The sequence below is a fragment of the Danio rerio genome, chromosome 6 (assembly GCF_052040795.2).
Source record: "Danio rerio strain M-AB ecotype USA chromosome 6, GRCz13ab, whole genome shotgun sequence".
Classification (NCBI taxonomy): domain Eukaryota; kingdom Metazoa; phylum Chordata; class Actinopteri; order Cypriniformes; family Danionidae; genus Danio; species Danio rerio.
Genome location: NC_141026.1, coordinates 3,927,722 through 4,071,900, shown reverse-complemented (window position 1 = coordinate 4,071,900; position 144,179 = coordinate 3,927,722). Strand labels below are relative to the sequence as shown.

General features: G+C 36.0%; 3 protein-coding genes and 2 long non-coding RNA genes across 35 annotated transcripts in view; all 5 read right to left on the bottom strand.

Moving 5' to 3' along the window:
- Positions 1-9,599, bottom strand: part of artn (artemin) — a 37,762-nt gene extending 28,163 nt beyond the window's left edge. For all 5 annotated transcript variants that reach the window (XR_015493000.1, XR_015492998.1, XR_015492999.1 and 2 more), the window contains exon 1: positions 9,353-9,599. Coding sequence is in view for 1 of the 5 variants with exons in the window: in XM_087256433.1 (XP_087112559.1) it covers positions 9,353-9,383 (31 nt within the window). In the remaining 4 variants the exon portion in view is untranslated. The remainder of the gene's footprint in view (positions 1-9,352) is intronic.
- A 2,093-nt stretch (positions 9,600-11,692) lies between these two features.
- On the bottom strand, positions 11,693-20,997 carry LOC108190362 (uncharacterized). 2 transcript variants are annotated; one of them, XR_015493005.1, is made up of 4 exons: positions 19,037-20,997; positions 17,326-17,605; positions 14,231-14,353; positions 11,693-12,107 (listed from the first exon to the last, which is right to left on the bottom strand). It is a non-coding gene; the product is annotated as an uncharacterized LOC108190362 (long non-coding RNA). The 2 variants fall into 2 exon arrangements; XR_015493006.1 differs by lacking the exons at positions 17,326-17,605; positions 19,037-20,997 and adding an exon at positions 15,563-17,034.
- Positions 20,998-21,857: 860 nt separating this feature from the next.
- On the bottom strand, positions 21,858-25,119 carry LOC141386158 (uncharacterized). Its single transcript, XR_015493007.1, has 6 exons — positions 24,874-25,119; positions 24,647-24,781; positions 22,774-22,919; positions 22,634-22,701; positions 22,483-22,538; positions 21,858-22,059 (listed from the first exon to the last, which is right to left on the bottom strand). It is a non-coding gene; the product is annotated as an uncharacterized LOC141386158 (long non-coding RNA).
- A 3,357-nt stretch (positions 25,120-28,476) lies between these two features.
- On the bottom strand, positions 28,477-99,640 carry st3gal3a (ST3 beta-galactoside alpha-2,3-sialyltransferase 3a). Of its 23 annotated transcripts, none has more exons than XM_087255224.2 (13): positions 98,976-99,601; positions 90,076-90,224; positions 83,035-83,082; positions 77,507-77,549; positions 73,159-73,251; positions 66,838-66,932; positions 60,329-60,392; positions 60,073-60,168; positions 58,735-58,921; positions 55,113-55,190; positions 38,304-38,450; positions 34,978-35,124; positions 28,479-29,156 (listed from the first exon to the last, which is right to left on the bottom strand). In XM_087255224.2, exons 2-13 carry the CDS (start codon positions 90,191-90,193, stop codon positions 29,067-29,069), a joined length of 1,206 nt encoding a protein of 401 aa, XP_087111350.1. In that variant the 5' UTR covers positions 90,194-90,224; positions 98,976-99,601; the 3' UTR covers positions 28,479-29,066. The 23 variants fall into 23 exon arrangements, 15 of the variants coding, with proteins under 15 accessions (NP_956649.2, XP_087111350.1, XP_087111349.1 ...); XM_087255223.2 differs by having other exon boundaries at positions 99,456-99,601; NM_200355.2 differs by lacking the exon at positions 55,113-55,190 and having other exon boundaries at positions 28,477-29,156; positions 99,456-99,640.
- Positions 99,641-111,963: 12,323 nt separating this feature from the next.
- The window catches only part of kdm4aa (lysine (K)-specific demethylase 4A, genome duplicate a), a 41,384-nt gene continuing 9,168 nt past the window's right edge, over positions 111,964-144,179 (bottom strand). Inside the window, exons 9-23 of one of the 4 annotated variants that reach the window (XR_015492422.1) lie at positions 143,671-144,062; positions 141,146-141,318; positions 139,224-141,062; positions 137,935-139,147; positions 137,439-137,529; positions 135,054-135,235; positions 131,261-131,456; positions 129,783-129,859; positions 128,288-128,343; positions 127,330-127,438; positions 124,593-124,781; positions 121,256-121,426; positions 120,083-120,202; positions 119,915-120,007; positions 112,259-115,499 (exon numbers count right to left, since the gene is read on the bottom strand). Coding sequence is in view for 3 of the 4 variants with exons in the window: in NM_001442467.1 (NP_001429396.1) it covers positions 115,362-115,499; positions 119,915-120,007; positions 120,083-120,202; positions 121,256-121,426; positions 124,593-124,781; positions 127,330-127,438; positions 128,288-128,343; positions 129,783-129,859; positions 131,261-131,456; positions 135,054-135,235; positions 137,439-137,529; positions 137,935-141,062; positions 141,146-141,318; positions 143,671-144,062 (5,115 nt within the window). In the remaining variant the exon portion in view is untranslated. Of the gene's footprint in view, positions 115,500-119,914; positions 120,008-120,082; positions 120,203-121,255; positions 121,427-124,592; positions 124,782-127,329; positions 127,439-128,287; positions 128,344-129,782; positions 129,860-131,260; positions 131,457-135,053; positions 135,236-137,438; positions 137,530-137,934; positions 141,063-141,145; positions 141,319-143,670; positions 144,063-144,179 lie in introns of those variants that run through there. The other 3 variants (NM_001442467.1, XM_087254729.1, XM_087254730.1) reach the window with 3 other exon arrangements.

Genomic DNA, 144,179 nt, shown 5'->3' with positions numbered 1-144,179 from the left:
ACTGACATGATGTGTTTTCACAGCACACACATATAAACACAAGAAGCACACTAATATATTATAAACAAATTGACAATTTACTGGCCACTTTATTAGGTACACCTGTCCATCTGCTCGTTAACGCAAATTTCTAATCAGCCAATCACATGTCAGCAACTCAATGCATTTAGTCATATAGACATGGTCAAGACGATCTGCTGCAGTTCAAACCGAGCATCAGAATGGAAAAGGTAGGGGATTTAAGTGACTTTGAAGGTGGCATGATTGTTGGTGCCAGACGGGCTGGTCTGAGTATTTCAGAAACTGCTGATCTACTGGGATTTTCACGCACAACCATCTCTAGGGTCTGCAGAGAATGGTCTGAAAAAGAGAAAATATCCAGTGAGCGGCAGTTGTGTGGGCGCAAATGCCTTGTTGATCAGCTCAGAGGAGAATGGCCAGACTGGTTCCAGCTGATAGAAAGGCAACAGTAACTCAAATAAGCACTTGTTACAACCGAGGTCTGCAGAAGAGCATCTCTAATCCTGTCTTATATCAATGGTTCAGGCTGGTGGTGGATGTGTGATGGTGTTGGGGATATTTTCTTGGCACACTTTGGGCTCATTAGTACCATTTGAGCATCTTGTCATCGCCACAGCCTTCCTGAGTATTGTTGCTGACCATGTCCCCATCTTCTGATGGCTACATCCAGCAGGATAAAGCGTGATTCATGGCATACTGTTTTCTTAAACATGACAATGGGTTCACTGTACTCAAATGGCCTCCACAGTCATCAGATCTCAATCCAATAGAGCATCTTTGGGATGTGGTGGGAGATTTGCATCATGGATGTGCAGCCGACAAATCTGCAGCAACTGTGTGATGCTTTCATATCAATATGAAGCAAAATCTCTGAGAAATATTTCCAGTACCTTGTTTGATTTGTACCACGAAGGATTAAGGCAGTTCTGAAGGCAAAAGTGGGTCCAACCTGATACTAGTAAAATGTACCTAATAAAGTGGCCGGTGAGTGTATGAGCCCTTTTGTCTTATATATATATCGATCGGTATTTTGTATATTATAAGTACATCAGTAAGACAGTCTCTTTTTATAGTGTGTTGTATAGTAGTGTGTATAGAGTGCAGTTGTTGTCCCGAATAATCAGTACAATGTGCACCAGTCTTCATATCAAAAACCTGGCTGTGCAGAAGTAGTATTAAAGAAACATGTAAGAATCTGCCTCTCGTGTCCCTCTGCCCCGCTCTGACCCGGGATAAGGTGTTTCTCATTATTGCACAACGAGGCTGTTCATTAGCGGAGTGTGTAATAAATTATCCAGTGTTGGACTGCCATGCGGTGACTGCGGCCCATAACTCTTCCTAACACCAGTGTCCCGTGTGATCTCCTGACACTCATGTTCTGCCCCGTTTACACACACACACACACAGTCATGAAACACACGCACACACACACACACACATGCTTCGTCAAACTTAAATAGACACTGAAACACACCTGAGCAATTCAGACATCATGTGGTTCTGAACTTAAAATGGACTACAAACAAAAATAATACGATGAGTTTTGTTACTTGAAATACAATAACTATTATTAAAAATATTAAATAATAGATGTAAAAATAAAAAATAAATAATTTAAAAGTATTAATAAAATCTACAACATTATTTTAGAGATACTAGCACATTTGATTTGATTTGACAATTTTAGCAAAAATATACAAACAAGTCCGGATAGACTAATTCATACATATTTTCAAAACTGTCGAGGATAAAATACACAAAAAAAGCCACAGGCTTATTTCCATTATGGTCCAAAAAAAATTAACGTGCAAATAATAAACAGAGTGCAAACATCATTATCAGCTCAGCAACTCGGCACAACAAAATCCTCAACTTCAACTGTAAAACAACCACTTTTTCATTTCCCTTTAAAAACCCTCAATTTGAATCTCTTTAAAAATCAAAACATGTGCAAAACATTCCAAGCAGCAGAGCTCGTACACAAAAAATAATTTCTACTTGATAAATTATTTATATGAGTATATATATATATATATATATATATATATATATATATATATATATATATATATATATATATATATATATATACATTTTTTGTTATATATTTATAATAATAATACAAAATATTAACCATTTATAATGTTATTAATTAGATTTTTTAAACACTTCAAAGACATTTAACATGTTTATTTTGCTAAATCAATCAATAAAATAAATAATTAACAGATTTTTTAGTTATTTATTTTAAATTATTAATAAATACATAAATAAATATTAATTAATTTATTCATTCATTCATCCAACCAACCAATCAATAATTCTTTCATTTATTCATTTATTTATTCATCCATCCATCCATCCCTCCGTCAAACCAACCAATCAATAATCCATTTAGTCATTCGTTCATTCATCCGTCTGTTCTTCCATCCGTTCAACTAACCAATCATTAATTCATCCATTCATCCATCCATCCATCCAACCAATCAATAATTTATTCATTCATTCATTAATCCACCCATCCAACCAATAAATCATTCATCCATCCACCCATCCATCTAATCAATAATTCATTCATCCACCCATCCATTTATCCATCTGACCATCCATCCAATTCATCCAACCAATCAATAATTCATTCATCCATCTATCTATCCAAGCAAGCAAGCAAGCAACCAACCAACCAACCAACCATTAATTAATGAATTAATTCATTCATTCATTCATCACCAACCAACAAATAAATAATTAATTAATTTGTTAATCCGTCCATCCATTCAACTAACTAACCAATAATTAATTAATTCATTCATTCATTCGTTCGTTCATTCATTCATTCATTCATTCATTCATTCATTCATTCATTCATTCATTCATTCATTTGTTGATTTGATCATTCAGTCAGTCAGTCATGCATTCATTCATTCATCCAAGCAATCAACTAACCAAGCAATCAATAATTCATTTATTTAATCATTCATCCAATCAATCAATCGATAATTTAATTAATTCATCCATCCAACCAATCGATAATTTAATCATTCATTCATCCATCCAACCAATCTATAATTTATTCATTTATTCATCCATCCAACCAACCATTCATGCCAAGGCAGCATTAAAGTAAACAGCGAGTATCTGGGAACTCTGCAATCAGACAGTGCAGAAGTGATGGAGCAGTATTCCAGCTTTCAGCAGACAGTAAAACTGAAAAGGCTTCGCTGCTTGCATTAGTGTCTCTTAAAGGAGGTGTGATTCAGGCACTGGAGCGTCAAGTGTCAGCAGCACATAATCTATCACAGCAGAAGCAGCACATTAAACACATTTCATCATCAATACATGACAGCCCATAAACTACAGACGCCCACTGATGATACTGCAGGCCTTCACAACTCTATTGAGTAGATTCACCATACAGCACATCATGAAAAAGCACTGAAGCCGTCAGACAATTAAGCATTATTAATCACATACAAAATAAAAGTTTGCATTTACATATTATGCATGTGTACATTTATGCATTTTAGTAACAGAAACGCATATGTAGAGCTGCACGATTCTGGCTAAAATGAGAATCACGATTTTTGTGCCTAAAATAAAGATCAGGATTTTCTCAGGATTCTGTAGATGTAAAATAAAGGTTAATATGAGTGGGCTATTATTATTGCTATTCTCAAACATGTAGTACAACAGCAATAGGCTGTTGGAGAAAATGCTACATTTCGTATACATAGATATATACACTAGATATCGCATAGGGACCCTGAGCATGCGTCAATAGCGCCGCCACATTGGTACAGTGCTCCCAGGACAAATGTCATTCAACCGCACTAGTCAAGACAGTGTTATTACGTGAAGATGCGGGACTTTAGCGCTGTCTACGGGTGTAGTAACGAGCAAACAAAGAAAACAAAGCACAAAGGCAGAACATTTCATAGGTAAGATTACGTTTTTTTCTGTTTTTGTATGTTCTGAACTTTTGTGCTAATCAGTTAATATTATTGAGGATAACAGTCACTTACTGCATTCACCATACGCCAAAGCAGCTCCAACTCGCACTAAACACTCAGCTTATGCTAGTTTTGTTGAATAAAATCAGCAAACAATGCAAAAGAAATATGACAACGAGATGCTGCGCTGCCAGAAACTTGTGTTATTGTCGGCTAACGTGAGTGAAAGTCGTTCGGGGGATTCATTCACAAACGAATCGCTCCCTCCGTCAGTATGAGAAGTGAAAGCAGGAGAGGAGCTGTGTTTCAGGACACAGATTAACAGGGAGGGTGAATAATACATTTCTGTACACACAAACACAAGCTTTTTGTCAGGAATGCACGTGTGGTCACTGATCCATCAATGTAGAAAAGTGATGTAAAATTATAATTTTCGTAATTAGAAAAAAAAAATTATTCAGAGTCAAAGAGTTATAAAGCATTATCTGTGTGGCATTTCCAGCTGAAACATACGCACTCTAAGGACATCAGAGACATATTTGACATCTTGTAAAATGAGGCATAATAGGTACCCTTTAAATAAAAACGATCAAACCAGTGACTCAGCATAATCTTTCAACATAACAAACAAGCCGAGAGAAAGGAATTTCAGACTACACTCAGCTGCATTAGTCACACCAAACCAAGCCAACAGCTAAATTAATTAATAATTTTGATCCAAGGATTACACCGTATCAGAGACTAGCCTACAGTCTATTAGGAAGTGCTCGCAATCTGATACTGAAATGCAATATTACCTGCTGAACAAACCTGCCAGCTACCTGGAATATAGGCAGGTGAAGCTACATACGGGACTGGTTTTGTGTGGGAATCGCTGTGCATTCCGATGGAAATCTTTTAAATGATACAAGAGAGGATGGCAGCGCTCTGTGTGCTGTTCATTCGTTTCAACACAGAACAGATGAGGAAAAACAACTGAGAATCAATTCAAGGAGAATTTTGTAATTACCGTGCTTAGATTATCAGTGTTTGGTGGAACTACTGTAATTACACGACTTTCCACTGAAAAAGTAAAGTAAGGAATTACTTTAATTTTTTTAGGTAATGTAATGTTATGAGGATTTTAAAGGAATCACTTTTAATTTTTAAGTAATATAATATAATATAATATAATATAATATAATATAATATAATATAATATAATATAATATAATATATTATAATTAACATAACCTAATCTAATCTAATCTAATCTAATATAATATAATTAATATAATATAATTAATATGAAATAATATAATGTAATTTAATATAATATAATATAATATAATATAATATAATATAATATAATATAATATAATATAATATAATATAATATAATATAATATAATATGGATTATGAAGGGTTTTCTTTAAATATTTGGGTAAAATAATTTATTATAATATAATATAATATAATATAACATAATATAATATAACATAATATAACATAATATAATATAATATAATATAATATAATATAATATAATATAAAATAATATAATATAATATAATATAATATAATATAATATAATATAATATAATATAATATAATGGGAATTATAAAGGGATTACTTTTAATTTTTACATAATATAATATAATATAATATAATATAATATAATATAATATAATATAATATAATATAATATAATATAATATAATATAATAGAGAATACTTTCCATTTTAAACTATTAAATATTATATAACATAATATAATAGCCTTACATGTACATAAATTGAGCAGTTCTGAATAATTAGCATTTTCAGCTGAAGATTGCAGATGTTAAAGAATAAAAACAGAGTGAAATAAACTGTTCATAAAAAAATTTGAGTAATATAGTATATAAGCAGAGTATACAGTATATTGTTTTCCATAACCGTCTTTTGGTAAACCAGGTTTACATTTAGCTTGATAATTGCACAAGCCTAAGTAATAATGAATTGTGTAAGAAATCTAATGTCAGTAAATTCAAAATATGGTGCTAATGACTCTGAAAGGTTTTGTGTTTTACATATATAATTAAACATTTATAATTAAACAAGTGTTATTTTTCAGACTAAACTAAAGGTCCTGTTCGACTCAAATTTAAAGAATAAACAGAGTTTAATTTGAATTGCATTGAAATTTATGTGAATTTTAGGCGGTAATGAATCATGTAATAAAGTATTCACTAAGTTACAGCAAATCTAATTTTTCAGACAAAGTAATTTAATTATGTAAATAGTAAATACTTACTTTTTGAACTGATTTACCCAACACTAGGACTGTCATAATAATCAACTTATCGACTTATGGACACAACCTCAATAATTTTTGGTGATGCAATATATATCGTCCATACAAAAAAACAAAACAATTCTAGCAACATTTTATCTGACTGTGCATCATCTCTATCGGAGGTGTCAGTGTCAGTATGATTAAAAAAACATTATAGTATATTTTCATATGGGTGTCTGACGACTGAAAATAGATCTGGGAGCACATATCCCAGCCTCTGTTACTTTTTACCTTGCACTTTTTTTGAGAACATTTATTATTATTTATTTAGGATATGCGTTTTCACATTCTGATTCCAATGCCTGATTAATAAACTGTTAAAAGGACTATAATCAAATTAATTATTCTTAAAAATAAAATATGATGTGCTTTTTGAAGAGTGTGCTTGCATTGGGATGATATCATATTGTCATGATAAATGGCATAGATGGTCTTAAAATGACAATACTGTTTATCACAATATATTTTAGTGCAATATATTGTGCAACAAAAAATACATATCGTGACAGGGCTACTCAACATGTAAAGCATATTTTTTTAATCCATATTTAAGACATTAAAATAAACCCACTAGTGGCCATAATAAGAGCTCAGAGTGGAGAAAAGAGTCCTGAGATTCTCTTCTAACTGTATCCAGATTTCATCCCTTCCAGACAGGAAAACAGCTCTTTCAGGAGCACATTTACTGTCAGTCCCATAATCAATCATCAGCTCAGTCAGCAGAGGAAAAGCTTGTCAAATAAGCAAAGCAACACACTTAATTAAGTATTTTGAGGGACATTTTTAACCTGTTTACTCGAGATTGAGAGAAGCCAAGTAGTTAAGCGGCTTTTATTTTACTTTAATTTTCTGAGATCAAGCACCTTTCAGCAGATCCAAGAACAACTGTTGTATATTTATACGGTTTTATAAAAGAAGATGACATTTTAGAGAGGAAATTTAGACAGAAGAAATGCAGGATATCAAATATGTATGATGATATAACATAGATGCATTACTCTGATAGGGACCAGCATAATATACAGTGCTTAGCATATACAAGTACACCACATTATGGAAATGCATGTTTTTATCCATATCCATTTTATCCAAAACAGATTCATTAAACAGATATTAAAATATATATATATATATATATATATATATATATATATATATATATATATATAATATATATATAAAATATATATATAAAATATATATTATATAATATATATTAATATATAATCAAAAATTAGTAGCCCAAATTTATATGTTAGGGAAAAATAGTAAATACAAATTATATATATATATATATATATATATATATATATATATATATATATATATATATATATATATATATATATATATATATATATATATATATATATATATATATATATATATATTATATATATAATTTGTATTTACTATTTTTCCCTAACATATACATTTGGGCTACTAATTTTTGAACCATTATTGTAAGTTATTTTGTTAGATTAGCTCCAGATTTGGCCTCAGTTCTAATCTAATGTATACGCACAAATATAATATTGTAAAGCATCCTATAGAAAATATGAATCTAAATGAGAGATATGTGGGGGGTGATTAGATTAGTTAGAACTGAACCAAAATTTGGATCTAATTTAACAAAATAACTCATGAAAACTGTCCAAAAATGAGTAGCCCAAATGTATATGATAGGGAAAAATATTCAATACAAATTTAAAAAAAAAAAGAGTAAAAATCAAATATATATACAATTTTGTAGTTTGTATATCGCAATATTTTGCATTAATTTAAATGTATTATCTTTCTACTTCTAAAGATGTTCAATGACCAAAACATTATTTTAATAATTATATGTGATTAATAAATCTGATTTGTTAACAGAGGAAGAAGTTCATGAATAATTTTTGATGGATAATGCAGTTCCAGCTTTATAGTTTTGCATTGATACATTATTTTATATATATTTGCTGTGCCTAGTACTCAGTATGATTATAATTGTCATGTTTGAATAGATTACCATATTTGAACAAAAAGAGGAGCAGTTTTATTTTTATTTTTATTTAATTTTAGTTGTTTGTTTTGCTCGTTTGTTTGTTGTTTGCTTATATATATATATATATATATATATATATATATATATATATATATATATATATATATATATATATATATATATATACATACATATATCCTTATATTTTGTATAATTTGTAAATGCAACAAGGTTATTATTGTTGTAAAATGTTTGTAAAATGTTGTATTTCAATGTGTACAAACTGAAAACAAAAAAATAAAAATATTATGGAAAAAAAAAATCTGATTTGTTTAAAATGCACCAAAATATATGACCTATATTACCACTGAGAAATGGATACACATATGGGGTGTATGCTGAGCACTGTATATATATATATATATATATATATATATATATATATAAAGTTATTGTATAATGATGGTTTGTTCTGTAGACTATCGAAAAAAATTGCTTAAAGGGGCTAATAATTTTGACCTTAAAATGGCTTTTAAAAAATTAAAAACTGATTTTCTTCAAGTCAAAATAAAACAAATAAGATTTTTTCCAGAAGAGAAAATATTATCAGATATATATATATATATATATATATATATATATATATATATATATATATATATATATATATATATATATATATATATATATATATATATATATATCTTAAGGGGGGCCAATCATTCTGACTTCAAATGTATACATATTTAATTATTTTTAGACTGTATATAATTAAAGTTAAGTATGTATACACATTATTTACATCTCTGAAGCTTTTGAAACATCTAATTTAAGAACATTATATCTGTGAACATAATACATGCACTTTCTGAAAAGATGTTCAACCAACAAATATAACAAACAAATATAGACAACACATATTATTTAAATACACATAAGAGATAGTAATTGTTCTAATAAAACACTTAGGCAATCACCCAGCCTGCCATAACAAGATAAATGATTTAAAAGCTAAACATATTCACTGAAAGGAAAAGACGAGACAAAAGAGAGAGAATTAACTATTCAAACCGACCTTTAGTGTCCCGCTCGACCTCTCCTGTCATGGACTTGAGTGAAATAAATTAAGAAACCGACAAGTGAAAATAATCCACAGAGAAGGACAACGTATTCCTCAAAATGTTTCCTCTCGACCTCTGCTCGTAGTGATGAGGCATAATTGTGCACATCCACGTTTTTTCGCAGAGTTTGTGTCCGGAGAAACTGTGGCTTTGAGGCGCGTCGCGCGCGCGCTGCTTCCCTCTGGAGACGCGCTTTACTCTAAACGCAGGAGCCCGTGCCAAACTCAAGTCCCATAAACACATCAGAGCTCTGAACCCCCGAGGTGTCAAATTCCAGCTCCATCACATGATACACTACAAGCGAGCGACGAGACGCGCAAACTCCTGCCGTCCCATCATAATCCACGACGCGTTTAAGCGCAAGTGAGCGCGCCTCGCTTCGCTGATTATAATGCGCGCGCTCTAATTTGTCAATTGGCAGTCGACGTCACAAGTCGGTCTCTGGCAGCAGTGCAGCTTTGTTGATTGTTTGATTATTAATTTAATGATTAAATATGGGAAATACAACGTACACAAACAAAAGTGGTCCAGTTATAAACTTAACATTTCTTTGAAATTTCTCGTTTGAAACTGAGCATCATATTGAAAGCATCTTAAAAGCTTTAAGGATGTATGCAATTTTGGAATCCTTATTTCTAATATTTTTAGTTGTTTTTTTTCCTTTCTATGTGTTTGTTCCATTTATGTTAATGTGAAAACAGTTGTAAGTATTGCATTCCTCTACTTTTGCATGCTATTGTTCTTGTTATGCAAAAAAAAAAAAAAGCAGCTTGGTTAATTAAATTTATAAAAACTGAACATTTTGTTTATATGCAATGTTTTTATACTCCTTTTTTTATAAATAAATGTTACCATTCAAAGAAGTTTTGGGTGATATCTTTGCATGTTCAAGTAAAAACAGATTATAGTTATAATTTGACCTCAAATGATCAAATGAATTACTGAGGAATTTATATTAAATCTTAAAATTAAATGTATTGTATAATTAAATGTATAAATAGTATAAATGTATAAATAAATGTATAATTCTTAACCTTGTTTAAAGTTTTATAGTCGATTTTAATTTATATATGGACTCTCTTCAGTGTAATAATAGCAATAAATGTAAAGCTGTTGAAGATTAAACGTTAATTAAATAGTGAACTTGCTGTCTATTACGGTATTCAATATATGCTGTTTTGCATATAGTGACATTTTGGACACATTTAAGTTGATTCTAAATATTTTTGGCATGTTATATCTAAATGTAAATTATAAACTTGAAAATGTATTTATTAAATGGAATCTTTTATTTTGGATATCTTGTTAGAATTGCTAATACATTATTTTATTCTAATTACAACAAACAAACAAACAAACCTGGCCTCCCTCCATTATCAAAAATGTTATTCTATTCTATAGGTTTACATAGTATATGCACATTACAGTTTCAAAATAATATGTTAGATAATAATAATAATAATAATAATAATAATAATAATAATAATAATTATTATTATTATAACAATAATAATAATAACAATTATTATTATTATTATTATTAGTAGTAGTAGTAGTAGTAGTAGTAGTAGTATAATGATAATAATAATGATATAATATATAATAATAATAATAATACATGAAATTATTATTATTGTTATTATTATAATAATAACAATAATAATTACAATACTACTACTACTAACTAAATTGCAATGCGCTACAAAAAAATTAAAGAAAATCAGTGACATTTCAATTGAACAACTAGATATTAAAGTTTGAGGACAAACTTTATGGTGGCTTGAAAAGCCAAGTCTGAAAGTTTGAAGTGGTTTTAAAGTGTAAATAGCATGTTAGTATGATTCTAGCTTGAATTAGCATGTTACTAGCATGATTCTAGCAGGAATTAGCATGTTACTAGCATGATTCTAGCACAAATTAGCATGTTACTAGCATGATTCTAGCATGAATTAGCATGTTACTAGCATGAAGTAGCATGTTGTTAGCATGATTCTAACATAAATTAGCACGTTACTAGCATGATTCTAGCATGAATTAACGTGATTGTAGCATGAATTAGCATGTTACTAGCATGACTCTAGCATGAATTAACATGATTGTAGCATGAATTAGCATGTTACTAGCATAATTCTAGCATGAATTAGCATGATTCTAGCATGAATTAGCGTGTTAATAGCATGATTCTAGCATGAATTAGCATGTTGTTAGCATGATTGTAGCATAAATTAGCATGTTACTAGCATGGTTAGCATTAGTCTTCAATTAGCCTTAAATATAAAGATTACACAAAGCTCTCAGATTTCATATCCATTTATTTCCACCCCAAAATAAATCGGCTATATTTCAGTTTGGCACATTGTAATAGCAACATTACGCAGCCAAATTGCAATGCAATGCTACAAAAAAATGAAAGAAAATCAGTGACATTTTAATTGAATAACGAGACATTTTGATTGTGAGGTCAAATACCAACACCTTTTCTGGCTCAATCAGACACTGCCTTCTTATCAGCGACTGCATCACTTCACGGCTCCTACAAAAAAATCAGCGCTCTAGATCTCAACACTAGATCTGACAGGTAAGCAAACAACACGCTTTCCCACAATGCAAAGTGCTGATTTTCTGAGCGGCTGTGTTTATCAAGATTGGCCGCAGCTCAGGCCGTTTCTGAGCTGATCTCAGACGCTGCGAAGCAAATGCCCACGCCATCTGAAACAGACAGAGAAAGAGGATTAAAATACCTTCCTCAGGCAGTGCGGGTGGAGATTGACCTGATCAAAAAGCTGTGTCAGGGTGTAAGTGAGGTGCTGAGGCTTACAGATCTACTGCAGGTGTACATCTATGAAGCGGTGATTGGGGAACTACTACAACAACAACAACTCGACATTCAAAAACATTCATTGGATTTACTCAGTTTTATAAAGGTAAGTGGTTGCAAACAGTTTATAAGGGCTGAATATAGACCTTTTTCATGGCTGCTGTATGGAGGGCGCCATAGCGACCAGCGTCTTCCAGTAGAATGCTAAAAACTTCCGTTTACAGCGTGTTCAACTGGTAATTTACGCTCCGAAAATGGGTTTCAGTATAGTTTTTAATGGATAACCGAGTGTTTTTGTGACACACAACTTAGAAATGTGTCTGTGAAAGCCGTTATAATCTGTCACATGTGGTTCAAGCGCGTCAGAAATACGAGAAAAACGTTCTCCTAGTTCACGTGTCTGCCGTCAGAAATACAGTGTGTGTGCGTTCCCGCCCTGTTAGCTGTTAGCTCAGAGGCTCTTTAACACACACACACACACACACACACATACACAAAGAGAGAGAGAGAGAGACAGAGAGAGAGAGAGAGAGAGAGAGAGAGAGAGAGAGAGAGAGAGAGAGAGAGAGAGAGAGAGAGAGAGAGCAAACCAGAGTACTGGCATGAAACTTAACAGGTATGAAAGTCGTGCAATTTACAAAAATGAGCAATAAAAGTCTGTTATTGATCCTCTGCTGCTGATTTGCTGTTCATTCTAATCGTGAGCCGTTTGTGTTTTATTTCGTGTGTTGTTTTCACCACGGTTTGTGTTTTTTCTGTCATTTGGAAATGACACTAGCCTATATTTTCACTTTGTCACAGTTATTAAATCAGTGTGTCAGTGGCACAGTACAGGCTATGTGTGTGTGTCAGACATTTTGGTGAATAACATGTGTTCGGGCTGGTTATATATTTGAAATAAAGAGAAAATGTTGACTTTAGCGATGACGAGGCTTCATTTAAACTGCAGAAGATGCCGTCTGACGACGAGGGGAAAACGCCTCACAGCAGCTGTTTTCCATCCTATTAGATCGCATTTCTTTAAATGATCAGTCCAGGAGATGCTGCTGATGGACAACAGTATTAGTTCAAAGAGGATAAAAGCAGGTAAAATAGATTAAAACTATCGTTTCAAAGCTGCCCAAATGTGACTGTTTACACGCATCAGCTGCCGACCGGAAGTTCTTCACATTCTCCTTGCGCATACACGCAAAGCATCATGGGTAATTTTGCGTTCCAAGAAAAAGGTCTATAAACCAACAAATTAAACTGAGGGATGTTCAACTTAATTTGTTTGTTGAAATTCAGCCCATTAAAATTGTCTGCAACCACGTACCTTATTTGGTTATTTATATTAATTCATTCATTTTCTTTTCAGCGGAGTCCCTTTATTAATCTGGGGTTGCCCCAGTGGAATGAACCACCAACTTATCCAGCATATGTTTTACACAACGCCCTTCTTGCTGCAACCCATCACTAGGAAACAACCATACACAGTTATTCACACACATACACTATGGACAATTTAGCCTGCCCAATTCACCTGTACCACATGTGTTTGGACTGTGGGGGAAACCGGAGCACCCTTATGCCTAGTTCAGACTGTGTGATTTTAGCCCCGATTTTGGCTCGCCGACAGGTTTTGAGAATCCCACAATCCCACCTCTAAACCCAACCATCATTGAGGGTTTACCAAATTGTACTAAATTGTAAGAATGAGATTGTACGAATACGAGTTTGCCACTAAATCAAAAAGTTACGAATTGCCGTGAGATTGTGTTGGATAATCGAATGAAAAGCACAACAAAGAGCAGTAACTCAAGTCTCTTTAAACAAAAAGCAGCAGCGTTTGTTTCACCCTGCACGTTCCCAAGTGCAGTCTCTAACAATAAAACAGGCCATGACAACGGACTAATGACGAATATGATTTGATTTCAGTACTCATTTACTCCAGTCGACTTCTGTCAAAGTGATATATATTCAAGGATACGCTCTTCAGCTGCGCAAACAAAGCACTTCGCTTGTAACATCTTACAGAGTGAGGGAAATTCGGTCCCCGTAGTGCGATCACAGATGACCTGCGTCCAGACAGATGTGATGGAGTTCGCTCAGGAAGCCAGACTGCGTGTTTTCACAATCCCTGGTACACAAAGTTCCCCTGAAAAAAAAGAAAAACCGGTCAGTCTGGATAACATCAAACTAATTAAAACAAAAAGCGTGCTGTTTTTCCACAAGTAGTGCCTTAGATTTGGTATATTTTGATAAAGTGTGCCAGCATTGGGAGCCAGAATGTTACACTCTTTTTACTCCTGTGACCTGATATTTAATCAGGGCAATGAAAGAATAATTTACATTAATAAATGGCTGTGGAAATAAATAGCATATGAGACATGCCTCGTCTGAGCCAGTGTGAAATTGCACATGCTGACCAACGCCATCAATCTAAAGCTCGCCCTTGCAACACAACAGAAATGCATACAGGGGTGAGCGGTTGATCCTTTAGACCAGGGTTCACCAATCTCGGTCCTGGAGGGCCGGTGTCCTTTCAGGGTTTAGCTCCAACTTACCTCAACACACCTGCCTGGATGTTTTAAGAATACATAGTAAGAGCTTGATTAGCTTGTTCAGGTGTGTTTGATTAGGGTTGGAGCTCCGGCCCTCCAGGAACAAGTTTGGTGACCCCTGCTTTAGACAGTTTATCGATAATGAAGACAGTCGCTTGGTCACATGATGTAGAACTTTCACTACATCAGTTTATTTAACAAATGCATTTCCATCTTGAATTTTTCACATTAACCAAAACCAAGTCCACAACCACCTTAAGCAATCATAAAAACTGCTTTTTTATTTTATTAAATAATGTTTTTTTTTTTTTATTAAAAATTTGGCATTTCCATCAATCGTTTTCAATCAATCATCTCTGGGAAACATCTCTGTACCACATGTCTTTAGGGGAAACCAGAGTACGCGGAGGAAACCCACACGAAACGCAGGGAGAACATGCAAACTCCACACAGAAACACCAACTAAGCCGAGGATCGAACCAGCGACCTTCTTGCTGTGTGGTGAACGTGCTTCCCACTGTGCCTTTGCGTCGCTTTAAGCAATCATAAAACCTGTTTTTTTTAATTAAACATTTGGCATTTCCATCAACCGTTTTCAATCAATTTAACAAAATGTAACAATTTTCCAGAATGATATGTTACAACATTAAAATGAAAACACTGAAATAATGAAATGGCAGCCACAATGTCCTAAACTAAACCTGATTGAAAATCTCTGGAAAATCCTTGCTGATAAAGTTCTGGCTAGCAAACAAAGTCGTCAAAAACTGAAGAAGAGATGAAGATCAAAATTCCAGACTAACCTTTGTTAAGGAACATGTTGAGGACAGAGAACTGCTCAAAAATGTATTTTTGCCAGTGCTTTGACTAAAATCTGCATTGGGTGAGAGGCACATTTTTAAATTTAAAGATAAATGAGTATTTTACATCAACATGTGCACTAACACAAAGCAATGCAAACACAGGTGTTAAACAAAATCTAACAATTTTCCAAAGTGAGAAAGTACAACATTAAAATTAAAACATTAAAATAATGAAACGGCAGCCCCGATGTCCTGAACTAAACCTGATTGAAAATCTATGGAAAATCCTTGTGGATAAAGTTCTGGCTAGCAAACAACATGCAATCAATGAAGTATGGAAAAAAACTGAAGAAGAGATGATCTAACTTTTGCTAAGGAACATTTTGAGGACAGAAATCTCATCCAAAGTTTATTTTTACCAATACACTGACTGAAATCTGCACTGAGTGAGTGGAATGTGCACTAACACAAAGCAATGCAAACACAGGTGTTAAACAAAATCTAACAATTTTCCAAAGTGAGAAGGCACAACATTAAAATTAAAACATTAAAATAATGAAATGGCAGCCCCAATGTCCTGAACTAAACCCGAATGAAAATTTCTGGAAAATTCTTGTTGATGACCTTTGACTAATCTTTGCTACGAAGCAAGATTAATTTTAAGAATAATTTGAGTCTGATGGGAAACCACACGAATGTTTGTCATTAATCCTGAAGAGAAATTGTATGTTCCCTGAAGGTGAAAACATTAAAATAATGAAATGGCAGACTCAATGTCCTGAACTAAACCCGAATGAAAATTTCTGGAAATCCTTGTGGATAAAGTTCTGGCTAGCAAACAAAGTGAGGTCAAGTGGAGTGTGGAAAAACTGAAGAGATCATCTAACTTGAACAAAGATATCATCCAAAGATGAATTTTTTACTAATACATTTACTAAATTCTGTATTGTATGAACAGCACATCTTTAAATTTACAGATAAATTTCTGTTTTCATTAAAATGTGCACTAACACAAAGTAATGGAAACCCAGCTATTAAACAAAATGTAACAATTTTTCTAGAATTAAAAGTTACATCATTACAGTTAAAAAAAATTGAAAAAATGAAATGGCAGCCCCAATGTCCTGAACTAAACCCGATTGAAAATCTCAGGAAAATCTTTGTTGATAAAGTTCTGGCTAGCAAGAAAGTACAGTTAGCAATGTGTCCAAAATAAAATAACAAAAAAATGATCTAACATTTGCTAAGGAACATGTTGAGGACAGATCTGCTCCAAAGATTTCTTTTTTTTTTTTTTTTTACCAATAAATTGACTAAATTCTGCATTGTAAACCCTACAGATAAATTTCTGTTTCTGTCAAAATGTGCAGTAAAACAAAGTGACAGAAACCCAGCTCTTGAACAAAATTTTACACTTTTCCTAGAATGAGAAGTTACAACATTAGAGTTAAAACATTGAATAATGAAATGGCAGCCCCGATGTCCTGAACTAAACCCGATTAAAAATCTCTGGAAAATCCTTGCTGATAAAGTTCCGGCTAGCAAACAACGTACAATCAGCGAAGTGAGGAAAAAGGAGAGAGATCTGCTCCACAGTTTATACCAATAAACTGATTCATTGTGTAAGCGGCACATTTTTTAATTTAGACAAAGTAATGTTTTACAGCAATTTATCGGTATTACAGTCTGAATGGAGCTATTGCTACCTGTCTATTTAAAACACTATATTGTATAAAGAGCTATGTTAATAAATGTGACTTAACGACAAAGGCACTGAGGGTGGCATGTATGACAGGGCATGTGTCTGTGACCCCGAGCCTGACCGTTGACCTGAATCGCTCTTTCCTTCATGTGTGTCCAGAAGTCCCACTGAGACTTTCGATCTGAGGTCTATTGTGAGGAAGATCTTGAGCAGAACGAGGAAACAATGGAGCCGAGGGTCTGTGATCTGTGATCTTCACATACATTTGGGTGGTCAGAGCAGGTCCGGGACTTCAGGATCAGACTCCTGTGGCTCAGGTCATCTGCTTAATCAGTTGAAGCCTGTGGAAATTCACAAGGCAAAAGTTTGCATTGTCATCCTGGTTCTGTTATTGAAGTAACAGCAGAGATTTGTTTGTTTATTTATTGCCACATCAGCAACTTGGCTATTTCATTGGAAGATCAATCTACATAAAAACCTTCCATGATAAGAACAACTTTATATTTCAATAAGAGATAAGCAAATATATGAATATAAATAAAGTATATTAAATGATAAATATGATTTTTTCAATGCAATATTTGATGAACAACTTTAAATTTTTAATAGTGATTATAAAAATCTTGTCTTCACATTCTAATAAAATATGCTTTGTAAAATAAGCTATGATGAGAGCAACATTGGACTTGAGGAATCATTCAAGCTGACACACTGTTAATGGTTTGATCCAGTATTATATCGTACCACTGAAATACTCATATTTAATATTGTTTTAATTTCAATTAAAGGTTAAGCCATTTTGTTATATATTTGTTTTATAGTTTACTAAACCATTAAATGAATTTTATATTAAAGCTTTGTTTATTTTCTAACTGTTTCAGTTTTAATGGTTTGATCCAGTAATATATTAGTATAAGTGAATACTATTATTTATATGCATATTAAATACTTTTTCATTTCAGGTAAATTTGCAGTCGTTTTTGTATGAATTATTAAATAATTAAATGCATCTTATATTAAATCCTTACATTTATTTTTATAACTTTTTTTGTCATTTAAAACATTTGTTTCAGTTTTAATGGTTTGACACAGTTATATTAGTATAATTTAAATATAATTGTTTTAATTTCAGTTAAAGTTTTAGTCATTTTTGTTGTGTTTTATCATTTATTAAATGTATTTTATATTGCAGCTATACTTTTATTTTATATATATATATATATATATATATATATATATATATATATATATATATATATATATATATATATATATATATATATATATATAATTAGCCCACCTTTTAATTTTTTTTTAACCTTAGTTTTATCAATGTAAAATAAAGGTTTTATGTCAGTAAGATTTGACAATTTAACAATAATACAGTGATAACAACAACAAATATTTATAATAATAAATCTGTTTCTAGAGCAGTAAATAATTGAATGAAATAAAATATTTCTGAAGGATCATGTGACCCTGAAGACTGAAGTGATGTTGAATATTCGGCTGATAAACTGTATTTTAAAAATGGATTCACACAGAAACAAAATATTGTAAATTCTAATCAGATTTAAAGCAGATTGCATTTCTGATCATACAAACACAGCCTCATTCAACGCAAGCTGTAAATGAAAGACGAGGCTGACATCATTACAAAAACACGCATTCAAATGCAGACCGTAAACCAGCAGTAGAAAGTGAAATATTTAAGGAATGGCTGTTCACACTGGAAAACATGCAGAGCTCTTTAAGACAAAATGTAAACTCACATGAGATAGCAAACAATGCTGGCGTTTATATTTAGTGCTTCCAGTTAGAGAATGTACCAGCACATAGAGAGGATGCTTGACGCTTAGGTAAACACACACACACACACACACAAACACACACACACACACACACACACACTTCCCAGAAGTTTTTTTTTTGTCAATCGGTTCAAAACTGCAGCTGGAACGAATCAGGAGTTCAATGATCAGATTAATGATCTATCTTGGCACAGTGTCTCAACATTCAGGAAATGAAGGTTCATTCTGAGTGACCATACCTTAGGAGAAAAAGAGAAATCAGGAGAAAAATCAAAAGTCCAGACTAACCATTGTTAAGGAGCACGTTGAGGACAGAGAACTGCTCCAAAGATTATTTCGTAATGAACGCAGGAATAATCAGAGTCTGATGGAAAAGCTTGTCAATATTACTGATGGGGAAACTTCATGTTCCTTAAAGGTGAAAGTATTCAAATAATGAAATGGCAGCTCTTATGTCCTGAACTAAACCTTGTTGAAAATCTCAGGGAAATCCTTGTTGATAGAGTACTGGGTAGCAAACAAACACAATCAAGTGAAGCGTGAAAGAAAAAAAAACTGAAGAAAAGATGATCAAGATCAAAAGTCCAGACTAACCTTTGCTAAGGAAGATTTTTAGAACAGAGATCTGCTCCAAAGTTTATTCAGTGATGAACGCAAGATTAATTTGAGAATCTGATGGAAAACCATATGCTTGTTATTAAACCTGATGGGGAAACTTCATGTTCTTCAAAGGTGAAAGCAATGAAATAATGAAATGAAGGCCCCAATGTCCTGAACTAAACCTGACTGAAAATCTCTGGAACATCCTTGCTGAAAAAAACACTCGGTAGCAAACAAATACAGCAAAGAGAAGAGTAAAAAAATGAAAAAGAGATGATCAAGATCAAAAGTCCAGACTAACCTTTGCTCAAGAACATGTTGAGGACAGAGAACTGCAAGATTGCTAAAACAGAGTCTGATGATAAACTATATGCCTTTTATTAATCCTGAAGGGAAACTATATGTTCCTTGAAGGTGAAAATGTTCAGATACTGAAATGGCAGCCTAATGTCCTGACCTAAACCAGATTAAAAATCTCTGGAAAATTCTTGTCGATGACCTTTGACTAACCTTTGCTACAAAACGAGATTAATTTGTCTGATAGGCAGGGCCAGACCGAATCTGTGGACATTTTTTGCTATTTCTGCAGAGAATTTAGGTAAAAATCTGTGGATTTGTGTGGAATTATTTTTGGAGTATTCAGCGGAGTATCATATTTAAAACATCAATATATTAAATAAAGAGTAATAAATTACTGAATAAAAACTGAATGAATTCAGATTTACACATTTACTCAAGTAAATAAACAGAATTAATGATGGGCTAAAAATCTGCGGAATTCTGCGGAAAATCTGTGGAATTCTGCCCGCGCAGATTCCGTGTGGGCCTACTGATGGGAAACCACACGTATGTTTGTTATTAATCCTGAAGAGAAATTGTATGTTCCCTGATGGTGAAAACATTGAAATAATGAAATGGCAGACTCAATGTCCTAAACTAAACCTGATTGAAAATCTCTGGAAAATCCTTGTTGATAAAGTTTTGGCTAGCAAACAAATGAAAAAGTCCAGACTAACCTTTGCTAAGGAAGATTTTTAGAACAGAGATCTGCTCCAAAGTTTATTCAGTGATGAACGCAAGATTAATTTGAGTCTGATGGGAAACCACACGGATGTTTGTTATTAATCCTGAAGGGAAATGTATGCTCCTGAAGATTGGAAACATTAAAACAATAAAATGGCAGCCCCAATGTCCTGAACTAAACCTGATTGAAAATCTCTTTTTGATAGTTCTGGCTAGCAAACAAAATACAGTCCAGGCCCGGATTGGCTAATCGGGAGCACCAGGAGAATTCCCGGTGGGCCGGTCCGTTTTTTTGGCCATGAGGGCCGGCGTCCCTAGCTGTTTGCACTCTCAGCAGTCGCACTTTTTTTTTTTCATCTATTCATTTATTTGACCATAGCTTCACTCTTTTTATTCATTATTTTGCCGCAGCTCCGCTCTTATTTATTTTCTCGCAGCCCTGTGAGCAAAATGCAGCCTGCAGGTTAACTAACGTTAATGATGATGTAACGTTAACTATCATCATTCGACCCCAAACAGCGAATTGGAGAGTTCGAATAATTAATATTAATGAATATTACACCTGCTCAATGAAGATCAGTACACTACATTAATAAAGCTGACATAACTTGATCCAAAATCTAAAAAAGGGGGGAAAAAGATTAAGCCTTCAATAGAAAGTAATACTGTGTCTTGCGGGTCACAGAGCAATACTTATTTTTTATTCTCACTGTAATAGCGCTCTTGTGGACTAGTGGTAAACACGTTGCGTTAGGACGCTGCCAACCCTTGTTTGAATCACACCGGGAAAATTAATATTATTTATTTTTTCATTTTTATTGTTGCAGTGGCGCAGTAGGTAGTGCTGCCGCCTCACAGCAAGAAGGTCGCTTGGTCGCTGGTTCGAACCTCGAAACCAGTTGGCGTTTCTGTGTGGAGTTTGCATGTTCTCCCTGCCTTCGCGTGGGTTTCCTCCGGATGCTCCGGTTTCCCCCACAGTCCAAAGACATGCGGTACAGGTGAATTGGGTAGGCTAAATTGTGTATGAGTGTGTGTGTGGATGTTTCCCAGAGATGGGTTGCGGCTGGAAGGGCATCCGCTGCGTAAAAACTTGCTGGATAAGTTGGCGGTTCATTCCGCTGTGGCGACCCCGGATTAATAAAGGGACTAAGCCGACAAGAAAATAAATGAATGAAAGAACATATAATACTGTTAGGGCTTTTGACCATTTGCATTTCTAAAGCAGCTGATTTCTTGAAAAAGACGTGATAGTGTCATTAGAAACTGAACTGGAAGCGACCTTTCTAAAATAGTCAGTCGTGAACTGAGGTGGGCTGGTCTGGCTTGAAACTCCAGGGCTGAAAATGAGTCCCACTCCGGCCCTGGTACAGTCAGTGAAATGTGAAGAAAAAAAAGAGATGATCAAGATCCCAGAAGTGCAGTAAAAGACACTAGACGTGCATTAACATTACATTTACTCTCTTAGCAGATGATTTTATCCATACAAATGAAGTCCTATTAGAAAGACCAGTGATAAAGTCACACTCAAAGCCAGCCTCGATACTTCCTATTCATTGTGACTGTAGTATTTTTAATTGTAATCTCTCTTCATGCTAAAATCAGAAGCTTATTTAGTTCTACTAGCTTAGTATAGTCACTACTAAACCTCCTTCAAACTCTGACTAACAAACATCACTTTATTTCTGAAAGAATTCATAAAACATCCTGAAATATGCATCTTTTCATTGTAAATTTCCTAAACACAGCCCTCATTGAGTGCGAGAACATTAAAACGGCCCATTTACCACAGCCGTAGGTGTGTTTTCCGTCCGCCTTTTAACAGAGGGTGCGAGTCAATGACCTGTCGGAAAGAATGAAGCCGAAAGCTCAGTGATTCAGCACAGAAACCCAGCACACAGTCAAACGTCACATATAAATCAACCGTGTAACCCAAACCTGCTGAAGCCGAGTGTGAAGCTGTCAGGAATCGACCTCTCCATCGCCGCCGAGTCACGAAGGCCCACCTACATGGACAGAAACACCTGTCAGAGCCGCTTGACCAGGTCAAGGATGGCCCGTAAATAGCAGACACCTGCCCTTTGTGTTCATAGCTCGACTGCCTGTGATCTCACACTACTTTCTATATCCGTGCGCTATTTACTGCGCATTACAAAAGCAGCAGAAAGAGCGATGCAGGTTGAAGGAAAGGCCACGAGGAGCATGGCATCCCAGCCATGCGGCCCTGAAAAACACACAGCCAAAGAATCAGTGTTTAAATGCCGGCTTCAGAGATTTACATTCCACATTTCACTGTTAACACGGCAATTAAAAGACATCTGCTAACACTTTAGAGCATTCGTTAATAACATAAACAAACATTAGATGTGCTGCTTTTACAGTGGGTTTGTGGCTGTAGCTGCATGTGCTGTACTGTACTTTGAGGAGTATTTGACAAAAACGTTACAAGAATCTCAAGCACAGCTTTTGTACGCTGCAAAAAATTCCTTTTTCTTTCGATTCTAGTCCAAATATGTACAAATTTTTCGATCAAGACACTTTAAAAATTAATATCGATTAAATGATCAAGTTACTCAGGTTTCAACCATGTTTCTTTTTTATTTTTTGATTAAAATAAAGTGTAAAAACAGTAAAAAAAAAAAATGCTGCCATTTATTTCATTACCAATGCTAAAACTGTTGTTCATTCATTCATTTTCTTGTCGGCTTAGTCACTTTATTAATCCGGGGTCGCCACAGCGGAATGAACCGCCAACTTATCCAGTAAGTTTTTACACAGCGGATGCCCTTCCAGCCACAACCCATCTTTGTGAAATATTCACACACACACTCACACACTACGGACAATTTAGCCAACCCAATTCACCTGTACGGCATGTCTTTGGACTGTCGGGGAAACTGGAGCACCCGGAGGAAACCCACGCGAACGCAGGGAGAACATGCAAACTCCACACAGAAACGCCAACTGAGCCGAGGCTTGAATCAACCTTCTTGCTGTGAGGTGACAGCACTACCTACTGCGCCACTGCTTCGCCCTGGCTAAAACTCTTGTCCAGCATAATATTTATATAGTATAGCAGCTAGTACTGATGCTCAAAATGTTTTTTATTATTAATATGAAAAATTACTGGGTAAAGTCTAGATCGGATACTCGGCCAGCTGCGAGTGCGATATGCACATTAATATAGCAGCATTTTTAATGACACTTTACAACAATTATTATTATTATTACTGTATAACAATCATTTATTTTGTCAGTAATGTGAAAGTTGGGTTTAGGAGTGGGGATAGGCATTAAAAGATACAATTTATTGGGTAATTTAGTAGATAGCATAAATAATACTGAAAAAAACAGCATATGCTGGTTTGATGTTTTGATGCTGGTCTTGCTGGTCTTAATGCGGGTCTTGCTGGTTTCAGTGCTGGTCTAAATGCTGGTTTTGCTGGTCTCTGTGCTGCTCCTTACCAGCATTGAGACCAGCATGTTCTCCCTGCGTTCGCGTGGGTTTCCTCCGGGTGCTCCGGTTTCCCCCACAGTCCAAAGACATGCGGTACAGGTGAATTGGGTAGGCTTAAAAGTCTGTAGTGTGTGTATGAATATTTTCCAGAGATGGGTTGTGGCTGGAAGGGCATCCGCTGTGTAAAAACGTGCAGGATAAGTTGGCGGTTCATTCCGCTGTGGCGACCCCGGATTAATAAAGAGACTAAGCCGACAAGAAAATGAATAACGAAAAGACAGGGTAACGGGAGATGGGTCTGAAATACGGGAGACTCCTGGGAAAAACGGGAGTGTTGGCAGGTATGGTTTATGTGTATATACACTCAAAACATGAAGTTTGCTGTTTGTTCAAACTACTGATTTAAAATGAGTTGAAACATAATTATTGTGCTTTTTGAGAGCAACCTAATTGTTTGATGTTTAATCCACTTACATTTGTAAAAACTAAGTTACCTTAATTCCTTCATGTTGTCTCAACACAAATCGATTGTGTGGAACCCCAGTATTTTTTACAGTGTAGTATGTTGCTTGTTCAATAGAAAAAAGTGAGTATTTCTCCTTCTTAAGGCGGTGAACCTGTAGGATGAGCTGAAAGTGTCAAAGACTCAGTTAAAAGACTACACAGAGAAATCAAAGCAGCCGGTGAACACAGTTTGAGGAGTAAACAAGCCATTACCCACCAGACAAACATCTGATGAAGCGCGCATGAATAACTATAATCATATTCTGATCTGTCGCTACATGATTCTGAACAGCCTGGAGCAGAAGTTCATGCCAGAGGAAGACTGCCACACACACAAAACACAAACAAAAAAAGAAGAAGAAGAGGAAAAAGGATTTGTTTGTCTGGATGGGAGTCGGGAACGCCACTGATCTCGGAAAGCAAACAGAAGGATTTCCAGGAACAGCTTCTGAAAGAGCAGACCCTTAAAAAAAGACCAAATACTTCCATTAACCTTTTGGCACGAGGACCCTGAAAATCCCCTCGGTGAATTAGGAGACAAGCAGCTGGAGTGTGTGTTTCCGCCACACACATAAACATCCAACTGTTTGTTTGAACAGCAAAAATAAAAAAGGGCAGGTTGATCAGGTGGACGCTTAAATGCCAAAATGAGCTGCTCATAAACATGGTGTTCAATCATGCAACAGCAGAGAGAACAGACATCAAAGTGTTTAGATGAGCAACAGACTGCTATATACAGCACTGAGCTCCTCAAATCTGATTGGTCAAGCAGTTCTGTTTAACGATCCGATAGTCCTGCTTCTCAAATCTGATTGGTCAAGCAGTTCTGTTTAATGGTTAAATAGTTCAGCTCATTAAATCTGATTGGTCAAGTAATTCTACTTATCAATTCTGATTGGTCAAGCAGTTCTTCTGAAATGTGATTGGTCAAGCAGTTCTGTTTAATGGTTAAATAGTTCAGCTCATTAAATCTGATTGGTTAAGTTATTCTACTTATCAATTCTGATTAGTCAAGCAGTTCTGCTTAGTTACCTTTAATGGTCCAGCAGTCCTGGTTCTTAAATCTGATTGGTCAAGCAATTCTACTTCTTAAATCTCATGAGTCAAGCAGTGCTTTTCAAATTTGATTGGACAAGCAGTGTTTGACCAATCAGATTTAAGAAGCACTGCTTGACCAATCTGATTTCATAAGCACTGCTTGTCCAATCAGATTTGAGAAGCACTGCTTGACCAATCGGATTTCATAAGCAGTGCTTCTCATATCAGATAGGTCAAGCAATTATATTTCTTAAATCTGATTGGCCAAGCAGTTATGCCTAATGGTTAAGTAGATTGTATTACAAATCTGATTGGTCGAGCAGTTCTGCTTTTCAAATCTGATTGGTTTGTTATAAGCCCCAAATCTGAAACCAAACCAACCAGTTAAGGAGTGAATCACAATAATATATACTTTGATTTTAGGCAATAACACATGAAAATCGCACAATGATACAAGACTTCACACGAAGTAAATAATTCCCACGAAGCACTGCAAATGATATGATCAGACTGGTTTAGTAATTGTTTGAAGTGAATTGAGCTGGATAATGACAACATCAACACTGTTATTGAGCATTACTGTGTGTTTCATAACATGTATTTTACATCCACACTGTTATTTTGCAGATGTTAATTAGTGAAGATGGTTTAAAATGATCTGTATTGCATTAATAAATATATAAATAAGTGAATAAACAATAGATAACATAAGAATGCACACAACAATAGATTTTGATGTCCAGCATATGTCCACAGTGCTTCATGAATGTTTTGATTCTCTAATTACGGGTTTTATGAATGGTTTTCAAAGGAAATCCTATATTTAAGAGTGCTATATTTAAGAATTTTCAGGAATAAGTAGCATTTATTGCCAAGATTTGACCAGATTTACACACCACTAAGCCTCTCTTCTGTTCTGACACAAAACAAATGCTAAATGCATTCATGATAACGCAGAAAGAGCGATTCTGCAATGTAATGCCGATATGTCATGCATGCAAAGACTAGAATTAATTTACACAGTCAGAGCCGGATCAAATTACGGTCTAACATATACTTTCTAACTTGATAATCAAACAATCATACCTGTAACTATTATGAGCTCATCTTTCTGTGAATAGCAGAGCTTGTGTAAACATCCTTATCGCTATGATCAGATGTTTTCTAATCCGCTGTTTCCTCATTTTTGTTCTGTGTTTATTTTGTTACTGAGGAAAGGGTGCAGAAAAAAAAATCATATTTATTTAAACATTGCTCTGAGCTATCTGAATGGCCTTTTTTAAACTTCTGATTGAAGAATGACAGAACTTGGCTGTTATTAAACCTGCTCACTGAATCACTTTCAGTGTGTTTTAAGTAATGTGTGCATCATGTACATCATGAGCAATACCTTTATGGCTGCAATTCACTTAACGACCACCGGTGTCACTATTAACAATGGTTTCTGAATTCTAAATATAGCCCAATTTAAAGGGATAGTTCACCCAAAAATGAAAATTCTCTCATCATTTACTCATCGTTCACTTGTTCCAAACCTGTCGAACTTTCTGTTGAACACAAAGGAGGATATACTGAAGAATATTGGAGCAACAAACAAACAGCCATTGACTTCCATAGTAGGCTTTTGTTCCTCAAAAAGCTTTGAGAACACTTGAGTGTGAGAAAATGGAGAGGAAATTTAAATTTTTGGGGTGAACTGTTGCTTGAATTCTGAAGTCATGCAGGCAGGCGACCATCTCAAAACTTAAGTCATTAACTCAAATCTGATTGGTCAAGGAGTTCTGTTTAACGGTCCAATAGGGCTTCTTCTCAAATCTGATTAGTCAAGCAGTTCTGTTTAATGATCCAATAGATTTGCTTCTTGAATCTGATTGGTTAAGCAATTCTGTTTAATGGTCCAATAGATTTGCTTCTTAAATCTGATTGGTTAAGCAATTCTGTTTAATGGTCCAATAGATTTGCTTCTTGAATCTGATTGGTCAAGCAGTTCTGTTTAATGGTCCAATAGTTCTGCTTCTCAAATCTGATTAGTCAAGTAGGGCTTCTCAAATCTGAGTGGACAAGCAGTTCTGTTTAATGGTCCAATAGATTTGCTTCTCAAATATGATTGGTCAAGCAGTGCTTCTCAAATCTGATTGGTCAAACAGTTCTGTTTATTGGTCCAATTGTTCTGCTTTTCCAATCTGATTGGCCAAGCAGTTCTGATTAATGGTAAACAGTTCTGCTTTTCAAATCTGATTGGTCAAGCAGTACTCCTCAAATCTGATTGGTCAAGCAATTCTGCTAAATGGTCAAATAGTGCTGCTTCTCAAATCTGATTGGTCAAGCAATTCCACTTCAAAAATCTTATTGGTCAAGCAGATCTGCTTAATGGAGGCAGACCATTTTAACAGAAGCACAAGAATTTATTAACAATCTAGAGCTGGAGTTTACAAATTAAAATCTCTTTTCATTTGTTTAATAAAATATATGTTAAGGTAGTGTCAACAACGATATCTCATGCCCATTCTGAACTTTTTGAATTAGAGGTTAATTGATCTCATCCATACATTTTAGTTGATTTGCACCTCACCCAGTGATGGTTGGGTGTAGGGGTGGGGTTTTGTGCCACGCCTCCTTTTAAAAATCATACATCTTAAAACAACTGGAATAAAAATATAAATTAGTCACTAAACTAGCAAAACATTAAACAGTTAAGTTCACTTGTGAGATTGGGTGGGTGTCAACATTGTTCTTATGCAACGGTCAGGAGCGCTTTAAATGAAAACCCCATTTCAGACTGTCTGTAAAAACAATAATACTTTAATAAGAAGCCTGGTGTCATGATCCGGATAAATAGGGAGGAGGATATACATGTCCATGTGCAGAAATCAAGTGGATGCTGATTGGTTTTAATGGCACCAGACAGCAGAGCAGCAGAAAGATCATTGGTTTTGTGGTGTGGTGGTGCATTGTGCTGTGTTGTGCATAGCCTGAGATTTTAAGAGAACATTAATAAAGCATAAAAAGCTGAGTTAGCATAAAAAATAAAGCAGTTTACCGATGTGATTAAAATACTGTCTAATAAATACTGAATTCACAGCTGCTACTGTGGAGTTTCTTAAAAAACCAAAGCAGCATGTTTTAAGTCTTTGCCAGGCGCTGCGGTGCACTGGGACAGACCGTCTAGCTTTACAAGCATTACCATGTTTGAGATGAGATACAGTCCAGCGCATCAGCCGAGGTCACTTCCTGCGGTGCTTTCATGCGATTGGCTCAAACGTCTGTGGACCTGAGAAGCTCATATTTGTGAGTCCATTAGCAGTGATATCCACGTAAGACGCCGCCGGTCACCGCTCTGATATAGTGAATACTGTCTATCATTGTTTGACATCAGATGCCATGGGTCAGGTCCTCAATAACGCCCGCCTTCACCAGCTTTCGGAGAAACTCCTTCTCTCTGGATATGTTGTGTGTCCATGACTAGGTGTGTGTGAGAGAGAGAAACAGAAACAGAAAGAGCACAATGAAGTTAATGTTCATTAATAATTATTTTAAGTGTTTACATTTATTTATATTAGAGCTGGGTGAAGATTTATCACAATTAATCGTATCCAAAATAAGAGGGTTTTTTTTTTGACATAATGTTCACTTAAAGTCAAAGTTATTAGTCCTCCTGTGAATTTTGCTTCTTTTTTTAAATATTTCCCAAATGATGTTTAACAGAGCAAGGAATTTTTTACAGTATTTCCAATAATGTTTTTTTCTTCTGGAAAAAGTCTTATTTGTTTTATTTTGGCTGAAATAAAAGCAGTTTTAAAATTTTTTAAAGCTATTTTAAGGTCAATATTGTTAACCCCTTAAGCAATATTTGTTTCCAACGGTCTACAAAACAAACCACCGTTATACAATGATTTGCCTAATTACCCTAACTTGCCTAATTAACCTAGTTAACCCTTTAAGTGAAGTTTTATAAACCAATTTTCTCATCTGTAATCAGCAATAATCCAATCAGATTGATTTAAGCTTACAATAAATAGACAGAATTCGCCCTACTACCTTGTCTCCGTTTTGGAAGAATCCCTCCTTCAGACCCTCTTATATGTTAACTGATTAGGCGGGAGCCCTGGGCTCAATCATCTCTGAGCTCAGGGTTCTTTCCCGGGACAGCATGCCAAACCTGCGATTAGCATCAAGCGTATCTAATGGCCCATTTCCACTGAGTGGTACGGTATAGTTCGATATGCTTTTATGGCCATTTCCACAGTCAGAAAACATACCGAATCGTACCATACCACTTTTTCCGCACGCTTTCGAAAGGGTACCAAAACACTAAAAAGTAGAGCTACAAGCGCAGCTGAACGCTGATTGGTTACAGAGATACGTCATGAAATAAAAGCAGTTTTACTTTTTTTAAAGCTATTTTAAGGTCAATATTGTTAGCCCTTTTAAGCAATATTTGTTTACGACAGTCTACAGAACAAACCACCGTTATACAATGATTTGCCTAATTACCCTAACTTGCCTAATTAACCTAGTTAAGCCTTTAAGTGAAGTTTTATAAACTAACTTTCTCATCTATAATCGGCAATAATCCAATCAGATTGATTCAAGCTTATAATAAATAGACAGAATTCGCATTACTACCTTTTCTTCGTTTTGGAAGAATCCCTCCTTCCACCCCATCTCCTCCTTTTTCTCCCTTTCCCAGTGGGAGCTCTCAATACCAACCAGAACTTAGACCCTCTTATATGTTAACTGACTAGGCGGGAGCCTTGGGCTCAATTATCTCCCAGCTCAGGGTTCAGCATGCCAAACCTGCGATAAGCATCAATCACAGGTATGGTTCGATATGCTTTTATGGCCGTTTCCACAGTCAAAAGGCGTACCGAACCGTAACGTACCACTAAAAAGTAGAGCTACAAGCGCAGCTGAACGCTGATGGTTACAGAGATACGTCATGAGATTGTGAAGCTAGCCAAAACGAAAACAAAGGAACCGCCATGTTTTAAATACACAGCCGAGACATTACATGGAAATACTATATGCATATAATAACGAGCCATGGATGACCCGAGCTCAAGCAAACTTTGTCGTTGTCTTGATGTACAGATGTTCAAAGCCAAGAAGAACAAAATCTGCCGTGTCCTGTTGTTGTTTTACGAAGTCGTCTAAAAGTGCGAGCAATTTTCCCTTTCTCCAGGGAGCTCGCAATCGCGTCTATATTTGATATAATGAACTTCTTAAGCTGATGATAATAACGTGTGTGGGAGTATTGAAGTGTCTTTGACATCTGATCCTTTTAGAAAAGGACAAGCGCGAGAGTAAAGCGCGGACAAACAAAGGAGAAGCCCGACAAAATAAAGAAGCAAATTGTTTCAGACACCTGAATCATGAACAAACTGCCATGTTTATCATCACCTTTTGGACTATTATGAACTTTGGAAGGACGTAATGACTCTCTAACAGAGGCTACATGTGCTGGAGAAAATAAAAGATACAGATGAGAGGTCTGCACTGACTTTGGGCTATGTATTTTGTGTTGTTTTTGAACCCAAATAAAGACCAAATGTATGCTGTAGGTAGTTTTTCTGCCATTAGTAACATACCTGAGACTGTAAGGGTCTGTATGTGTTCAAGTATGTTGCATTTATATATTTATTTTATATATGTGCAGACGTGACAGTATATATTTCGCACTGTCATTGATCTGTGGTTATAATCAAATCCTGTTCACAGAAAGGTTAGTAATGAACATTTATACATAAGTATTTGTGTGTATAAAGCATCTGTTTTGTGAGAAGTGCTTCCCATATACAGCTTTACTGTAGATATTTATTCGAGCAAAAATGACGTTGACTGAAATTTTCGGTCGTGAAATGTCACTTTAAGCTGAAAACTAGTATCATGAAACATATCTTGTCAAATATTACGTGCTGTCATAACGGCAAAGATAAAATAAATCAGTTATTAGAAATGAGTGAGAAAGCTGAATAGGGCGACATGGTGGCTCAGTGGTTAGCACAGTCGCCTCACAGCAAGAAGGTCACTGTTTCAAATCCCGGCTGGGTCAGTTGGCATTTCTGTGTGCACGTTTTCTCCATGTAGTGTGTAAGGCTTTGCATCATTTCCCACTGTTGCATGGCAAACTTGTCTAGGAGTGTAATGTAAGTAGATGAGCTTACAATCCCGTTGTTGATCGCTGGTACTATCTGAGCACTCTACTTTATTAGCAGCTTTGGCAAGCTACAGTATCACAGTCATTTCCTCGTCACTGAAACTGCACAATCATGTACTGTACACCGCTCACACTGCCAACGCTGGCTCATTACTCTGACCTCTCAGGTTTCTGCATGTTCCTGGAACAAAGGACGGAGCAGTGCAGGTCATGTGACCCGTTTGTGGATGTGACTCCATGGCAGGGATATTCTTGAAGATCATCCACCAATGAGCAGCCAAAAACAGAATATTACAGTTAACTACAGTTATGTGTGATATTAACCAAAGTTTAAAGGAAAAATGCCCTTGGAAGCAGGGTTGCCAGGTTTTCACAATAAAATTAGACCAATGGCGATTAATAAAATCCAAATAATAGCAAAATTGTAAACATGACAATGCCAATATGTACTGTAAAGTACAGTCTATTTTGGAAATCAATGTATATTGACGCTCAAAACAGCATGTACAGTTTCACCTAGTCACAAATGTGTGCTTTCTTACTAGATTTTAACATCCTAATGCAGTTTTTATCTTTGGTAGTAGGTAGGGATGGGTATCGTTAAGGTTTTAACGGTTTTACTACTTTTATTGTACCACTTATTGGTTTGGTACTTTAACGGTTCTCTTATGGTTTTTTTTTTTATTGTAGTGTTTTCTTTTTTATCGCCACAGCAGAATGAAGTTTTTAAGCAGCAGGTGCCCTTCCAGCTGCAACCCATCTCTGGAAAACATCCACACACACATACACACACTCATACACTACGGACAATTTAGCCTACCCAATTCACCTGTACCGCATGTCTTTGGACTGTGGGGGAAACCGGAGTACACAGGAGGAAGCCCACACGAAGGAAGGGAGAACATGCAAACTCCACACAGAAACGCCAACTGAGCCTAGGTTAGAACCAGCGACCTTCTTGCTGTGAGGCGACAGCACTCCCTACTGCGCCACTGCCTCGTTATTTATTTTATTGTTACATTTTTAATGTAAAATAAAGCAAAACCAATAGTTTTAAAACAAATAAATAACATTTGTCCTGTAAAAGAATGTACAATGGTTTGAAGGAAAATGACTCTCAGTTTTTAAATTTTTTTCTTCAAAAATCAACATGTTTGCCTTTTCTGGCAGAAGTCGGGATCCTTCTTGGTTTCTTGTGCTCCCTGCAGTTGAAAATACCCTCTTTTAGCAGCAAAATGCAGTTAAATAATCAGATAATGTTAATTATTTTAACACATTTAACACATTCATATAAGGGCGAAGCAGAGGCGCAGTAGGTAGTGCTGTCGCCTCACAGCAAGAAGGTCGCTGAGTCGAGCCTCGGCTCAGTTGGCGTTTCTGTGTGGAGTTTGCATGTTCTCCCTGCATACGCGTGGGTTTCCTCCGGGTGCTCCGGTTTCCCCCACAGTCCAAACACATGCGGTACAGGTGAATCGGGTAGGCTAAATTTTCCGTAGTGTGTGAATGTGTGCGGATGTTTCCCAGAGATGCGGCTGGAAGGGCATCCGCTGCGTAAAAACTTGCTGGATAAGTTGTCGGTTCATTCCGCTGTGGCAATCCCGGATTAATAAATGAACTAAGCTGACAAGAAAATTAATGATTGAATGACATCCACATGAATGAGTTACCAGTGTTTTGGGAGTTAACAATGTAAAAATAAGCATTTTTAAAAAAAATAATATCTTAATAAGCATAGTTTATTATTAGGCTATATTTGTAAATACAGCTGATGTAAAAGCATTTTTAATGTTTAACATTTATTTCGGCTACTACAGTTTTCATTGTAACCAAATGTGTGTATTTATTAAAATTTTAATATTATGCTAATTTAGAGACCTTATGTGATTGACTGCTAGCATAGCGATGTGGATGATGTACCTTCAGCTAGGCAGTCGAAAACTTTTCATTTGTCTTCTTGCAGTTAATGCACTTTTGAAAGATGCTTAGCCAGCTTGCTTGCGTTTCTGATTATGCAAGAAAACAGCTTGTTGCGTTTGTTGCAACGGGCATTGTCGCTGTACACTCGGGAAATATAACCCGTTTGGTTCTCTCCGCCACTCCGCAAGCTTACGAGCTGTGTGTCGCGAGCTATGTGTGTGCGCTTAGTGCGAGCCTTCACTAAGCTCGCACAGCCGAGAACTGTGATGGCTTTTATACTTGACTTGCTCGCTACTGTACTATATGGTGGAAACATGAGCATTTCTCATGTTAGATTTCCAACTGTGCATTCAGCAATAATTCTCCAGTACCGATAGCAGAACCGTTAACGTCTTGATTAACGCATATGTACAAATCCGTTCGTTAACGTATTGGACAAATCTGCATTGCGATAGTTTATTTTTCTACGATATATATTGCGATATAAATACAACTGAATAGCTCAATTTGGAATAAAATCATTGATTTAGATTGATTGGGATCGTTTTAAATCAAACTAATTGCAAGCATAATGAAATAAGTGAAATAAACAGGGCTATATGGTTTTCCGGAGAGTCATACAGTAATCAGATATTAATGTAGGGTCACTGAATAATCAAATGTAATGTAAAATAAAACTCCACAGTCTTCATTGCTGATCCACTATAATCCTGATACTGCAATGCGACTCTCACGAATACGCACATTGCTTTATTGATGCTGAAACGATATATTGTGCAGCCCTAATTAGTAGAATATACAGTATATTTGGAAAAATATTTGAACAGAACCATAATTATATGATTGATCCAGTATTGCAAAACTATAACTCACAGACTCAACACATTTCGTCATCCATTACTTCGTACCTAAGTATCACGTCAAATCTTCTGACCAATCAAATGCTTTCTAATATCTGACATGCCCCGCCCCCTTTATTACGATTCTCATTTGCAATTCATTTGATGCACTTGATCTCAACCACCATCACTGGCAGATCTGTGATAAAAGACGGATTGCTATTGGCTGTTTATTAATAAGGGGAGGAGTTACAAAATGCCCTGCCCTGCCTTAGTGTTTTACTTGAAATTACAACAAACGTCGAATAAAACTGCACGTTTCAAAGCACTGCACAGGAATATTAGGCTCAGGTCAGTGTGGTGCTGGTACCTCTTTGATTGCAGACATCCTCAGCTTCTCATAATAGTGCAGAGGTGCATGAGGGGTGTTCATGTCATATCCGAATCCGGCTACCGCTACTTCATCACAGTTATGGAGGGCCATCGTGATTGCCACAGTCCCCAATGTAGGAATATTCTGGAGGAAAGACAACACGTTTACTATTGAATGTCGATAAGTGTTCCTTACCCGGTAGACATAACAGAGTATGCTTAAAACTGATGTTAAATATTTAATAAAAGATACATGTTAAAATTACACTGAGCGCACAGAATAGTTGAGTGTGGCGCTGCTCTCACACACTTCACTATAGATAACGCACCCTGTGACTGACTTTATCAGAGACATAGACAGTGTGTGCGTTTATCGGCAGAGAAGGATCATCCAGTCACCACCTGATGCAGAAAGTCTGATGGTGAAAGTCTTATCGCCGCAGAGAGACACTCTCTTGGCTAATCCTGCAGCAGACACTCCGCCTGCATGCTGATAACACAGAAAATGCATCACAGCTTGAGCCGCTCAAACACAAGTCTCCATGGAGGCAGAGGAACACAGGCAGAGATTTGAGGGCAGGCACTTTATATCATCAGGATCTCAGGATAATAATGAACTGCTGACCTGAGGCCCTGTTTACACTAATGCATTTTAGTTTTAAAATGCATAGGCTTTGCTAAAGTTCTGCCTTTTGTCCACACAACCCCGGAGTATTCGAGTCCTGAAAACTGAGCTTTTGAAAACATTGAAGAGGCTGATTTCATTTTAAAACGCTGCTGCTCCGTGTAAGTGTGGAAAACGAAGACATCTGAATATGGAGGGATCTGATTGGGGCTTTTTTCTCAATATTAAGTAGCCTACAAACAGTTCAGTCTTAAATCCTTTCTTGTAAGTTCAGACTTAGCAAGCCTCATATTGAAAACAAGATCGAGGACACGTCGGGTAAATCTTCAAAGGGATCACAGTACTTTATAACTCCACGCCCCATTCACACGGGGCATCAGCGTCAACGCTTCCCATTCACTTTAAATGGGTGACGTCAGGCATTGCCGAACTGCATTGTGCACCGCTTCAGAGGCATTGCTCGCTGCAGAAATTGGGACTAGCTCTACTTTTTAAGTGCCGACAGAAGCGTCAGCCAATCAGATCGCTGTTTGCAAATACACCAGCTAGACAGTGGTCTATTGCTGACTGAATTTCATTGGCTGACAATGCTATGACGATCGCGTTAGCCCCAACTTCAGACACGCCTTCAGTCAAGTGTTGACGCTGAAGCCCCGTGTGAATGGGGCGTCATTCTCATCACCCTGGCTATGTTGTTGTCTTTAAAATAAAATGAAAGGAACTGCCTAATTTACATATTGATATTACCTAACACAAGGGTTTTCAAACTTTTAGGACACGCAAATGGCAAACAGAAAGAAAAACCTCAACATTTCGTGACTCTGTGGTCCTTAGACACTCTTAATCAGGGTATTATCTTAATCATATTAAAATCTGAGTATTGGTGTCCATGTAAATGTACTCAGTGAAAGTGCCAGATGATGTCAATTGTAAACTCTTGTAAATCGTCAGCTTCACGTTGCTGTGTCAGAATCCTTGTAAAATCCAGCATACTTTAGAACGCTTAGTTTAAGCAAATTTAATGAACGCGATTATGCGTGTTGATGATTCTGAAGGGAGTCGCTCACTGGCTGTGCTGTCCTGCATGCGTTGTGTGTGTGTGTGTGTGTGTGTGTGTGTGTGTGTGTGTGTGTGTGTGTGTACGCACGTTTCCTAGCAACAAGAACAAATGCCTAAACATCGCCGCCGTCACCGTCTATATACCTCAAAGTTGTTTAAATGTTTAGAGATGGTGTGACTAAAGTCCCTGTAAGAATTAGTCTTCGGTGTGACACAACGCGCACCTGTGAGTGCCTTTGATGTACCCTTTGATGCTTTTTACTTCCTTGTCGAAGCACCGGTGGCAACAAAATTAGGCACCGAAATTCATTTGCTGATTCTGTGATTCTGCATGTGAGAGACTGCTCTCACTCTCAACTCACATCATTTAAAACAAAAGGTCCACATTGTCTCCCGATAATATCAACAAACTGGACTGTCTCAGCAACTGGCTGAATGTAAAGGAGGATTAAGCAAAATTGTTTCTACTTTATAAATAATGTTCTCAACTCACAGCAATACAACTTTTCAAGGAGTACAACTGTTTGTGATAAATACTTTATTATTATTATTATTATTTTCCATATCTGCAATGCCTGTATTTTGGCATTTTTTTGCAGTCCACTTAGAATCCAACATAATTTTTTTATCTTTATTGGCAATGATTGTTTCGAAATTCACATGGCATTAACATGCCTGTGTTTTTATTTCCGTAATGAATATGGCTGTCAAGCCAGGAACTTGATGGTTTATTGTTTACATGAAGAAATCTGTGTTAAACAAAAAATTTAATAAGCAATTATGTTTTGAATTTAAATATTTTTTGTCTTGCATTTACATAAACTTTACATTTGAATAACCAAAATTACAAGTTTCAGTCTTTTAAATGCAAGTAATCACGATAAATTGCAAAAAAAGTGAGATTAATTAGTACATTTTTCCAAATCGATTGACATCACTAAATATAATAAACAAATAATAATATATATATATATATATATATATATATATAATTATTAATAAATAATTTAAACAACATTATATACTGATATCATACAATAGTTTACATTACAAACAATATATTTTAATAAATTAATAAAATATAACAAAAAATCAAAACAGAACTGATAATTTAATAGAACCTAAATCTGAACTAATTTCTAATTCATCACTTTGTACATGTAAGTGTGAAAATTCAGAATGCTTTTGTTACTTTAACTTATTTTAAAAGGTCAATCAGGGCTCAACTTATTTTTAAGTTTAAGTCCAGCTCAATATTTTTAGACAGTTTGAAGTTCAGATGACTAGAAAAGTTAACTTGATTTAACAAAAAAAAATGAAAACCAATTTTACAGAGTCGTGGTTATTTCTGCTTACGGTGTTTAAACAAACTTTTTGTACAGCGAAAATAAGAATCGACAAGAATCAGAATTAATGAAAGTCATTAAAATGTTAGAAGGCATCTTTTTAATAATCTACATAACACTGCTTTATCTCTTATTATGACAGTCTTCATACAGAGGCTGTGTTTATGCAACAACTAGTCATTTGTACGTCATTTGTACTCTTTTAAATGATGAAAACACTTTCAGACATGGCAATCGCTGTGTGTTTTAATATCATGAATCGACTTCATTAAATGATTAGTGTTTGTTTCTCACCCCTCTTCCCATGAGGCCATTGTTGTGTGGAAGGCCGATTAATCTGAACGAGGCTTCCTGTATGAAATAGGGGTTCAGGATCCGCATGTCTTGTGGAGCTCTAGGAACGACACGTGCCACAGACTTCCAGAATCCATCCATTCTCCACTGAAACACACCAAGAACAGAGACAAACCATGAGACACTTCACTGAATGAATGCATGAACCAGGGTTCTGCAAGGGTAAATTCAAGACTTTGAGACCTTTTTAATACCCTCTAAGGAAAATATAGAAAAGAAAATATAAATTAAAGGGGGTGTCATAGTGGCTCAGTGGTTAGCGCTGTCGCCTCACAGCAAGAGGGTCACTTGTTTGAGTCCTAGCAGGGTCAGTTAGCATTTCTGTGTGGAGTTTGCATGTTAACTCCGAGTTGATGTGTGTTTCCTATAGGTGCTCCGGTTTCCCCCACAGTTTGTTTTTTCATTCGTTTGTTCATTCATTCATTCATTCATTGGTTTGTTCGTTCATTCATTCATTTATTTATTGCCACATCAGCAACTTATGGTTATTTCATGGCAAAATAAATATACATAAAAATATTCAATGATAAATCAAATTCATACTACAATAAAAAGTTACTTAGACAAATATATAAAATAGAAATAAATAAAATTCACACAAAAATATATTCAAAGTTAAGTACGACGTTTCAGTTCAATTTTTGATAAACAATTTAAGATTCTTCCTGGTGGTACCTTTTTAAAAATGTCCATCAAAGTAATCTCCTTATAAAAATTTTGTCCAATGATATTCAAACTTCCACATTTCAACAAAATATGTTTCATGGTAAGAGCAGCCTGGCAGTTCCCCAACAGTCCGAACACATGCGCTATAGCAGGGTGTATACAGGAATCAGAGATCCAAACTCAATACCTGAGATATTTTTTTAAGGCTCTTTCCATACATTTTAATAGCTCATCTGCATTTAGGTTTGGTAACGTTGGCGACATTTTAACTTCACTGATTTTAAGAAATCACAAATAGAGTCTCTTTTGATGACTTCATTTCAATATAATATAATTCAGAAGGGTGGCAAACTAGAACAAAATATTTTTTTTTACTAGCCAACCCTATGAAAAGTTCATAAGAAAGAGAAATACAAAACAATAATCATTAGACCAGTTTAAAAGGCTTTAACAAATCATCTGATTTTAAATGAATTCATAAAACTTTAAACTCCCATTTATTTTCTAGCAGATTGGCTGATTTCAAATACTAGAATTTATAAATAAATAAATCAGAATGTGACTTTTTTCCCCAATATTTGCAGATTAAATTAAGGCACACTAACAGCTATACATGGCATTATCAAATATACAAAATTAAATATCTTGTAAAACAGAATTTAAGACTTTTCAATACTTTTTAGGTCTTCAGATTTCTCTAAATTTATTCATCAACTTTTAATACTTGATTCCCAATACTGGTTTGCAGCTGGAAGCACATCTGCTATGTAAAACATGCTGGAACAGTTGGCGGTTCATTCCGCTGGGGTGACCTCTGAAATAGAGACTAAGCCAAAGGAAAATTAATGAATAAATAAATTGAAGGGAAAACAACACTACAGCAATGTGTTGATAACCACATATAATATCTAGGTAAAAAGTAAAAATACAAACAGTATGTACTTATTTTTAAATTAATTTAACATAAACTAAATTAAGGTTTAAACACCTCTGAGTCAACCATCTGAGAAAGGGAAATAACTTTTACTTCCAATCAGATAAAAACAGCACCACAATAAAAAAAAAAGATGCAACAAAACAATAAAAATATGAACCATCAGATTGAATAACAGACGAATGAAGTATGTGGTAATGGGGTGGGAAAATAATAAGCTTGTGCTTCATCCCACTCCATTTTCGACCATGTTGAAATGTATTTTTTGTTAATAATATTTTATGTACACTGAAAGAAGTGTTGCATGCAGAACGGTTGTAAACAATTTATTTGTGTTGAATTTAAACAAACAAATTAAGTTTAATAATGTTCAACTTAATTTGTTTGTTTAAATTCAACACAAATAAATTATTTACAACCACTTAACGTAAACAAATAGAGTAAATTCAAGGAATCATCTCTGAATAATTATTTTTGATAAAAAATAAAAAATGAATCAAATCAAAATTAAATCAAATCAAAAAGTTTCCAAAATGATCATCTAAGTTAAAAGCAATGCTAAAATGTGAATCTTTAAAAGATTTTTTAAAAAGATACAACACTTCATGTACTAAATATTATAAGTATAATCTATATTTATTTATTTATTTGTCAATTTTTTGTTCATTTAAACCCAGATATTTTAAAGCATTTTTATTATCTAATTGATCATTTGTTTCTTTATTTTGATGAACTGGCACTTCTGGTCCTCCATAATTTAAGACCTTTTTAAATTATGGAAAAGGCAATTTAAGATTAGCCGATGAAACAAAAGCGATGAATAGACCTGCGTGACTGTGAGCAGAAGCAGCTTTTCTTTTTCCGAACACTCCCTCGACTCCTGCTCTGTGAATGAAATGACCTGAGGAAAGGCTTAAAGTGAAACGGATGCAGAACAGTCACTCGCGGCCACTGAATAACACTCTCAGCTGAGTAAATACAGCGCTCGCTTTGATACTCTGAATAAAAAAGGGTGACGCTTACATGCTGAAATTGGCAGCGTACAAGTCAAAAGCGTGTCCGAACAAGGACCTCTAGCTCTCCTCATGGGACGCCAACTTTACCTGCAGACAATATCAAGGACCAGAAAGAAACACCTGGGAAATGGCGGCGCTTTAGAAGTCGTAACTTTGGTTGACGTTTTGGAGCAACAACTCTGGTGGGATTTCATCAAGCGCCATTTTATTCCTGAAAGTCATGGCACAAGAAATAAACATGCCACATAATTACGTCCTGCCCTAAGCGTGTGTTTTCTTTCAAGGAAGGGATGGGTTTTTGCATAAAGCAAATACTACGATCGAGAGAGTCTCACTTGTAGTTTTCTGGTGTAACACAAAGCATGTGTGGTGTGACATAAGATCACATCAGCCATCAGCCATATTTATCACGTGCACAATCTTCTACCTTACAACAACACCAATTAGCTCCACCAATTTATTCAAAGCTATTGTGATTCATTCCCAAAACACCAATCAAACATTCACTGTTAAAAATGCAGGGTTCCACATCATTATTTCATGTTGTCCCTTCATAAATCGATTAAGTTAACGTAACAAATTTAAGTGGATTGAATCATTTTTTGAGTGTTTGGAGATTATATATTTTTAGATGTCACTTTCAGATATGGCCACTGTAAGCTGAGAAAATATTATATACTTTTCCTTCTATGCTAATGAAGGACTTCTGAGACATTCCAAGCATGGAATGGGTCCTCCTCATGAGGCAGAGTTCCTCACAGCTCCGATACACATCTCTGCCATTTGCTTACAGTAACCATGTGCTCTTCACCATACACAATTCATCTACTTGTGTTCTTCCTTCAGAAAACTTTGTCATGTTTGGTGTCATTTTATTTGACAGTGTTGTAGTGATGAAATCAACAGAGACATTGATTAATTGTATTTCAATCTACAATATATTTACTATTGTTGGGTCATGGCCTGAGGAGAGTATGTTAGGGCCTACTCACACTATGCCATTCGTACCGTGCCCAGGCCCGTTTCCCGGATCGTTTGAGAAGTGTGAGTGCGCTGAATCGGGCTCAAGCACGGTTCACTTGGCCGGCACTGGCCCGGTTGAAAGAGGTGTGCCTAAACGCCGATCACTTGGGCTTTGGCGCGGTACGCTTGTGTGTGAGTGCAAAACGTACCAAAGCCCGAAACTGAAAGCGAGACGTGACTTTTAAGGAACTGTTTCATATGGATTAATTAATCATTCTTACTGTTCAGTGATCGCAAACTGCCGTCGTTTATCAAAGACGCAAACTCCTCACAGCACGTCAGCTGCGCGCCTTCAGCAGACCTCCTCATTCCTGCAGCACGAGAGCTTTATGATTGACTTCCATTGAAAAATATTTGCAGATATCTCTAACTGAGTTTTGACTCGTCAAAAATCCAATTCAAGATATCTACAACTGTAATTCGACTATTAGTAAATTAATTAGAGATATCTTCAAATATATTAGTAAATATCTCTAAATATGACGAATTAAAGATATCTCCAAATGTATTATGACTAGTAAAAACTCTGTTAGAGATATCTCTAATTACAATTGTGACTAGTCAAAACTCATTTAGAGATATCTGCAAATATTTTTCAATGGAAGTCAATGAAGGAATATGACTAGTCATAATATATTTGCAGATATCTCCAATCTGATTTCGTACTAGTACAATTGTAATTGCAGATATCTCTAATTGTCATTCTGAGTAGTGGAATTATAATTATGACTAATCAAAATATAATTAGAGATATCTCTAAATATATTTATGGAGTCAGAACAAAGATTTAAATGCTAAAAAGGCTTGCCATAGAGAGCGCTTCTCACTAAACAGAGCAGCAGCGATGACATAAGCGTGTCGAGGCCCGATATGGTGTGAGCGCGGGCCGTCGGGGGAGACGGGAGGGGGGACAAGCGTGCTTTGGCCCGGTTCAAGGCAACTGTACCTAGTGTGAGTACGGCCTTAATGTACTTCTCCCCCACTTCATCTCTTTAACTTTGCTCACATGTTCAGCTGGTTTTGGGGGTTGGTTTTACACTCATGTTTGACAATGCTTTGCTCAGGGTATAATAGGGAAAGGTAACTGTTGATCTGGGAGAATGGCTTTTACTCTGCATCTCCCGCACACCAGTGCGTAGCCTCATATGCTAACAAAGGCATTTCCACTGTCTATGTTGCTCAGCAGTGCATATGTTACAGCTAATTTCTTTATTCAGTATGTTAGTTTGTTTCATTCTAATGTCTGTATATTTGATCATGCAACTTAACAAACAACTTTGCCTGCTTTAAGATTATTTCTCTTTATCAATGATGATAACAACTTTAATGGAGTCAGATTAATTACAATGGAGTCAGATAAATAATGGATTTAAACACGCCATCCTTCAACTGCTTTCTGTTTCCGATTATTGGTTCAGAATAGCAGTGTAAGCTTCAAGCCTTACAGCCACCTAGGCTGAATATATATGCTAGAAATACACTAAAGACAATAAAGGTAAAGGTATTGTATTGCTACATTAAAAAAAGAGTTTCTCTGCTTGTTCAAACTACAATACCTGACAAAAGTCTTGTCGCTTATCTAGGTTTTAGGAAAAACAAATATATCTTGACTTCTAGTTGATCATTTGGCATTAGAAGTGAATTATATGAAAGGCAAATGCCTCTAGATTACGCTTAATTTACCAAAATAAAATATGATCAAGCCTTGATTTTTATTGATTTAATAAGGACAATAAGGTCTGACTTTGCTTAGACTATAAATAGACTTAGAAAATAAAGTCCTGCTGCAGTGGAGACAGAATGAATATTGTGTCTGACTCCATCATGAGCTTGGAGGACTGCATCCATACATCATTGCAATGACTCAAATCACTGATTAATAAAGTCATCTGGAATGGCAAAGAAAGCGTTCCTGCAGGACTCCCAGAGCTCATCAAGATTTTTTAGATTCATCTTCAATGCCTCCTCCTTCATCTTATCCCAAACATGCTCAATAATGTTCATGTCTGATGACTGGTCTGGCCAATCCTGGAGCAGCTTGACCTTCTTTGCTTTCAGGAGCTTTGATGTGGAGGCTGAAGTATGAGAAGCAGCGCTATCTGTCCCTCTCCTGTGGTTTGTCATGTAATGGGCAGCACAAATGTCTTGATACCTCAGGCTGTTGAAGTTGATCATGCACTCTGCAGATCTCTCGGACACCCCATACTGAATTTACCCCCAAACCATGATTTTTCCTTCACCAAACTTGACTGATTTCGGAAAGAATTTAGAGTCCATGTGGGTTCCAGTAGGTCTTCTGCAGTATTTGTGATGATTGGGATGCAGCTCAACAGATGATTCATCAGAAAAAAAAATCAACACTTTTCCAAATGATCAACTAAAAGTTATTATTTGTTGCTTTTACAACTGGGATCAACGACAAAACTCCGAAGAAATCTATGGAAATCTAGCAAGTAGAGTACATCATTATCAAAATCGGCAGAAAGTAAAGAAAAAAAAAAAGAAATCCAACAATGCTGCTTCATATTTTGGTGGAAACAGTTATACTATGCATGACACTTTGATAAGAGGGCAAAAAATGATTAATACTTTAAAAATAGAAGCCAGTAACATAATAAATGTCCTTAAAATGTATGAACGAGCTCTGCGCTATGTCCAACAGATTGCACTATTACTTTATTTGTCTATTTTAATCTGTTTTTTTATCTGCTTTTTTCATTGTTTTTATTTTCTTATACTGGTTTCTTTTATTCCTGTTTATGCGAAGCACTTTGAATTACAATTGTGTATGACTTGTGCTGTATAAATAAACTTGCCTTGCCTTAAATTGAGTTCACAATGCTATTTTATACACATTTAAATAAAGCCATGCATTCATCTAAGCTTTCTCCAGAAATATTTTCATTAATAATCTATGTACAAATCTTAATTAAATCAATATTTAATGTCTAAAGATGTAAAAAAACAGAAGCAGCTAAAACGCTGACATATTCGGAGCGAGCACTGAAGCAGAGATGAGCTGTGAGAATGTGTTGTTCAGACTCATAGGGAGAGAGTCATAAACACACAGGTGGAAAATGTGACGTGGCTCAGGCTCGGAGAGAGATGAACACAATACCCTGCACTGCGGAGGAGATAGGGGCCATTTAAGAGCCCCATGAAAAACAAGCAGCGCAAACAAAGCCATAAAGTCAAGGAAGACCCTAAATCAATCACTCTGTGACAGGATCCACATTGCACTAGGATTTCTCTGATATTAGGCACTGTGCTGCTTGAAACAGACCTGCAGGTAAAAACAAAAAGAAGAGCCTGCTAATGATTATGAACTCTGAACTCTGGCTGAGGATAGTGGTGTCCAAATGGCTTATTGTGCTGTATTACAGACACGGTCACTCAGCATGGCCATAGCAACAAGAGGAAAACTAATCTGATCACAGTGTTTTCTGCACTGCCGCTGCTGCTGAAAGTACAGTGATGGAGGAAAATAAGACATATTTTGGCCAACAAGCAATCAAAGTGACAAATTCTGAGACTCACGTGAAAATTAAAATAGTCTTAAATTCATAGTTCCTAAAGAGAGAAGGAGGGGTCAATCATTTTTCAGCAAACTTAGTTCTGACTGTATTTTTCCTATATATACAACTTTTTTAAAACACCACAGAGTTTTACAAGATCCAAAAACACAACAAGTAAGAGATTAAAACAACGTTTATAGATCCCTCTCTCTTCCTATCCATCTCACTCTACTCATCTAACTTTTATACTATCGATCCAACAATCCATCCATCAATCCATCCCTCTCTCTCTTTCTATCCATCTCACTATCTTATTTTATCAGTCCATCTTTCTTTCAATCTATCTAACTTGATATGATTCTATCAATCCTACTCTATTCATCTAACACTGTCTTATTCTATCTATCCATCCATCCATCCATCCATCCATCCATCCATCCATCCATCTATCTATCTATCTATCTATCTATCTATCTATCTATCTATCTATCTATCTATCATCTATATCTATCTATCCATCCATCCATCCATCCATCCATCCATCCATCCATCCATCCATCCATCCATCCATCCATCCATCTATCTATCTATCTATCTTTCATCTATATCTATCTATCCATCCATCCATCCATCCATCCATCCATCCATCCATCCATCCATCCATCCATCTATCTATCTATCTATCTATCTATCTATCTATCTATCTATCTATCTATCTATCTATCTATCTATCTATCTATCTATCTATCTATCTATCTATCTTTCATCTATATCTATCTATCTATCTATCCATCCATCCATCCATCCATCCATCTATCTATCTATCTATCCATCCATCCTTAGATTGTTTAATCTATCCATCCATCTATCCATCCATCCATCTCAATTCCTATCCATCTAACTCTGTTTGACTCTATATATCCTTCTCTCTTTCTATCCATTTAACTATATCTTATTCTTTCCATCCCTTTCTTTTTATCCATCTCACCATCTTATTTTATCAATTCCTCTCTTTTTATAACCATCTGACTTGATCTGATTCTATCCAAATCATTTTATTAATCTAAAGCTGTCTTATTATATGAATCTATCAATCCATCCATCCATCCATCATTCTTTCTTTTCATCCATCCATCCATCCATCCATCCATCCATCATTGCATTGTTTCATCTATCTGTCTGTCTGTCTGTCTGTCCGTCCGTCTCTTTCTATTCATCTAACTATCTATCTTATTCTATCCATCTCACTCCATCTAAATCTATCCATCATGCACTCTATCCATCTTACACCATCTAGCTCTATATTATTTTACACGACTCTCTCTTTTTATCTATCTAATAAATAAACCAACACACTTCTGCAGTAATACCAGTAAATGGTAAAAGACGCTTACTATGATCATTATTCATATTATAAATATTGTTAAATCTTATTGGTTTCTCTGACTTGTAACACTTTATAAGCTAAATTGGTGAGACACATCTCTAAAGCTGATTTTTTTATGTATTCTGGAAATAATCAGGTGTATTTGTAATGAGATGTTTTTAATTCCTTCGGTTCTTGATATTTTCCCAAACCAAATACTCCAAATTAATCTATTCAGTGATTACAAGAATAAAAATATTGGCTCTTTTAGTTGTTAAAGATCAGTCTGTCTAGACTGATATATGGCCTGATTGCAACAATATCCAATTACTTAACTATCTAGCCAAGTTATAAATTAATCACATGATTATTAATCTTAACCAATAACCAATCACAGTTTAATAACTAACTATCCAACCAAATGAATAAATATAGGGACAAAAAACCCTATTAAACAATACATTTGGTAACACTTTAGTTTAAGTCACAATTCATGCTATTAACTACTGGCGATATTATATTATTATTAATATTGTTATTAATTTTAATATTATATTGTTAATAATGTTAATACTAATATTATAATGTTAATAATGTTAATATTATTACGACATTCACAGTTTTTCAGTAGTTATAAAGTATGATTTTATTATACATCCCTAATACTACCCAAAACCTTACTAACTATTGATAAGCAGCTAATTAGCAGTTTATTGGGCTAATACTATTAGTTAATAGTTTGTTAATAGCATTAATTGTGACTTACATCTTTAATAACATCTTAAACTGTCATTGCCTGTAATTGTTTTGTTATTTTCCATTATTATAATTTTCTGTTGGTTAAATCAAACAAGCGTTGATATGAAGAGCTTGTGTTATAGATTCTTCTTGAAATGTTTATATGGTTTACATATAAAAAATATTTCAAATAAACCTTATGCTGTAAAGGTAAAGCTCGCAATTTACTCTAAAACCAAATAAACTTCAATCTTCAAACAGATTATTATATGATTATGCTTTGCAGAATGACTAAATGTAAATATCAAACAATTAAGTAAATCAGTTGAATCAAGCAACCAATCACTCACTGAACTCTGAATCACAAGTGGGTTTATAGTCATATTTTCCCTGACGGGAATTCCCCAAACCGTTTATCCTCCAAACTTCCCTTTCTTGGGTTAAAAGAGTTCCTGAGACATTTCTGAGTGCTGATGTTACTTCAGAAAACATCACAGCTCCAACACCACAATGGCTGCTCTCAGCGGCTCGGACTCTCTGGAGGTGTGAGGCGCAGACTTTATCAGCCAATCCATCAGTTTCCAGAGGCTGACACACACTGCGGCATTCATGAAGCCCTGCGCTTTTCTACAGCCGTCTGTGGAGCGCTAAAGATCGATGACCCTGACCCTCAACCTTCAGTCTACTCATGTCTGAATCACCAGACTCTGAGGACACTTGACACTCATGGACACTATTGTTTTGTGATGCGTAAGCCAAACATGTTATACAAAGCATCCAATGATTCATAGGCATAAGCTCTGTTTCAGTTAGTAGTGAAGCTGCCTACCTAGACAGCATGTTTAGAGTGATGGATAATAGTGCTGATGGAAAAAAGATGTACTTAGGACCTGCATCAGAAAAGAAGGATCCACTAATTAGTGTTTAGATTAAGAATGAATAATCTTTAGTTTTATATGGAACTCCTGGAATCAAAACAAATCTATTTGTCTAACAAATGAATATGAAATAATAAATAAATCTTATTAAAATTACATGTTATATTTTCACATTTAAATCCACTGAAATGTCTGCAAGGTCCCTGTATTTCATTTATTTCCTTTGAGTCACATCGAATCTCACATTTGGATTAATTTATTGTTCCCAAATTATCTAAAAAATTAAACACAAACTCAAATCTTTTCCTCTACAATGGTCTCAAATATTTATGTATTCTTGAAGGTTGTTGAAAAATATCCAACCTTAAAAGTTCTTACATTTCAGCCACAAAATGTCAAACTCTATCTTAATGTTTTCAACAAGTATTCATAAAATGTTTTTGCAACAGTTGAATATTGCTTCTCTTCTCAAGTCAAATTATATCTTAATATTTCTATAATGTATTCTTGAACATTCTCGAATATTTTTTCTTCTAAAACATCCTAAACTTTATTGAATGTTCTTAATCAATTAGACTTTCTTGATTGATCTCAATCATCTCAGACTTTCTTGATTGATCTCAATCTACTTAGACTTTCTTGAATGATCTCAGTCATCTCAGACTTTCTTGAATGATCTCAATCTTCTAAGACTTTCTTGAATGTTCTCAATCATCTCAGACTTTCTTGAATGTTCTCAATCATCTTAGACTTTCTTAAATGTTCTCAATCCTCTCAGACTTTCTTGAATGATCTCAATCATCTCAGACTTTCTTGATTGATCTCAATCGTTTCAGACTTTCTTGATTGATCTCAATCGTTTTAGACTTTCTTGAATGATCTCAATCATCTCAGACTTTCTTGAATGATCTCAATCATCTCAGACTTTCTTGATTGATCTCAATCGTTTCAGACTTTCTTGATTGATCTCAATCGTTTTAGACTTTCTTGAATGATCTCAATCTTCTCAGACTTTCTTGAATGATCTCAATCATCTCAGACTTTCTTGATTGATCTCAATCGTTTCAGACTTTCTTGAATGATCTCAATCATCTCAGACTTTCTTGATTGATCTCAATCGTTTCAGACTTTCTTGAATGATCTCAATCTTCTAAGACTTTCTTGAATGTTCTCAATCATCTCAGACTTTCTTGAATGTTCTCAATCATCTTAGACTTTCTTGAATGTTCTCAATCCTCTCAGACTTTCTTGATTGATCTCAATCGTTTCAGACTTTCTTGAATGATCTCAATCATCTCAGACTTTCTTGATTGATCTCAGTCATATCAGGCCTTCTTAAATGTTCTTAATCATCTCAGACTTTCTTGCATGTCCTCGGTTATCTCTAACCCACTTGCATGTCCTCAATCATCTCATACATTCTTGAATGTCCTTAATCATCTCATACATTCTTGAATGTCCTCAATCATCTCATACATTCTTGAATGTCCTCAATCATCTCATACATTCTTGAATGTCCTCAATCATCTCATACATTCTTGAATGTCCTCAATCATCTCAGACCTTCTTGACCATTGTCAATAATTTCAGACCTTCTTGAATGTTGTCAGTCATCTCAGACTTTCTTGCATGCCATCGTTTATTTCTAACCCAATTGAATGTTCTCGATCATCTCAGACATTCTGGAATGTTCTCAATCATTTCAGACTTTCTTGCATGCCCTCAGTTACCTCCGACACACTAGAACGTTCTCAATAATCTCAACCTTGGTTCAATACTCTCTTTTAATCCTCTCTCTCTTCTCCTCTCTAGCTTCTCTGTGACTCATTGGACCAGCAGTGGAAACAACAGCAGCTAGTTTATTGACCCCTTGTCCACCTGCTCATGTTTACCTTTCTGAATGGCCGTGTTTGAAGCTGAATTTCAAAGAGGAGACAAAAGCAAAGGGACAGATCTGCTCCGTCCACAGCCAGGACAGCTGACACCCCCAAAGACCTCCATCGGCTGGCCTAACATCGCACATATGGTGGCATTAGTCTAAAAACATACCACGCTAAGGCCACTGATGATTTAGCTGTTTTGACGCATCATTTACGACAAGATATCTTGGCCGTTCTTTTGCTTTCAGAAGACACAGCTGCCATTTAATTCCAAATCAGCAGAGGTTCGAGTAATGAGAGTGTTTCTGAGTCAAAGAATCACAAGCTAAGACTCCAGCCAATAAACACACGCACATGAAAAAAACAACAACATCTACTTCATCCCCGACCTCTCAATTATCCTCATTAGTATTCCTGTCTGAATGTTTTGAACGGGAGAATATTTACAAGATGGTCTTGCACACTTCAAAACCTTCGCTGAATGAACACGTTACGGGCAATTTCATGTGTAAACGCGAGCTGTGATTGTAGCATGCAGTAGGACGTGAATGAATCTTTCACATGGACGGGTCAGTGACGGATAATGCTCTCAAAGTGGAAGAGACATTTCAACAGAAAACAATTATCTGAAGAATTTATTTCCCTAGTCTCAGCTGTGAAGTTTTCGGTCTAAGTCTGTTTATCATTACGCAAAATTACTGATAAATTGGACTTAAATTGGTTCATTTATTGTTCAGTTTGTTCAGTAAATCACTGTTTTGGCAGTAAATGGTAAGGGATCTACTTTAAACGCACGCTATGGCATGAAGCAATTCATCTTCTGTCTCAAGAGTAGCTGCACGCTTAAGAAAATGAAATGTAAAACCTTTTAATGCAAATTTAAGAGCAATTTAGCAGACTAAACTACAGTCCAAAATCTAGAAGAAATAATCAATGCATGTTTACCACTATATACCCAAAACGGTACAATGGAAAGCGAAAATATTTCATCTATTATAAAAGTTTGAGGTGAATAAATAATTTAAGAAATGTGTATACTTCTATTTAGTAGGGATACATTAAATGGAATATTTAAAACAAGAGTAATCACATTATTGTTATGATATTTAAATATAAAAATTTATTTAGAAAAAAAATGCATTCATCAAAAAAAATGTATAGCAGCAGATACTCGTCCACCTGATATACACTGGCAACTGGCACATACTGGCAACCATCTGTATACACTGGCACATAAGTTGGTAGATTGCATGGGATATTGATAAATTCTTCCTGATAAACATTTGGGTGTATTTCCCTTTTTTAACTCTGAGACAGGTGCATCATAGTAGATGCATCGTTGTTATTATATCCAGATATCCAACGTCTCCAAGTGAGTTTTAATTCGAATTCCAAAAGGTCTGATGTTCCTGGGTCTTTACATTTATTTTATAGTAATTCGACAAATTAGATTTTTTTAAAGTAACACGATAGTTACTTTGCCTGGTATTTACAGTAGTTACTTTTATAATTATGTAACTATTTGTAAAAGTAATTATAACTAATTACTCTTTTAAAGGAACGTGCCAAACACTGACGAGTGCACTTAACATCCTCGAAAAGTTCTCTACAAAATCTTAAAAAAGGACGTCAGAAAAACGGATTAATCTCTTAATGTATTGTTGTGCAACCACCTAACTAAAACACTAAAATATCTGTTAAATATAACCACCTACACATGCAAGACTTAAGACATTTAATCTATTTTCATTTCCAGACTCAAGTTCCAGGCTCGAGAGATTCTTTTCTCCCTCTTGTCCTCTCTGAATGTACACTTCTTTCTTAGTCCTAATGGATTTTGGAATGGCGCTGGGAATACTAATGGATACAGTAGGCTGAAGGCACGTTATCTGTGTTTTTAGAAAGAGAAAGAGTAAGTCAAGCTGCAGCCCATGGGAAAAGGCGCTGTATAGAGACTTTCTAAAGACACGGCAACCAATCTCAGCCATTAACCTTATCAGGATACAGTCAGACTCAATTGATCTCCCACAAACCTCTCAGAACCTGCGTGTGGCCTTTGTGTTATTCTTTAGCATGAATCCACAGACAGACAGACAGACAGACAGACAGACAGACAGACACAGACACACACACACACACACACACACACACACACACACACACACACACACACACACACACACACACACACACACACACACACACACACACACACACACACACACACACACACACACACACTAAAAAATACCTATAAATGGACAGTTTTCCGTATTTTGTGATTCATGTTTTCCCCCCACTTAATTATGCTTTTGAATTGCATTATGGAACAATGATACGAAAGTTTCGGAAAAGTGACTTTTATAGACATTTTTATTGGCTTAAAGTGATATATTGTCTGGGTTGTTGTAGTAATTTATGGTACAAAACCTTGTAATAAGTCGCTAGTACATTTTGTGTTATTTTACAGACTTATTTTATTATATATTATTTTTTAAACAGCATCTTGTCTCAAATATGACTACAATGTCAATAAGTGTCACTTTGTTAAACCGTAGAGTTGAATTTTCAACATTAAAAGTCGACTGAGAAGAGAAGAGATCAAGAGATCATCCGTAAATAAACAAAAAACACTTGTGAATCACAAAACAGAACCTGTTAATTAACAGATATTTTTTAAGTGCACACAAATTATATTTTTATTACTAGATAGATAGATAGATATAGCTAGATGGATAGAAAGAGAGAAGGTTGTATTAGATGGATATCTTGGATGGATAGGAATTGGGATGGATGGATGGATAGATGGATAGATGGATAGATAGATAGATAGATAGATAGATAGATAGATAGATAGATAGATAGATAGATAGATAGATAGATATTACACACACACACAAACACAATCAACAGCTGGGTAGAGGATGCATTAATGCAAGCTGTTTTCCATTTCATTTCATGATAATATAGACTGTGTGTACAAACTATGTGTTTTTGAGCAAATCACTCACTATATAACCATTTGCAGTGCTGCAGATCACAAAAAAACACAACTTGACAGACAAAGCCAACAGGTACATGCTGCTAACATCAGCATATAATAATATATAATAATATCAAACGAGAACCTGCAGTTTTTGCACCTGAGCGTGAACTTGCATCACTGTAGTTCCTATTGTGCAGGATTAGACACTGCCCTCAAGTAGGAGCTGATTTAAAATGGTGGAAGAACTAAAAACCTTTACTAAACTGCAATAAAAAAAACAAACAAAAAAAAAAACACTGTAAAAGGATAAGTCGGTACAGTTTTGGGAGCTGAAAAAAAGTTCTTATGGTGCAAAAGTCCCTAATAATAATAATAATAGTAATAATAATAATAGAAATAATAATAATAATAGTAATAATAATAATAATAGTAATGTTTTAATAAATGTTTTTTTCTTTCTAATGACTCTGAACAAAGTCTCTTATGTTTGCCAAAACTGCATATTTGATTAAATACAGTGAAAGAAGCAAATAAGCATTACAAACTCTATTCAATACTGACTTTTAAAACACTGCTGTGACCGAGGGGTTTAAACAATGTCTCTGAGATCAGTTAACTAAAGTTTGGCACTGCAAATAATGCTTTTTTTTTTTTTTTTAAGTGTTTTTATACTGTTTCTAGTCCAAATATCAAAAGTAAAAATATTGTTTTGTTTTCAGAAATGAGTCAAAATGTCTTTAGACTGCAGTTAATAATATGTGTATATTACAACTGAATGAATGCACAAATGCAGTACTAATACAAGGAATATTTATGATAATATGTGTTTTTTTTACAGTACAATCAGATTTTTAGCCAAGAAATGTACTGAATGCCCCAAATACTGTTTTTTTATAATACATTTTTAGGGGCTTTCACCTTTATTGATAGGACAGCGGTGATTTACAGACAGAAAAGTGTGGGGAGCAGATATAGGGGAAGGATCAGCAAAGAACATTGAACTGGGAATCGAACTCAGGTCACCGCGAGCACCTCATCCTATGTGTCGATGTATTAACCACTAGGCTATTGGCGCTAGCAAATGCCCCAAATATTTCTAAAACTTTAATATACATACATAATTTTGTGAAAGTGAAAATAACAGGGCCAGCAATATTAAATGAAGCCTGAATTTTTCAAAACTAAGCGAGTTTTTCCTCAAGACAAGCAAAAAATCTGCTAGTTGTTTAATTAAATAGTTGTTTAATTAAAATAAATTTGTTTTCTGTTTGAATTAAGTTTATTTTATTTATAGCATATTTAAAATGTATTTATAGCATATTTGACTTAATATTTCGGAAACCAAACATTTTTTTTCTTTTTTTTATTCTTAATTTAAGAATTTTTTGATATTTGGACTACAAAAGAAAAACTCGAAATAGGACAATCTTTATATTTTTCATAGAAAAGAGGAATGATGTGAGAGCCATCTTCATTAGCATTCAGGAGATAAAGCAAGAAAACAGCTGCTTGACTAAATCTAAACCAAGTAGATAAGCTGGCCATTCTCCAGCACAGACCACACAATTAAACACATCGCTGAGCTTGTGTGGGTGACCTGAGGACATGCAACCCCAGCCTCACACATAGTCACAAAAAACGCAAAAACCACAACCAGCCCATAATGCAGTTAGCATTAGTAGCAGTGATGAATTTCTAAACCACATGTCATAAAATGAGCATCAGGCGTGGTCTGTTTCAGACTCACTGAGAGACTGTATTCAGGACCGCAGGTCTCGAATGCATCAGTCTGAATCTGATTAACAGTGAGGGGACCCCCGGGGGTCTGTGAAAATGTTTGGAGAAAAACAAACAACAAAACAAATAAACTAAAGTCATAAACTTGATAAAAATGTTTCAATAAATAAACAAATCAATAATATAAACAGCTGTACCCTCCACACACATATTATAACATAAATAAATAAATAAATAAATAAATAAATAAATAAATAATATATGAATAATAATACTAATAAAAGATTATGCTGAATTAGTTTAAAATAAATATAACTTAGCCAACATTACAATATCATGCATATATTTATATATATATATATATATATATATATATATATATATATATATATATATATATATATATATATATATATATATATATATATATATATTAAATTACATTAGACTGCAATGAATACAGTGCTCAGCATAATATAGTAGAGCCCATTTTGAAAATGAATATTTTTCTCCATTTCTCACCGAATATAGACAATGTATTTTAGTGCATTTAAACAAAACAGATTTATTTAACAGATATATTTGTTAATATAATATTTTAGTCACCAAACATATTTAGAAATTGTGAGATAATACAATTAAATTCCAGTAAAATATTGCAAAATTAAATTACAACCTACAAAATTTGAACTCAATTTTTTATCTTTTTGTTTCTCTTAAATTTTCCTTTAAAAATTTGTATTTAATATTTTTCTATAACATATACATTTGGCTGTTCTAGTTTTTGGACCGTTATCATTAGTTATTTTGTTAGATGAGCTCCAGATTTGGCTTCAGTACCGACTAATCTAATATATAATATTGTATAGCTTCCTATTAATAATATAAATTTAAACGATAGACTTGTAAGGGGTGTACCACAAATATATGCTGAGCACTGTAATATGTGTATAGAAAATGACTTAATGTATGAATAAATGAATACAGTACTAGTATGAGCACTTTTAATAATAATAGTGTTTTTTTCACAGTATAATCGGGCTGTTTATTCAAGAAACTACATAGATGTCTTTTTTATTTTAAAAATAATTCAAACTAAATTATGAACAAAGAAATTTACAAAATATTTACCCAAATACTTCTAAAAGTTTAATATACATACAGTTGAAGTCAGAATTATTAAACTCCCTGAGTTATAAGCCCCTCTGCAATTTTCCCCCCCAATTTCTGTTTAACAGAGAGAAGGTTTTTTTAACGCATTTCTACACATAATAGTTTTAATAACTCATTTCTAATAACTGATTCCTTTTATCTTTGCCATGATGACAGTACATAATATTTGACTAGATATTTTTGAAGATACTAGCATTCAGCTTAAAGTGACATTTAAAGGCTACACTAGGTTAATTAGGTTCACTGATGATAATAATGAGGGTTTGTTCTGTAGACTATTGATAAAAATATAGGCTATAGCTTAAAGGGGCTAATATTTTGACCTTAAAATGTTTTTTAAAAATTTAAAACCGCTTTTATTTTAGCCGTAATAAAAAAAAAGACTTTCTGCAGGAGAAAAAATATTATCAGACATGCTGTGAAAATGTCTTTGCTCTGTTAAACATCAAATGGGAAATATTTACAAAAAGAAAAAAATATCAAGGTGGGTTTAATAATTCTGATTTGAACTGTATATATTTTTTGTGAAAGTTAAAAAATAAAATAAAATAAAAACAGGGTAAGCAAAATAAAAAAAAACACACATGTTTAATATTAGTGATCAGAACACAAACTATGCTGCCCCCTACCGGAACATGTGTACATACTTCAATCATTTTGGTTTCTTAAACTTTTAAATAATCACTTTGCACTATTCTAAATGGGAGAATCGAGAATACTTGCTGCCAAATTAGCCACAATAATTATTACATAAATTAGTAACACTTTACTTGAACGTTTCATTTATAATGCTTAGAGCATTTTGAGAGATGTAAACAATAACAATGGACCTGACGCTTTTCCAGTTTTACTTTTAAAACTTCGACACCTTCTGAGAGTCCAAAAAGTTCCACATATTGATAAATAATGCTACAATATCTGTTATAACATCAAGTTATGATTGAATTGCCTCTTGTTACAGACATAAAATTATTTGACAACACGCAGGAGATGTTCATGGGCCAATGACATGACCACATTGAAATGCTCTATAAAAAGAGTGTGCATTTATGAGTACACTCGTTTTTAAAAATGAATATTTTTATTCTTCTATTATTTCTCAGTGCATTTAAACAATAAAAAAGTTTTATTCAACTATATTATATTGATTAAAATAAATGTTTTTGTTCACATAACATCTTGAGGAATAGAAAAATTTCAAAAATTTCAATTTAAAAGAGTTGCTGCAAAAAAAAAAAGCTTTTCTCCTGATTTCCTCTTTTTATTTAAATTAAAGATGTATTATTTTAAAGATTAATTATTTGTCCTCTACAAATTAATTATGTACACATTTTTTGAACTCTGATCTTAAGTTTTTTTTTATTAGATTAGGTTCAGTTTGGCTTTGCAACTGACTAATTTAATATAAATGCACAAATATAAGATTGTAAAGTATCCTATAGATAGGCCCACACAGAATCTGCGAGGGCAGAATTACCCAGATTTTTAGCCCATCACTGAGTCCAGCGTTTCCTCTAGGATTTTTTCCAGCTGTGGCAGCACGCCTTATTTTACACAGATCTACTAACTACCAGTGGCGTTATTTCAATGGCAAATGTCGTGAGCGCAGTATTAGAAGTCGAGATCGCATTAATTTATAGCCTACAGCATGCAAATGTCTTTGCCTGCACGTGCACAAAACTTCTTGCACGCCTCCTCAAATATAAGCCGCTTCAAGAGCGTGCAGATCTTCTTGTGTGCTCTCAAATAAACGCTGCTGAAGTGCGATTTAGTGCGTTTATGTAACGAGTATGTCTCCAGCATTTATTACATTTGCTAGGAACATTTATGAATGTCTTTAATAGACCTATAGAGCGGTATTAATGCGTCCTGAATTTAAGTGAAAGGGCTATATGTCGCGTTTGCTGGCCTCACGCATCACGCACCTGTCAGCCAGTCAGTTAGTCAGCGCGTCACCTTAAAGGGTTAAACAAACGACGCACAGCGGGATGAATTTTGGCGAGGAAGAATGGATGTAGCGGAAGCCATGGAGTTTATTTACTTGTGTAAATGTGTGCAAATTTATATTTATTCAGCTTTTAAATTAATTTCAGTAATATTATTGACTAATATAATATTCATGATTTATGTACAATACAGTGTGTAAAGTAATATTTTCTGCCTTTTATAAGAGATATTATATGAGAGACTTGCTTTGTTTATGAAATAAAGGGGATCTAACTGGATTTGCATTGTAAAAATTAAATAAAACATAAAAATGTATTACTTTTTTCATATATTAGCGTTTTAGTTAAGATACTGCTAAAATATTTCCACATGAATCCGCAGATTTTTAACACAATTCCACGCAGAAATAGCAAAAAATGTCCGCAGATTTTGTCTGGCGCTACCTATAGATAATATGTGAGGGGTGTACTCATATACGCTGAGCACACTGAACAGATTCCTACAGGTCTTACCAGCCTGTCTTTGTACACCATGTGCCGCAGCCATTTGAAGTCATTGGATTTGAAGGCGGATAAAACGAACAGCGAGCTCTTCTCGTAGCGTTCAGCTCTCTGTATGGCTCCTTCAGGGTAGGTGATGCGCATGGTGGTCTTTGAGCCCACGTCCTTCTCAAAACCTGCAACTGGAGCTTCATTCAGTCTAAAACCACAAGACAAATATCAACATGTCAACAGTTTTTTGACTCTCTTATGTCCCTATGAATTATAGGTAAGACATATCAGTGAATCATTCATCATATCTAATAATGCGTTTCAGAAACAAAAATTGATTTCAGATTATCAAGCAATAATACTACTTACTACTACTACTTTAACATAAAGATACTACTACTACTTTAACGTATGAAAATACTACTACTATTTTAAAGATACTACTACTATTTTGAAGATACTACTACTATTACTGTTAAAAAAATAAAAACTGCTTTTATTCTAGCCAAAATAAAACAAATAAGACTTTCTCCAGAAGAAAAAATATGATCAGACATACTGAGAAAATGTCCTTGCTCTATTAAAAATCATTTGGGAAATATTAAAAAAAGAAAAAAAAAATCAAAAGGGGGCTAATAACTTTGACTTCAACTGTGTATATAAATATAAATAAACATTTATCAAATATTTATTGATATATACACATAACAAACATAAACAGTACATGTCACATATCATGTCAAAAACACTTTCTTTGGGATGCAATTACAAACAATTTTAGCACTAAATTATATATACATATGAGGCCAGCAAACGCGACATATTTCACTTTCACTTTAATTCAGGACGCATTAATACCGCTCTATAGGTCTATTGAAGACATTCATAAATATAAATAGCAAATAGAATAAATGCTGGAGACATACTCGTTACATAAACGCACTAAATCGCACTTCAGCAGTGTTTATTTGAGAGTGCACAAGAAGATCTGCACGCTATTGAAGTGGCTTATATTTGAGGAGGCGTGCAAGAAGTTTTGTGCACGTGCAGGCAAAGAGATTCGCATGCTGTAGGCTATAAATAAATACGATCTCGACTTCTAGTACTGTGCTCACGACATTTGTCATTGAAATAACGGGCTAATAACTTTGACTTCAACTATGTATATACATATAAATAAACATTTATCAAATATATGCATGCATGCATTTATTTATATATACACATAACAAACATAAACAGTACACACAAATGTTATGTCAAAAACATACTTTCTTTGGGATGCAATTACAAACAATTTTAGCACTAACTATTCATTATTTTTATATAATATATTGATAAATAATAATAGTAACTTACCGCACAACAACATCATATTGATCGATTTTGGTGCCCAAAGACTTATTGAACAGAATGCCCCCATTGCCGATAATAATACACTTCTTACAAGGAATACTAAAGGAGAAAAACACAGAACATAGTTAGAGACTCATCAGCTGAACACCACAAGCTGAAAGAATAAAACCAAGATATTTGAACACATTAGATATGGTTGTACATAAGATATTTTTGGTGGATAGTCAAAATGTTTTGGTGTGTTATTGATGTCAACTACCTGTCTAGTTCTGGACCCAGGGAGTAACTTCTTGTTGCTGCTAAAATGTTATCAATAATCCTTTCTGTGGACAGATAAATGGATTATTTAGAGAGATAAGTGCTTTTCAGAAAACATCAATGCAGGGTTTGAAAGACACAGCAAAAATAAATCAGTTTTGCATATATGGGTAGTTTCTGTTTACCTGCTGTGACGGAATATTGATTACAGTTTGTGTTATCAGAACTGTTAAATGACATATGACGACAGAATTATTTATGGCAGCGTGAAACTGCAGTCTTACGCAACAAAAGTGTGTAAATAAATCGCCCATGACACTGTTACGACAGGCTACAAACACAAACTATTATGCATGCTATCTCATTTAAGATAAAAACAGCAATAAATAAATGGATAAAAATAGGTGTGAGATGATGAGTAATGAGAGTTAAAGCAAATCAACTGAAGTGATAGTGATGTTTTGTATTTCTACTGTATTTCTACTTACTATTCAACAAAGAATAATCTACAAAGTAAAATCAGTAGTATCAGCTGTATTCAACATTGAAAACAATAATAAAATAAGGTTAAAAAGCATATCGGCATGTCAGATTGACTTTAAAAGGATGACACGACACTGAAAATTCCGGTTTGCCTCACGGGAATAAATAATATTTTATAGTATATTCACAGATGATACATATTTTAATTTGCAATTTATTTTACTCTCTTTTAATTGATGCTGCTCAAAAAAAAAAAGTAAATAAATGCTTATATAAATAAAGAATCTCAAAATTCCGTTAACAGTGTTTTGCATTAAATATTTCAAATAGGATTACAAATTTAGAGCACTTAATTACAAAAGCTGATAATAGCGCAATAGCGTGAGATGACAGTTCCTCACTTCCAAGAAGAATGTGGTTTTCTCCAGGGCAAGAACCAGCATTAAAAACACAGGAATGAAGAAAAGCCCTTAGTTTAGAAAGCTCTTTACTGTGTGCACAAGCCACCATACTATTTTTAGCACGACCAAAAGGCTTTCAACTGGGAGACAAGCTATTTATGCTAAAGACAATAGAACAAGAATTCAAGTCCACAACAACATACTGATCGGTGTCACTATTGGACCGAATAAAAATAATAATAATAAAATAAAAATATAAATTAAAATAAAAATTAATAATGATAATAATGTATTAAAAAATAGGGATAATAAAAAAAATTCTATAAAAAAGACAATAATAACAAAAATAGTATTTTAAATTAATAAATTAAAATTAAATAAATAAAAAAACAAACATAATAAAATTAATAAAAATAAATAAAAATGAATTTATATATTTAAATTTAAAAAATTAATATAAAACATTATAATAATAATAAATTAATACTTTAAATCAATAAATTAAAATAAGATAAAAACAATAATAAAATAAAGATTTTTTATACATTTTACATCAATAACTTAAAATAATAAAAAATAAAATAAATTACAAAAAAATTTAAATCAATAAATTTAATTAAAAAATACAAAAATAAAAGTAAAAAGGATAACAATTTAAATAATTAAAAAAATTATTAATATAAAATAAATAAAAATACAACATAATAATAAAATGAACAAAAAATATGAACAAATTTTTTATCAATAAAAAAATAAAAATACAAAAAATATAAAAATAAAATGTATAAAAAATTTTTATTTTTTAATGAATAAATAAAAAAAATAAATAAATATATATATTTATATATATATATATATATATATATATATATATATATATATATATATATATATATATATATATATATATATATTTTTTTTTTTTATCAATTTACATTCTTTCAATTAAACTACAATTTGCTTTTCTTAAATTTTTTTGCAGTCCAAAAAAGTGACACAGATCCGTGTAGGGGCTGGTCGATTAATCAAAAAGTAATCGAAAACGACATTCAGAACCTATAATCCATCAAACTTTTGCCAAGCGCACACGGTTTGGCGCAGCTTTCACATACCCGCACCTCTTAAAAAATTTAACTACACATGGCAACGACGCATAACGCAAGCTTTGTGATTAGTCGGTTTGGTAAAGGTAACGAGGGTGGGTGGTGCAGAGAGGCGTGTATTAGACAATGTGTGTTTTAATTTCAGTTGTTCAGTGTTGATGTTCAATAAATAATCCTAGATAGTAGATAGTGAGCGTTTCCTTCAATTATTTTAAAATCAAGTAATAAACCCCACATTCAAAAATCTCTCACTTGTTATATGTGAGCATATTTACTGTACAAAACTTGTCAGTGAACTATGAGGGCAACAAAATAGAATAAATAAATAAAATAATTGTTCATTAACAGCAATCGAGTTAAAACATTTAACTAATCAACATTTTGATTTTAGGCCAACTCGCCCAGCCCCAGTGTACAGATCTGTGTGTTCTAATACACAGGTCTGGGAGTCAGTTTAAAAGTATTAGAAGTATTTTAAGAGTGTCTTCAGCTCAACATCACATTAGACGGCAGTAATTCTTTCACGGAGGCACATCATTTAAGTGCAAGTGTTTCTACTGAAAGACACGGCTTGGGAAATGTCGTATGTAGAGATGCCGACAGCTCTCTTCCTAAAGTCCCACACCTTCTGCCAAAGCAGCTAAACAGAGACGGAGGAAAACTCATCCCTTAGCATGCACTCATTTGTGATTTAATCGGACTGGAACGTAATTACACCCAAAACCTCAAGGGCAGACATGAATGAATGCGAATGGAAAGGTTTGGATGTACAGAGGACGTGACTGAATAGCTTCCACCTCACCTGCTGACATTATTTACAAGCAATCTTCCTATTTATTTGCATTTCTTCCTCGTTTTTAAATTATGTAAATATTCATCTATGGAAAACGTTCTCTGTTGAGATGCATGATTTAAATGTGATAAAGTCAAATTCACTTTAGTTAAAGTGTTAATTCTTACTATTTAATACTGGTTTATCACCTGCCTATTAAGATATTAACGGTTTATTAGCACTAATAAAGTAAGATCTTATTTTACATCCCAAATCCTACCCAATACCCAAACCCAACTACTAATATGAGATCAAATGAGCTCTGGAATAGCCTTTCTGATAACGGCCGAGGCTCAGACACACTCTCTCTGTTCCAAACTAGACCTATCTTTTTAGTAAAGCATACACACAGTGCATCACATAACGATGTGATGTATGAGAGTGCTCCATGCAGGTAAGTGGGCTTGACAACCTCCTATTGGATACCCTCCTGTCATAATCCAGGAGAAATACTTGTAGACTTTATATGTTTGCTTCTATGTTTGATTATACAAGTCATACTGCCATTTTCACATTGACATTTAATATCTCTTGTTCAAAAACGGCAGCTACACTAATACTTTTCTTTATTCTCTTTTTCCCCCTGGGATATTAAAGGTGCAGTCGGTGATTGTCTTCAGAAACATTTGTTGTTGTGCTGGTTGAAAGTTTCTTCCCATTCCAATAGTAATGAATAAAGTAAACGATCTAAATGTATTTATATGTATTTTTATATTTTGGGTAAGGCATAAAACAAAAACATTTTCATCCAATTAAATATTGTCAGGCCGACATCTCTTATAATTCCGATAAGTAGCTCAAACCGTCTGTCAGCAAATGCAGATCTGAACAACTGCTCGTTTGTACGCACCTCCGCTTACCGCCGTTTGTGCATTGACGTGCTGCGCATTAACAAGAGAGAGAGAGAGCACGAGCACGCAATCAGCAAAAATATGCATCAATTTATAAAAACCTAAATCAATATTGGAGTTACCTTTGCACGCTGGAGAAAGGATGACACCATGGCTGAAGGATTTCTCTTAGACAGGTAATGTTTTGTTTTAAAACTGTTTTAGCTTTACGCAAAGCTGATGTAACGTTAGATGTTGTTGTTACAAATGGCTTATATCTTCACAGAAGTGTTGTTCAGCCGCTAAACTCTTCTGATGAAAGATTGATAAGGCTATTTTTAGTTTCATAAGGTCCTTTTACAACATCGATAATGTAGATTTTAATTAGTTTAAAGGGTCACGAAACACCAAAACACATGTGTTGAGCTGTTGACAGTCGTATATGTGTCCCACACTGCTAAAAACACTATTAGGACACCTATATTTCACTAAAAAGTGTAAATTGGTTGTTTTTGCGTTATTTCAAGCAAATTCGTACTTCCGGTTTGAAACGAATTTTTGAAGCTGCGTCACGGCTATGACATAATAGCGTGTATTCCAGCGTGCAGACTGGGCGTTAACCACAGTGCCTGCCTTGCTCGTAGTCGTGCTCTCTAGTTCTGCGTGCTGTTTGAGCTGCATATCATATTAGACATCTAAAAACGGTCAGCATTTGCAGGCAAATATTTGTGACAACAAGCAACGTGAAAACATAACGTACAGCACATTCCTCTCTGCTTGAGAAGATTTCTCAATGGATTTCAGAGTAAAGCAAACAACTATTTGCAATCTCATTTGCAATTCCTAGAAGTCAGAGAAAGCCACAGGTGTGTTTGAAAAGACAAAGCATGTCTAGTGAAACCCAAGTTTACTCGTCTGACTAGTCAGTGTCACAGAGTTTGTTTACGTGTGCTCTTCCTAACATGTTAAAATGGATCACCTGTAAATATATTAAAGGCGCTAAAAAATATACATTTCCAACTACAGACAAATCCAAACAATCTACACAATGTAAATGTTGATCTATTAGATTCGACTACACTAAATTTAAATGAACATTTTTGGATTTTTTCAATTGACTTACATTATCTTTACACTTCCGAGGGTGTGTGATGCCATTAGCACGAAAAAACAGCACACAATCCGTCTCACTAGTTAAAATTAATTAGTTAATTATTTGAACACTCCTTGAAACTTCTGGGATAATGCAAGTACAATAGTCAGCAAAAAAATATAACCCTGTTCTAGGGTTTTTTTTTTTTTGGATATTGAATAATGATTTATATGTGGACATTGGATAATAAAAGAAATCGTACATGTTGTGCCTTTAAAACAAATTAAGGTAAGGCTTTAGTAACAATACACACAGTTTACTACAGGCTTATTACTTGCCTATTATAAGGATATTAATTGTCTATTAGCACTTATATAGTATGATCTTCCATTAAACCCAACTACTACCTTACCTAACTATTAATAACCAGCTAATTTGTACAACCCCAAATCAGAAAAAGTTGGAACAGTATGCAAAACGCAAACAGAATGTAGTGATTTCAAAATTTACAGGGCTCGACAATAAGGACTGCCCAATGGCCCGGGGCCAGCGTGCGAGACACTTGGGCCAGTGTACAGAATGTTACTGGCCCGATCGGGCCAGTGCTGCCTTTTTGTCTGCCAGATCGAGCCAGAGCTGCGACTGTCTGTCAATTGTGTCCAAATACAATCTTACGGTGCTTTCACACATAGACGTTTGTTTCGGAATCTGTCTCGTTTCTCCCGTTAGCGCGTTTTTTTTTTTGCATATATCCAGCAGTTGCGCTCGCATCCGCGCCAAATCAATCAGTCCGAGATCGCCTGAATGAGACGGTCTCTGTCCTATTGAGCGGATCGATTGTAGCGAGAAAACAAAACAATGCAATAACCCAGGCTATATCACAGTGTATTATGATTGTGTAATAGCCATATATACGGCTATATGAAGAGAGAATGATGAGCAGGCGAGATGTCATTCTTACCGGTAAATGCGAAAGTGAAAGCATGCTGAAATATTACCGAGAGCTGTTTATTCACCCTTATCTCAGTTTATCCGTTAGGAAAATTGACCGAAGTTAATATCTGATCATTTTTTTCCATGTTTTAATCTTACAATATGTTGTGTTAGGCCAGTTGTTTTGTTCATTTCTGCACTGACAGCTCGAAAGAAAATCAACATTGATCTGCTTCGCGATCTGATGCAGTCTCGGTTCATCTGCTATGTCTCTCTATAATTAAAGCCTAAAATACAGAATTATAGTCAACGTTTCTTTAATAGATCGATTAATTCAATAGATAGATATCTACAAAACCTGACAATTGAAACGAGGCTCTGTATGAGAAAGTCTGACCTCGATTTGTATTTGGTGACGATGTCTGTAGGTTGTTAAAATTAAAGTGCACAGAAACGCCAACTGAGCCGAGGTTTGAACCAGCGACCCTCTTGCTGTGAGGCGACAGCACTACCTACTGCGTCACTGCCTCACCTGGTGTTGTACATTATTGAGCTAAAAGTCTTATTAATGGTTTGTTTATAGCGTGAATTGTACATTAAAATAAAGTGAGACCCAAATAAAAACTAAAAGTCAACAAATTTCAATTTCATGCTTTCTTTTCCTCCTCAAACACAGTTGGTTTGGGCATTCTGGTATAGAGTAGTCATAAAACATTTCAAGTGGATCAAGAAGTTTTTCCAAAGAATGAGTGTTGTTAAATAGTAAAACTTTGATGAACAATGTTGATCCGATTGACTATGGTAGAGCAAGTAAACAGGCGATTAAAATAAATACCTTGTGTTCTTACTCCAAAAGGAGGTGGGTAACTGCTGATCTTTGATAGCCGCTTATAATTAGGATCAAGGAACATGGGAGCTGGTTTTGAAAACCTAAAAGAATAAATAAAAGACAAAGTTAAAACAAGCACATTATCACTCCACAGGCTTCATGAAAAAGAGTGAAACGCCACGATAACTGGTGGAATATTGAAACGGTAGAGGGATTATGTGGTTCGCATTGCCCATAATCCACAAGCTAGTGGTGTGTTTATCAGTGTTTATCAGTATCAAGAGATGAGCAGTGGAATGTCTAAAGAAGTCCAGCCTTAACTTGACCTTTCCTCAAAACAGACAGAGAGACTTATATGGAGCGGAGCTCACCAAGATACAAGTATCTCATCATCTACACACTTCTGGAAAAACAGAAACAGCACAGATGTTATTTAAGGGGCGAAAAAACTCAAATTTCAGACATTTTTGGCCGTCTTTCGTACATTGTCGTAGATTTAAAAACGTTACATATTTGGAATCTTTGGCTCATAACGATTCATATGCCTTTATGGCTCTACGATGCACTGCTACATTAAGATTTGTCAGAAACCTACTTTTGAGAACTTGTCCTAGGTTTTTGTCCTAGCATCATTTATTTTTGGAGTAGTTTTTTTGATACAAAAACTATAGATAATATTTTAAAAATCTGTTATAAAATTCTCATCTGAAGAGTAGTTTTTGAGTTCTTAGCTGCAGCAGAAAACGTTCAAATATTTAATATTAAAACTTTTTTCATTTTGACGTCTTGGCTTCACCTAGAAACAGCTGTACACACAACAGCAGCTTGATGACGCAAGCGCACCAGAGTTCAGAAGGAAAAAAGATGGTGGCAAGAAGAGGGGGACAATAGAACTTGGGTTTGGACCAGGCAATTGAACCAAGTGTGAAAGCACCCTAAAAGAACTTCAATTAGGAACTATTTTCTTTGGGACACCTGATTCACTATAATCTTCACTAAAATCTTCTATGTTAATCTCATTTGTTTCTCTTTAACTCTTCCAATATGTCTCTCTGCCTGCTCACTAGGTAGAGCTGATTGGGCCCAGGTGGTGCTCATCATTGGAGCGAGCTGCAGTAACACGCTGCTACAAAAGAGTTTGTAATTAGTTTGTTCCTTGTTTTGTTTCTCCCTTCATTTGTTTGCTCATTCATCTGTTTGTTCATTCAGATTTTTGTTTCTACCTTCAGTGTTCCTTTGTTCATTAATTAATTTGTTCGTTCATTCATTCCTTCCTTAGTTTGTTCAGTCGTTCCTTGAACCCTTCTTTCATTTATTTGGTCGTTCCTTCATTCCTCCATTCGTTCACTCATTCATATTTTGTTCCTTCTTCATTAGGTCCTATGTTAATTTATTCATTTGTTTGTTCGCTCAGTCCTTCCTTGAATTCCTCCTTTGTTCATATGGTCCTTCCTTCTTTCGGGCCTTCCTTCCATTTCTTGTTCGGTTCATTCTTCATTCATCCATTTAGTGATTGTTTAAGGCTGTTTGGCGATTACAGCCAGTAAACATCCTTCATTTTCTCATCAGTGCTGTGCAGTCTATAAAAAGTCTCTGGGTCATTGCGTGTAAAACGTTTGGACATCTTCTTGGACATTTTTAATGCTTCCAAAAGGCTTTCTGCATTTTTAAAGCGCCCATGTGTTGAGGTTGTTCAGTGTGATGCGATTTTCTTTCTATGTGCGATTTTATTGGACAGGAATCACAGGACTGATTTTTCTACTTTAGCCACCATAGACGAGAAAGAAATAAAGTAGTGACTGCAGATTAAAGGAAAATAGTGGAGTAAAAGTACCGATACTGCACTAAAAATGTACTCAAGGGAAAAGTTCACATTTTTTAAACAACTTAGCAAATTACAATTCCTGAGAGAAACAACTCAATTACAGTCATTTGAGTATTTGTTACTTTCCACCACTGCTTATATTGAAAATGAAGTAAGGTATCTGGGTAAAACCAGTCTCTATAAGAATGCAAATCTATCCTCTGCATTCTTGGAATTGAGAAACAGTCTGTATGTTAACATCCTCCTCCAAGCATGCACCTGATACAACCACCAACATCAGAAATTGATTGAATTTTTGGCTGGCTGACAAAACAGCACCTTAAGACTATGCTCATGTCCACTGCAGCTGCCGAGCCCTGGTGTAATGTGCTAATGACACAGGTGCTGCAGTTTTCCAGTTCCCATGAATACAAGCCAGTCTCTGCGCTTCCTCACATCCTAGCAGTCTAAGTGAAGGTGACACAATTCCTGCTGTTTCTCACCGGCTCCGACTTACAAACACGTACGCTTCTGAGCAAAGAATGTGAACCGTTTAGTATTACCCGGATTATTGTGCACATGACCTCAAACCATGACCAGATGTCATAATAATGCACTACCTGACAAAAGTCTTGTCGCCTATACGAGTTTTAAGAACAACAAATAATAGCTTGACTTCTAGTTGATCATTTGGTATCAGAAGTGGCTTATATGAAAGGCAGAGGCCACTAAATTATGCTTATTTGGCCAAAATAAAATATGGTCATGCCTTGATTTTTAATGATTTCATTAGGACAGTAAGGTCTGACTTTGCTTAGACATACGTCTTGTCACTGAACAGAAATAATGTCCAGTATAGAATATAAAGTCATGCTGCAGTGGAGACAGAATGAATATTGTGTCTGACTCCATCATGAGCTTGGAGGACTGCATCCATACATCTCTGCAATGACTCAAATCACTGATTAATAAAGTCATCTGGAATGCCAAAGAAAGCGTTCCTGCAGGACTTAAATGAGTCTTTCTGAGCTGTGTGTTAATTATTGATTAATCTGGTGCTATTTTATCTCTCCTAAGGAGGTTTACTGGAAACATCTAGTATCAGGTATCACGGTGATACACAATGCTTCACCAAGTATAGGCATGTGCATTGTCGGTTATCACTAATTAGCAGAATGTGAAAGGGATTAAAACAGCTTCACAACAAGTCACGTTCATCAATTAATGCCAGATGCTAATTAACTCGATGACAAATACTGAAGATGCAATAGACTATTCACAATTCTCTTCTGACACATGAGGTGTGTTTAGCAAGTTGGAAAAATTCTCTAAAAGTCTAGGTTGTTCATGTGACATGCATAAGAGGATACAATTATTTTAAAGATATTTTAAGGTCCCATAAAATTAAAATAAAGTTTTTTCAGGTGTTAGTATCAGTATTAATAGTTTTAAAGATGTCTATAGTGCGCTCTAAAACAGTGACAAAATTCACGTTTAGAAGATATAAAACTGATGTAAACAAATAAACAAAGCTTGTAGTTTTTGTCACTTCCGCCTAAATGGATCAGCGATTTTATACACGTCACTTCATTCTAGTTTCTCATCTAACCATAGCCAATCAAATGCTCTCTAGGGTATGACATGCCCCGCCCCCTTCAAGACGCTTCTCATTTGCTTTTAATTTGCTGCACTTGAGCTCAACCAGTCTCACTGGCAGAGCTGTGATAAAACAAAAAGCTATGGGGGGGTTTTTTAAAGGGGAGGAGCTACACTATGTCCCACCCTGTTTCAATTGAGATTACGTCAAACATAGAATAAAAATACATATTTCAAAGCACTTCACGGGACTTTAATCTAAATTACAAAAAAAAAAAAAAAATCAAGTAAAATGTTTAGATTCATTAAACAAAATTTATACTAATTAACATAACAATAATGTTATGAAAAAATGTCTCTAATGTCTCTTTTTAGTTTTTGTATAGTCACCCAAATCTAATAATGAGCAGCAGTAATTCACTATGCACTTCAGCAATATTTAATATGTCTGGAAATTAAAGAGATTTTATCCCGGACGAGCCCCCATTAAATATTACGATTTAAAGGGCACCTATGATGAAAATAATTTTTTTGAAGCTGTTTGGACAGAACTGTGTGTAGGTGTAGTGTGTCCACGGTCATATTGGAGTGATATAAAGACAACAAATCTCTTTTTTTTCTGATGTTAAAATTGGATCAAAATCCCTTCCATCTTGAGGCCCACCGCAATGTGATGTAGGAGTTCGGTTTTCCCGCCCACCGATTTGATTGACAGCAGGGTATTAACACGTCTCTGTAGTAACGTGTACAATCATATGATCAAATGTGATCAAGAATGAGTTTCACAAGTTCAAAATGTGCATGTTTGTAATGAATTACAGGGATTTACTTCAGCTTTACTTCATCACCATAGCCAATGTCAGTACAATTATAAAAGGCGCTTCAGGTTTATTTTGTACATTAACGTATCCATACAGCAATGGATATAACGTGTATCCAGTCAAATTTGTTGTGCAAAACAGTGCAAAGTTAAATGCACGCGCTGTGTATGTGTGTATGTGTGTGAACTTAGTAACTACATGTTTGTGTGTGACTCATTGTGGCAGAAACACTTGATTAACTCCACAACAAATACATCAAATAATCATTGGGAAAGTTCTTACTGTAGTATTTCTCACAAACGTTACATAAGATCTGCTGCCTTCATGTCTGTCACTGTGCTGGTTATCTGACGCAGTCGAGGCGGAGCTTGAGGCACACTGACAGGCACGTGGGCGGGGAAAACTAGAATTAAAGGAACAGGCAAAAAAATAGCTACATAGTGTTCAGAGCTGAACATTTTAACGTTCAAAAAGTTATAATAAATATTCTGCTGGGTGTTATGAGCTGAAACTTTACATACACATTCTGGAGACACAAAAGACTTATATTAAATCTTGAAAAGGGGTACAATAGGTGCCTTTTAATAATGTTTTTAATTGCTTTTTATGTAAAAACAAATAAAGTCAATGCACAACTGTATGGATGCATATTTTAAAACAAACAAACAAACAAAGCATTCACTGACCCAAACTCTCCTCCATATTAATCTTAGAGTTTCTGTTAGAAAGCTTGTGGATAAATGAAACCTTTGCGTGTCAGTCGTGTGAATCAGAAGCAGGTCTCTCACGCACTGGGGGCCCAGAGGAGCACAGCGAACCGAAAAAAGAAAGATCAGCATCCTTTTTGATGTCAGTGGGCACTTTTTTTAAACATGCCTTAAATCAACACGTAAGGGATATAGAGCATTCAGGGCGAGGAATCTTCTAAACACTGAAATATTTAAAAGAGAAAAAACAAATCTCTTTTCATCCCACTCTGAGCTCCTCCCAAGAGCACGGCATTCAGAGAAAAAAAAACACCCTATAACGTCTTTAAGACAAACTACACGTCACACATGCACTACTCTTATACAAAGAAAGGAAATAGCCAAAGAACCAGGTCATGGTCATTCTCTTCCTTTCCGTGCTCTCAAAAACAACCAAACAAATAAGACAACACAAACTAAGAGCTAAAATTAGTATAAAATAAGAACACCATTAGGATGGAAATGTGTGGGTGATCTAGGCCTACAAAGCTGATTGATATTGATCATCATATCTGATGTACAGTTTTTAATGATGGCAGCATAAAGACGCCTCTCAAATGGAGAATGAATTCACATGCACTGCTCAGGTGTGAGTTTTTCCACAAACTTCAACAGAGTGTCAAAATCCTGCTGCTTCTTTGGGTCTTGTCAATCAAATCTGATCTTACATTTGTATTCTCAATTGGATTTAAGTCAGGTGATTGGCTGGGCCATTCTACAGCTTGATTTTCTTTCTCTGAAAGCCTTTGAGAGTTTCCTTGGCTGTTTTAGATCATTGTTTTGCTGAAATGTCCACTTTGGTTTTATCTTCATCCTCCTGCTAATGTTGATGTTGAACTAAAGCAGCTGATATCCATCTACAATTAGGAAGGGCAGAGGGTTACTGAACTACTGAGAGATTTCAACTGCTGTCTGGGCTTTCACTGGATTTCTACACCTCCCTTTCTTCATGTGTTCACCCCTTTTCCCTGTGTTAATTTATTTTATTACACAGAACTTCATTAGTAAACTAATTAGATTTGTTTTTTGCATATATGGATTTCTTTGGTTGCTATCAACATTCAATGAAAATTACTATTGATGCTCAAATTAAATATGCAGCAACTCATTTCCAGAATAACCAATAGAACTGACCAATGACTTTTTTGACAAATTCAATTAAACGAACATGAGTGATGATACTTTTCTTATGCCTACTGCAACATGTCAAGCACACAATGAGTACAATACACACTTTCTTGCAGGGCATCTTGCTTTTATGAAAAATAAAATCTACGTGGCTATAATTAGCAGAAAAATGGGGTGTGTGTCTGCGTGAGGTGTGTGTCTGACATGCGATCTGACAGTGAAATCTGCTTACTTTGGATAGATCAAAGTCATCTTGGCTTGTGCGAATCCTTGTTTACACTCGCCTTTACTTAGGTTACCATACTTATACTGGAGCTCCAAGGGCCTGTGAAACAACGACAGAAGAAGAACAAAAGACAAGATGTAAAATCCAAGAACAGAAAATTCCTAGAAATCTGATGGGCTGTCAAACAATCCTAACATGTGTGAACGTCACTGCATGACATAGCAAAATACCACAAGCGTGCAGTTCATTTTTCCGCAGTAAATACATTGTTTATGTATATATATTTTTGTGTTTCCTTTGTGAAAGTTTTGATGCATTGCAGGCTCCCTGTAACATTCAAAATGTGCTTAAGCGGCGTGATTTTTAATTTGCTCCCGAAACTGCTGCAAATGGCTTCTTTCTGTTTGACACTTGTGTTTCCCCATGGGAAAATATCTTTATATTAAAGTAAGGCTACTGCTCGGCCCGGATCATCTCCTGATAATTCCACCCAAGGTTTAATGTTTTAAAGTAATTCTTTAAGAAATGTAGCCTACTTCTTTATATCAGTCATTGCTTTCTTATATTATTTTCTTTATTAAATTTTTATTATACACATACATACATACGTACACACACACACACACACACACACACACACACACACACACACACACGTATATATATATATATATATATATATATATATATATATATATATATATATTTTTTTTTTTTTATGTATGCATGTATGTATGTATAATAAAAATTATATACTTATATACACATATCTATATATATATATATACACACATGCCGCAGTTATGAATATATTAAAACGTGTTTGTTAGTTCATAAAAAATGTATAATAATGACAAAAAATACTAATTTGTGAATCTCCTTACTTCCGGGTGCAGCTGTTGCTGGGGTATTCTGGGAATTTTTTCTTCCCCCTTGGTTTCAAGTGTGGTCCTGAAAAGTCTTCGTTTGAAGGTGTGTATACCCCTTGCCCTTAGCCCTACGCCTTCAAGCTTAAGAGAATTGGGACACCACTACCCCTATCAAGGGGTAGAATTGGGATTGGGCCTAATTAGGGTTAAGATGTAAACACTTACATTTCCTTTATATAAATTACAAGGATCAATGGTTTTTGAGATCAAAAAGTAATGAAGAATAAAATGCATAGATGTGTGTACATTTTCACTGCAACAGAAAACAAGAAATGTCACGAATAACCCTAACACTGTAAAAATCTGTCATTTTAGGTCACAAGAAACAAATAGGTTTCATGCTAAATAGCCCAAGGGTGAAACCATACTGTCGGTGAAACACTAAACATTAATTTTCTTGTTGGCTTAGTCCCTTTATTTATCCGGGGTTGCCACAGTGGAATGAACCGCCAAGTTATCAAGCAAGTTTTTACGCAGCAGATGCCCTTCCAGCTGCAACCCATCTCTAGGAAACACATTCACACACACACTCATACACTACGAACAATTTAGCCTACTTAATTCACCTGTACCGCATGTCTTTGGACTGTGAGGGAAACCGGAGCACCCCGAGGAAACCCACGCGAACGCAGGGAGAACATGCAAACTCCACATAGAAACGCCAACTGAGCAGAGGCTCGAACCAGTGACCTTCTTGCGCTACTTACTGCGCCCCTGAAACACTGAACATATAAAACCAAAATCCGAGACTAGTCTTTCTTAATTTTTTGGGGTTTGGAGCGAGAGGAATGCAGCTGTAGCATTATTTTACATTATAAAAGGCCCCTTAATCAGATGACAAGCTGTTTGAAGAGTAGTTTATTTTATATAAGCGCCAGTATAAACCCGCTAATTCATTGGCCTGAAAATGGAAACTTTCTAGTGAGTTTACATCGATCAAATGTGAGTGCTGGACATATGACGATGACCTGTTGACAGTGGCATTTATACAGGTGGGCATTAATGGTAATAAGAAAGGTTGAGCTATGTTTTACTTCTGGTAAACGGACCTCCCATACAGATACAATCAGACAAGGCTGGGTGAGAGCCAAGACATCATTCATTAGACATGCTTTAGGGCGCCATTCATTATCCTTCCAAAGTATAGCTCAAATAAACAACAGGCTAAGTTATTAAGAGAGATAAATTGCTGGACAGTACTGGCCAAAGTGAACACACACACACACACACACACACACACACACACACGCATGCATGCATGCATACTTTGAAGCTCTCTTACAAAACCAAGTGAGCAGGCTTGCCCTACATAGGCAGCTGCCTTTTTAGGCAACATCATTATTGAAATGTAATGTAATGTGCATTTACATAGCGCTTTTATTGTGTATGGCTATACACCCAAAGTGCTTTACAATCATGAGGGGGGGTCTCTACACACCATCACCAGTGTGCAGCATCCACTTGGATGATGCGATGGCAGCCACAGGACAACAGCGCCAGTGCGCTCACCACACACCAGTTATTGGTGGAGTGGAGAGACAGTGATACAGCCAATTCGATAGATGGGCTTTATTGGGAGGCCATGATCACAATGGCTGATAGAGGGACTTTGGCCAGGACACCGGGGTTACACCCCTACTCTTTACAAAAAGTGCAATGGGATTTTTAATTACCACAGAGAGTCATGATCTCGGTTTAACCGATCATCCGAAAGACGGCGCCCACTGACAGTGTAGTGTCCCCTTCACTTTTTACTGGGGCTTTAGGACTCACACAGACCACAGGTTGAGCGCCCCCTGCTGGCCTCACTAACACCACTTCCAACAGCAGCCTAGTTTTCCCATGTGGTCTCCCATCCAGGTACTGACCAGGCTCAGCCCTGCTTAGCTCAGTGAGTAACCGGTCTTGGGCTGCAGGTTGATATGGGAGAATCTTCGTCCATCACAATTGTGTGTGTCACACAAACAGAATGGAATAGAACACTTTAGGAGGCATAAAAAATGCATTACACATATTACTCTCTATTTTTGTGTATATTAAGTATGTGATTACTCCATAATTATTACATGAAACCTAAAATCAAAGGAATTAATATATGCATATGGTAACTAGAGACATTTTTTTGTGCTGAAAGTTTTTATTTTAATGAAAGCTACACAGGTCGTATTAAAATTTACATTTATAATCAATTATCAAATAGTTTTTAGAATGTTTTTTTTTTTCCCCCAAATAAATGGATTTCATAAAATGGATTTAGGGTCTCTGAACTGTGCCCAGGCACATTTGACCCCCATTTCCCAGCTCCTTTGACAAGTGTGAGTGCTCCGAATCGGGCCCAGGCGCAGTTCAGTTGAGCTTTGGCACAGTACGCTTTAAGTGCAGGTGCAAAGCGCGAAACTGAAGACGCTACATCACTTTTAAGGTACCATTTCATATGGATTTTTTTAGGCCCAATCACAATTCTAATTTGTACCCCTACCCCTTCCCCTTGAAACAGACTGTGAAGGGAAAGGGCTTCAAAATTTACCTCTAAGAAATGGGATAGCACTACAACATCTGCACACATATTGTCATCATGAGCTCTTACTTCATCTGAGATCGATGATCGCAACTGTAGTCATTCCAGTCGTGTTATTTTATTGGTATTTATCTTCAAGAAAATTACTGAAGGCAACAATATCATGTTATTATAACAATATAATGTGGCAATCAGCTCATAACTGTACTGTGCATTTAAACCGTGGCCATATTCATCAATGGAAACACACAAGAATAACATTAACATAGACAGGGTAAAAAGCTTATTCCCAGCCACTAGACTTTTCTGACAGGGGATTAGAGTGTCATCGAGTGACTAATGTGAAAGTATGTTGTGGGACTACTATACAGAAGTTATTAAGGATTATAAATAGCCAAATTTAGCAGTTTTTATTTTATAAACATGCTTGTTTGTTGTAAAAATTCAATTTAATAACAACCCCCCCCCCAAAAATACTAATTTGTGCATCTCTTGACTTCCATGTGCAGCCATGTTGTCGTTGTAGATGGTGTATTCTGAGAAATTTTCGTACCCCTTAGTTTTGAGTGTTGTCCTGAAAAAATGTATCTAGCACTTTAGCCCTACGCCTTCAAACTAAAGAGAATCGGGACACCCCTATCCCTTTACGTGAACGCACAAAATGAGAGGTAGGGATAAGGGGAGGGCTAAGATGAAGTAGCCCATTTTAAACTAATATTATTGTAAATTCATTTATTTAATACAATTAACAGATCTTCTATTTAAACAGACTTGCCGCTGTGCATTCTGAGAAGCATAACTAAGAATGTGCCTGAAAAACAATGCATTTTTGAAATGTGATAAAGGCTGCTGATGTGGGACCACAACCTTACACTTATGGATGCCACATGCTCAATGTGTTACTTACAGTTTTTTGTCAAGCTTGAGAAGGAATCCCTGCTTGTCGTACACTAAAGAGAGAAGAAATACAACAAATCAAACAGAGTGTATGCCCCTGCATGAGAAAGAAGAGGAAGATGGTTATTTACACAAAGAGAAAGAGAGGGCAATGTTTGGAAAGAAAAGTACATTTGGTATAAAAGGAGAAAGATTGTAAGGTTAGAAATGAATCTTGTAGTTGTAGAAAGAAAGGGCTGTTTACTGTTAGACCAACACGAGTAGTTCATATACATAGTCAGTACAAAAAAATCAAGAAATTAAACCCAAAACATTTTCATATTTTGGATGTAATTGTATAAATGTGGGTTTGGTATGCAAAATATACGTTTAAATTTGACAATCTACACTAGTTAATTAACATTAAGGCATATTAAACTAGAGGTTTAGAATGTGAGGTAGCTCATAAACAATTTACTTGTTTGGCATACACACATACCAAACCAAAAAAATCAAGTAGCAAAGACAAAAGATGCACCTCTATTTAATGACTCTTCAAATGAAACAGCATTCAGCCGATGTCATTGTTTTCTCTGAAAAGCCGAGAAGCTAAATTCAGAAACAAAGTCATGCAAATACACAAATGCAAACACCAACTGAAATAACTTTCAGTTTGAAGAAGTAATAATGTGTTAACAGGATCTTGGTGAGATATCTGGTTGATATATTTCTGTTTATACTCCTCTGCTTGAACAATAACACACCTTATTTACTTTAGTAACTTGCTTGAGCACTTCCACATTAACATAAGCCTAGTATAGACCATTTCAATGTGGTCATGTCATAGGCCCATGAACATTTCCTGCTTGCTATCAGACTTTGTATAGCTGTAACGAGTGGCAAATCAATCATAACTTCATGTTAAAACAGCTATCCTCACACTATTTATCAATATGGGGCTCTTTATGGATTCCCCGAAGCCATAAAAATGTAAAACAGGAAGTGCGCTGGGACCATTGTTTTTATTTACATCCCTCAAAATGGTTGAGATTCATGAGTCAAGGATTGGTGAATTGTGTAGATTGTTTCAGGATAAGTGATTTAGTTATACTGTATAAGGTTGTATGGATTGGTTTTGCAAAATGGACATGAAATATTGATTTGGTTTTGAAATGTACACTGAGAAAGTAAATATGAGGTGGTATATGTAATAAGTACAGCAATGGAGGTCAGTTATATTTAGCTTCTTTACTCAATGTCTGAAATTGAATGATAGGAGTGCCATAAAAACTAATAAAGGTTAATGACCATGTGTGCACTGATAAAAGGAGTAAAGATTCAATAACATGCTTTGTCATTGAGATCAATATATATAACTGTACTGGATTCCGCAGACAAAAACATTAGACTGCACAGTTCAATGAACCCAATAATAATGTTTTATAACCAGAATGACGAACAATGTGATATAACCATAGATTAAAGTAGATGATAACGGAGATTTATTACTTCTCAACAAAAGGAAACTGATAAACCTGAAAAAACATGAGCAATAATACAGAAAGACAGAGAAAAAGATAGAAAATAGGGCTGCACCATACTGGGAAAATGTGTGATATTGCTGTTAAGTGTCGCGATAGCAATAGCAAAATTTCTTGACATATAATATTTCCATAGAGAAAAGCTATTTTAGGAGCTTTTTAAAGAAAATAAACAGGTAATAATGGATAACTTAGATAAACATTTAGACAAGGGGTGCCCAAAATGGTGCCCAAAACAAATATCATTGAGACCCGAGGGCCAAAGGTAAATATACCAAACTATATTACATAAAATTTGCTATAGGTCATTTCCTAATTAATTTATTAATACTTGAAAATGAAGAGAAAACATTACTAGGAATGCTTCAATCGATTGGCCAATAATCTCATTTCATATCTCGATTGGTACTCGCCAATTTAGTCGATCTCATGAACCAATCGTAGGAGTTTGTTTATGAGTTTACAAGCAGAGGAAGACGCAGAAGCGCTCCTGTATATTATACATATGCTAAGCCGAAGCAAAATGAATGAATGAATTGTTTTCTGTAAAGCTGCTTCTGGCCATGACATGTTCAATGATTATGTGTTTAAGGTATTATGTGCAGCATCCTTCATTTATTTTAGGCAAGATCCTCTCTTAAGGTTCATACTTAGAGGGAAAATGTGCTTAATGCATTATAAAGCTTGAAGCATTAGAATCGGTACTTGGTATCGGCCGATCACCATGACAGTAAATCAGTACTCGGTAGCGGCTGCAACAATCCTGATCGGAGCATCCCAAAACATTACTTTAAATGGTATTAATTAATTAAGTATAACTTTTTAAATGATAACTTATTGCAATAAAAACATAATCGCTCAGATTTATAACAGTGGAGTTCAATGCTGGATCAATCTGCCTTTGCTCACTAAAGTCTCTGCATTATCAGGTGACAGTGTGTACATTTAATTTCAGTTAGCTTTTGACAATAAACCAAAGGTTACATTAAATTTGAAATGACAATCTCGAAACATCCCCATCATTCTCCCTGTCTCCTCAGATGGAATGCCGTCATGGCACGGCAAATCAAAGGCTACATGGGCCAACTTTGATATAGATATTCGGAATCTCATTGGCTGTTGTCATTTTCCTCTCGTCTCTACTCCCATCTTTAGTATGTAATTTCAGCTCAAGGTTCACCTTCTATGCAATGGCAGAACACCACCTAAATAAATCCTTTTTTTATTATTGTTTTTAATAGTTTCTTTTATCTAAGTGATTAAAAACTTGGCAACAAAATCAAAGCAAACAAAATAAAAGAATATTATGCATATACTATTATCGTGATCAGGACTGCACGATATTAAAAAAATATGCGGAATCGTTGTTGAGTATTGCAATGTTTCTTATGATATGCCATTTACCTAGAAAATGCAAATTTTTTATTAACTATGTTTTTAAATCTTTTATAAATTTAATGACGTCAAAATTAACAGAAAAAAATATTTTAAGATTTAATTAGAGTGAATTAGGACTAAATGTCTGTGTCAACGTGCAAACATTTAGTATCTAAAACACTATGTATGGTTGATAACCTCAGCAGAACAGCAACTACTGGGGAGGAGGGTCTAAATATGCTTAGTAAGACCCCATCTGATTTGTCAGAATTAAATAAACAACCAATGCATAAGATTAATGTAATTTATCACGTCTGCGATATGTATATTGCATATACTATTAATAATAATGATAATTGTTCTGATGTATTGTGCAGCCTAATTAGAAAACCGATAAGAAAAACCTGAAATGAGAGTTAAAAAGGAAAGAGGGTCAGTGGCAGAACAGCTCAGGGTTTCTGGAGCAGAAGTGTGGTCTGTCCCTGCATTTGAGTGTGTGTGCCGCAGTGGTGTTGCATTAGAGATCGCAGCAGCAGTAGCAGCAGGTGTTAGATCATAGCCAGAAATCACTGCACAGAGACGCTTACAAAGATTACAGTGCTTCTGTCAGCTGTTATCACTACGCAGATATTCTGGGTCAAACTCAGCTTAAGCTCTATACTGACAGCATCTGTGACATGAGACAATGCACTAAGTTGCATTCTGTAAACTCCTTTGTTTAACCGTGTTTTTCTGAAAAGCAACAAAGTATTTTTAAAGCTGCAGATGTTGCTGACAGACGTTGAGTTTTACCAGAAACTTGTTACAACTGTTAATGTTTACTAGGGGTGTAACGAATCATGGTTACGTACTGATCACAACCCACGGTTCGGAACACACATAACCTGTGGATTAACACATTATTTTTTTACTTGTAAATATATCCTAAATTTGTAACGATCACAGAAAAATCACCTATCCTGTCATTCAAATCACATGTATGAAAGCGTTTATGCTTACCTGTAAAATATAATGATGAGGGAAGAAGTTGTGGTTTGTAATTCGGGATGTGGTGAGTTTCTCAGGGTATTAAAGGTGTTTTCTGTCACTATTGTTTGACCTGCGTTAATGCATTCAGTGTAAGCTGCACGAATAATCATTAAAAGATCGGGATCTCAACACCCACGCAACATAAATTATAAATGATGGTGATTTGCATATTATTAATCCTTAAAGATATAGTCTTTAGAATTAGTTATGAAGTACAAACAGTCAAAAAACACAAAAGTACAAGGACAACAGTTTATATTTTAGATAAAACCACTGATGTTTATGGTAAAGATTAAAATCACCGTCATATGCATTTAATGACGCTCAAAAATAAAAGTTGTAGGCAGCAATTACATTATTTAACCAGTAGGTGGCGACAACCAGCCATCAATAATACATCACTGAATAATTCTTCAAAAATGATTAATCTAGCAATGAAACATGTTTTATGAGTGAATCACTGAATCATTTATTAAAAATGACACTAAATATACATTTAAATACACATTGTTTACTAAATATACACTTTTTACATGTAGCTTTATCAGCAACAGTAGTAACAGTAGATTTTTCACAGCAGTGAATAATTTAAAATTTATTTTTATTCTGCTGATTATTTCTTTTTTTTATTTTAATAAAATTACAGCTTCTAAGTTCTGTTTGTTAAAACTAAAAGTGTCTTGCAGCACTGTTTTTGTAATAAATGGAAAGCAAATTACATTCGTCTCCTCCCCTTTTGGCTGATGCGAAAAATGGTCCAATCCCTGAGCAAATAAAACCATAATGTGATCCGAACTGTGAGAATTGTGATCCGTTACACCACTAATGTTTACCAATCATAACTATTTTACGCATTTAATCCCTGTTTCAACTTTTATAGAGAACCTATACTGTTTAAACAGGGATAAAATGCTTATAAAAGTATCTTTATTGTAATCTGCATTAAACTTTAATATAGGAAGGACTTTGCTACAGGCATTTATCAGTATCCAAATGTTTTTTTTACCATCAAGACATTTTAGTGATGTTTATTGGGTTTGCATTTAATGGGAATAAAATATTCATTCTTTATTAGCATCATTATTAGGTCAGACAGAAGCACAGCAGATGTCTTTGTATTGAATTTGCAGGAAAAATTTGCTAAAAGTACTAGACGCAATGGAGAAGCTTCTAAATGTTGGGAGATTCAATAAAATATATATAAATCAAATTGCAGTGTATTTTACAGCTTAAAACAGGTTGCACAAGAAAAAGCATGCCTCATTATACAGATTGCTTATAGTTAAACTTTTATACATGCAGGATGCATTATTTTGATGAAAAATGTCAGTGAAGACATCTTAAAAAAATGCTTTATATAACAAATTAACAAAGAATTAAGCAGCACAATGATAGTCAACAATGATCCATCATTATTTTTAAATTGGTCATTATTTTTTAATGCATTCATTATTTAATAATCATTCATTTATAGATACAACCGTTCCAAAGCTGCATATATCTTTTGACAACCAACCCAGTCTCCTCATAACACATTTATATGGTGTAAACTGAATCTCCCAACACTGATAGGTAGGTAGGTAGGCAGATACGGTATAGGGTGAACCTCTACCTGAAGCTACTACACGTCCCACGGAGAGTAAACTATCCAAATCAGCCTCTGAAACACAAGAGTGTAAGTTCAACACACTGAAGCATATCATCACCTCTGCCCGAGTGATGTCAGATGATTTCAGTGTCTTTAGTAAACAGTATTTAGGAGATGTACCCGGACAAGAATGATGACAGCGTCACTGAGCCATGACTTACTCAAACCAGTTATCAGATCAAACAACATTTACAAAACAAGCAAACAGGCCAGTGCATTACAGCACATGCGATTACAAATTATGCATTTATTTAAAAATGAAATCAATGTATGAGAGAAACTGAAGGACAAGCAGAAGTTTCCACCATTTGTAGTTCCTAAAAAAGCTGTGATGAGCAGGAGCACAATATTATAATCAGCCAATATCTTAATAATAGGTACTTAAACTACAGAAGTGCAGTTGGTTCAACGCTAAGTTTTTTTTCTACTGGACCTATTGGGTTAGTGGGAATTTTACTTGCCCTGCCAATATTTTCACTGGCCCCATAGAAAAAAATAAAAAATAAAAAAAAATAAAAAAAAATAAAAAAAAAAATAAAGAAAACTTAATAGCTATTTCTTAGCCACATATTTTAAAAAGCCCCTATTATGCATTAACAAAAAAAAACAAACTGTAATACTTCAGTTTTGGGGGTCTCCGACAACAGGCTGATATGCATGCAAGATCAAAAACACTTCCATTGTCTTATAATATGCATTTATTTTTACCTAATTATACCAACGACTTCCATAGAGTATAATTTGTTTAACGATTCATTTGTTCCCAAACCCCTCCTTAAGCTGCGGTCACACTGGGCTTTTCCTCCCATTGACTTCCATTTATACGCACGCGAATGCGTCAGAACGGAAACGCAAGGTCATGCGTTAAGTTTGCTGCGGTGCAAAGTTTAAGCTTGGTGAACTCTGACCTGCGAAATTGCACTACTTGACTGCGTGAGACCAACCGAAGATCAAAACATGACATATCTGGATAGAAATTAAAAACATGGAGCAATCACTGGCTTTTAAAAATGTCTAATAATCTTGTTTAATCCCGCCCCTTTTCGCAGAGCTGTACAACATAATTTCGCAAACTCAAACTCTGGTGTGACCGTCACATTAGCATGATGCTAACCTGCGCTTATTGGCCCAGTCCGTTGTGATTGCTCGACTATGTTCAGCGTGAGACAAAGAGAAATGCCTAATACGGCTGATCAATATTGTTGAAATAGTCGGAGTGCAGAGTGTGAGCCCAGTGCAGGAGTGCATTAAAGCAATGCAGTTTAACACCAGCATATTGCTCTATTCTTAACCACAGCACATATTCAGTATTAATCCTCACAGTGGCAAAAACTGAACTATTTTAAAACTTGACCACAGCACAGGTGTAAGAACAGCTGACAGTGGGCATAGCAACGACACAGCAGAGAATCGCAAGCTCACAAATGCATTTGAATTTGTAAACAAAGCGGCACGCGTCGCGTTTTCAATGTGACATTAGACACGATATGAGAATATTAAGCGTTAACCAGACACAGTACACGTGGTTAAAAGCAAAAAAAAAAACACAATTAAATACATAATTTGAAGCTAGAGAAAACAAGGAGGCAACCATTTTATTCTCACTTAAGTTACTTACACTTGTGTAATGGAGGAAGAAACTGATCCATGAACTGTGTACTGTAAAGTTTCTGTCAAGCTCTGACAAAGTCCCATACATCAGTAGTCTTTTCTGATCCTTCCTTTAACAAACGACCAATAAATCCCCCATTGTAAGCGTGTAGATTGCAGAAGCACGTGTCAGAAAAGTGATGGGAACACAGCACAAGGCTGGGGCAATATTGCTGAGGTATTTTTGCAAAAGTAAACCTCAACCATTGACTCTTCACAGCCTCATCTTTGTGTTGGGAAAATAACACTAACTTTCCCCTCACACTTCATAGCACAGCGTCTTCTTGACATGATTCAACTGGGATCTGCTACAGTGTTCGTCTTCCTCTTTTTATTTCTACAGTGTTTGTGGGCAGGGCCGCAGGTTTAAATTTTCCCTGGTCTGCGCGTGCAACAAATGGGCGTGTCTTGAGTTACGTTTCGACGTCACGCCAACTAGGCTAAAGATTCGTTACAGTAGCGATTCATTCGAACTACTTTGAGTCGACTCTTTTATAGAAGAATCAATAGTTTTAAACACTGTGCACTTTCAGATTTAAGCCTTAGCTGGCTATTTCACTTCACTTAGAGCTGTCATACACACTCTCTAAAATGAGCAAATTTTTAAGTGTTAAGCAAACAAAAATAGCAGCATGGAAAATGTGCAGGTATTTTATTGTAAAACAAAAGGGGGTTGCCCTACCAAACCGACAGCAAACTGCAAAACATCACTTAATTTTTTTCATTGTGTTGTACCTACGTAAATGTCTGCTTCAAGATGTTAGAAACGGATGGTTTCTTTTTGCCTCATAATTTGATGTTGCCGTCTCTTCTGTGTACTTATTGTTAGCAGGTTATGGAAAAAACTAACGTGCTCACAACATCCAATCAGATAAGAGGAATCAAAAAGCAATATGGTTTTTACCCTATCACAGAGAAGGTAGTATTTAAAGGCTTAAAAGCACAAACTGTTTCTCGATTATTTTATTTGCATGCAATTGACATCGGGCCAGTAACGATCCAGTCATCAAAACATTATTGTATTACAATAATACAAACCGATTTAATCCAAATGCTAGTTGAAGAAGGTTAACTAAAATGAGAAACAGTGTATTTGTACATTTGTCATTGTTTTTCAGTACTGAATGAACTGCATGTTTCAGCAGACATACAGTAAAAAACTCAATTTCATGCATACAAACACATTTAATACTGGGCTTAAAATCAAATTGAACTTGCCTCAGAGGATGTCAATGGAAAAATATTATCTAGATTAAAATGTTCTGCTTTAACGATTGAAAAAGGTAGCAATTAAGACTCAGATTTGATTAAAGACTACAAGAAAAGTCTTGATAAACATCTGCTTCATCCAATCTGATAAACATTTTTAAAAACGTGAGAATAAAAAAAGCTTGAAAATGTAATTCAACCATTTTCTGTCTGGTGGACTTTGTAGGGAAGCAAGAATATTGACAGGAAAAAACACCCGAAAGGGGAACATGCAAAAACTTGCAGAAGCGATGACAACGTCATTGTGAGCATTGAGCAGCGAAAGCTGATTTCCTGTTCTTGCACATCTGAGAAAACGAATGCTGCTTGTTATGCTGTAAAAAAATATGGTAGCATTTTGTGGTGAAATTTCAGTGTGACACAGCCCAGTGAAAGTGAAAATGTCCTAAAGCTCTTGTTTGTTGCATGAGCCAAAAAGCAGAGCACAACCAAATTATTAACAAATGCTGGTCAGACTTAGTTAGAAAGATCATTTCCAGTTCCACTGCATGTTAAAAAAAGTGGATGCGTGTATCACTTGTTATGACTTTGACACCAAAACTCTATTGAGAATGATTGCATAAACATCAAATCAAAAGCCATTGGTAAACATCCTGTTAACTGATTTATATTGTGATCATTTGACAAATGCTCATGTCACAAATGCTGATATCCAAATGATTGATTAATGGTAGAACAACGACTGAACAATAGATTTGTGTTAATGTTTGCTCGCTATCCAATAAATGGAATGTGAGATTTGTGTCATTTAATCTCACACATATTTCTAGTATACAACAATATACACCAACATTCACAACTGAGGGTCATTAATAGGCATGGGACCATAACCGTTTTCAAGGTATGGAAGGCTGCAAGGCAGTTTGCAAATATCAAGTTTTTAAAACAGTCAACATTTTTTGCAATACCGTTACTATGGTATGTGCACGATATTTTTATTTACGTTTTGTTTTTTAGGAGAACAGTATCTCCAGCAGAAAATATATCTAAAGATGCCATTTTAAAATGCAAAAAAGTCAGTTTTTGAAACAAATGACAACAGCAGAAGTCAATAATTAATTTAGCCTGACAGGTTTACTCTTCCAAAATATTTCAAAATAAAATGTATTGTGTTCAAAAGGGTAAAAAGTTTTTGTTTTTAACACAGACATTTAAAAAGAATATATTTTAGAGCAGTAATCGTAATACTGTGATACCGTGAAACCGTGATATATTTATCCAAGGTTATCATACCGTCAGAATTTTATACTGGCCTATGTTAGCATTTTTATTGAAAATTGAAAGAAAATAAATACTTTTATTTAGGAATAATGCATTAAACTCACAAAAGTGGCAACTTTCATGATTTTTAACTAAAAGAAAATTATTTTTATTCAAAAAGGGACAGTTCAAAAATGAAAATTCTGTCAACATTGATGCTCCCCCTTCACTTGTTCCAAACCTGTCTAACTTTCGTCTTTTGAACACACGTAAAAAGATATTTTGAAGAATGCTGAAAACCTGTAACCATTGACTTCCATAGATTTTTTTTTTCTACTATGGATGTCCTTTGTGTTCGACAGAAGTAAGAAACTCATAAAGGTTTAAAACCAATTAAGGGTGAGTACATTTTTAAGTTTGGGTGAATTATCCCTTTAATTATGCCTTTAAGAGTCAAACCACACTGAACTGAACTAAACTAAACTGATCTTCAACTCTGAACTTCTATGTTAAACTGTGTTGACACAATCTACATTGTAAAAGCTTTAAAGATGAACTGAACTTAATTTAACAACGATCTATAAAACTACCCATAAGTAGGACCACACACAATATGTGTGCGCAGAAATCCGCAGATTTTTAGCCCACCATTGATTCTATTTACTTGTAAATGTGTGTACATTTATATTATATAATTATATTATGTTTCAGTAATATTATTGACTGATATGAAAATGTTCATATGATTTATTTACAATACACAGTTTGTAATGTCATTGTTTTTGTCTTTAAGTGGATATATTAAATGAGAGACTTGCTTTGTTTACCAAATAAGTGGATCTAAATTGATTTGCATTGTAAACATTAAATAAACAGCAAGAGTCAGTCCAAATCACTTGATAAATGTGGAAAAAATATTTAAAAGCCTTTACTGACATGACTATTCCTTAAAACTGCACCAACACGATAAGAGTAACGGAGATCAGGTGCGTCTGGAGTTTCTTTTGAACACTATGATCTCATGACTTATTAGAATATCTAAACAACACTGAAATAATATATTGAACACAAGGTCAAATCAACAATCATTATTAATTCAGCATTGAGGGAGGGAACAAAACTGTTAATGAGAAAAGGAAAATGATGCATGTTTCTCAACATATTTCTCAAATCATACAAAGTGAATGTGTATAGAATAAAGCCACAAAAATATGTACAGTTGAAGTCAGAATTATTAGCCCCCCCCCCCCCCCCCCCCCCCCCCCCCATTTAATTCTTTCTCCAATTTCTGTTTAACGGAGAGCAGATTTTTTTTTAACACATTTCTAAACATAATAGTTTTAATAACTCATCACTGATTTATTTTATCTTTGCCATGATGACATTAAATAATATTGTACTAGATATTTTTCAGGACACTTCTACACAGCTTAAAGTGACATTTAAAGGCTTAACTAGGTTAATTAGGTTAACTAGGCAGGTTAGGGTAATTAGGCAAGTTATTGTATAACAATGGTTTGTTCTGTTGACTATCGAAAAAAATATATAGCTTAAAGAGGCTAATAATTTTGTCCCTAAAATGTTTTTTAAAAAATTAAAAACTGCTTTTATTCTAGCTAAAATAAAGCAAATAAGACTTTCTCCAAAAGTAAAAATATTATCAGACATACTGTGAAAATGTCCTTGCTCTGTTAAACATCCTTTAGGAAATATTTTTAAAGGGGGGCTAATTGTTCTGACTTCAACTGTATATATAAACAAATAAACTAATATAATGAATGTATCATGAATCCCTTACGAAAAGAGCACCGACACACTATTTAAGCTACCCCTGGGCACTTTTTGCTTGATTTTGAAGTTTAAAACGTGTTTTCTTTTAATTTTCATATATTAAGTTTTTAGTTACGATACTCCCAAAATCATTCCACATAAATCTTCTGATATTATACAAAATTCTGCGCAGAAATAGCAAAAAAAATGTCAGCAGATTCTGTCTGGCCATACCCATAAGTGACAGCATTTATTACTATTTCTTTTAAATGACCACTGTACATTAAAACGGTACATTTTTCAAAGAATTCTGAAACAAATTAGCTTCCTTTGTAGCTCCACATGCATATCATCAGCCATCTCACTGGTATGATGGCAACATCAGATACCACAGCTTCTAAATTTATCCTGACACATGACTCTGGTAGTGCCGCATTACACTTGTGAAACAGCAGCGTACCACCTCAAATCTGTACCATGCACAAAACCGCACAGATAACCAACGACAGATGCTAATGCATGCGGTTTCTGAGTGAAATATTCATAATAAAGAAGAGACTCCTCGTGTAAACGAACACATGTGATCAGTGGTATTAAGCAATGATTAGGTTGTGTATAGTTTTGTCTTCAAAGCTGACAAATTCTGGCTTGCTTGCTACTTTTCCCCACATATTTCAGGGGGTAAACGTGGTCAGCGATGGGGTCTTAGCTCCCTCCTCTGGCCATCAAAGCAAACCAGATCTTTCATTTTTAGGGATTTTCTTAATTTTAGGATCATGACTTCACCAGTGATCTGATCACAAACAGGAAGCAGAACCGCATAACAGACAGTGAAAATGACTGATGACATCTCTGTGTAGGTGAATCCCATACAATAAAAAGCAAAGCAATATAGAGAAGAAACCGTTTGTGACATTTCACAGTTCAAAGAAATGAAAACCTGATTAACATGGAAACAACCTGAGAGAAGAACAACCGTTAAACATTTACTCTAAATGGAAATTCTACCCCTTAAAAGGAAACAAACAGAAATCAGTGATCTGCTTTTGTGTGCGCCGCATAAAGAGTCACACGTGTTGGAAAAACATGACAAGAATGAGTAAATGATATACTCACGAGATTTCTGGACTGAGTTCTTTAGTTGCAATCTACCGGAGGAATAGTAGAAGAATACTAGCACCATGACAGGACATATTAGAAACATGAAGCTCCGCATGGACTTCATTCTGAACATTTCACAAGACGATTCATCTGGGCCAAGTCACCTGAAAACACAAGAACACAGCATACTGAGATACTATCCTAAAAAGTAGGGCTGAACAATATATCAAAATATTTTAAATGTGCTTATTGGAACATACATATTGCAATGGATTGTTATACATTAGTGATTCAATACAAAAGTATCTTTCTCCTGAAAAGTAGGGCTATGCAATACGAAGCACTCATTCAAGTTTACATTATTTTGTACATCGGATTCCACTTGAATGAAAATATATTAAACAAACTCCACTAATGTAACCATTTTGAAGAAAACAATGTGTTTTACTATTGCTTCTAGACCTAGGGCACCACCAACTTGGATTATCGCTGTGGGGTTGGTTCCGTTCCCTCAGCTGAACAGATACAGTGGAAGTAAAGGACGGAACAAGGAGACTGAACAGCCTAATTAACCCAATGCGTGAAGTTGTGGCCATGGAGCTGGTGCAAATACAAGCATCAGATGTGTGTCTAAAATAATAATGAATAAATTTATTCGATATTTGTCTTTTAATTATTGATCATTTATTACACTGCCTGACGACCTGTATGGGTTTCAGTGGTAGTAACAGGCATGGGCCGGTTTAAGATTCTGACAGTATGATACTGATAAACCTTGGGTAAAAATATTACGGTTTCACAGTATTTGTGATTACTGCTCTAAAATATATTCTTTTTAAATGTCTGGGTAAAAAAACAAAACCTTTATTCCCCTTTGAAAACAACATATTATATTTTTGAAAGATTTATAATGTTTTGGAGCAGTAAACATGTCAGGCTAAATAAATCAAACGAATCATTGACTTCTGCTGTCTATATTTGTTTAAAAAACACAGATTTTTTTAAATGTTAAAACGGCATCTTTGGATATTTTTTTTCTGCTAGAGATGCTGTTATCCTAAAAAATAATAATAATAAAATAAGATAAAATGTAAAAAAATAAAAAAAAATCTTACACATACCTTAGGAACGCTATTACAGAACATTTTGGTGGTTATAAAAACCTTGACTTTTCCAAACCGCGCTATACCTTGAACCTTGACAGTTATCTTCCCATGCCTAGGTAGTAATGGACTGAACAGAGACTGGACAGCCTAATTTAACCCAATGCATGAAGTTATGGACCTGCATCGCAGAGCAGGTGCAAATACAACAAATACAAGCATTTAAGTGTGTTAAGTTGTGTATTTTTCTTTTGTTAATGCCTTCTGTTTGATACACTGCTCTAGTGCTGCCTGACGAGGGGATTTACATTAAGACCAATGCAACAATTAAAATGATACATGACTTCACGTTTTACTGAGTCACGTCTTTGTGCATTGTGTCCACGCGTATTTCCTTTTCAAGTTAATCAACTTGATCTCTTAACGTGTATGAAGGAAGTAAAACCTGTCATGTGAAAAACCGCACCGAGTTTGGTTTGAACACAAAAAGAGTTGAAGGCTGTAGCAGTAAAACGTTAAAATACCCGCACCCATTACGTCAGTAGTGGACCTTGTTGAAACCAGGGTTGAAACCCAGTCAGGCAGCATAATAGAGAGAGTGGACCAAATCTGATCATATGATTGGTAATTAAGAGGAAATAAAAGAAAAATAGAATCCACCCATCCATCCATCCATCCAATCCACCCACCCACCCATCCATCCATCCACCCATCCATCCATCCACCCATCAATCCATCCACCCATCAATCCATCCATCCATCTATCTATGAGCAACATCACACGAGTAGCAGTGTAATATTGCTGTATATCAGCACTGGTGGGAGGCGGGCGTTGGCATGAGGCAGCAGACTATAGATGAACACAATTCATAAATGTGCAAATCCAATTCGTAAATTTAAAACACATTTTTAAAATGTTTTTTGAATTTACAAATTGAATACGTGCATTTTTAAATTGTGTTTTGGATTAACAAATAGTTTTTTGTAAACGTGAATTGTGCTGTGCATGTATGAATTTTATTTTTGGAAATGTATTACTATTGAGACTGATCTGGGTCCATATTTAATATATTGGCTGAATAAAATGAAATGAAAATAAAACGACTTTCTTGAGAAAAAAAAAGAGAGAGAGAGAAAATACTGTCAAAACGTTTTAACTCTGTTAAACATCACTTAGGAAATATTTGAAAAATAATAACAATTTCAGCCTTCAACTGCATACAAACTAAATCTAAAACTGATCAATTTAGTCTTTCAATTCCTGATATCATCATTGCAGATTTAAGTGAACAACAAATACAAATTCTATTCACCAAAGAGCACCAAGTTCAATGCAGGGTTGAGAAATATTACTTTATATGTTCTGAACATGCTGTAACAGGCCTGAAGGCAAAATTTCAAGCATGTTTACTCCAAACACTTAACAGAGTGACCATAGTTTACACCAAACTACCAAAGTTACCAGTTATTGCTTAGGATATTGCTTATATCCTTTTTAATTTTGCTGATATATTTTCTATGATACTGAAAGCTGCTGAAAACATGGTAAAGGAGCCGTTTCTACATGATCCGATAATTCAGTCTGAATAACCTGTATAACCAGTAATAAAAAGGTGCTTGCTTTGAGTAAATCCAGGTAATTCAGCTGTTGTTAGCACAAGAAGTCAATGTTGAGGTTAACTGAAAATAAAAAGTACAGTCTACACACAGTGTGAAAAACATCCTACAATTCTAGATACCAAGTGTTCACAAAAATAAAAATAAAACTAAAACTAAATTACTGAGTTGGCTTTCAGATAAGATGAACCACTCACACAATCACAATTATTTTGAATACGTTTTTAAAGTTGCAGAAGAGATTAAGGGGTCACTGGTTGGTGCAGGTTTAGTGAGATACGGGAATCTGTAGATTAAAGACAGGTTTGGTAGTATTGGTGTTTACAGTGGTATTTACAGGTTATAGCACATTAGACTGCAATCAGATGTTAACCATGATTTTTCAGATAATGAATGGTTAAAAGTTCTTTGTCGTGTATTACTATCTGTGCTCGTCATTCACTGATACAGTTTAAACTATTACACAGAATTTATTGGACAAAATTTAAACTAGGACTGGGCAGATAAATTATATCGAATCGCGATAAAATTTATGTGAATAAGAATGATAAGCTCTGGACTTCTTTACTCTATATTGATCTGAAAGATTATCAAACAGCAGAAATGTGCAAAAATAATAATCTAAAAGTGTGCTGATATTAGAAATGTACCGAATTTTCGATCACCAAAAATTTATCAGCAGAAAATATGTTGTGCCATTTAGGGTTGGGCAATGTCGGCCAATTTGTCAGACGATGGCATTGTTTCGTTCATTTGTTATTAATTCATAACAAATTAATTATTTGCAGCCTACCATTTCAACTACCTGACCCGCATGGTCTTTGTTTTACCCATAAACAAATCATAAATAAATAAAGATAAGTTAAACACAAATTACCACCTGTCAATCACTTTTTCCGCAGGACTCTGACATGAATAGGCAGTGTGATTTGTGTCGTTATAATGGCGTCGACAAACTTGGTTAGTAAAAAGGTGCAAAACCTACAGGAACCAACGAACAGTATCTGAGATTTTCGCTAAAATTACTAAGTACAAGCCTGAAAGCCGAAGATTGAAGCAGTGTGCCGACGCTGTGACACGTTACCTGATAGATTCAAAAGACCGAAGAGTTTTTAGATAGAGATGAGTTTAATTAAATATCACGTTTAACAACTATAGTGAGATGAAATCCAGCAGTACATCCTTGATGAACTGTCCAACGCGCACTGCTCTCTGGGGTTTTGTGCTCAAAGAACAGTAATGGTTTACTTGGGGGACATTTGTTAATTTATTATTTGGTGTTTGTTTACTTTCTGTATTTTTTTTCTGAACATGGTTCAAAGAGTAAGGAATGTGTTTAATTACCATCCCAGAGTTTTCTTCAATATTGTGAAATTAATGCATTATGGTTTTTCTTCCCCTCACTTGTGTTAACTCTCTGATTGAGAATTGCAAATAAAGAGTTAAACTAATATAGCACAATTGTGACCTTGGACTACAAAACCAGCATCAGCATGTCATTTGAAATATGACATTTATAAAGCACACAAAAGCTTTATAAATAAGCTTTCCATATATCAATGTATACTTTACAAGAACAATATCCGCTTGTTTAGTGTGACGTCATGCGAATCGGCTTCCGGGTCCAAGCGCTCTATTCAACTGAATGGGAAGACTTATGAAATGGTAATAATAAACGTTTACAAAGCGATTTAATGCTTTCGAAAATCACGATCGCAGAATAAATGTCCATGTCTAATATCCGATGGCCAGAAAGTGATTAATATTTTTATAAATTGTAAAAATTTTTTGGTATTTGTTATGCAGTAAGTCCAGAGACTGTTGTGTACACTATGACTTTATGTAAAATTAACTTTAATGTGTGATATGAATAAAACGTGATCATAAACAAATTATTTCTCCACTCAAATAAAAGGCGGCTTGGACCCGGAAACAGTATTACATACGTCACAAACACGTCACCACTCAACAAGCGGATTTGGCGGAGATGAAGATCTATTTGAATACCTGAGTTGCCTTTAAAGTTTAAAGTCAAATGAAGTGCTGAACAATGCAAGGAAAACACTAGGAAATTCACAAAATGTTTTCTAATGATGCAGCAGAGCTTACGGGGTGGATGCTTGGTGCAGGTTTAGAGATATGTGCAGATTTAGATTAGTCCGGATAAAGGACAGGTTTAGTGGTATTGGTAGATTTACAGGTTAGTATGCAAACAAGTCTGTTAATATAGCACAATTGTGACCTCGGACCACAAAACCAGTGTCAATTTTCATAAACTGACATTTATAAAGCACACAACAGCTTTATAAATAAGCTTTCAATTTATAAATGTATACTTTGCAAGAATTTATTAAGTGATGAAGATCTATTTAAATATCTATAATCTGAGTCTATTAAAGTTGTCTATCTGCTTAATGCAAGGAAAACACTAGAAAATGTACAAAATGTTTTCTAAATATGCAGCAGAGCTTAAGGGGTCGATGCTTGGTGAAGATTTAGATTAGTTCAGATTAAGGACAGGTTTAATGGCATAATGGTAGATTTACAGGTTAGCATGCAAACAAGTGTGTTAATACAGCACAATTGTGACCTTGAACCATGTCTAGTCGAGATTAATATCTTGTTAAATATCTACTGTATAATTTGAATTGCCTTTAAAGTGGTTTATCTGAAGCGCAAGGAAAACACTAGGAAATTTACTAAATGTTTTCATGAAACATTATCTTTAATGGATGATAGGGTTGTGCAATTTAGGGAAAAAATCTAATTGGGATTTTTTTTTAAGGATATTGCGATTTAATCATGTAGTCAAGCTTGAGCTGAATATTCTGTATCAGCATCTTACTGCTAAAATGCAGTGAGTGTTAGTTAAAGAAGAACTGAAAAGATATTAACTCCAACTTTTATTCAAGTGTGTATATAAATATTCAGATATTAAACATTTTTCTTCAGAGCAAACAGTAGTAAGTTACATCGTTAGTTATCTCCTGGTGTCTTTTTATATGGCGTAAACAGCTACAAACAACTCTGAAATTGTACTTTGCTGTTGCTCGCTACTATATTGAGTGTTACTGGCAATACTTTTAATTGACTTCTTAGCAAGACACTCATATAGCTGCCTATGGTGCTTTTATAGATGCTGGTTGTTGTATTTCCTTGTGCTGTGGCAACAATTCTGCAACAGCTCTTACAAATGACCTGTTTTTGTTTGGTGTCTGTGACTTTGAAAGCAAAATATTCCAATATTACTGTAGTGCTGTTATTCTGTGATATGAATTAGTCCATTAATGCTTCTGAGGCGGCAGATGTCATCATCCCACTTGTCTGCACTTTCCTGTTTGTTTATTGTGGGCTTTTTGCATAGTTTGGTTGCGTAACTCTGATTGAGCAGAACCAAAGTGTCCTCACTCAATTTTCTAGTAAGACTGTCACACACAGATGGCAGTCACGCATTTGCTCTGGGTGGGGAAAATTATATATCTATATCTAGATAGGTAGATAGGTAGTTAGGTATATAGCTAGATAGATATATAGCTTTTAGCCACTATGCCCCTCGCTGCTGGAATCAGCTTCCAGAAATGATCAGATGTGCTCCAACATTAGGCACATTCAAATCAAGACTGAAAACACATCTGTTTAGCTGTGCCTTTACTGAATGAGCACTGTGCTGCGTCCGACAGATTGCACTATCATGTTTTTCTCTTCTTCTTCATTCTTTTATATCACATTTTACCTGTTTTTATGTTTTGTTTTGTTTTTAACGCATTTTTATTATTTGTTTTTATTTTTCTTGTTTCTTTTATTCTTGTTTATGTAAAGCACTTTGAATTGCCATTGTGTATGAAATGTGCTATATAAATAAACTTGCCTTGCCTTGCCTTGCCTTGCCTAGATAGGTAGGTAGGTCGGTCTGTCGGTTTAATTGTTAATTGCGATTGCGATTCGATAGATCGCACAGCCCTAAAAGATATTCAAATAAAAACACCATTTTAGACATAGTCAAAAATATACCTGTGTAACTTGAGACTGGTTTTGTAGTACCGGGTCACATTAGAGAAATGATGGCCAAACTGCTGTGATATGAGCACTTTAAAATTTAGTTTATATATTTGGATGTGTTAAGAATTGATTAGAGAGAGGTTTGGTGTTAACTGTTGGTTAGGGATATTAACAAGTTTAGACATATGGACAGGTGCAAGGCTGATTTAATTACGTAGAATTAGTAAATATATGAATTCAGGGTTTCTGCAGGTTTCACAAACTTAAATTTAAGTATTTTAAGACCATAATGAATTAAATTTTAGACTTATACATGAATATCCCAGTTAGAAAAGATGAAAACCGTTTTGAAGGTATACTGCAAGTTGAAAAAGTCAAGGTTTTAAAATCGGCACCATTTTCTGTTATCCTATTCCTTACAATACATGTACAATTTTTTTTTTTTTACAAGTTTTAGTTTTTTTACCCAGACATTTAAAAAGAACTTATTTTAGAGCAGTAATCACAATACTGAGAAACCATGATATTTTTGTCCAAAGTTACCGTCAGAATCATATACTGGCCCGTGTCTACTGCCAAATCAAACATTATTAAAGATAAAAACATATAACAATACAATAAGAATAATTTTGTTTACATTTTTTAAAAATAATTTTCAAATATATCCATTAACAAACCCTATAACCCTTACTAAGAACAAAACAAAACATAGCACTAAATGACTTCAGTCTACAATATTAATAATAATAATAATAATAATAATTTAATAATAAATATATATATATATATATATATATAGGTCAGGTCAGTATCCTCGACAGTAAATAAAAGAAGAACTATTAAGCAAATGTTACTGTAAGGAAAATATTTAAACGCTATTTTTAAATAAAAAGTTTAAAGTTTTATTGAGATTGTTGGTGATTGAGGGTGTCAATGGCCAGATTGGATAGTTATACATGAACAAAATAAAATTAGGATTAATAAAATAAAGATTTAAGACCTACAACTCAACATTTAAGCAAGAATTTAACATTTTAAGGCATAGAATTTAGCTTTAAGACATTAACACTTTTAAAGATCCCACAGACACCCTGGAATTTAAAGTAAATGATTACATTTTTAAAATGTATAAAAAAAATACACAAACAAAAAAAAAAGCTAATTTAACAAACCAAGCTACATGTTTTAACGATTAAAATGCAATGCATGTTATTTTAATAATAATGATACACCAATATAAATTACAATTAATTTACTTTATAGCTAAATTTAATAAGACAAAACAATCAAAAGACAATAAGACACATGCTACCAACAGAATAAAATATTATATAATTATTTATGTCTTTTCATATTTTTTCTGCCACTTGTCTGTCAATAACGACTGTTAACCACGACAAACACAATGAAGTCATTTTTATATTAGCACATTCGTTCAGTGACAACTTGTGACACACTCCCCATATTGTTCACCACATTACCTTAAATATTCAGTCTGAAATCTCATGCAAGTACGACTTCAAAACAACCTTAGCACTATTTCTTTGAATGTGAACAATGTTGTACTTCGATAGTCTTTTTATATTGAGGTAAAGTTAGTTTTATATTCGCACATTCGTTCATTCATAGGTCTCTATATTGTTTACCATGCGACTTTGAATATTTGGTCTTAACTAGCATGTACGTGTGACTTCAAAACAACATTAGCACTATTTATTTAACAGTAAACAATGTTGTACTTTGATAGTCATTGGCTGCTAATATGACTTCCCCATTAAGAATTTGCAAACGATACTTTTCTGAAACTATGTTAGTAAGGATAAAGTCCCAATGTATAAATATATAACCAACTTCAATCTTGTTTATTGTTGTTTTTATTCATCTTTTTATTGATTAAACAGGAGAGTACAGAATTATACATAAAACAGTATACAAGTTAATTAACAACAGAAAACAATCATGTGCAGGTATTTTTTCAGCAGTTGAAAGAGCTTAGGGATTACTCAGTATAGGAGTCAGGGAATCATAAAACATTTTTAGATCAATTAAAACTAGTTTACAATTTGGTGAAGTTAGCATATATTGTACTTTGATTGTCATTTGTAGATAATATGAATCCACTAATTAGATTATGCAAATAATACTTTCAGAAATTACATAATTAGGGAGAAAGTCTGAATATAAAAGCAACTTTACCTCGATGACAAACATCAGGTGCTCACTCAAAAACAGTCTGCTATCATTCATTTCCAAATATATTAGTTACTACGAAGCTAAATGTCTTAGAAAAGCATTCCCCCAGTACTTTTCACAGATTACTTCATGTCAATGGTTTAAAGAACTCCCCTAAAAACTTCTTCAACACCTAGTAGTGAAAAAACAACACCGTTCAGTAACCAAAGGTCGACCCTTCGCTCTTGTGTCCGTCCGTTGTAACGGTAACAGACACATCCGGTTAGCGATGTAGCGTGTCAGCTAACACCACCAACCCAATATAGCCCCTCTTAAACACAAGTGAACTACAAAGTCAAACGGTGCAAATGAGACACACCCGAGCCGACAGCCGTTACATGAAACAAAATGTCAACACAGAGATTTAGGGAGCGCGCGCGTGTGTGTGTGCGTGTGAATGTGTGTGTGTGTGTGTCTGCGAGAGAGACTGGCTACCTGTCTTACCTCACAGAAACGCGGCCATAATGATAATAAATCCATAAATACACGACGGACTCACTCGTCAGTCTCTATGGCCCCCCTGGGAAACGGGTAAAACATTACTGTTATCTCTGCGCTCCGCTTATCGGCTGTTTCCAGCTCAGTCAACTGAAGTGTTAACAGAGTTCATGCTGTAAAGGGTGAGGGGGAGGGGCAAGAGGAGCAGGGGGGAGGGGCTTTCCCTGTGAACTGGTAATTTGTATTTATTAACATATAGTATGTCTTTGCATCACAATAAACACAACAAAAAAATCACACATGTACGTATAAAAGTAAAAATAATAGCTAGTATTACATATTGATAGGCTTAATATAAATCAAATAATAAATAACTGAATAAAATGAAGGAGTGTTTTACCTTTAGTTTATGTTTTTCTATAGAAAACAAATATTAATTGCACCTTTTGTTTTCAGTATCATCAGGGTTTTTATATTAGAAATATATTCTCATTTTAAAAGGCACAAACAACTGGACTGTTTAGATTTGTGTATAGAATTTTCCCAACTTAAGGATGTTTGTTGATTAGGAAGGCATCTTTCTTACTGTCCATCACAAGTTGGGCTGCACGATCAATCAAAAAAAGATTGCGATCTCGATTCAACCTTACACAAGATCTTAAAGAGCCCCTATTATACACTAAAAAGGGTCATATTTTAGTTTTAAGGGTCTTAAGGGTTTTAAGGGTCTCCAACAACTGGCTGATCTGCTTGCAAGGTAAAAAAAAAAAACACTTTCATTGTCAATCTGCATTTATTTTTACCTATTTATCCCAGCGATTTAGCGTTTAGCGATTCATTTTTTCCCAAACCCCTCATTAGCACGAAACTAATCTGCACTGATTGGACTGATGACAGTCTGTTGCTTTTAGTTGACAGCATTCATCGCGAGACAGAGGCGACCGAAACAGCCTACTACTCAGTATGTACTGCATTTGAATTTAAACGTACTACTCGGCCGTTAGAAAAGTACGTTCTATACCAGGGATGGGCAAACTTGATCCTCGAGGGCCGGTGTCCCTGCAGAGTTTTGTTCCAACACTAGTCAAACACACCTGAACAAACTAATCAATGTCTTCAAGATCACTTGAATTCTATGTGGAGGTCTGTTTGAATAGGGTTGGAGCTAAACTAGGGCACTGGCCCTCCAGGATCAAGTTTGCCCACACCTGTTCTATACAGCATGAATGTGAAAAGTATGAATGGAATTCAGACGTACTACATCCACCATTTTGTCATGGTCACGTGACCTACCTGCATCAGTTGTGTCATTTCACGTCCAGTCATAAAATCTCTCACGGGGCATCATGGGATAGCGCAGCGTGCATGGGATGCGCACTTCAGAATCTCGCCGGAAGTAGTAAGTCATCCGGGTATTTCTCGCATACTGATTTTCGAATTCTATGAATTCGGACATACTACTCGGCTCGCATACTGATTTTCGAATTCTATGAATTCGGACATACTACTCGGCTCGCATACTGATTTTCGAATTCTATGAATTCGGACATACTACTCGGCTCGCATACTGATTTTAGCGTACTATATAGTATGGAAGTATACGGTTTCGGACGCAGCCACTGTGAAATCCGCTTGTTAAGTGGTGACGTGTTGGTGACGTATGTAATACTGTTTCCGGGTTCAAGCCGCCACTCATTTGAGTTGAGAAATTATTCGTTTATGATAACATTTCATTTATATCACACATTAATTTTATATAAAGTCGTAGTGTACACAACCATCTCTGGGCTTGCTGCATCACAAATACCAAAATTGTAACAATTTATAAAAAAAATGAACTACTTTCTGGCCATTGGATATTAGGCATGGATATATATATTGCGATCGTGATTTTCTAAACTATTAAATCGCTTTGTAAACGTTTATTATTACCATTTCACAAGTCTCCCTATTTAGTTGTATAGAGCGCTTAGACCCGGAAGCCGCTTCGCGTGACGTCACACTAAACAAGCGGATTCCCAGCTAGGCTTATCGCAATATTGAAGTAGTCAGAGTACAGAGTGTATGTGTGAGCATACCTGCCAACACTCCTGTTTTTCCCGTTAGTCTCTCGTATTTCAGACCCATCTCCAGCCATCCACCCATTTTGTTATTTATCCCAGAAAACTCCCGTAATTTCAACTACCCCCCCCACACACACACTCCCGGGTCGACAACATTGGTATCCAATCGCAGCGACCGTCCGAAACAGGCTTTATAGTAGTTACCAGGGCGGACTGGCCATCTGGCAATTCTGGCAAATGCAGGGCCGGACCAGTTTTTAAATGTGGGCTGGTCAGTTTTTTGTTTTTTTCTTAATATGTATTATTTTTACAAGCAGGCAGCTTTTATCTCTTGCAAAATGTGAATATTATGATAATGATTATAATATAGTAATAATAATAAGTATTATTATTGCATTTATTATAATTAAATGTTTGTCAGCCGGCCCAATTGGTGACGGCCGGCTGGTTTTGAGAGGGGCCCACCCAATCAGAGGTTACGCGAATCAAACTCTGGCAAGAATGTCAAACATACAGTAAGTGCAACTTACGCTATTTGTCAGAGATGGACCATAAATAAAGGAAAGTCAGTGTCGAAAAGCTCCAAGAAACCAAAAAAAGGGCTGAAAAATCAACTGAAATAATCTCGCCTGGTTTTAATTTGGCTGCTGCATCAGAAGACAGTAGCGCGGTAGAGGAGGTAAGAAGAAAACCAAAAATATACTTCTAAGTCTAAGATACTAAGAAATTTTGTTACCATTCTGACAGTTTTTGACAGTAACCTACACTGTTTAACGGTTGTAAGCTTAGCGTAGAACTCCCGTGCATTTTAAAATATCATTATCAGCTGATAACTTGGGATTTAGCGTATATAGACTGCTGTACCCTACTGTACTAGCAATATAGTCTAACATGCAAAAGAACCTATAGCTACCTGTATAGTAGTACTATAGGCATTTGAACACATAGCTAGTCTTTAAACATTAAATACATGCATAGTTTACAGCAGGGGCGGACTGGCCATCTGGCAATTCTGGCAAATGTGGGCCGGTCAGCTATTTTTAAATTTTTTTTATTTGTATTGTTTTTACATGCAGGCAGCTTTTATCTCTTGCAAGATGTGAGTATTATGATGATGATGATGATGATGATGATAGTAATAATAATAATAAATGTTAAGCATTGGCCCAATCAGCAATGACCGGCTGGTTTCGAGTTGGGCTGACCCAAAATCTGGCTAGAATGTCAAAAAAACAGTAAGTGCAACACAAGGTAATTGTCAGAAATGGACCATAAAAAAGGAAAGGAGGTGCCGAAAAGCTCGGAGAAAGCAAAAAAAAAAAAGTTAAACTCTGCCGAAATGCATAAAATTAACAGAAATAGTCTCGAAAGAGGGCAGCGGAGGGGCGCAAGAAGGTTGCTTTTTCGAGCCTCGGCTGGGTTAGTTGGTGTTTCCAACACATATTCACGTGGGTTTCTTCCTGGTTTCCCTCACGAGTCCAAACACGTGCTGTAGGTGAATTGGGTAGGCTTAATTGTCCGTAGTGCATGTATGTGAATGTGTGTAAAGGGGTTTCACAGTGGGTTGCACTTTGGAGGGCATCTGCTGCGTAAAACATATGCTGGACAAGTTGGCGGTTCATTCCGCTGTTGTGATTCCAGATTATTAAAGGGACTTAGCCGAAAAGAAAATGAATGAATGATCGCATATATAAATTCGTTTTTGTTCCAGTCACATACATTTAATGTTTAAATATCTATTACATATATGGTACTGCTTATATTATTACACCATCTGTACACCAAAATAAGTAGTGAATGTGCGTGTCCGTGCTGTGTTGGTGTAGTAATGTGGGCTGGTGTGGCTACAGTGCCAGGGCTGATTTTTAGTCCCAGTCCGCCCCTGGTTTACAGTATGTATTTAATCCTTAGGTAGAGGTGCAGAGAATGACAACTGGTTGTTTTTGTTCCAGTCACATACATTAAATGTTTAAATATCTATTAAATATGGTACTGCTTATATTATTTCACCATCTGTACACCAATATAAGTAGGGAATATGCGTGGGGTGGGGTGGGGCTGTGTCTGTGTGGTAATTTGGGCTGCTGTGGCTACAGTGCCAGGGCTGAATTTTTGTCCCAGTCCGCCCCTGGTAGTTACTAACACCATAGTGCACAGTACCCGGTTCTCAACACTGCTGTCAGGGCCGGCACGTCCATAGAGCTGAACTAGGCAGATATTGTTTACTTGTCACTAGAATAGTGAGGGTGGTGTCCGGGAACACCCCAGGTCCTCACTTTTATCGGCAACACCCACCCCCTCCTTCCCGGTCCTCACTTTTATCACAAATCGGTCTCTTTCTTTTTCTTTTTGTGACTTTCTTCAGGTGTCACAGTGTTGTAGTGGGTAGCACGATCGTCTCACAGCAAGAAGGTCGCTGGTTCGAGCCTCGGCTCAGTTGGCATTTCTGTGTGGAGTTTGCATGTTCTCCCCGTGTTGGTGTGGGTTTCCTCTGGGTGCTCCGGTTTCCCCCACAGTCCAAACACCTGCGCTATAGGGGGATTGGATAGGCTAAATTGTCTGAGTGTATGAGTGTGTGTAAATGCGAGAGTGTATGGGTGTTTCCCAGTACTGGGTTGTGGCTGGAAGGGCATCCGCTGTGAAAAACACATGCTGAATTAGTTGGCAGTTCATTCCACTGTCTCGGCAGACCAAAGTCATATTGTTTTGCCTAAAATATACTGTAAATACTAATTATGTATGCATAATGATTACTGTAGACAGGCAAGAACAATAACAGGTGAGACTGTAAAAGGTAGATACCATGGTAAATCTGTGGTAATCTTTAAAATATCTCCTTTGTATCATTAGACACACAGTATAGGACAATAATCCTTCATTATGTTCATCTAAAAGCATATGATTTTGTTGGAGCGAATCGTTTGTCTCGTCAGTCTTGTTGTGCATCTGTCATGTTGTCATCTGTGTTTGCTTTCTCTATTATGTGAACACAATGCTGGATAAATAAAGAATCAATCATTTAATCCTCTGATTTTTCCTATGTACATGTCTAAAAATAAAACTAAATCTATTTGTCCTCTGGTCAAATACTGTGTTGAAACAACATTGTTTGAATATAAAGATTGGATTTTAAATTTATATATATATTTTTTATTTATTTAATTTTTGAATTTAATTTATATTTAATAAAATAATTTTTAATGTTATTTTTTATTTTATTTCATTATATTTTTATAAATAATTAATCATTCAATCATTTGATTTTTCATATGTCCATGTCTAAAAATGAAACAATCTATTTATCGCAATATTGAAGTAGTCAGAGTACAGGGTACAGAATCTATTTATCCTCAGCTCTAAATACTGGGATGCAACTAATCATTTAAATAAGAACATTTATATTTTATTTTTAATTTTATTTATTTAATTTATTATTTAATTCTCTGCTTAATTTTTTTTATTTTATTATTTTTTTATTTTAGAAATAAATAATGAATCATTTAATCTTTTGATTTTTATGATGTCCATGTCTAAAATTAAAGCTAAATCTGATTATCCTTAGCTGCAAATACTGGGTTGAAACAACATCCTTTGAATAAAAACAATATATTATTTTTAATTTAATTTATTAATTTGTTTTATTATATTTTTTATTACTTTTAAATATTTTTTTATAAAGTTTTTGAATTAATTTCATTTTTTATTTTAATTTCTACTCATTTATTCTTATTTATTTTAAATTTAGTTTATTTTAAATGTTATTCTATTTTATTTGATAGAAAAATTACTAATTTGATCCTTTGATTTTTACCATGTTTATGTCTAAAAATGAAGCTAAATCTGTTTTTCCTTAACTCCAAATACTAGCTTAAAATAAATCATTTAATAAAAAAACAATATTTTATTTTTTGTTTAACTTAAATATTGCTTTTAATTTAATTTATTTACATTTTATTTTATTATATTATTATTGTATTTTGAATTCAAATATTTTTAATTTCATATATTTTATTTAATCAGATTTTTTAATTACTATTTAATAAAGAATCAATTATTTAATCTTTTGATTTTTCCCATGTCCATGTCTAAAAATTTTCAGAATTGTATTATTTTTATATAATTTTATTATTTATTATTTTCTATTTATGCTTAAAAATTAAAAACAATGTTTTATATTTTATTTTATATATTATATAATGTAATTAGGCAAGTTATTGTATAACGATGGTTTGTTCTGTAGACAACCAAAGAATATATATTGCTTAAAGGTGCTAATAATTTTGACCTGAAAATAATCCAAAAATTTGCTTTTATTCTAGCTGAAATAAAATAAATAAGACTTTCTCCAGCAGAAAAAAATTGATAAATAAATAATCAATCAATGTCTAAAAATGAAACTAAATCTGTATAGCTCTAAATACTGGGTTGAAACAAATTAATTGAAGAAAAACAATATTTTATTTTTTAATTATATTGTATTTTCAATATTTTAAAATATACTTTACTTTTAATTTAATACTTTTTTGTCATTTAATTTAATCAAATTTTATTTGATTTTATTTCATTTGGGATGAGTCACTATGAGTAGTCACACACGTGCACCACCATCTTTGCTGGATCATTATAGTTGACATTGATTCTTATCTGAGGAAAGTTTTGAAAAAGAGCACAAAGTGCACAGGGAAATTACCACGGTTAAAAATACCCTCACAATGACTCACATACAACTGGAGGGAAAAAAAAGTACAGTTGAAGACAAAACTATTAGTCAGAAATATTTTTCAAATATTTTCTAAGCGATGTTTAACAGAGAAAGAAAATGTTTCACAGTATTTCCTATAATATTTTTCTTTTGGAGAAAGGCTTTTTTCTTTAAGTCTGGCTGGAATAAAAATATATAATCCAGAAATACTATAGAAATAATAGAAGGATAACAATCATGTAGAAGTGCATAAACCGTAAGCCTAAACTTAACATAAACTGTAAAAGCATCCCTTAATTCTCACTGGCTGATTGGAATGTTGTTCCAGGATCAACATTGATGTTAATTCAGGAACATGTCCTACATGGTGAAATCAGGTTGGCAGTCTTGCACTACATGTGTAAACCTCTATTAAATGCATGTTTAGAAGCGTTTGATGCTACAAAGTGTAGAATTTCAGTTAGCTACATCAAGAAAGACTGGTTGAACTTGTCGTCTGCTGTAGGCTTTGCAGTATACCTGCAAATTACAGTAAATTTACAGTCTTATCTCAAGGAAATCAACTCATGTCTGTTTGGCTTACCTGAAATAAATTTTTTTAGATTTTCATGAGCAGATCGCTTTCGTTTTGGCTTCTTATTACAGGCTTTGGTTTCTTTGTATGACAGAAACGTGCCATCTAAACAAAAGGAGAGCGTCTGCATTTATAACTGTTAAATGTGTCAACAGAAACAACAGCATTTATCTTAAAATGGACCTAGTATGCCTATGTAAAATAAGTCTGTGATGTCCTTAGAGTGTGTAGTGAAATGTCAGCTCAAAGTAGCACACAGATAATGCTTTATAACTCTTTGAAACGGACCCTATTAGGCTTTGATACTAATTGTGGAGTTTTGGTGACTGTCGCTTTAAATTCAAATGAGATCGTGCTCTTTTCAAAAGAGGGCGGAGCTACAAATGCCTATGAGTCAGCATAGTGGCAGATTCAAAAACAAGACTATTGTCCTATGCTAATGAGGGGGAGATCTTCACTAGTGGGCGGGGCTTTCCCTTTCTGATGACACGTATAAACGGAGAATGTCGATCAAAGTGTTTCTCCAGACAGTTTTAATCAAGTGTGATCATAAAAATAGAATTAATTAATGTTTACTATTACAGGGTGGATATATTCTCACACTTTTGCCACACAACTGTGTTTAAACCCCTTATAAAAGTATTTTCTTTGCATTTTAGGTCGTCTTTAAGACAGCACTGCCAGGCTTCCCTTTGTCCTCTTTCCCAATAACTCATTTGTTTCATAATCATAACTTTAAATATTAATAACTGATTACCACAACATTTCAGGTAACACTTTACAATAAGATTGTATTAGTTAATGTATTTATTAACATGATCAAACAATGAACAACACAGTTATTACAGTGTTTAATCATGCTAGTAAATGAAAATAAAGTCATTCAATGTCTGTTCATGAATGTAACAAGCATTGATTTGATGAATGAATATTGAACTATGACTAATAAAGGCTGTACATGTTTTGTAAATCATTAGTTGGTGTTAGTAAACTGATGAAACCTTATTGAAATGTGTGTCCAACATTTTACTGTGCATCATGCATGCATTAAACTGACTTTTAATTGTTGGTCATATGGGAACTTGTGTTCATTTAAAGATGCAGTATGTAAGTTTGACACCCAGTGGATGAACTAGGTATTGCATGCCTGGTTCAAAACACACGCAAGAGCAGGTTGCCAGATTGACAACATCAACAGGAGTGTGCCTTACTCTCGAGCCTAACGCCCCATTCACACGGGGCTTCAGCGTCAACGCTTGACTGAAGGTGTGTCTGAAGTTGGGCCTGATGCGATCGTCATAGCAGCGTCAGCCAATGAAATTCAGTCAGCAATAGGCAGGGCCAGACGGAATCTGTGGACGTTTTTTGCTATTTCTGCGGAGAATTTTGGTAAAAATCTGCAGATTTTGCGGAATTATTTTGGGAGTATCCAGCAGAGTATCATGACTAAACCCTTATTTTATTAAATAAAAAGTAATAAATTACTGAATAAAAACTGAATAAATTCAAATTTACACATTTACTCAAGTTAAAAAACAGAATTAATAATGGGCTAAAAATCTGCAGAAATCTGCGGAATTATGCGGAAAATCTGCAGAAATTCTGCGGAATTCTGCGCGCAAATTCCGTGTGGGCCTACCAATAGGCCACTGTCTAGCTGGTGTATTTGCATACAGCGATCTGATTGGCTGACGCTTTTGTCTGCGCTTGAAAAGTTGAGCTAGTCCCAACTTCTGCAGCGAGCAACGCCTCTGAAGCAGCGCCGACGGATCCACAATGCAGTTCGGCAATGCCTGACGCCACCCATTTAAAGTGAACGGGAAGCGTTGATGATGAAGATCTTTGTGAACGGGGCTAATTTAAATCATGAAGGAATATTCATAGAAGGAATATTCTCCATATTAAAAGGTGTTTTTGTCCTAACCAACACCTCAAATTAATTTATTAGAAACGGCTTCAACTTCTTGCAGCTAAACAAAACGATCACCTCATGTACTCTATTCAGTGTTAAATGCTAATAATGTGAGTCTGAATGCCATTTTACATGATATTTATTGCCATACAACTGAAGGCAGCAGCAGATAGTTCACCTCAGATCTGGAAAATAAAATAAACCGTTTGAAATTAAACTTCAGAACTGTGACTCAGTGCAAGCCAACACATATCAGTGATTAGGCATGTGCATTAATAATGTTAGAGGTTTAATATGTACTAATTAGATTATAAACCATACCTTTTTGTTGGGCGTGCAGTAAGTGCACTATTCTGTGCTTCTGAATGACTTTATTTACATTTATGTCGTATTTCGTCTGATGCAAACAGCCAAATTGCCTATCACTGCGTATCTTGTCGCATGGCGTGTTATTAGGACACAGGTTACAATTTAACCTGCTGACCTAATGTTTAGGTTTTTAATATTTATATTATTTGCTAATTGCTAATTAACAACCTAATGTGGAACTCTGAATCTGCATCTCATTTTGGAGTCGGCCACTGTCCAAAGGGGATCGTGAACACATGCTTACAGAGCCTTTCTGACTGAATGAAGGAAATACGCTGTTTTCCACTAAGTCAACCTGGGCTGCTGAAATATAATTGGCTGAACTGGCAGTGGGAGGGTTAGAAGCATCAAAACAAAGACAGAAGCTCCGGCATGTAACGCACATTTTCAAAGCAGGATATCTGACTTCAGCATTGTTTTACAGATAAACAAGAATGCTCATTTAGCATGTTTCCTAAACATCTGCAAATATATGATGGTATTTTTATGCTTTAGAGTCAAAAACGTACATACAGCACCTTTAACAGCTAAAAGTGATAGAAGAGTAAATTAAAATGAGTAGTAGTAGAGTTGTAAATGAAACGTCATTTCATGAGGATTCTATATAAATCAGTGGCTACAACACATCTGTTTATACGTCGCTGTTATGAAGGTCACAGTTCCAGTTTTGAGTTTCAGAAATGAGCTTGAGACGTGAAATCCTTCAAACGGAAGAGTGTTGTGGAAACTTACAGAGAACACAAAACATTATGACAGTGTGCTTGTGTAAAAAAGCAAACAGTGTTTCCTATAGTATTTTGTCTTCTGGAGAAAGTCTTATTTGGTTTATTTCGGCTAGAAGAAAAGCAGGTTTATTTTTTAAAACCATTTTAAGGTCAATATCATTACCCCCCTTAAGCAATATTTGTTTTCAATTGTCTACAGAACAAACCACTGTTATACAATGACTTGCCTAATTACCCTAACCTGCCTAATTAACCTAGCTAAGCCTGTCACTTTAAGCTGAATACTAGTATCTTTAAAAATATCTAGTCAAATATTCTATACTGTCATCATGGCAAAGATAAAAGAAATCAGTTATTAGAAAGGAGTTAATAAAACTATTATGTTTAACAAAATATTTCTGTAATAATTCAGGAGAGCTAATAATTGACTTCAACTGTATATGTCAATAAACAAATAGGCTATATTGGCTATATATATATACTAAACTCTGTCAGTATAAGTCGAGTATACTTCAGTGCAATAAGTACATTTCTGAGAAGTACATAAAAAACCAGCTGAAAGTGACTAATAGTGAAAGTCTACTAAACTGCTTTTTCTTAAAGGATTAGTGAAGCCGAATCAGTGAAAGCTGTTCAGTTTTCTGTTTATAATGCAACACTGTGGGGTTTTCCCTCTTGATGGGTGTTTGGAGATTCCCTAGGAGAGCTCCCTGATCGTCACACAACCACGCTTCACACGATCTGATTGACATTCACAGCTTTTGATTAATCAGAGCTTTCTTTTTAATTAATCATCCAGCTAATAAATACATTATTTAGGCAAATGCAACATTTCAACTATTTGGAGCTAGGGATAAATACACTCACCGGCCACTTTATTAGGTACACCTGTCCAACTGCTCGTTGACGCAAATTTCGAATCGGCCAATCACATGGCAGCAACTCAATGCATTTAGTCATGTTGACATGGTCAAGACGATCTGCTGCAGCGTCAGAATGGGGAAGAAAAGGGATTTAAGTGACTGAACGTGGCATGGTTTCTGGTGACAGATGGGCTGGTCTGAGTATTTCAGAAACTGCTGATCTACTGAAATTTTCACACACAACCATCTCTAGGGTCTACAGAGAATAATCAGTAAAAGAGGAAATATCCAGTGAGCGGCAGTTCTGTGGGCGCAAATGCCTTGTTGATGCCAGAGGTCAGAGGAGAATGGCCAGACTGGTTCCAGCTGATAGAAAGGCAACAGTAACTCAAATAAGCACTCGTTACAACCGAGGTCTGCAGAAGAGCATCTCTGAACACACAACACGTCCAACCTTGAGGCGGATGGGCTACAGCAGCAGAAAACACACCGGGTGCCGCTCCTGTCAGTTAAGAACAAGAAACTGAGGCTACAATTCACACAGATGAGTCTCGATTTTTGTTGCCACATTCGGATGGTCGGGTCAGAATTTGGCATCAACAACATAAAAGCATGGATCCATCCTGCCTTATATCAATGGTTCAGGCTAGTGGTGGATGTGTGATGGTGTGTAGAATGTTTTCTTGGCACACTTTAAGCTCATTAGTACCAATTGAGCATGGTGTCAAAGCCACAACCTACCTGAGTATTGTTGCTGACCATGTCCATCTCTTTATGAGCACAGTGTACCCATCTTCTGATGCCTACTTCCAGCAGGATAACGCACCATGTCATAAAGCGTGAATCATCTCAGACTGGTTTCTTGAACATGACAATGAGTTCACTGTGCTCAAATGGCCTCCACAATCACTAGATCTCAATCCAATAGAGCACCTTTGGGATGTGATGGAACAGGAGATTCGCATCATGGATGTGCAGCCGACAAATCTGCAGCAACTGCGTGATGCTATCATGTCAATATGGAGCAAAATCCCTGAGGAATTTTTCCAGTACCTTGTTAAATCTACGCCATGAAGGATCAAGGCAGTTCTGAAGGCAAAAGGGGGTCCAACCTGGTACTAGTAAGGTGTACCTATTAAAGTGGCCAGTGAGTGTAGCCATGCTAAAACTGTGCTATTCTTTCAGTATAGCTTTATCATAACACCTATCAATCTTTATGGAAAATGCTGAGTGCTTAGAAAACAGTGTGTTTTGCAATGCAAGCAAAAACGAGCCATTCGATAGAAGAAAAAAAAAGACACGAGAATTAGAAACAAGTAAACTCACATCTTTTACTGATGCACATTAATGGTTTTTACAAAAGACATGTATGGAAGTCCTAGAGCCTCAGCATTCAGAAGTGCGGTAAGAACGAGACTCGTGTTTAAAAAGCAAAAAAAAAAAACAAGAGGCAGAAGAAACGTGCCGGATTTCTTAAATTAACTACATACAACTATATCTCACAGTATATGAACATTAAACGTATTATAAAACAAAGCAATAAAATAGGCTTCTTGATAGAAAAACATCTTTTATAATTTTCTTTTTTTTTTGTAATATATATATATATATATATTTAGAGTGACGATTAGCCCTGTCTATTGAACAACAGACAAACTGCAACAACCTTACTTTCTCCAAATGCTGTCGGCTAGAAAAGTCCAAACAGGCAAAACGACGGCCTCCTCAGCTTTCAGAAGAGCATTTCAGTCTCTAGAGCTCGGCTACTGCAAGGACAAAGATGACAGTTCATTAAAGCACAGCTGAGAAGTGCAAAAATAGCTTATTAAAACCACGGGGCTTTTGATCAAATATGGACAGCAGTGAGAGCTACATTAATGGAAACCTGGAAATGAGATAGTGTGGAACCAGAGTAAGCAACGCAGGGCTCTGAACAAGCTGTGAAAAACCCAGATTCTTGGCATTTTGCTGTGACTCCTTCCAGGAAACAGAACACACCCATGAACTCCCTCATTATGAACCATTACTCCGACAGCACTGGAACTCATATTGCAGAAGGTATTTAGAAAGCACCAGGTAATAAATAAGCTTGTAAAAAATGACACGCTGAATTCATTATGTTCCAAATAATGTACAATATTCGAGATCTCGACTTAAAAACAGGAGATCTGACTGTATAGAATGCAATGGCACGTCCTTTCGGTAAAACGCGGGTAGAAACAGCACCCTCAGTTAAAGGTGTAGTTCACACAAAATGTTTATCTATTTACACACCCTCTGCTTGATCCAAACCGGAGTTTCTTTCCTACGCTGAACTCAAAGCAAGACAGTTTAAAGATTATCAGAAACCTGTAACCATTGACTTTAATACACTCTCAGAAATAAGGGGAGCTGTCACTGGTTAAAAAAAAGGTCCACAATAATACATCAAATGTACATTTTGGGCACATCAGGGTGCTAAAATGCATCTTTGAGGTACCAAAATGAAATGTTTTTATGGAAGTCAATGGTTACAGGTTTCTGATATCTTTAGCCACTCTCACAAATAAAGGTACAGGAAGCTGTCACTGGAACAAAAGATCCATAATAGTACATCAAATGTACATTTTAATCACATCAGGGTACTAAAATGCACCTTTGAGGTACCAATGTGGACTGTTTGGCTAAAGAATGTCAGTAATCTGTAACCATTGACCTCTATACACTACAGAAATAAAGGTGCGGGAAGCTGTCATTGGTACACAAGGGCCATAATCTTACATCAAATGTACATTTTAATCACATCAGGGTACTAAAATGCACCTTTGAGGTACCAATATGGACTGTTTGGCTAAGGAATATCAGAAACCTGTAACCATTGACCTCCATATACTCTCAGAAATAAAGGTACAAGATGTCACTGGTACTACAGGTCAATAATGGTACATCAAATGTACATTTTGAGTATGTCAAGGTACTAAAATGCACCTTTGAGGAACCAATATGTAATGTTTGTATGGAAGCCAATGGTTACAGGTTTCTGATGTCTTTAGCCACTCTCAGAAATAGATAAGAGAAGCTGTCACTGGTACAAATAGGCCATAATGGTACATCAAATGTACATTTTGGGCATATCAGGGTACTAAAATGCACCTTTGAGGTACTAATATGGACTATTGGCTAAAGAATATCAGAAACTTGTAACCATTGACCTCCATACACTCCAAAAATAAAGGTAAGAGAAGCTGTCACTTGTAAAAAGGTCCATAACTTTACATCAAATGTACATTTTCGGGCACATCAGGGTACTAAAATGGACCTTTGAGGTACCAATATGGACTGTTCAGCTAACGAATATCAGTAACCTGTAACCATTGACCTCCATACACTCCAGAAATAAAGGTACAGGAAGCTGTCACTGGTACAAAAGGTCCATAATAGTACATCAAATGTACATTTTGGCCACATCAGGGTGCTAAAATGCACTTTTGAGGTACCGATATGAAATGTTTGTATGGAAGTCGGTGGTTACAGGTTTCTGATATTCCTTAGCCACTCTCAAAAATAAAGGTACAGCAACCTGTCACTGGTATAAAAGGGCCATAATGGTACATCAAATGTATATTTTGAGCACATCGGTGTACAAAAATGCACCTTTTAGGTACCAATATGGACTGTTTGGCTGAATAATATTAGAATTCTGTAACCACTGACTTCCATACGTGCTCAGAAATGGTACAGGTAGCTGTCACTGGTACAAAAGGTCCATAATGGTACATCAAATGTACATTTTAAGCATATCGAGGTGCTAAAATGCATCTTTGAGGTACCAAAATGGACTGTTTGTATGGAAGTCAATGGTTACGTTTCTGATATCTTTAGCCACTTTCAGAAATAAAGGTACAGGAAGTTGTCATGGTACAAATAGGCCATAATGGTACATCAAATGTACATTTTGAGCTCTACAGGGTACTAAAAGAGACCTTTGAGGTACCAATATGGACTGTTTGGCTGAAGAATATTAGAAATCTGTAACCATTGACTTCTATACACGCTCTGAAATAAAGGTACTTCCTGTCATTGGTACAAATAGGCCATAATAGTACATTAAATGTACATTTTGAGCACTACAGGGTACTAAATTAGACATTTGAGGTACCATTATGGACTGTTTGGCTACAAATGTGTACCTTTTGAAAAGGTACCACCCCACTGACAGCTCCCATGCCTTTAATTCGGAGTGTAGTATTTGTTTCCTACTATGAAAGTCAATGGTTGAATCGGTTTCCAACATTCTCCAAAATATCTTTGTAAATTCAGCTGAAAAAAGAACTTATTAAGGATTAAAACCACTTAAAGATGAGCAAATACGGATCATATTTTACATTTCTGAGTGAACTATCCCTTTAAGTGAAATAAATTAATGTTTAATTTGATGAAAGTAGATATTTATGAACAAATATTCTGTATTAAATGCTCACGTGTGTTTTCTCGAGTGTGTTTGGGACAGTTTCACAGCGCTGAGGTTAAAGGGTGTCAAACACACCCCAAGAAAAAGCTGCACTGTGTGTAAAAGACGCTGTGAAACTTTCTGCCACGCCTGCAGACGAGAGTTCAAACCCATCCAGACGTCTGCTTCCCGCCAGATGATCGCTACTGACGCTGGCAGGGGCTGCTGGAAGAGTGCTGGTGGTTTTGGGTGAAGGCCATGTCTGTCGCTGCTGGTTACTCCATGATTGCTCTGTAGATGACGGGCTCGATGTAGTCTCCTCTGTACCTGGAGTTGATCACTCGCTGCCGCTTGCTCTCCTGGACCTTCTTCTCTCCAAACATCCCGTCAAAGCGCATGTCCGAGGCCTTAGACTGCATAACACACATGCGCAAATCAATAGAATGCACTAGTGCCCACATATTTTCAGCAGCACTAGTTCCTAAAGATATAAAAAATTTTCCATAAAACAATAATAAAGCACTGTAGGGATGCACAGAAATAGAAACCGAAAATTCTGTTCAAATATAATATAACGAAAATAAAATATAAAATTATGAAGTCATTTTGTAAGACGCTTTAAATGTAACTTAATAACATAAGTTATGATTAAATAACCACGTTTTATTGACAGTTAAAGTTTATTGACCGTGAACGAGCTGAGAGGCATCAATTAGCCTTGCGCTATTATAAGCAGCAGGAATACACGTGCACTGCATAGAAATGTCCTTTTGAGCAGATTGTGCATTTCTAATGAGCATGTGAGGTTCATGCATACACAACAGGTGCGCAAGCTAGATGAGGGTGCATTTAGTTGTTTGCTATTTGGTCGGCACAGCAACAAATCGTCATTGTGTGTTGCAAGCCATTGGAATGAATGAATTCATAATGCAGCAGATTCTGCATCCAGTGTGAAAGCCACTTCAGACTGTACAGCGACTATGGCTGGAGGGAGAGCGAAACCAGTGCTGAGCAGTTTGATATTGATAACTTGTATTTGTTACTATATTTCCTTAATTCAATAATTGTTATAGCTGGAAACTGACTGGCTTTTGAACAGGGTTCCTGCAGGTTTCTTCAAGTTAAATTTAAGACTTTTTAAGAACCTTTTAAGACCATTATGAATGAAATTTTAGACTGGGATAAGGATTTTTTCCAATGGCCCGATTAATTTCTGTAGATACTTTTTGTATTATTGGAAGATCATGTAAAGGGATGTGTTGCTTTAGTTTTCTTTCCCTGATTAGGGCATTTAATTTGGAGAATTTGCTGTTAAAATAATTATTGGTTATTGGGTTATACAGTTGAAGTCAGTTATATTGGTTATACAGTTGAAGTCAGAATTATTCGCCCCACTTAGATTTTTTTTCTCTTTTTAAAATATTTCCCAAATTATGTTTAACAGAGAAAGGAAATTTTCACAGTATGTCTGATAATATTTTTTCTTCTGGAGAAAGTCTTATTTCTTTTATTTTGGCTAGAATAAAAGCAGGTATTAATTTTTTTAACACCATTTTAAGGACAAAATTATTAGCCTCTTTAAGCTATTTTTTTCCCGACTGTCTACAGAACAAACCATCATTATACAATAACTTGCCTAATTACCCAAACCTGCCTAGTTAACCTAATTAACCTAGTTAAACCTTTAAATGCCACTTTAAGCTGTGTAGAAATGTATTGAAAAATATCTAGTCTAATATTATTTACTGTCATCATGGCAAAGATAACATAAATCTGTTATTCGAAATGAGTAAACTTTTATGTTTAGAAATGTGTTGAAAAAATTGGCTCTCCGTTAAACAGAAATTGGGGAAAAATTTCAGCAACCTAAAAGATCAACAAGCTGCTATGTTTAACTATTATCATCACCTTTTGGACTATTATGAACTCAGATTGATGGAATTACTCTGTAACAGAGGTTACATGTGCTGGTGAAGGTTAAAGATACAGATGAGAGGTCCGCACTAACTGTGGGCTATCTTTTGCATGTTGTTTTTGAACCCAAATAAGGACTAAATGTATATGCTGTGTGTAGTTTTTCTGTAATTGGTAACATATCAGAGATTCTCAGGGTCTGTATGTGTTCACATATTGACATCGACTGAAACTTTCTGTCGTACACCACGCCCACCAAAAGAGCACCATTGGTACCCTTTTGGCAGTGGAAACGCTAGCCCGATAAAGGTGACCCAAACCGACCCGTACCTTATCGTACTGTACCACTCAGTGGAAACCAGTTGAAATTTAAGACATTTTAAGACTCCGCGAACACCCTATTAAAGCAAACCGTTTTGTTGCTTCCCTATAGCTAGGCCCATTCTGCAGATTTCTGCAGATTTTTAGCCCATCATTAATTCTGTTTATTACTTGAGTAAATGCATAAATCTGAATTTATTCAGTTTTTATTCAGTAATTTATTACTTTTTATTTTATATATCAAGGTTTTAGTTATTATACTCCGCTGGATACTCCCCAAAAAATTCCGCAGAAATCTTCAGATTTTTACCAAAATTGTCCGCAGAAATAGCAAAAAACGTTCGCAGATTCCGTCTGGCCCTGCCTATAGCAGACAACGGATTACTGATAGCAAGTTGCACACAATCCAATAAAAATATTACCTCCACCTCCACAAAATGTGGATAAGTAACTGATAAAAAGTCTCTCATTTTTTCAGTACAGTTGGCAGCTTTCCACAATGCCTCTCTGATTAGTTTTCTGGACTATTGCGTAACGTTTCCTGATTTGTTAAGCCTTGCTCATGTGACCTTTACAAAGTCAGTAGACTGACAGAGTGTAAATTATCACGTATTATGTGTTTTAAGGTGTATCAAACATACTGAGATGTGCGATTGTCCCCTATCCCCTGACAGCTCAGTACAGTGGAGATTGCTTAAGGTATAGTATTTTGAGTTGTTTGGGACGCAGTGACAAACAGCCGAATCTTTTGCTGAACAGATCCACTGATTTGATGCTCATAAGTTTTCTTAAAAGTCATTGTGCCGCAGATTAGATTTGCTGAAATGCGTGTTCATTGAAATGTAAGAATGAGTAATAAACCCATATGAAACTGTCCCTTAAATATGACAATAGCTATGTTTCTATCCAAAATGTGAATAAACTTTTTGCGCAAAACTGGATTATCGCATAAAAGTTGCGCGAATGAAACATCGTTTCCATTAGGGGTGTCAAATTTAATTGTTTCTTCGGTGCACCGCGATGCAGACGCGGACAATTCGGTATCGATTCAGTAATAACCATAACCGGTTATTATGTAGTGACGTCATTTATCTCCTATGCGCTCTGTCGCGAGGGAGGCGAGCGCCGTTATTTACAACACTCAGCCAACTCAGGGCCGGCCTGTGGCATAGGCACCATAGGCAAATGCTTAGGTGCCAGAAATGAGCGCGCATCAGTTGGTTTTGTTTTCGATTTTCCTGACACACATTCAGTTATAGACGGCAATAACTCAAAAACCTCTTACCCTAAAAAGATCTCAAGTGTGTTTCCTACAGAAAGACAAAGCTGGTTATGTTTCACAGCTGTCTTTCTTTTTTTCGCTCGACATTACGAGCACTGCTCCGTTTAAGCCCTCGCAGTCTGCGTTTACTTTAGCCGGCAGAGCTCGCGCTGAGAGGAGCTCTCTGTAAGGGACTGTCGGAAAAGTGCTTATTTTTTTCTGTTTTTCTGCTCCACTCAGCACGAGCTCTCCCTGTTGCAAGGGCTTAAGTGTGCTTGTTTGTGTGTGTGTGTGTTTGTTTGTTTGTTTGTTTGATGCTGTCTAAGTTTGTGAATGTGTTTGAATGAGAGACAGTGTGTTGCTGTGTGTCTGTGTGTTTATACAGACAGCATGTTATAGCCTCCCCCCTAAAATATAACACTATATATGGAAAGCACCGTCAATGCACCGTGATGCACCGAGATATCGAATTGAACCGAATCGATGGCATGATAATCGTAACCGAACCGAACCGTGAGACCAGTATAGGTTCACACCTCTAGTTTCCATCCAACGAGTCAAAGCAAACAAAATCGTCACTTCCTGATTAACTGGCGCCAAATATCAACAGTAAAAACTGCAATTGCTGCAGTAGAAGAAGCTTCATCAATCTTTCCTAAATGAATGCGCCTCAGAAGACAATCCTGACAAGCAGTGAGCGCGCAGTGGCATTTGAAGGTGTCAGACGCGGAGCACAGGCGCTCTTGATTCTAGGGGTCATTAATAATATAATAACATTAATACTGAAATGGTAAGGCGTTTTATAACGACCAAAATAACATTTCAGATGTTTTATAATGTGCTCAACCTGACGTTTTATCCATTCACACACATTTTAAGCATCACATGATCTCTTTTAACAAAATCACATGACCTTTTTTAATGCGCATGCTGGAGTTTGTGTGGTAAAAGTGTTTCCATCGCAGTTTATGCGCATCTTTTCTTATCGAATAAAAAGTTTATCCTACCCAGTTAGGCGCATAAGTTTTTTATGCGTATTTTCAAAATTTATGCGCATCATGGCGTTTCCATTAACCGTTTTTTTTATGCGCATATGCAAAATGCGCATAAAATAGGTGGATGGAAACAAAGCTATTGAGAATACAGTTTTGTGCTTGGGTGCTCTTTGCGACCCACCAATTGAACGTTAAATAAACAGGGATGTGGGACTCAAACGCTCCTGGTTACAGTTTGTTTGCTGAATGTTTTAAAACGCACTCCTTCAGGGACTACGCTGTACTGTTACCTTTTTTATTAGTATAACTTGCAATATCTCTAATATAGAGATCTCACCAGACGTGATTTGACCCTTTTGGGCAGCTCTTCATCAAGGGTGTAGACGTCATCTCTCTTAGCAGTCAGCAGAGATCCATCCTCAAACTCCACCTGAAGAAGAGCAGTGGTTTATTATTCAGCTCAACACAGACATATAATAGTTCAGCTTTTCTCTTTGACATTTACCTGATACATCTGAATAACATGAGCTGCCACGAATTTGGCTCCATAGACGAGACCGTCGGTCCATCTGACTTGAACCACTTCACCCTGCGGTGGCGGACCCAGCTGAGCACAGTCCCGGTTCTACACAAAAACATGACAATGCATTTACAATGCATTAAAACATCATTTTCTAGCCACAGCCACGCATCATTCTCGAAATGTATAGTTTGTCTAAAGTGATGTATACAAACTATATATTATACTAGGGCTGAGCAGGGATGCAATCAGTTGGCGCAGTCGACACTCTATAGTCAAAAGCGACATTTTGTGTCTGCTGGTTTGTTTACTTGCGGGAGTTCCAGTGGCATTTTCCCGCATGTTAATTCTGACCAATCGAAAAGCAGTTTAGGAAATACGATTAACAACATCTGGCCAATGAGTGAAGTGGATTTCAACTGGTTTGGACCAAAGCAATCAGTGTGGTGTGAAAAGGACCCAAAGACAGCCGAAAATGCTACAATGCATCATTTGTTGCCAACAGTCCAGACCACATGAACCAAACCACAGATGTGAAAGCACCGATAAGAGATTTCTTTCAAAAACTGACCCCAAACCTTTAAGCACTAGCAAAGAGCTTAGAATGACCAAGAGGCGACACTCTAGTGTAATTTGGGAAACACCCACTAGAGGGCGCGACGGCCATTTTGGAATGAAAACTCCAATAGAACAACAGCATATTATAAGTCTGTTAAATAAACTATTAAAAGTGCTGATGATTGTGATAATAAGTGTTGTATTGTCGTCTTTAAGGTTGTATCTCAGTTTTAATGCACTTTTTAAAAAGATAAAAAACAAAGCAGCTGCTTGCCATCGCGACAGTAATGAGATCCAATGGACGACTGATCACTTTCACTCCAAAATGGTGGAATCCGGAGCTGTTTCTGGGCGCTGCTGTTGCAATGGAGCGTTCTATTGAGTGTCGCCTCTTGGTCATTCTAAGCTCTTTGGCACTAGTGTGATCTCCTTACAGTCCTTCCTATAACTTTTCCACAACGTTTCTTGCGCAAAACTTTTCACATATTTCCCTGATTTCCTCAAGGGAATTTAATAATTAGTAAATCTACTGTTAAATGCAGATTTTATACTATAGCCGCTGCAGAGAACATACAAAATGCACCATGACTTGTCTCTTACCACAATATCCTCTGGGAAAAGGTTATCGCTGAAGGAGCCATCATCAAAGTTGACCTCATAAAAAGTCTCTTTTGTCAGCTGTATGACTTCACACTGGTAGTAGCGTCCGTTTTTGTGCTTGCAGATGACCCTTTGGCCCACGCTGAGCTCTCTCATGGCTGACTTATTACGCTGCAGGAAAAACACACAGATCACAATTAAGGCTCTTTCAATTCTGTTTTATACCTCAGATTCCACATTTTCAGTCTGAAGTTTTTGAAATCTCTTTTACTGATTATAAATGATGGTCACTGAATGGAAGGAAAGACAGATGCTTCTTCAGTTAAAGTAATGCACTTATAATAATATATTTCTAACAGAGGACAATTTCCATAATTTGTTTGTACTGTTTATTATTCAAACACACACAATGAGGACGCAGCAGAATCTGGTCATAAAATTGTAGATGAATAATTCAAAGGCAGTGCTGTACACCTTATTGAATGGGGATATGGGCTGCTGTTGTCAATATTAAAATGCAAGAAACTGTTCAAATGAGAGATTTGCAAATTTCACTTGTGAAAGAAAGATGCAGTCTGGTTTACTAAAAGCAATCTGACGTGCGTGTGATGCTTTCTGAGCAAACAAACTCATGACCGTTATTGCCAGAGCTGATCTGAGAGTCAAGGTCAACTTTATATGTATAGCACTTTAAAACAACATGAATGTTGAGCAAAGTGCTTCACAAACATGGCCAAAATAATTAAAGAGACAGGACAATATATGCTACAATAAAATTTAAAAAATAAAAATAAAATTTAAAACATTGGCACAATCATGAGTCACTTAAAAATAAAATTATATCAGTAGGCCAAAGTGAAGAGGTACGTTTTGGCTGATTTTTTAAAAACGCTTAATGAAGAGTCACGTTTTGTTTACTAAAATTTGTGATACTTTAGTTTAGGTCACAATTCATGGTATTAACAAACCATTGACTAGTAGTAGTAGCTTAATAAACTACTAATTAGCTGTTTACTAATAGATAGTATGGTAAAAGTTAGGTAATGGGTAGAATTAGGGATGCAGAATAAGATCATACTTAATAACAACTAATGAACGATTAATATCCTAATAATAGGTAAGTAATAAGTAGGCCCACACAGAATCTGAGCATGCAGAATTTTGCAGATTTTGAGCCCATCATTGATTGTTTATTTACTTGAGTAAATGTGTCTGAATTTAAATTTATTCCGTTTTTTAATTAATTTAATATTATTGACTAATATGAAAATATTTATGTGATTTATTTACAGTATAGTTTGTAAAGTAATGTTTTCAAGTCGCCTCACAGCAAGAAGGTCGCTGGTTCGATCCTTGGCTCAGTTTTCGTTTCTGTGTGGAGTTTGCATGTTCTCCCTGCATTTGCGTGGGTTTCCTCGGGGTGCTCCGGTTTCCCCCACAGTCCAAAGACATGCGGTACAGGTGAATTGGGTAGGCTAAATTGTCCGTAGTGTATGAGTGTGTGTGTAAATGTGTGAACCCAAAGATGGGTTGCGCCTGAAAGGGCATCCGCTGCGTAAAAATGTGCTGGTTAACTTGGCGGTTCATTCCACTGGGGCGACCCCGGATTAGTAAAGGGACTCAGCCGACAAGAAAATGTATGAATGAATGAATGAATGAAGTAATGTTTTCTGTCTTTTAGTAGATCTATTATATAAGAAACTTGCTTTGTTTACCAAATATAGTGGATCTAATTGGATTTGCATTGTTAACATTAAATACAAGTTAAAATGTATTACTTTTTAGTTTATATATTAGGGTTTTAGTTATTAAACTCTTAAAATCATTCCACATAAATCCACAGATTTTTTTTTTCCACAGACAATTCTGCGCAGAAATAGCAAAAAATGTCCGCAGATCCTGTCTGGAACTAGTAATAAGTCAGTAGTTAATAGCATGAATTGTGACCTAAATTAAAGTGCTACCAAATTAGTTTTAACTATTGACATGGAGTCAAGAAATATTTAAAACAAATATTTAAAATGAAAGCAAAACTGAATTTAATGTTGTTTTTTTACTTACAGAAAAAAAATTATAGATTTATTCTGCTCTACACCAGCTCTAAAATGATTTGAACACTTGTGCCATCAGGGTTCAACGCAAAGGATTTTTTTCTACTGGTCCGATCGGGCCAATGGTTTAGATTTTTACTTGCCAAGCCAAAGATTCCACTGGCCCCACCAAAGAAAAAAATACAATTTAAACGCTATTTTTTAGCCACATATTTTAAATAATGTGTAAAAAATAATGCCTATAATTATTTAAATGTTAAAAATTATTTAAATAATACTTTTAAAATGTCAATATATGTATAATGAACAAAATTATGTGTTAACAAAACAAAAAGAGCAGTATGGAAAATGTGAAGGTATTTTATTTCAGTTCGAAATTATTTAACAAAAAGGTGGCCCCAATCGGGTCAGTAATGATCCTGTCTACTGTCCCAAGCATCTCTCACACTGGCCCCAGGCCATCGGGCAGTCCTTATTGTTGAGCCCTGGCCATGCTTAAAAAAAAGAAACCAGAAACAGGATAAAAGAAGAGACTATTGGACAAACTGCTGAATTTAATGTTTTTTTTTTATTTACTGAAGGAGCAAAAAAAAAAAAAAAACATTATCTAAATTTATTCTGCTATACACCAGCTATAAAATGATTTGAACATTTGTGCCATGCTTACAAATGTTCAGAAAGGAAACAGGAAACAGGATAGAGGAAGAGACAACTGGGCAAACTTCTACAACCACCTGTTTCAGCCACATCTCATTATATGCAGTTGAAGTCAGAATGATTAGCCCTCCGGAAATACTAGCCACCCTGTATATTTGTCCCCCAATCTCTGTTTAACGAGATAATATTTTTGCAACACATTTCTAAACATAAACGTTTTAATAACTAATTGTTTTTATCTTTGCCATGACGACAGCTAGTATTACTAGTATTCTACTAGCACTGTTGATACTAGTGTTCAGCTTAAAGTGACATTTAAAGGCTTCACTAGGTTAATTAGGCAAGTTAGAGTGATTATGCAAGTCATTGAATAACAGTGGTTTGTTCTGTAGACAATCAAAACAAAAAGGGGGCTAATAATATTGACATTAAAATGGTTTTAAAAAATTAAAAACTGCTTTAATTCTAGCCGAAGTAAATCAAATAAGACTTTCTCCAGAAGAAAAAATATTATAGGCAATACTGTGAAAATTTCCTCGAACTGTTAAACATTATTTGGGAAATATTTAAAGAGGAAAAATTACAGGATGGCTCATCATTTTGGCTTTAACTTTAACAGTCAGATGTACCTCAGACTGTACTGGTCCTTTGTGGCGGCAGCAGGTGACGTAGACGACGAAAGGCCAGTCGTCTGGGTGCATGATGACGCCGGCGGCCTGTGCACAGGTCGGGTGATATGAGGTGGGACAGCGACCGTGAGAACACTGCACACAACAGCCCAGCGTTTTCTTCATCCGCCGCTTGCAGTAGTAGCATTTCTAAAAGCACATACAGCGAGATAAGATCACAGGAAGTCATTGCACAGGAACCGAGACCCAACGGCAGTGCTGATATAAATAACAGCAAAGCACTTCCAGTAAGAGTCAACACCCTAAAGGAAGTTACAAACTGTGTCAAAACATGTCATTGACTTGTGAATTTATTTCACAAGAAGGGCCCGTTTTGGTACAGTTTGTATATAAATATAGAATATAAAACATAATATAGTATTTCATTTTTGATATTAGAAATATAAATAAACAGTCATATACAAACGATAGACATAGACATAAGCCCCTTTCACACAGTGATACCAGTAAATATCTGGAAAATTTCCGGAACGACTTTACCGGTATATTCAAAAAAGCGCTGTTCACACAGGCGAGGACGTTACGGAAATTTTCCAGAAAAGACCGTTCACACATCCATTCCAAAATACCGGTAAATTCTGACATCATTCACCCCAAATGAGCCTTAAACAGCTGCGCTTGTATTTGTAAACATTTGACAACATTATAAACTCTGTTGATGATCAGTATTGTGAACAACTTCGATGAAAACATATGGAGAATCACTTTCCGTGTCGAGATGTTCATTATATGTGTGTGTGCTGGCGCTCACAGGCTGTTTCACAGGCACACGCAAAGCTTGAAGGTAAACAAACAGCGGCTTATCATATGCATCTTATCGATGATTATTTACACAGTTGGCATTAAGAAGAACAAATAAACGTTATCTGACTAACATCTAGCAGCTAAACTCGTCTGGGAAAATATTCAAAGGCTTTTATTCTTATAAACCGAGCGGACGTGAATGCGTCTGACTGTTCTGATTGGCTAAAGCAGACGACTTATGTCAGCACGTTCTAGACGTGCACGCGCTCTTTCCGGTAATCTTCCTTCTGCGTTTACACAGCGCAGCATTCCGGCAAATTACCGGTAATGTTACAACTTCTCTTTCCGGAAAATAGCCAGAACGAATTTACCGGTATTTTCAAAAAGGACCTGTTCACACATATACACCTTTCCGGAAAATTGCCAGTAATTTTCCGAAAAGGTCTGTATGTGTGAAAGGGGCTATAGACATTCTGGTCTAAAAAAGGAGGCGTGTTGAGGCACATTGCTGGCGCGTTTCTATTTTGAGGAATTTAAATAGACGGTTTAATAGATCAGATCAAAGCAGGTCTATTGTCCCGCGCAGAGCGCTATAGTTGTGCGCCTCGCTGACACATAGCTTAATAAACACAGGATGTGCAGCAATACGCAAATATCTTTACAAATGAAAAAGAATTAAAGGATTAAAATATTACAAAAATTATTATTTTCTAGCCTACATAAATATAAAAATCATGCGTTCTATATCTCGGGAGGCTTTTTCAGTTTATTCATGACAATTTGCTTTTGTATAATGTTATTATTATTAGCAGTGGTATTATTTATTATACGCATATTTATATTTGCTTTTTTAAAAACAAGCTTAGATTTGTCCACCTGTCAGGTTTTAGACTATATGGATGTGTACATGTGTACTTCATTATTACTGTTCATTTATTCGTTGGCTGGAAATTAGAACTGAATTTAGAAATAGTTTTGAAACAAATCATTGCGATTAACAAACTAAATTATGTAGGCTATAGGCTAATGGATATATCTGTGTGTACAGCACGTATCTCTATCCACGAGAGTGAAAGTGAAAGTAAACAATGAGGAGGCCCATCTCTCTTTCTCGCGCTGCAGATGCTCTGTTTAACCGTTTTCTCTCCAGTTTTTCCACTTACAAAGTCCACCATGTAAACAGCAAATGTGCTATGGCACGGCGCAACTGACTCTTAAAGGGAATGGTAGGTGAGACTCTGATTGGTTTATTCTCAAAACACACCAATAACTCATTAAGAGAATAAGCTTAACCCTGTTAGACCATGCACCACGGCGCAAAGCTGATTTTTCCATCCTTAAATTAGCAAAAGATTCTGACACGCACTTAATGCGTTTGCGCCCTGTGTTTAGGATTTTGCGCAAGGATCGTCAAAATAGAGCCCTTAAAGTTTACTTACAGCTGATCACAATCTGCTGACAAGTTTGTTTTTTTATAGATAACAATTTTTGAGTGGGAAATGGCATACGCACATTTATTTAGTGTTGTGAAAGGGAATGGTAACAATACAACATGGTAAATGCTTTACTGTTCCAACTTGTTTTGAAATGCGTTGCAAGAACCACAATTAAATACGTGATTATTTTGAACAAAAACAATAAAAATCATGAGGAAGACATTAAATAATGTTTGTTGTATTGTCTGCATTGAAATACAAGTCAAAATTAAATTTAGAAATCACTACTTTCTTTTTGTATTTGCGTTTTTCATACTATCTTTGTCTGATTTGGGGTTGTATATATACAGCTGGCCCAGCGGGGACTTGAACCAGCGACCTTCTTGCTGGGAGGCAACAGTGCTAACCACTAGGCCACCGTGCCATTCATTCACATAGCACTAAATAATTTAACATATGCAGTTGTGTATTACTGTAATGTAAGAACAGAAAGTCACCAGTTTGAATCTCTGTAAGGGAATGCCGCTGAGATCCACTGGTGATCGTTCAGTGATGTTCACGAAGCGAGCCTCCTGTACTGCCACTGCACACAGCACATGAACCCATCTGCACACAGAGACTGCATTTATTGATCTTGAAGAAAACAGCTGGAAAAAACGTCATTTTACTGTAAAAGCATGCATGTAAATTCATGATTTCAAACTATAAATTCAAATGTTCAAGCAGAGTTCGTAAAGACACAGTATAAAATGGAATAATCTAAATCAGTGGTTCTTAAATATATTTCAACAAGTACCACCTCAGAAAAAAAACAGTCTCTCCAAGTACCACCAAAATGAGCAGTATTGAAATACAGTAGAGTAGTAGGCCTAGTAAAGCAGCTACAACTCTGCACAGTTAAAAAATGTGGCAGATGACCTTAGAAATATAGGTTATATGTCATATATGGCATATTATATACATCATTTTTGATAAATTTTGAAATATATAGCATGTACATGACATATTTGATTCCTCCGTGTACCACTAGAAGGAAGTCCGCGTACCCCTAGTGGTACACGTACCACAGTTTGAGAACCACTGATCTAAATCGTAGTTAAATTAAATGTAGTGCAAGAAACACCTGTATAAATTGATGTATAAATATTCCACTTTTTTGCATTAGCATTGCTATTGAGATTCTTATAAAACGTGTGAAAAAATAATAAAACAGAAAACATAACAACACTAAGAATAGCTTCAGGAATCAAATTAAACCAGGCATTCTTTGTGGGTACTGTGAAAATCATCTGGCACAACACAAGTAGTCTCAGAATTGTGTAATAAGTGAGACAGCATGGAAACAAAAGATTCTTTGTCGAATATCTGAGGTGATAGCTAGGCTAGAGTTCACTGCTGTGTTTTATGACACATTTAGTCATGCCTTCCTGCAGACTTTTATTTGCCTTTACTTACTTGCCATTATTGGCTCTGTGCAACGCTCCACCTCTCAACGAACATAAACAGCAACTCTGTCGAGAAACAGACTGAAACATCATTGACTTTCAAAACATCCAACTGTGTCAGAGACAGAAGGGATTAAAGATCATTATGTGCTTTATGCAAGTTTAAAGAAGCCCAAAAACTTCTTGGACACTTAAAAATAATACAGTTAAAATCAGCATCATTAGCCTCAATGTATATTTGTTTTCAATTTCTGTTTGACATTAAGATTTTTTAAACACATTTCTAGACATAATAGTTTTAGTAACTAATTTGCTTAGTTCATTTTTTATCTTTGCCATGATGACAGTACATAATATTTGACTAGATATTCTTCAAGACACTAGTATTCAGCTTAAAGTGACATTTAAAGGCTTAACTAGGTTAATTAGCCAAGTCATTGTATATTGATGGTTTGTTCTGTAGTCCCGGCCCACAAGGGGGCCTCAGCGAGCATTTTGGGAGTCACTTCAAATTTTACTTTTTTTTTTTTTAGCAGTGGACGATTAGAAGAACAATCATGTTTATTTCATCCCCTGGATGACCAAAAATCTGACAAATTTGAAATTCGTCCTCCAGAAAAAGACTGATTCACCTTTAGCAGCTAATAATAAGCATGCTGGACCCAAGTGAGGAAGCTCCAAACATTTCTAGTCGCAGCGCTAGCAATACTTAAAACACGAAATGCAGGAAATACCAAGATAGTTACCTGAACTATAGTTAGTTTACAAAATGGTTTAGTCCATTTTCTAAAAGCAAAGAGTCCTTGACCCAGCCACAGTGCATTATCTGCAGCAAAGTTCTTGCTAACGAATGTATGAGACCGTCCAAATTAATAAGACATTTGCAGACGACACATCTCCAATACCGCGACAAGCCCAGAGCATTTTTTGACCGCAAGGAGAAAAGACTTATGATTTTTCATAGATTTTACATTAGGCTATTATTTGTGCATAAACGTATCTAGATATAGTAATAAACTTACCGTTCTTTAAAAACAACATTTTTTGTCATCCTTACCGCAAACCTATGATAGCGATAATATTATTAAATGTGGAGGGGGGCCTTAAAATAGTTTCCGGGGGAAAAGAGGGGTCTCAAAGGGGGAACCACTGCTGTAAACAATTGTAAAACAATATTGCTTTAAGGGGCTAACAATATTGACCTTAAAACGGTTTTAAATAATTTAAAACTGCTTTTATTCTAGCCTAAATAAAACAAATAAGACTTTCTCCAGAAGAAAAAAAAAGTATAGGAAATACTGTCAATCATTTGGGAAATATAAAAAAAAAAAGAAATGAAAAATTTAAGTAGTACAATTTGATGTCACATACATTTTTGTCAATTTTCTCACCCATCATAGTTACACAGCCTTTAATTGATAACAAAGACAGCATTTTGGAGTGACCTAATTTTAATGTGTCCAAATTTTCTTTGGTTTCCTATATAGGAAGAGGTTTGTGTGTACCTCAGCAAAGGCGTTGGCTTTACAGCGGGCACACTTCCAGTCTTTAGAGACTCTTCCTGAGGCAACACCGTAACAACCTAAAACAAACAGAGCAGGTTAAACACACGGTTCCCTGATGAGGGCACTGAATTCAGGATGTCGCTTTCTTCACTGAGTACTCAAAGATATTAAGTTAAAGCTTTCATTTAAAAAAACTAAACTACAAGGGGTGAACGACACTAATAATAACAACCCAGGCTCATTCTGAAAACATAGTCCCATGGACGAATCTGGAGACTGCGAAATACGTCCTGGGAGGTACGTATTTTTGCAGTTTTTGTTTTCGCGAACCCACAAGAGGCCGCTGTGTGCGCTTTTTCGTATCTCAAATGTTTCTTGTGAGTGCCGTTCGCACTCGTGCTGTTCACCCACGAGTGGCCGCAGTCTGACTGACTGAATGATTGACTGACCCACCCTTCTCCTCCTTCCCTAAACCCAACCAATTTTACCGATTGACCCGCCTGCCCACTTACTTCCCTAAACCCAACCAACAATTTACAAAAGCTGTCCAGAAAAAGAAAAGCCGTCGTCTGATTTTTTACGAGTTATGAACTCGTTCACTTTATTTTTTGGATTCTGTTTTTGTCTCACACGATTTCTGGAACCGCTCTTCCCTGGACTCGAACACGGTCGTTGTGATCAACTCCTCTCTGCATCTCAGGTCTGCCGACGTACACGATGAGCTAACTGGACAAACTGGTTGCAGTGGAAAAGCCCTCCACATGGAGGTAAGCGGTCACCGGGTAAGAGTGAAAGGGAACAGCATCATACCGCCCCGTAGCGTTCGCTTTAAAAAATGAAATGCAGCCATATGTACCTCCTAGGACATATTTCGCAGTCTCTAGAAATGTACACGGAACTACGTTTTCAGAATGAGCCTGGGTTGGATAATAACACTGATGATGAAATTTAAACCTCAATATTTTAGCGGAATCTTTTCCGATAACATTCAGTGAATATAGTTGAATATTTGTCAAATAATTTTGTGGCTAAAAATGATTGGTTCAGGCACTGTTTTGGCACCGGTACCGTTTTAAAAGTATCGATTTTAGCAACGGTATCGAAAAAAAAACAAACGTGACCCAACCCTAGTCGAATCTAGGAATGCCGATTCTATAATATACTAATAATATTGAACCGTGGAGTTTGTACTGAATTTCAATATTACATTGAGTATTCTGCATCTCTAGTATAGTTTTTTTCATTCACATGTAAAAATTGTATTTTGCATTTCCCCCATTCCTTTAATTGCTCTCTGAACTGTCTCTGTGCATGTTAGAATGCACTGAAACACAGCTTCCTCCCTAATTAAATGGCCCATCAGTGAAATTAGTGATGCTTTCCACGTGAAAAATAAAAGTGACATGTGCCGCATGTCACCGTGACCCTTAAACCGAACCATGAGAATCTGTAATGTTGCACCCCTAGTGGATACTCACTAGTGTGCACTCGGACACTGCAAAGGGAGCAGCTGATGAGCAGACTAGTGCCGTCCTCCTCCAGGTGAGCTGTGGATGGCTGGACGTCTGCGCTCTCCTCAGTGGTGATGGTAAAGCATCTCTCAGGAATCAGAGGTTTGGTTCTCATCTGACCTCCGCGCAGCACTACAGCCGGCTCGCTCTCTGCTCCTTCAGACTGAACACAAACACAGGAAATTACACAGGAAAGCACAGAAATAAAACACAAATCAGTGTTTCCCACAGACGCAGGCTGGTGTCCCATGGTACGTGTGAGTGGCAGCGGGTGTTTTTTCTGTGTGCATAATAATTACTCAGAGCATTCATACCGAGAGCAAGCGTGGGCAACGCTGAGGCGATGGTTTTGGCTCTGATTTTTGTTGCACTGCTGACTCAATTAAAGTGACAGCACACTTTTGATGGCCAAAATAAATATGACATATAAGCATGCCTACTGTGTTTAATACATATGTAGGCTACAGAAGGTATAAACGTGTTTGTTATTATTCAGTTTGAGTGCAAGGGGGCAGAGCAGTGGTTAGCACTGCTGCCTCATAGCAAGAAGGTTGCTGATTCAAGTCCCGGCTGGGTCAGCATGTTCTAGCTGTGTTGTGCTCTGGTTTCCCCCACAGTCTAAACCAGCGGTGTATAAAAACTCGGTCCTGGAGGGCCGGTGTCCTGCAAAGTTTAGCTCCAACTTGCTTCAACACACCTGCCTGGAAGTTTCTAGTATATCAAGTAAGAGCTTTATTAGCTGCTTCAAATGTGTTTGATTAGGGTTGGAGCTAAACTCTCCAGGACACCGGCTCTCCAGGAACGAGTCTGGACACCCCTGGTCTAAACACATGCGCTATGGTTGAATTGGGTAAGCTAAATTGTCTGTAGTGTATGTGTGTGAATGAGGGTGTATTGATGTTTCCCAGAGATGGGCTGCGGCTGGAAGGTCATCCGCTGCGTGAAGCACATGCTGGAGAAGTTGGCAATTCATTCCTCTGTGTTGACCGCTGATTAATAAATGGACTAAGCCAAAATGAAAAAGGGCCTGAGCAGATTTCTTGCGGCACGGGAATAAATTTCTAAATAAAGTGCAAAAGCGGTCAGTAACTGGTGTAATTTGAACAGGAGCAGGCAGTCTAACAATATCGCTCCCGACTCCCGAGCGAGCGAGCACACATATGTATGTGTGAATGAAAGAGTGTGATGCTGTGTTTAGCTTGTTTGCTGCTGTCTATGTGTGTGAATGAGAGAGAGAGAGAGCTTGGTGCTGTCTATGTGTGTGTGTGAATGAGAGAGTGTGATGCAGTCTGTGTGTCACTTGCTTGGTGCTATGTGTCTATGTGTGTGTGTTATACTGCAAGCTTGTTATAGGCTGTATGGATTCTGTATAGCTGGGTGGTTTTTGGTTTTGTGTGGGGGAAAAGGGGGCGGGGCGGGCAGCGGGACAACAAATGCTGAATATCCGCTTGTTAAGTGGTGACGTGTTTGTGACGTATGTAATACTGTTTCCGGGTCCAAGCCGCCATTCAGCTAAGTGGAGAAATCATTCGTTTATGATCGCGTTTTATTCCTGTCACACATTAAAGTTAATTTTATATAAAATCATAGTGTACACAACAATCTCTGGGCTTGCTGCATAACAAATACCAAAAATGTAACAATTTATAAAAATATTAATCACTTTCTGGCCATCGGATATTAGGCATGGACATGTATACTGCCATCGTGATTTTCGAAAGCCTTAAATCGCTTTGTAAACGTTTATTATTACCATTTCATGAGTCTCCCCATTCAGTTGAATAGAGCGCTTGGACCCGGAAGCCGCTTCACGTGACGTCACATTTAACAAGCGGATAAGCGGGAGCGGTCGGGTTCAGACTAAAACCTGGCGGGAGCGGGATTTAAAATTTACTCCAGCGCAGATCTCTAGCAGAAGGTGTGACTGAGTGATTGACAGCTGATATTAACCAATCCATTCGCGTTCAGTTCTAGAGCTGTGGGCCAATAAGAAGAGCTTGTAAGCGGGGAAAGCGTTGCAGGCTTTGTTTACTGCAGCATGTTGACATGACAACTGTTTTAAACTATTCCCAAGAGCTGTGTTTGGCGTTTCAGATGCAAAGATGCAATCTGTGGGAATGTCTCCTAAAACATTTTGCGTTAAAAACTGGTCAACAATATTATTCACTCTCACAAATGCTCACAAATATATTTTGAGGTCGCATAGATACAATTTTGGGTGCATTTTTGAGCCCTCACATAGTAAGCTTTCAAGTTGACGTCAACAGAAGGACCACCCCTCCAAACGCGGAAGCAGATGGACAGATTTTGACAGAAGATTAACAAAACACAATCACAATTAGTGGACTAACTTGCCCTGATTAACTGTTCACCTTAAAGGGCCATGAAACCCCCTCGTTTCAGCAGGGTGTTTTCACACCTCTACTTTGGAAAAAGTCTGAAAAGTGGGCGTGTCCAGTTCTGTTTAGGGGGGAGTGTCGGAGGAACTAAAGTGAGATGGTGTGGGAGTGTCTATTTGTGCGCGCTGAGTTTCAGAGTCAAAACAAACACACACACACAAACACAGGGGAGAAAGTGACTGTGTTTACATGGACATCTGTAGTCGAATTATTTGCCAAATTACTAAATGTTGGACTTTAACTGCAGTTTGGCTCTTTCATTCAGGGAATTCATTCATGTCCCTCGCGACAAACAAGATATTTGATTCGAGGAACTGCTCTAAGCGTGTATTTTTCATGCAATGTTTAATACCGCACGGCGAATGAGAGAAAAAAACCCTCCGCATTTCCCGGAAACTTAGATGCACACAGCAGGTAGCGTCAGAAAGCCGCGTGTGTTATTCCTGTCACAAAATGCGGTGAAAATCATACACGAGGTTAAAGTTTGGTTGTGGTGCTAACATGTTTACACGGTGTAATAGTTAGTTCGATACGAACAAACTGAATAAACACAGAGCACTGGTCGCTCACTTACCAAATCTGTAGAGACAGGACAATCACCAGCAACTAGAGCCGCGTCTTTATTAACAGGAGACTATAAGCGAATCTGGATCTCGGCGTTTGCAGATGAGAACAGCTCTCAGGTAAACAATAATCCTCCTTAGACACGTAAGTTATTGTTGTCGAGCGTCGCGTACACTGTTAATCCACACGTGAGTCTGAGCTTTCACTGAGAGAAAATAAAAACGAAACTTCACTGCAGCAAACTATAAAAGCAACACTTCACGCTTGTTTTGGCAATACAATGGGGCGTCTCTGTCATCTAAACACTGTGACAGTAATGAATATTAATGAAGTTGCACAATAGAGCGCACTGATTGGTTTGAACCAAGCCTTACTCATGCATTAATGCATCACACTGTAAGACGTAATAAGACACACTCTAGCACAGGCGTCCAGTCTGCACGCTGGAATACACGCTATTATGTCATGCCCGTGACGCAGCTTCAAAAATTAGTTTCAAACCGGAAGTGCGAATTTGCTTGAAATAACGCAAAAACAACCAATTTACACTTTTTACTGAAATATAGGTGTCCTAATAGTGTTTTTAGCAGTGTGGGACACATATACGACTGTCAACAGCTCAAAAAATGTGTTTTGGTGTTTCGTGACCCTTTAAGAATATCAATGTGCGCTAGCAAAATAAACATTGTACGTTTTTATTACACACAAACTTAAAAAATACATAAATAAATCTAACACATCCTAAACTCTTGACCAGTGGTTTAAATGTAGTGTATGATCTGTGTAAGCGTCTGTACCCTGTGATGTGCCTGGAAGAGCATGCAGATGGAGCAGTATGGAGGCCGCAGACCCATCTCTCTGTTGTACTCTCTCTCTCGATCTGGATTGTACGGTCTGTTCTGCCACAGCTGGGTCAGAGGTCGAGCCCAGGCCTCTCCGTCCAGCCCGTCCTCCTCTGATGCCGCCTGATCCTGCAGCTCTGCACATATACAGAACATCATTTAATGATACAAGACTTAATGTACATTAGTTACTTTATCCCTTGTTAAACACTTACATGGTGACTATTTGAAAAGCCCACAGTGACTTTAATGGGACACTTTTAGGTGACACTTATAGCGAAATTTTCAATTTTGCTGTTGCGGCACAAGTATGACTCAACCAGGGGCCCGAATTTAGAGAAGAGGGATTTTGTTCTTGAATTTAGTGGTGCTTGTGCACAGAAATGACACCATTCTGATGTAGTTCTGATCAAAAGGATGTTCAGTGGAAAATGGTGTGCATCTGAATGTCACAGCAGAAATCAAGGCTCGTCAGACCAGGAAATGTTTTTCCAATCTTCTATTGTCCAATTGTGGTGAGCCTGTGTGAATTTTAGCCTCAGTTTCCTGTTCTTAGCTGACAGAAGTGGCACCCGGTGTGGTCTTCTGCTGCTGTAGCCTATCTGCTTCAAGGATGGACATGCTGTGCATTCAGAGATGCCTTTCTGCAGACCTTGGTTTTAATGAGTGGTTATGAGTTACTGTTGCTGGAACCAGTCAGGCCATTTTCCTCTGACACCAACAAGGCTAATAATTTTGTCACTAAAATGTTTTTTAAAAAATTTAAAACTGCTTTTATTCTTTTATTCTAATTTCCTTGTTCTTCTGTTAAACATCATTTGGGAAATATTGAAAAAACTAAATAAAATTTAAAGGGGGGCTAATAATTTTGACTTCAACTGTATATATATATATATATATATATACTGTTACAATTAGTTGTAGTGTAATATAGTGTAGGCTTGTGTGCGGTGTTTCTGTCCCTCTCTCTCTCACTCTCACTTTCATTTCTAAGTATTCGCAGGTGCAGAGGATTGAGTTGGGTCGGATCATGATTGGCGCTTGGATTGGGGTCGGCTGTATTTAAACCTGCAGAGAGCATGGATTTGATGGTTCCACAGACTCTCCTGATTCCCCGCGTATGCTCAGTGGAGATGAGTGCTTAAGTGATCAAATTAGTGTTTGTTGCTTATTTCTCTTTTGTGGTGTTTTGTGAGATGCCGATGTGAAGTTGCTAATTCTAACCGAAGAAACCCGGTTTTCTGTCTCCCTGTCTGGCTTGGAGCATGGTAGGGATGTATGGTGCCTTCTATTTTTTATTTTCGTTTTCTCCTGTGTTTGTTAGTAGGGAGGTAAGTGTTCTGTATTTTATTTTATTATCTGTTTTCTAGGGAGGTTTGATCTAATTTAGTTAGCTTGGTTTATTGTAATTTATTTTGGTTGAACCCCTTCCAATGTTATTTTTTGCTCCTTATTTCTGTAAATAAATCCTACTTGTATTATAATTTTAATCTCCGTTATTTTGTTTTTGGGTAAACCTCTTTTTGATTATAGATTTTTAATTAAATTCATAACTATATATATATATATCTATCTATCTATCTATCTATCTATATATATATATATATATATATATATATATATATATATATATATATATATATATATATATATATATATATATATAAATATATTTATTTATTTTATTTATTTATAAAATAAAAATAAATAAATAAATATATATTTATATATATATATATATATATATATATATATATATATATATATATATATATATACATATAAAATAATAATAAAATATATAAATAAGTAAATTAAAAAAATGTATATATATATATATATATATATATATATATATATATATATATATATATATATATATATATATATTGCAGAAAAACTAAATATCAGAAAATATTAGATTTTTCTATATATCATTAATATACTATATCATTTTTATACTATATCATTAAGTGTATTAGTGTGTAAGAGTTAAGTGTAAACATTAGTTCAATAGGCCAAAAAGAGTCACTTCGGTATGGCAAAAGGCTCACAAAGCACTATGATTTTAGTTGTACTATAATTTCATTTAATTATGAATTTTACATTAATTTAAATATTTTTACTATTAGTATTTTTTTTTAGATGTTGTTTGTAGTTTTAATTTTACTTTCAGCTTTCAACATGTTTAAGATTCAGAATTTTTTTAAATCTACATTTATTTCAGGTATACACTTCTAATGTTTCAAGTTTTCTGACTATATTCTAGGTTGTACTGAATTTTTGTTTTCAAATTTAATTTTTTTTATTTTATTCTTAATCAGACACACACACCCTGACCTTCATCACTGATGCTGTCCTTTATCAGAGGGTGGTGTCTGGGCAGTCTGGGTAGTCTGTACTGAGCTTCAGCTGGACGCTCGGCTTCTTTCTGTAGGAATACACAAAGCCACAAACTCATTATTCACAGCAGAGCACCAAACCCTCTAGTGGTTCATGATGGAAGTGCAGGAGTTGTGACATGACATAAAACTATCTTATCTGTCTCTAAATGTTAAAAATAATACTGTAAAACAAATAACACAGTGAATTCAGAACAGCACATAAATCTACATCATCATCAGAACTAAATGCACATACACAATTTGCAAACTATAGTAGCCCTGACCTAGGATATTCCTATGGTGTCTTGAGGGTGAGGTTAATTTTATTCTTTTTTTTTTTTTTTTGGGGTGAACTTACCCTTTAATCTCTAGGCTGTCATAAAAAAAATGAATCTCTGCAGCGCTCTAATACTTCAGCGCATAAACATTGAGAAAGCAGGCCTTGTACGCACCTTGTTGTCATCCTGAGACTCGCTATCAGAATCACTGTCTCTCTCATGCTGAATGCGCGGCTCAATGTCGCTGTAATCTCCTTTAGCGTAGCTGTGGACGTGCAGCACCTCTGCAGGGCTCAGTGTCCTCTGGAAGATGTGTTGAACTGAGCCCTGACTGACACTCGCTAACACAGAGCTCAAGCCTGACACATTTACACTCACACTGCTGCTGGGCTCTGGGATGATCTTATAGGTGGGTTCGGGTGTTCGGCTGACCATGAAGTTACTGGACTTCAACTGGACATCATCATACATGTGAATGGAGTCAATGCTGGGCTTGCGTTTAGAGCTGACAGAGAAGTCGCTGGGTTCTGATTGGACCTCATACATTTGGGCGGAGTTAATGCTGGTCTTCTGTTTGTAGCTGATGGTGAGGCCACTGGGCGCTGATTGGACATCATATATTTGGGTGGAGTCAATGCTGGGCTTGTGTTTGGAGCTGATGGAGAAATCGCTGGGTTCTGATTGGACATCAAACATTTGGGTGGAGTCAATGCTGGGGTTGTGTTTAGAGCTGATGGAGATGTCGCTTGGTTCTGATTGGACGTCATACATTCGGGCGGAGTTAATGCTGGGCTTGTGTTTAGAGCTGATGGAGATGTCGCTGGGATCTGATTGGACATCATACATTTGGGTGGAGTTAATGGTGGTCTCCTGATTAGAGCTGATGGAGATGTCGCTGGGTTCTGATTGGACATCATGCATTTGGGTGGAGTTAATGCTGGTCTCCTGATTAGAGCTGATGGAGATGTCGCTGGGTTCTGATTGGACATCATACATTTGGGTGGAGTTAATGCTGGTTTCCTGATTAGAGCTGATGGAGATGTCGCTGGGTTCTGATTGGACATCATACATTTGGGTGGAGTTAATGCTGGTTTCCTGATTAGAGCTGATGGAGATGTCGCTGGGTTCTGATTGGACATCATACATTTGGGTGGAGTTGATGCTGGTTTCCTGTTTAGAGCTGAAGGAGATGTTGCTGGGTTCTGATTGGACATCATAAATTTGGGCGGAGTTTATGCAGGTCTCCTGTTCAGAGCCAAAACATATGTCGCTTGGTTCTGATTGGACATCATCAACTTGGGAGGAGTTAATGCTGGGCTTGTCTTTAAAGCTAATAGAGATGTCACTGGGTTCTAATTGGACATCATACATTTGGGCGGAGTTGATGCTGGTCTCCTGTGTAGAGCTGATGGAGATGTCACTGGGTTCTGATTGGACATCATACATTTGGGCGGAGTTAATGCAGGACTCCTGTTTAGAGCCAAAAGATATGTCGATGGGTTCTGATTGTATATCATCAGTTTGGGTGGAGTTAATGCTGGGCTCATGTTTAGAGCTGATGGAGATGTCACTGTATTCTGATTGGACATCATCGACTTGGGCCGAGATGATGCTTGTCTCCTGTTCAGAGCTGACAGATATGCCGCTGGGCGCTGATTGGACATCATCAATTTGGGCGGAGTTAATGCGGAGCTTGTTTTTAGAGCTGATGGAGATGTCGCTGGGTTCTGATTGGACATCATCAATTTGGGTGGAGTTAATGCTGGTCTCCTGTTTAGAGCTGATGGAGATGTTGCTGGGTTCTGATTGGACATTATCAATTTGGGCGGAGTTAATGCTGGACTCCTGTTTAGAGCCGATGGAGATGTCGCTGGGTTCTGATTGGACATTATCAATTTGGGCGGAGTTAATGCTGTACTCCTGTTTAGAGCCGATGGAGATGTCGCTGGGATCTGATTGGGCATCATCAATTTGGGCGGAGTCAATGCTAGACTTACGTTTAGAGTTGACAGACATGTCGCTGGGTCCTGATTGGACATCACAGATGTGGGTGGAGTTAAATTCAGACTCAAACCTATGGCCGTCGGTGATGTCGCTGGGTCCTGATTGGACATCATAGGTATGGGCGGAGTTAATGGGAAGCTTGTGTTTAGGGCTGTTGTTGGATTCTGATTGGACATGACCGGTGTGGGTGGAGTTAAAATCAGGGTCATATCCAAGGCTGTCGGTGATGTCACCAGGTCCTGATGGGACATCAGAACCACTGGTGGAGCTGATATCAGGTTTATGTGTAAGGCTGACGGTGTTGTCACTGGGCTCTGGTTGGACATCAAAGGTGTGTGCCGAGTTAATGCTCATCTCATCTTTAGAGTTGATGATGATGTCATTGGCTTCTGATTGGACATCACAGATGTGGTCTGAGTTTGTGCAGGACTCACATTCGCTGGGTTCTGGTTGGACATCAGATGTGTGAGCGAAGTTAACGCCAGGCTTATATATCGGGCTCATACTGATGTCACTGTGTTCAGGTTTGACGTCACAAACATAGGCAGAGTTATTGCCAGGCTCATATTTAAAGCTAGTTTCTGATTGGACATCACTCATAGGGGTGGAACTAATGCTTGGCTCGTGTTCCGAGCTGATGGTGATGTTGCTGGTTTCTGATTGGACATTGATGATGTGGGTGGAGTTAATGCTGGGCTTGTGTTCAGGGTCGACGGTGACGTTGCTTAGATCTGACTGAACGTCAGAGGTATAGGTGGAGTTAGCACTGGAATTCTGTTTAAGGCTAACGATGATGTCACTGGGTTCTGGCTGGACATCAGAAATATGGGCAACATTAATGCTAGGCACACGTGGAGTAAGGTTGATGCTGTCGCTGGGTTCTGTGGTGCCATCACAAGTGTAGGCGAAGCTAATGCTGTGTTTGGAGAAGTTACTGCTGCTTACAGACATAAAGGAAGTCGCAGGGATGTCACTGGAACATGGATGGGACGTGATGTTACTTGGTTGAGCATCAGTGAGATCAGTTGGAGTGATATCCTCAGGGTTGATTTGGACAACAAAGCTTTGAGTGACGTCTTCAGACTGAGAGGCAACATCACCGCCCAGAGCCACATCTTCATCAACGCTGTTTATGGACTGTGTGGATGAGGTGACGTCGCTGGATTCTTCTTCTCTTTGCTGTGTCGTGATGTCACTGCTGGAGGTGGGGTCTGACGTGGAGAGCTCCGCCTCCATGCACTCTTGCTGTTGTGGAGGAGGCGTGTCTGTCTCCATGGTCTCCTCAGCTTTCTCGTCATCTGTAGAAATACAAACATTGTCTGTTTTAATATTTTAATTACAAGCATTACACAAGCATTACACGTTGTGCAAGAAGCTCTACCTGGCTCAGCAGAGACAGACTGTTCCTCGTTGTTGTCTGTTTCATTCTGGCCGAGTTTGGCTTTCTTCTTCTCAACCTCCTCCACTTCTATCTTTACTTGATTGTCGTCTTTTGCTTCATTGTCAGTGCTGGATCTGAGCCTCTTCTGCCCCGTGTTCTGCTTTGGACTACTGCTGTATGAAGAGAAGGAACATCACAAAAAGTTGTTAAAGGTGCAGTATGTAGAATCGACACTAGTGGTTGAACAAGGTATTGCAGGGGAAATTCAAAACATTGGAGAGGGATTTCTTTTTAACCGGCCGCTCCTCTACGAATCTGTGCAAATGCAGGTAGCCAGATTGATGACCCCAACAGAAATGAGTCTTAGGGGCGGTTCATACAGAACTTGTTTTTCCTTCCCAATGTGCTACTTTTCTATTGTTTGTTAAGGTTTGACAGATGTCTGTGACCATTACGATTGCATCTTTTGAAGCAACACAAACATGAACGCTGCGTTTTTAGATGCTGTGTGAAGTAAAAAGATCTTCAAATTTCACCACAGTGCATCTCATTAGTAGTGGACCAATTAGGAGAACTCAGAGGTGGGACAACCGTTGCAAGTTTCTGTTTAAGGGCACTCAGTTGCCGTGTCCAAATACCCTCCTTCCTTGTGCTGTGGTTTTTTAGAAACTAAGACATGTTCGGTGTGAATGAGCCCTTACACTTTAAGCTTCACAGCTAATGTTTACAATTGTGATGTTTTTATTATTTGCTAGTGGTGTAACGAATCACAAACTTCACCGTTCAGATCACATTATGTTTTTAAATCAAGGATTGAACCATTTTTCGGATCAGTTAAAAGGGGAGGGGACAAATGTAATTTGCTTTCCATTTATTACAAAAACAGCACCTCTGGTTTTAACAAACAGAACTTAGAAGCTGTAATTTTATTAGAAATAAAATTAAGAAATAATCAGCTGAATAAAAATAAATTGTGAAATATTGTAAAAATTCACTGTTACTACTACTATTGCTGATGACGCTAAATGTATAAATATAACGCTATAATGTTCATTCATTCATTTTCTTGTCGGCTTAGTCCCTTTATTAATCCGTGGTCGCCACAGCGGAATGAACCGCCAACTTATCCAGCAAGTTTTTACACAGCGGATGCCCTTCCAGCCGCAACCCATCTCTGGGAAACATTCACACACACACACACATTCACACACACTACAGATAATTTAGCCTACCCAATTCACCTGTACCGCATGTCTTTGGACTGTGGGGGAAACTGGAGCACCCGGAGGAAACCCACACGAATGCAGGGAGAACATGCAAACTCCACACAGAAACAGCAACTGAGCCGAGGATTGAACCATGACCCAGCGACCTTTTTGCTGTGAGGCAACAGCACTACCTACTGCGTCGCCCCGCTATGATGTTTACAACCCATATTTATTTTCAGTCTCATTTTAAATAAATGATTCAGTGATTCACTCATAAAACTCATGTTTCATTGCTAGATGATCATTTCTGAAGAATTATTCAGTGGCGTATTTTTAATGGCGGGTTGTCGCCATGTAATGGCTGCCTACAACTTTCATTGTTGAGCATCGTTAAATGCATATGATGGTGATTTTAATCTTTACCATAAACATCAGTGGTTTTGTCTAAACTATAAACTGTTCTCCCAGTACTTCTGTGTTATTTGACTGTTTGTAACTTCAAAACTAACTCAAAAGACTAAAGACTGAATCTCTTTCTTGATTTTTGAATTGTTCAAACACAGATTTGAATGCAGCGATTCGAAGGATTAATAAACATGCAAATCAGCATCATTTATAATTGATGTTGCGTGGGTGTTGAGATCCCGACCTTTTAATGATTAATCGTGCAGCTTACACTGAATGTATTAATGCAGGCGAAACAAGTAGTGACAGAAAACACCTTTAATAACCTAAGAAACCCACCACATACTGAATAACCCACCACAACTTCTTCCGTCATCATTATATTTCTGATGCAAGAGGTGATCTCTCTGTGATCGTTACAAATGATGGATTAATAAAAAATTTACATTTTATTAATCCGCAGGTCACGTGTGTTTCAAACCGTGGGTTGTGATCTGGTACACCCCTATTATTGCTAATTAAAAACCACCTCATGTAACTCTAAATGAGCATTTCATTTCAGAGGTTGCTACTGTCCCCTGAGCTCACATGCGTACATTAACACAGCCTTCATGACTGAAATGAAATACATTTTTTCACCGCCACAAGGCTAACTGTGGGAGCTAATATACAGTTTACAGACATCCCAACACAGAACGCACATTTTCAAAGGAGAATGACTGGCTTTAACATTGTTTTTCAAATAAACAATATGTTCTCTTAGCATGCTTCTTTAAATATCTGCAAACAAATTATTGATACGCTTTAGCGGAGTTAAAAAGCTAAAACATAATACACCTTTCAAACAAAAAACGTGCAATTACATCGCAGAAACAATTGTGAAAACATCAGATCAAATGTTGTTCTACAAACCTGCTGATCTGTTCTGAAGTGCTGCTGGGCTCTTCATCCCTCACACTCTTCTCTACCTCTGCTTCTGCTTTCTCCTTTCCAGCATCGCTTTCTCTCTTCACCACCTTCTCAGAGAAGGCTTCAGCTTTGTCCTCCTCTCCATCATCTGTGTTTGCCTTCTGCTGGTCTCCTGCCTCTGCTTCTCCTCTCTCTTCCAGTGTTTCCGCTCTCTCGCTATCGCTGATCTCTCCTTTCTCGTTCTCTTTCTGGATTTCAGCCACTTCTGGAGTGGGCTTCGAGTGGTCAATAGGCACATTATCCTTTCCTGCTTTCCAAAGTTTGTATCGTTCTGGCTGGAACTTGTGCACAAACACGTCCATGGAAATCTTCACCATGTCCTTCCGGCAGGAACACTGAGAATGTGAAGCACATGGTCACACAAAAACACTCCAATAGGCCCGAAAACTACTTTTAAAATGACCTTATGACCTTATGACCAATATTTTTTCACCCTTTACCTGTTTCAAACC

Bases quoted from the DNA above. Each gene is read 5' to 3' on its own strand.
- st3gal3a (XM_087255224.2), bottom strand. From the start codon at position 90,193: ATGTTCAGAATGAAGTCCATGCGGAGCTTCATGTTTCTAATATGTCCT. The intron at 77,550-83,034 runs GTAGAGGTTCAC...TTCTCTCTTTAG, and splicing joins GGGACGTGTAGTAGCTTCAG to TGTACGACAAGCAGGGATTC. The intron at 73,252-77,506 runs GTAAGTAACACA...GTTGTTTCACAG, and splicing joins CTCAAGCTTGACAAAAAACT to GCCCTTGGAGCTCCAGTATA.